At 38.9% G+C, this 144,179-nt stretch overlaps 1 protein-coding gene across 6 annotated transcripts; it reads right to left on the bottom strand.

The window, feature by feature from the left end:
* Positions 1-72,535: 72,535 nt before the first annotated feature.
* LOC117409370 (disabled homolog 2-like) lies at positions 72,536-129,663 on the bottom strand. Of its 6 annotated transcripts, none has more exons than XM_034015313.3 (16): positions 129,473-129,662; positions 110,989-111,061; positions 97,654-97,848; positions 89,906-90,045; positions 89,229-89,327; positions 88,712-88,843; positions 85,206-85,289; positions 82,776-82,802; positions 82,633-82,683; positions 82,246-82,308; positions 80,117-80,788; positions 79,339-79,504; positions 77,146-77,781; positions 75,303-75,415; positions 74,346-74,448; positions 72,536-73,865 (listed from the first exon to the last, which is right to left on the bottom strand). In XM_034015313.3, exons 3-15 carry the CDS (start codon positions 97,736-97,738, stop codon positions 74,380-74,382), a joined length of 2,337 nt encoding a protein of 778 aa, XP_033871204.2. In that variant the 5' UTR covers positions 97,739-97,848; positions 110,989-111,061; positions 129,473-129,662; the 3' UTR covers positions 72,536-73,865; positions 74,346-74,379. The 6 variants fall into 6 exon arrangements, with proteins under 6 accessions (XP_033871204.2, XP_033871203.2, XP_033871205.2 ...); XM_034015312.3 differs by lacking the exon at positions 129,473-129,662 and adding an exon at positions 111,587-111,950; XM_034015314.3 differs by lacking the exon at positions 110,989-111,061 and having other exon boundaries at positions 129,473-129,663.
* Between the last annotated feature and the right edge of the window lie 14,516 nt (positions 129,664-144,179).

The raw sequence follows: 144,179 nt of genomic DNA, 5'->3' as shown, positions 1-144,179 counted from the left end.
TACCCTGCACCTGGTCCTGATTTACATTTACAGGTTTTTCATGCAGGGAGGATTAACCCCTTCCCTGCTGTGTTACAGTTGCTAAAATCTCATTTTAAGCATTGGAGGCAAAATACCAGAAATGGATGACAAAGCAAAAAAAGCAAAGTATATTTCAGCTGATGATCGTGTCAAGATATTTCCCAAAGAAACTGTATGTGCAGATGGAAGTAATTGTTTTGCACATCTTATAATGTGCCTTTGGAGAAAATGCGATCGATTGCAATTTAGCTTCAGAATCTGCTGAACAGAACGTAAAATAAACAGATTTCAGAAAACAAACTGGAAAGTCAGCGTAGACAACAAGTATTCCTGTCGGTTGTAGCCAAGTTAAATCAGTACTACAGGTATGATCTAGCACAGCCACCTCGCTTCAAACAACCTGCTGCTTACTTTCTAAACACAGTTAGAATTTTAGACCCGAATAGAAATGTTTTCTTTGTTTTGACTCGGTACTAATAAAATCAATTATTGGGTGGGATAAATAACATGACAACGAATGTGCTGCATGTATTGTCTTTATTAAAGTTTGCCAGATGCCCTTGGGGTAACTAAGTTTTGGGACTGTTTCTAATCGATTTCCACATCTGTATAACTTGGCAGTTTTGCCTTACACTTACAACCAATTCAGTGGATGCAGAACGTGCAGTCTCAATGTATGGGCAAGTCCACACCAGACAGAGAATATTGGCAGCAACTGCTGGGGGATGTTGCATGCTTGCCTTTAACAAATGATTTAGTAAGGAAACAAGTACCACTATTTTTAGGCTTTTATAGTGCTCTGAAATATTGTCTACTTAGGTTTATTTAATGTTTAAAATCCTAATTTTATTCCATAACCTACCTGCGAAAAATACATACAGTTACCGTGATTTAAGTAGACCCCTACATATAATGTACGGATGCAGAATTCAAATAGGCTACAGCTGCATTGATAATTTCTTGGTAGTAACATTACACTGGGTGCAAATAACGGTTTATCATTTTAGCAATAAAACAAACATTCCATAAGGTTACAAATGGTTAAAATCAGTGAATAAATGTCATTCATAACCACAAGTATAGAAAAGGCTAAAACTATTTTCATAACTACAAATAGTGAATTATCGAGATAGTCAGTAAGATATTAATCCTGGTCCTGCACACTCTCTCTCTCTCTCTCTGTATCGTTGGTGCCACAGACGCGGTCAGTCTATTAAATGTCTGTCTCAAGATAAGTTATATACTCTTTCGTTAATTAAAACCCTTGTTTTCCAGTGCAAATTAACTCCTGATAAATGATGACAATTAACACGGATTTGCTTTTAAATTCCAATGCAAACAAAATAGTCGCAAGAAGCACTGCTCATTAAGATTTTAACATTATTTCGTAAATCAACATAATTTCGGAAATCACATTAGGACGACCGCTTGAAAATGCCAAAATCAATGCTACAGACCGATTTTTTGATTAACACTGGAGTTACCATTTACAAACTTTAAAAAATCCTGCCTGTAAATCCTAAAGAAATTCTGTATTTTCATGACAAACATTAACTCAGAATTGTTATAGAGCCTGTGTTTTTCAGATGTATATATACAGGAGCTCATAGAGTGAGAATAATAATAATAATAATAATAATAATAATAATAATAATAATAATAATAATAATAATAATAATAATAATACTCAAGGTTGTTACAGTCAATCAGAGAACAGAAAGCTATTAATTTATTATGCAGTATAAGGCTAAATCCAGCCCAGCAAGCAAACATGCAGTAATACCATGAAACAGATATGACTACAGTACAGTCGTACTATGACTCTATAAGGGAGGCACTCAGGTTACTTCTAACTGAAATGGTTAAACGACAAATACTCAAATAATATATCACATGTTTCAACAAGCAGGCATTTATTTCCCTTTTCAAACGGACAGGAACAAACATGTTTGCGTCCAAACTTGTTTAGCAGGAAGTTGTGCTCCAAATTGAGGACTGGGAGACTATTACTCAGCATGTGTGCAATAGAGCGCATACAGGTGGCTTGGCAGTCCTTAATGTCTGCCCTGTGTGGCACTCCCTCGTACTGTCCCTTTTACACTGTGATAACAGCATTACTGATTACCGCAAATCCATGTTTTAATCTCAGAATACTGAAAGCAAACAAAGCTTGGAAAACCCCTCCCGGATATCTACAAAACAGTTTCTTAGCCACTTCTGTAACTTATTTCTGATTAGGCCTACAATTGTTATCTGCATGGAGCATGTATTTTTAAACACTAATGACCTGCAGAGAAGCAACCTAAATATGGAACAGGTGTTGTGTAGTGAGTCTTGATTTGTCCTCAAGGAAATCAGTTTTAAGGTTTTGTTTGAGAGAGCAGTACTTTCACAGGTACCTGCACAGTTTATATTTAATGTAATGGATTATTACACTTGAACAACTGTTTAACAGGGTCAGTAACTCCATAGTAAGTTATACGTTACTGTAATTAACTGTGATGCATGCCAAGACACAATTAAATGACTAATTTAGCTTATGAAAAAGACTTAACTGAGTGATAATGCCAATGCAATTGAGTGAACATGAACAAAATGTATTCTTCAAAGGTCTCTCATCTGCACAGTGCAGGAAGCTGACATAAGGTAAACAGCACAGTTTAACTGAGAAGGTACAGCTATAATGCCAGTAAAAGCACACAGGAAATACACCTTGGTAAACCTGAGCTGCCTTCCCAAAATGACTCATCTAAAAGATAATGGTGTTTTACTGAAATTCACAAAAGATTTCATTCAAATTACAGTTACATTTATTTAAAAAAAGAACAAGTCAGTATATGTTAAGACTTGATTAACTTTTTTTTTTTAAACTCATTACTACAAAGCATTTTGTAGCACAAGCTCCCCCAATACCCCTCAAGAAAAGTTAATTGAAAAACAACACAGACCTTAAATGCAGCTTGGGGAGGGAGGGATGGGGGCTGGTTTTCACATATATGAAAGCAAATAAACTGTGGTTCGTTTTCAAGTAAACTGAAGTTTGTTTGCTTGATCACTTCCATTGAAGTTGGTTTTAAATGCTGTGACAAGCAGATATTGACGTTGGTGTTGATATAGATGTAATGCATCATTTTCTGTGATTTTTAGACTGTGTTGCTGTTAATTAGATGTACTTCTCAAAAATATGAACACACTGTACAGTACCATATGGTTGTACATCTTAGTCAATTTAAATTAAATGGAGTATTCCTTAAAATGTACGTAGGTAAATGATTTTCCTATTACAACTCAATGTATCGTTATTATAGGAACAATTACAAATCAGTTGCTTTTGCAGTGTTAATGTAAAATTCTACTATCAGGAAAGCTCTTAACAACCCACTTCCATTATTCAATTTATGTTTCATATAATATAAAATTAGGGCTGTCACTTGATTAAAATTTTTGATCGGTTCATTTATGGGCATTATTTGCTTTAGTAGATTAATTGGTGCACATTTTTAATAAAGGTATACATTTGTATTATTATTTTTGTTTTAGTAAATGTAACAAATGTTACCTTTCCGTCCTATTACCCTAATAAAACAGATTTAGGGACCTGAAGCCCCAAGGGCAAGAGCAGCTGAGTTATGCGTACTGTTTAACCACTCTGGGGTAACCCCTAAACGGCTAAATTATAAGCAATGCACAAACACGGAAACAAAAAACACGCCGAGGTTTATAACTAAATCAACAGTTTATTATGTTATTCAGGATAAATATGCCATGCTGGATTTTACCACAGCATTCACCACAGCTGGTTACAATGCACACGAGTAACTTTGCAGACACACGTTCATTTAAACGTAGATAAACATTCCTGTTCCAAATACATATACAAATCACTACCATACTGTCAGCAATCCTTGTACAAAACAAGACAACAATTATGATTTTTACACAACTTTAACTCCTTTTTATACAAGCTTAAAACCACAGTCTACCACTTCCAGGGAGAGTTATTGATGTTAATTTGATTTATTGCTTCCCAACACTGCTAATAGGCATTGTGTGTTTTGGCTGCTGTACCAGTGTAGGAAATAAGTTGATCGCGCAAGCGCTGTAAGGCAAAAGTAGACAAAAGTAAGGCAGGGCTACAGTTTGATTAAAGGGGAGGTTCTCTGCATGGCTTTTTATTTTTATCTGGCTGTTTTATTTACTAGACTGTGTATGTTGGTGCGTGTTCGTACCACTGTGTTTTTATATGAACTTTAAAATGTGTGATCGACGACTGTTTCTATGGTAAACTGTTTTAAACCTCTGTCTTTTTACGTTTCTATAACATCGATGTCAATCTGATGAAGTTTATGTGTGATTGCGAGATTTATTTATATATTAAATGATTTTACACATCAAAATGTTGTCAATCTTTACTCGAAATTAAAATGTTTCAGTAATATACAACAGAATTATATAATGAGGAAGAGAGATACCGTATATATGTGTATATCTACTTTCCCTCCTCCTCCCCCTCCTCTGATCTCTCTATCTCTGTTCCTCTGGAATCTACCACACTCTCTCCCTCTTCCTCCGCTAAGAACCTTGGAGTCACCCTGGACCCCTGCCTCTCTTATTCCCAGCACATCTCCACTCTGGCACGCACTTGCCGATTCTTCCTGAGCAACATCCGAAGAATCCGACCCTTCCTCACCAACTATGCTACCCAGCTCCTGGTCCAGGCCCTGGTACTCTCCCGCCTAGACTACTGCAACTCCCTCCTGGCTGGCCCCCTGCGTCCGCCACCCGTCCGCTCCAGCTCATCCAGAACTCTGCTGCCCGCCTGGTGTTCTCTCTGCCTCGCTTCGCCCACGCTACTCCACTACTCCGCTCGCTCCACTGGCTCCCGATCACCGCTCGCATCCAGTTCAAGACTCTTGTACTAGCCTACAGATGCCTTGACCAGACTCTACCCAGCTACCTCCAGACCCTCATCTCTCCCTACACCCCCACTCAACCTCTCCGCTCCACCTGCACTAGAAGACTGGCTCTACCTCCGCTACGCTCCCCTGCCTCCAGAGCCCGCTCCTTCTCCACCCTTGCTCTGCAGTGGTGGAATGACCTTCCTACAGATGTCAGGATTGCCCAGTCCCTGACCACATTCCGGCACCTCCTTAAGACTCACCTCTTCAAACAGCACCTGTAGAACTCCTCTGTTGTATCCTGGGACACTATCACCCTTCATTTAAATGTGCTTTATTTTGCTCTTATCTGCCCCCTATTTTACTGCATTTAATCCTGTACTTCAGAATATTGTAATCTGCCAAGTGTTTAACCTGTAGTATTTTGTACTTAATCATATCCTGATGTAACTATAACTATTTAATCATATCCTGATGTAACTATCACTATTATCTGCTGTATTATTGAATTGTGGTTTGTCACACTTGAACAAAAATTATTGTATTTCTTGCTCTTATTGTATTACTTGTATTGTAACACTTGAATGTATTTGCTTGCGATTGTAAGTCGCCCTGGATAAGGGCGTCTGCTAAGAAATAAATAATAATAATAATAATAATGATTTTAAATTGTGATAATTCACTTTAATTCAATATACTGTATCTCTTTCTCGTTATATGTCTTATTGGTTGTTGCACTACAGGAATTTACCATTTTAAAATGATGCTGATATACAGTAGCCTACATATACTGTATGATCTCTCTCACAACACAAAATCTTGGTTGGTATTGAACTACAGGTATTTACCACAGTTTAGCAAAGATGTTAACTCTTTAGTTTTCAATTAATTAATGTATTGTTTCTTCCCAAACTTGTAATTGAAATACCTGTTCGTTTTCAATATTACATGACCCTTAGGTACATTCCTTAATTGAATACATGCAGATTTGAGGTTAATGTCTGTTGGTTTCTATATTAAATGTTCTGATGGTTTCTGGTGAGTTCATTGTTTTAATTGTGTTTGTGTCCTCCCTGAGAGACAGTTCAACAGTGAGTTAAATATGCAAATCTTTAATTGGACATGATATTTTGTACATGATGCAGTGCAGAACTATTCCAATGATAATGCTTATATGGTTTTACGTTTGTTTCTAAGTTCATGTAAAATCCACAAATGTTATCAACCAGGACACCAATTCAAGCTCAGTCGCATTAAAGTTCCTTTTATCAAGTAAAAAAAGCTATTTTGCTGACTCAGATTTAAACAGATAAAGACGTTACTCTTCTTAGATACTGTTGATTTAACCTTATGACATTGAGTCCTGGGTCAAGGCAAATATATTTTCCATACATTTGGTGAGATGCTGTCTTTGGATTTTCTCCATGAGTAAAAGTTCTTAAAAGTTGCTGATTGGAAAGTGTCAAAATTTCCAGAAACTTTCTGATTTTTTTGTATTTGCATATTTAAGAGCAATGCCCTCATATTGCAAAACAGTAACCCCGCCACTTACAAATAATGTAGATTCCCAATTTATAATGAGACTGGAAACTCCCACCAGGATGTGAAACCTCTTCAATAAGATGGGACATCAGAGTTAATCCTGGTAAAAAAAAAAGCAAACAGGCTCAAATTAAAAACTTTATTCCCCTCTCTTGTAGAGAAAAGGTCACCTCCTGTTCATCTATAGACAAAGTGACTCAAGCCATATCAAGTATCTTGCCTTGTATGAGAGTCAGTGAATAATGAATAATGAATAAGAGCAATGCCCTTCTTTACAAGGGACACAGGCACCCTACACTATAAAAGAAACAAGCGTGTCAGTGACATACAATCCTGCCACAACTGGAAATTAAAAATAAAAAACTATCAGTTACTGTACATGAAAAAGTAGATCACCAGTAGAGTGAACAGTCATTGGAATATATGGCATACAAATTAATAATGTATAATATGTAGAGACTTGGCAAAAGAAAATTAAGCTGAATATTAATGAACTATATGAAACAGATATATACAGTGCTCCATCTCATTGCCCATTATCCAATATATTAATAACTTTTTGTTCAAACAAATAAACTTGTTTCTGTCAAAAACTAAAATTTAAATGAATGTAAACAAATATACATTTCCTTTTTTGAGCATCGGAATATCGTGGCCCTGAATTGCAGAACACAAACAACATTAGAGTACATGCAATAATCAGCCAAAAATAAATCTAACAGCAATCCACCTAAAAACAAGAGATATGCACATTTAGAAAACACTCCAAAGAAACTATAACATAAAAATACATTACTGAATATTTTTCACTGCAAACCTAAATTTGTAAAATATAAAATATGGGGGTATTCCGTTATTATAAGAGGTTTCATTGTGTTCTGCACTTTACACCAGAGTGTGGGGTTTATCTGTGTTATGTACACAGTCCTGTTTCCAGTCCATTGGTACCCAATGCAATAGCTGATGTTTGAGACTAATGGAGTTGGTTCTCCTTCTGCTTTATACCTTTATTTGTTTCCCTGTCTAGTGTCATGTCAGTAATAGGAGCTTGATGAGTAATTTAAGTTGGAGTAATTTAAGTCGGAGGTTGATTGCATTGGTCCGGATATAAACTAAACTGATAAATGGCCCCTTTGAATGACATTAAATTACACTATCTGTAAAATTACAGTTGTTCCATAACCTGACTATGCAGTCAGTGATTTAGCAAAAAAAGCTCTTTCACCTGTTCTGCATTTATCAAGGCTTTAGACAAGACTAGTAGAAGAACATTGTTCATCTGACTCATCTGTGTTGCAAAGAAATCTAAAAATCAACAAGAGAATATTTAAGGATTTGGAACCAACTCAAATGCATTTCCTGAAAATCACAGTGTACTGATAGACATGAAAGACAAGAAGCTGAGAAAAGAAAATATTTGTATGAAGTTGTCTGTTGAGAAAGAAAGGAGTAATTTCCTGTTAGTAATGAGGATGATATTCCCTTAAGACCATTTTAATTTAAAGTTCCAAAACAGATCTTCCATGTCTTTTTTAAATTGAAGGCTTGACTGTGGCTCTGAAAGGCACAGTGATACACCCACCTCTCAGTCTTGCCACCTTCAACTGCTTCTTATTAGAATTGATCAGCCTCCGCCTCATGCTGCAGTTCATCTTCCATCCTTGGTTGACCAAAGCAATGTTTGCTTGGCACTTCCCAGCACTCTGAGGGCAATGAACCCTCCTCCCTGGGGAAAGAATGAAAAGCCAAAGCATTCATTCAACTCGTCATGTATTCACTTATCTTGGCTAATCTAATCAACTGCTGCTGTAAAAGGGTCCTAATAAAAATGTAAAACTTAAAATGTGTATTGTTGTGTTTTAAATAGTGATCTCGGTGGTGCAATAGCATATTTGGGGGGAAAAAAACAGCTAAACAAGCATTGTTCATTCTGTATAGTATGTATTGATATCAATATAAATCAATAATGAATATAGTTTTATATGTCCTTCGTAAACAGAAGTATACGGTTCTATACCATTACATGCTTTTTTACCTTTTGCCTGTGAATGACACAGCATATTAATGACTGTGGCAAAGTGGTGAGTGGTTACAGGTGTGTGCAGTGCAGAACAGATACAAACAGGCAGGCAATGATTTCCAGGTGCAAGGGTGTTTATTGATTATACAATGTCCAGAGCCTTAGGGCAAACACCTGTAAATAATAAATGATGGAAGTAATACAACGACGGGTTTGACCCAAAACCATAAAACACAGTCCAGGTTCTTTCCTCACCCACACGTAACACAGAACACAAACACAGTGTTTATTTTAGTGCATGAAACTAGTGCTCGTGGTGAAAAGTACATTTGTGAAACAGGGAAGTGCTGGTGTCCGGGTTTGTTGCTGGCCTGCGGCTGCAGCTCCGGATAGTGTTAGTAGTCTTTAGAAACAAAAACAAACAGTTTTTACTAGAAAAAACAAACACAACACTCACGTTTCCTTTTTTCCATCGGTCTCCTTCTAGGTTGTTCTAACCATTTACAAAGGAACAGATCACTTACACTACGATCCCTATTTATACCCTCGCTCATGACCCCTAGGTTAACAAGCGCACCTGCTCCTCCATTCCTCGGATGCCACGCCGTTTACTGTCCGGGTCATTGAGTTTGGGTACTGTAGCTACGCCCCCTTCCTAAATGACCGACTTCCACCTACCCTTAGGAATAAATTGTCATGCCATTTAGTTAAGGGTACTCTTTTCCTTTTACCCAGCGTCCTCACAGGTCGGGAGGGAGATCTAACAAGAATCATTCGATCTCTGTCACAATGACATTAATGTAGAACAACTGGAAAAATAAGCTTTTAATTTTAAAATGGTGTGGGTGGTGATGTACTACCAGTTTGGCAACTATGTAAAATAATAAATACGCATTTGTCAATACTTTTCCTTTAATCACACCCAGAAGTGTAATGCTTAATGTGGGACTGAATCAGGTTGCAAATAATTATCGTAACAATTTTATTCTGAAAGTAACTAACTAAACTTTTCAAATAAACTAACACTTTTTTGTTCAGTTGCACACCCAACCACTCCCTAACAAACATGCATGCATTGACATTACTATAGGTGTCTGATATTGAATCCAAAACCTGCATTTTTTTCACATATGACACATGTACTGTACCACGTTTAGAGCTCAATTGTTTTTAAAGCAAAAGGAACACTCAGTTCTGTTTTAAATGCTACTGTACCTGTCATCGCAGCCTTTAATAACGACTAGTATGAGCACGTCAGGATTTTCACAGCTTTAATTTGCCTTCGCTTGGGGGAGAGGATGGTCAGGGGGATGGGTAATGTTGGGAGCAACTTACTGAGTTAATTTTTTTTAAATAACTGTCCATTAGCTACCATGTAAGTTGTAAGTTAGCTTTCGCTACAAGGCTTAAACTGGAGATAAAAGTATGTTTGTAGCTTATTTTTGTGGCGACAGATTATTCTTTGCAACATGTCTTTGCTTTTGAATTCCTCAGATCTGCTAGAACCGTGCTGTTCAAATTCATCCACTGATTGGATTTTGTGCAGCCACAGCAGCTGTTCTTATAAATAACTTTGCAATTGTGTTTATACTGCTATTCATTCAACCTGTTTCACTGCTGTTGTCATGGTTTGCATTCTTATAATCCTTTTACTGCTTTGTTACAGTTATGTTAACTTCTATTAGCCAGTATAGTGTGCAGTGCAGCCACCAAACCTTTGCACCTGAGAACCACTATTATTATTATTATTATTATTTATTTCTTAGCAGACGCCCTTATCCAGGGCGACTTACAATTGTTACAAGATATCACATTATTTTTACATACAATTACCCATTTCTACAGTTGGGTTTTTACTGGAGCAATCTAGGTAAAGTACCTTGCTCAAGGGTACAGCAGCAGTGTCCCCTACCAGGGATTGAACCCACGACCCTCCAGTCAAGAGTCCAGAGCCCTAACCACTACAGACTATGCTAGTCTGTATCAAATTGTTTTAACTATTTAAAAATGCTTGGGTCAATGTGAGCAGAAAACTAAACAAAAAAGGTGTGATTTAATTAAATCAGTTAGTTTGTAGGTAAAAACACTGGAAAAGTGTAAAAAAACAATGGTCTGAAGCAAGGATTACAGTAGTCATTCTATCCCATGTATGACAATAAAAGGATGTCTTAATGCTGTTGATTTTCTTAGATCACATGTAAATTGAAGAGGTGAATAAAAAAACAAATACAGTCATGTATTAATCATCACTTGCTGTAGGCTACAATCATAGAAGGATTTGAGGATTTAAAAGACAATAAAAGATATAAGTGAGGCACATACAAGTTTAATAAAACTAACCAACAGAGAGAAAGGCAATCACTGACGTTTATTAAGCCCAATGACAAATACAAATTATCATGCAAATGTCTCTTTTTGGAATTAATGTCACCCTATGTAAACATGGTAAATACATTAAAATAAATACATTAACAATGAATAGCTACAATAATATATGTGAATATGCGCAGGTACATATTTAAAACATTATAAATCAGTAAAACCTTCATTACAGATAATAACAGAATCCCTGATATAGTTCTAAAGCAAACAGTAAAGAGCTAATATCACAATCTGCCCTTCATAAGATTGTACATCCATTGTTTGTTTTTTTTTGTGCCATGTTGTTCTTTTTTTTTTTTTTTAGTTTTTGAACTAATCAGAGTGCCCTAATTAAAAATATTAAGCAAAATGAGGTGAAATTTAAATTGTGGGGTATCATTATATTTCCAGTCAACTGTAATTACTAATTATGATACTGGTTTGAGAAAGTACTCCGATTGGCTAGCGAAATTCTAGAAGGGGTAGATTACTCTCTTGGAGACTTTCGGCTGCCGCATCATCACTCAAATTTAACTCGACACATCACTCTGCACTAAAATTCCACAAACTGTTAAAAATAAACATAAAATAAAGAGCTTCTGTTCTGCTCTGTTTTGGTTGCATGGGGGGATGGGAGAATCTCAGAGATAACAGAGGCTTGGCAACTGGCCATGTACACAGGTTTAGGTGGGCAGGGTATCAAATGATGTCATTATAGGGGAGTGTTCTATGTTATTAAAAAGTGATTGCAGCCATTGTCTGTGGCACAGATTCCATCCGCTGTGACCCAGAGCATTTGTCTCTGCTTTCTTCAAATAGTTCTATTCTTGTATTACACCAATAAATAACATTTTTGACTTTCACTAATATTGTTTTTCAGTTTTCATCAATTTTTCCTTACAAAACTCTCTGCTCACAGTTGTATATTTATTATTTTAGTATAACAAAGTCTTAACTGTTTTATGATGCGACATTACTTTTATTGCTTCTGTTTTATGCACTGATGCACAAGAACAATTGAATGTAAATGGCAAAAGATCAGGTCATGGTAGCTGCCTGAGTTTCTCCACTAGCAATAAAAGGTACTGTAAACAGTATTCTGAGTCATTCTTGTTAATAACTGCTTTCTCATTGACATTGCGGTGCATTCCCACATTGAGAAAATACAACTAAACAATAAAATAATATTTCAAAAATATGTTTTTGATTTGAAATGTTGCATTAAAAGCATTAACACAACTCCATGGAGTGTGATTAACAGACATAATCACACCCCTAAATGGTTTAAGGCACTCCACTTTGCTGGGTGCCTCATAATGCCTTTAGGCGTGTGATTATCTCATGTTAAGTACACCCATGGTTGTGTTTTAATACTTAAAACATCACCCTTAGATACAGATATAACAACGAGAACCGGAAGGCGTTTGGTGTCTTACGGATGCTCTTGCTATTTTCTTATTATTTTGATTGAAACCTGTATCATAAATTACTCACTTGGAATAATACTTCAATGAGGAGGAAACCCCTGGGGACCCTAGACTAATATGAGTCTCATCTTCTTCACTAAGCCCTTTATTGACACAATTGCTTTACATAACTGCAGATCAGATGTCTGTAAATTATTATTATTATTATTATTATTTATTTCTTAGCAGACGCCCTTATCCAGGGCGACTTACAATCGTAAGCAAATACATTTCAAAATTGAATTGTACAATTAGCTGAGGAGCAAGGCAGCACAGCTTGACTGGAATGTATTAACCCTTTAAGGACTGGGATCGCGTAAACACGATTATACCGAAGTGGGCTTCAAAGACCGATAAGCACTTAGTTTTGATGACTTACAGGGCCACCGTACTTTTGCAGTACAGGCTTCGAACACATATAATTGGATAGGGGAGGGACTGACGTTCACTTCCTGATAGTTTTTTTTTCATGTGATGTCATTGAGAGAGGCATTTAGTTTCTAAAAGGCGGACACTTTTTACAGCAGCCCGCAGAGACAAAAGCAGAAACAAAACATCACAGGAACTTGTTTAGTGCGAATAAAAAAGGGGAAACACTGTAAATCTGATATCTTTGATTCATAATTGTATTAGAACATTTATTCTGTGTGTTTTATTATATATAGTCAGCACATAGACAGTAGATACACGTCAGTTGCATTTTACTTCCCTTGTATTAAGAATAAAATCCCAATTATATATATATATATTATGTCTGCGCGGTAGCCCCGACATATTTAAGGTTTGAATGAAGGTTCTGTTTAAAGTCGATTTTACAACCAGCTCAAAAGGGGGGTAAATCCCCATCAATATGCATGAAAATTGTTGTGTGTGGTCGGATTGACAGGCTCAACAAACCCTGTTAACGGGGTAGCATTTGGTGAAATACTTTTTGAGATACAGCGTGGCAATAAAAACAGCTGTTTTAAAAAAATAAATAAATAAATAAATAAATAAGATGCTTTTATATACACCTACAGTATATACAGTATATAACAGTACAGTACTGCTAATTAAGGAACCACACTTGGCATACACATAGTGGGGGGGGGTCCTGGTTTTGCCGAAATTGAACCAAAAAATATAACGGTCTGACGTCAGTGCTTGGCAGCGTTGCTTTTGACCATTCCATTTCACTGAATAGGGAGACATTGAATAGCCTATAGTTCAGTACACATGGGTCAGATCTGTGTTTCTTTCTGGATAAAACTGGTAATCAGTGATAATAATCAGTGTTTGTGCCTTCAGTACTGGGGAAACTAATAATAATTTGTTCATTTAGGAAATATGTTTCCTCCCCCCGCCTCACTTTATGATACGGTCGGGAGTTCATCGAAACTGTCAGTGTTCCATTCCACACACACACAGCGTCAGCGGTCAGAGAAACGAACAAGTGAAACAGGGAAACAAACAAGTGAAACAGAGAATGCAGTGGCACTTTACATTATTACCCTGTTAGCTGGGTTGTATTGTTGCTCACAAGCGAAAAAAAAAACTTTCATAACTAAAGGGGGAAACTAAGAGGTGCCATGGCTCAGCCCTGGAGAGCCCTGGCACAAATTAAGCGCTAGTTAAATAATAAAATGTAAGCCTCGGATAAAGGCGTCTACCAAATGGATCAAAAATAATAAAGACTACAATGTATTTGTTATGACACCTCCTATTTTAAACTCCAATTGCTTTTTGTTTATTGGAGATCGTTGTTATTGGGTTTGGGATTATTTGTTTCTATCAAAGTTGTAATTTGCTTTGTTAAACTAATGATCTGACTGACAGCTTTACATGGCCCAGCTTGAACAAAACTCTTGTTCGTCGAGGAACACATTGATTCACATAAAATAAATACATACTGTCTGCTGGATACGAAAAAAGAAAGAAGTCTGTCAATACTGTAAATGGTTATGATCTTGTATAGCGTAGGTTCTAAAAAAAAAAAAAAAAAGTGAGAAGATAATGTTTTGCCAAATAGAATAAAATACAAATGCATACTATTATATGTATGCATGTTATATATACCATATTTAAGCACATACATTGAACACTTTCTGCTATTTGTTTACTGTATATCGCTGCCAAAGGAAGTTTGAGATTTTTTAAATTAACAGCGCGCGCTGGTCCACGAAGTTGTTCTTCAGCTGCTACAGAATGTTCATCTTGAAAAATACCTTCTTCACAACGCGAAGTAATTTACTGACAGGTGGGTAAAAGCTATTATTAATCATTTGTGTTGATTTAAGAAACCCCTGAAATAAGGATGTATCAGACAGCAGTAGAACATCCACGAGTAAAATAAAAAGTTATTGAACTTTTGTTAATGAAATGGATGAATAACAATATATATTTTAGAAAGTATAAGACATGACTGATGACGATAATCGGCATGAATTGAGAACATAAATAAATTAATACTACTCGCAGCGAGTAGCCTAAAGCCGGTAAAAAAAAAAAAAACATTACAATACAGTATGTTATTAATAGTGACAATACAACTGTAGTAATATTCGTATTGTAATTGTTTATGTGTAAAACTCATCAAGACAGTACAGTAAAGTACAACTATACAGAATTCTATTTATTACATTTCGAGTAAACTTTTGGGCAATTCAATTTAGAAATGCATGTAACCTGTTATTGTTATTATTTCATTTTTAAAAAATACTCTTAGTATATCACAGATTATTATATACATTTCCAGATATCCAAATCACTATACAGAATTCTATTTATTACATTTCAAAAACCTTTTTTTCCTTTGGTGGTTGGTCCAAATATCTCCTATCTAATTCAGGTAAAAATGGACAAGACTTGAAAGATGTGTCTGACAGATAGAAGAGAGAAGAAGCAATGGCAAATCCAATATGGCATCAAGACCTTAAATTGCACACAACGCATCTGTCTGCCTAAAAACCTGCAGGATTCTTACATGATCTTTCTAGAGAGAGTGGACAGAGCCACACAACATGAAGAATAACTGCTCCCCAGCAGTACTGTTGAAATAATGTCACCAGCTCTTCAGCCTCAGGTACAGCCCTTGCTTTTACCACTTTTCCAGCCTTAGATAGAGCCATTGCTGACCCCACCTCTCCAACCTCAAGTACAGTCCTTGCTGTCACCATATCTGCAGCCTCTCTGGCGGCCGTTGCTGTTCCGACCTCTCCAACCTCAGGTACAGCCATTGCTTTCCCCATCTCTCCAGCCTCATGTACAGCTGTTGCTGTTTCCACCTCTTCAGCCTCCAAGGCAGCGGTTGCTGTCCCCACTTCTCCAGCCTCGGTACAGCCGTTGCTTCTTCCACGTCCTCAGCCTCAGGTACAGTCCTTGCTGTCCCCACATCTTCAGCCTCCAAGGCAGCCATTGCTGTCCCCACCTCGCCAGCCTCAGGTAAAGTCCCTGCTATCCCCACCTCTCCAGCCTCAGGTACAGTTCTTGCTGTCCCCACCTCTCCAGCCTCCAGGGACAGTCTTTGCTTTCCCCCCTCCTCTAGCCTCAGGGGCAGGGATTAACAACATTTGATTTTGCCTCAATAAACCTGGCTTTAAAAAAAAATCTTTACATACTTATTGTTGGTTGTTTGATTTTCCAAGATACCATCTGCAAAACTATGGAAATTCAATGGTGAAATTCAATTACTGAACATGTTACCAATCACAATGACTTCCGTATGGCCAGTCTTCGGGGAGAATTTGTCATGTGCTTAGTGATGTCATTGCCCATGTCATTGATGATGTCATATGTGATGTCAAGTGTGACAGGAAACATACACATAAGGGTGCAGAGTCAATGTTGCGTGGCTACCTTAACTTGCAATTTCCTAACCTTTTGGACATTTGCAAACAAACCTTAACGTTACTTTAACGAAGTTTTTGCCATTGCATATGCATATATATATATATATATATATATATATATATATATATGTAACAAATGAATGCACTTACCCGTCACACACGATTTCCGACAGTTTTTTGATACAAAGCCCATCTCTTCAATGTTACAATGTACTTGTTAACCGTCACAGCCCTCGTTTTTTTCCCGTTTTTTTTTCCCACGCCAAATCAGTCTGTCTTTATGGTGCAGTTACACAGCGCTTCCTCCAGTTTCACGTGACAAAAATGCAGCACAAACAAAGCGAACGAGACAAGCTATGGTAATGTAAAATGTAATCATTAAACAGTTTTAGATACTGTGCTGCACTTTTTTTTGTAAATCTGTGATCTTTAGTTGCTTTTGTGCATTTTCATTTGCAAGTGAACTGTGACATTAGGGCCTTATCGAGCACTATATTCTCCAATTTTTAATACTGTACTGACTTTGGATGCTGTTTTAATTCTGGAAACTGGTGTTTTTTTTTTAAATATTTTGCTAAATTGCGTTGCCTTTTATGTTTTATGCAGTTCTGTGCATGGGTAACATTTTGATTTCATTTTGCTGTAGTGCGGTTAATGGGGAATTTTACATACTGCTACAATACGTACCGGATTTAAAAGTATGTACTGTATTACAGTCCATGTGTCCACAGTCGTCTCTTTTGGCAAGTGATATTTTCAGAATCATATCGTTCTAAATTCAAATACTTCTTCTGTTGAAAATATAGTACTGTACCAACAAAAACAATTACAGTACTAAATGGAAGCCTACTTATTTTAAAACTCAGTCCTTTCAGCTATGTATTTTTGACATTGTATCTTTTTTGTGTTCCCTGAAAAAATGGACAAGGGTTGGAACGAGACAAAATAAATAATCAGATATGCATCACACTCATTTTACCATCACTGAAATCAAAATTGTATAGGCTTGGATATGTGAGTGCTGACTGTATATGTTTTTACATTTATAAATATCAAGAAATGAGTGGCTATAAGCAGATACTATTTCATGAACTAAATGTATCAGGTAATTTTTTTTTCCCTTATTACTTATAATAATGGAATGAATAACTATGTTTTTATTTATAAATATTTATTTTGAGAAAATAAATCGAGAGTAGTGTCCATTATTGCTTATAAAGACCCTGAGAATAAACGTGTATTATGTCATTGCAATCACTCAGGTGAAACAATGTCTTGTAATTTGCCCAAACATCAATATTTCAGTAGTTCGGGACAAACACCAATCACAAAATGTTTTAGTACAAATATTTATTGTAGAGAATGCGGAGTATGCGATTTAACAGAAAAGTATGCTGTATATACACATTCATTTGGCATCAAACCTAACTTGGTTTGAGGGTTCGCTGCCTGGCCAACTGGACGAGGCTGAGACCCCCAAAAAGAACAAGCCGGTCTCAATGCCACAATTAGAATTGAATATAGCCCACTTGAAGGTTTAGCCAACCTTTAACAAATGATCATCAGCACGCAGGAGAGGAAAACAAAACCCATTTTTGGGAAATAAACCTCTGGGAATCCATGGCTGATTTGATTGCCCTTCCTCCAGGCAGGCTACTAGCACTTAAGAGCACATTTCTGTAAAAGCATTTTTAGGCTCCATAATATTTGTTATAATGTAAACTTGGTAAGCACTGGAGGATCAACAACCTAACCGTTTGATAAGAGAGTCTGGAACTCAGTGGAAAAAAGCTGCTACGATTCTGAAGGAAGGACCGGAAAACTGCTCAGCTGCGAATCCGGACCTGGAAATAAATCAGGTGAAAAGGTGAAAGAAGAACAAATGTTGAGTGACGATTGTTCAGTTTTCGTTAATAAACAGCGGGCCTGAGGGTGATGCGCCCTGAGAAAGATGGAGATGGACAAGAGAGAAAGGGGTCATATGGGCCAACATGGGAGTTTAATTTATAAACAAATTGAAAAGCTTTCTCTAATCTTCCTGGTCCGTTTTACTTCTTTTGAGCAGGAAGGAAAGGGTATCAGATGAGGGGATTGCTAGGTCAGAAATTAAGGGGTGAATCTGGGGGTTGAATTTGAGAGCGATGTAGACTCCCAGCACCTATGGGAACCCAAGAAGGCTAAGAGAAAGAGCTGTAAGGTTTTATCTAAAACAGCAGGAGTAGCTGGAGCAGATGAGAGGCACCAAGAGAGTACGTTGATGGCAATAGGTAGGCAAGCAGGAAGAGAAAGAGATTCTGATAGTTGAAGCCCTTTCAGGATTAGTGAAATTTGTGAGTTGCAGAGTGTAGAGCTGGGACACTGAAATTGAGTTGAGTTTGTAGAAAAACTTGATGCCGGAAATTCAAATCTTATAGCTCTGTTCTTAAGGGACAGAAAATAGGATGACGCTACGGGCACTGAAAATGATGGAAAGGAATGTTGAATGCAAAGTGAAATTTTAAAGCAATTCCAGGATGACCAGTACATTTGCAGTGAGCGGGGAGTGATGCTGAGAAGAGTTGTTTCTTGAGCCTGCAGAAATCAGGGAATGCAGCAGGTGGCTCACATGAATGTCAGGTCTGAAAAATGAGGCATCTGAGTTTGCAGGAGGTCATCTTCGGAATCCAATGCTCTGAATCTCTGCGTTTGGAAACAAGAAAGAGAATCGATTATATTCAGGTGGCCGAGAATGTGTTGAGCTCTGAAAATGAACTGATGAGTAACAGATAAACAGGTAATCCTTCTGAATATTCTCATTATATGGTGGGAGAATGAACGATCTTGTTAAAGATTTAGACTGTAGGTGAATTATGTAAGTGGAGAAGAATGGATTTTGAGCCCAGGAAGACCCCCAAAAGGAGTGTGGCTACAGCAAATGGACACATTTTGCGCAATGACGAGGAGTGATCGGTTATAGGAATAATGCTGAATTCGTTGGGCCATGGAGCAGAAAACCAATTTTCCCTTGTAGTATCCTCCAAAGCCAAGAGAGGGAGCTGCATCTTTGAACGGCTGAATGTCTTTGTGCAGCAGGAGACAGTTGTCGTAAAAGAAAGTACTGCCATTCCTTTCTTTTAGTAGGAGCTCCCACAGGCGGAGTTCCTTGCGAAAAAAAAGGAACCAAACCATGAGTATGACATCATTGAGGGAATCGACAGAAAGGATCAAATAGAGAGAAGGTAGGAGATAAAAGCTCTGCCTCGAGGATTTATCCTCATTGCGTACAAATTGCAAAGCATATGACATGGTTTATTTAAATTTCCAGAAAGCTTTTGACAAAGTCCCACATAAAAGATTAATTTCTCATATTGAACGCAGTAGGGATTCGATGAAATGCATGCACGTGGATTAGGGAGTAGTTAACATGTAGAAAACAGAAGGCCTCCAGAGTATGCAGTATTGCGGCCCTGACTGATATTCAAAGAAATGGGAACGGTTTTGAAAGTGTTTGAATAAACTGCAGATAAACTGAAAGAAGAAAAGCATCTCACAGAGAAGAGACCACTATGGGGTCATGCTGGATACCCATGGCGGCCAGGGAGGTCACTGCAGGGGCCTGCTGAATGCCTGCAGTGAGGGGAGGGTAACCTAAAAGGTTACATTTGGAAGACCGCGGAGGTAAGGAATAGAAGGGGGCTGTGGGGCCCTGTTGAAGCTCACAGCTGGTAGAAAACCATTTGACAGAGAAGGGAGCACTATGGGGGCCTGCTGGACGCCCATAGTGGCCAGCGAGGTCACTGCAGGGGCCTACAGTGATGGGGGGTGGGGAACGCGGGGGCAGCCGCTCCCAACTGTAATTACTGATTAGAGGAGACATCAAAATGGAGCAAGGTAACCAGTGGTGTACTACAGGGATCAGTATTAGGTCCTCTGCTATTCCTAATCTACATAATGATTTAGATTATGGCATAGTAAGCAGACTTGATAAATTTGCACACAACACAAAAATAGGTGGAGTGGCAAACACTGTTGCAGCAGCGAAGGTCATTCAAAATGATCTAGACAGCATTCAGAACTGGGCAAGCACATGGCAAATGACATTTAATAGAGAAGAGTAAAGTACTGCACACAGGCAAGAAAAATGAGCATTGTAAATATCATATGGAAGATACTGAAATTGAAGGAATCTTTGAAAAAGACCTAGGAGTTTATGTTGACTCAGATATGTCTTCACCTAGACAATGTGGGGAAGCTGTAAAAAGGCCAACAAGATGCTCGGATATATTGTGAAAAGTTTTGAATTTAAAATCAAGGGAAGTAATGTTAAAAATGTACAATGCATTAGTAAGACCTCACCTAGAATATTGTGTTCAGTTCTGGACACTTCATTAAAAAAAAAAAAGATATTGCTGCTCCAGAAAAAGTGAAAAGAACAGCGACCAGAATTGTCCTGGATTTAAAAGGCATGTCGTATGCAGACAGGCCAAAAGAAATGAAGCTATTCAGACTTGAACAAAGACTACGCGGTGATCTGATTCAAGCATTCAAAATCCTAAAAGGTATTGACAAAGTCAACCCAGGAGACTTTTTGAACCAGGACCAGGGGTCACAAATGGGAATTAGACAAAGGGGCATTCAGAACAGAAAATAGGAGGCACTTTTTTACACAGAGAATTGTGAGGGTCTGGAACCAACTCCCCAGTAATGTTGTTGAAGCCAACACCCTGGGATCCTTCAAGAAGCTTCTTGATGATACTCCGAGATCAATAAGCTACTAACAACCAAACGAGCAAGATGGGCTGAATGGCCTCCTCTTGTTTGCAAATCCTCCCATGCTCCCATGTAGTTTAAATGGCCTAGGAGGGACAGAAGATTGCGTTTAGTAGGGGGGGGGGGGGGACCGGACAGAAAAGTGGAAATATAAAAAATACAATCCCCTGAGGACAGGCTCAATGGGCATGATTTTAAATGTGTTTGATATATTGGCTTTAGCCAGTCATGCGTTTTTCCCAGCAATTTTGATTAAGAATATGGCGTGGTTGATTTGCATATTGCAGGGAGCAATCTTCATGAGGGACTGTTGATGCTGGATGTGATGGAGTTACGGTGAGCGGAAATGAAGGAAGTTACAGGCGGAATAGCACAGGTTCCTTCAATGAAGTTATTACAAATCTGGCAAAACAATCTCTAGATACAAATGCTCAAAACTGCCGATGAGCAAAAAGAAAAGCATTTCACAGAGAAAGAATCACTACGAGGGCCTGCTGGACGCCCATAGTGGCCAAAGATGTCACTGCAGGGGCCTGCTGGACGCCTGCAGTGAGGGAAGGGAACCAGAAAGGTTATAGTTAGAGGTGAAGGGAGCACTATGGGGGCCTGCTGGACGCCCATAGTGGCCAAAGAGATCACTGCAGGGGCCTGCTGGACGCCTGCAGTGAGGGAAGGGAACCAGAAAGGTTATAGTTGGAGGTGAAGGGAGCACTATGGGGGCCTGCTGGACGCCCATAGTGGCCAAAGAGGTCATTGCAGGGGCCTGCTGGACGCCTGCAGTGAGGGAAGGGAACAAGAAAGGTTATAGTTGGAGGTGAAGGGAGCACTATGGGGGCCTGCTGGACGCCCATAGTGGCCAAAGAGATCACTGCAGGGGCCTGCTGGACGCCTGCAGTGATGAGGGGGTGTAACCAGAAAGGTTACAGATGCATATTATACAACAGTGGCGGGTGTCGAAACCCCAGGATAGATCGCGGGAGCAGCCGCTCCTAACTGTAAAAACAATCTCTGGATACAAATGCTCAAAACTGCTGAAGCGCAGAAAGAAAAGCATTTCACATAGAAAGGATCACTATGAGGGCCTGCTGGACGCCCATAGTGGCCAAAGAGGTCACTGCAGGGGCCTGCTGGACGCCTGCAGTGAGGGGAGGTAACCTGAAAGGTTATAGTTGGAGCCAGAATGCTCAGGAACTGCTAAATGAGCCTTTGATTGACAGGTGCGACGGTCCTACTTTCGGATTTTTCCGGTAGTAGAAGCGCTTCGTGGAGATGCAGTCGGTGCGGGCGAGGTGTTTCAAGTCTGCTTATAATACGCGGAAATTGGGCTAGCTTCTTGAGTCGCGGGTTGGAATTTGTAAAAACACCCATACTGACATGGGTTGGGCTTGTTTTGTCGTGAGACTTGGCAACACTGGGTAAAGCAACGATCAGTGCTGACGTCATAGCGCCTGCGACGGGAAGGATGAAATAAAGTAAACAAATTCTCCTTACGTGATGTAGATTTGAATGGGATGTTGTTGCTACAAAGATAAAGCTGGAGCCGGGAGATCGTCCAGTCTCTGATGTCAGGAGTTGCGGAGGAACGAGTGGCCAGGCAGGAGCCACGGCAGACAGGAAAAGCAGACATCTGGGCAGAGAAGTTTGGAGTGGTAATACCGCCGACCGAAGTTGTCGTGGAGTTAGCCCGGGAAGGGCTGGTTGAACTGGTTGCGTGGATCTCGGCTCCGGGGAAACAGCAAACAGATCATCATACGTCGAAACGGAATAATCCAGAATGCAGACCATGATGCGTGCATGTACGATGAAATCAAAACACAACAGAGATAAGTGAAGCGGGTATTTATAGTGCTAACAATTTAAATTAGCTAATGTGTAAATTGAATGATTCAATTTGGTGACGCGGAGATTGGTGTCTGACCCTCCTCCCGAACTTTAATTATAAATTTCATTTTTTAACAAAACTTTCAGGAAGTATTGTAAGGTCCATCAGGTCATAGAATAACATGTTTTTATACATCTATCTCTAAGTAGAATACATAATAAATAATACTTAACTTAAAAAAAATGAAATATTGTGATGAAAAAAAAAGCGAAAAGTTTGTATGGTATCTGAAGTATAATGTTCCACAGATTGTTCTGAAAAAAAAGGACACCATTTCCAAGATGCTACCTTAAACTGATTTTTAATGAATTTTTATAGGAAGAGAGTCAACTACAACCAAAAAACGCCTGGTCCTGGGGGAGCATCCTACTGAAAAATGCCTGGTCCTGGGGGAGCATCCCACTGAAAAATGCTTGGTCCTGAAAGGGTTAAACATAAGTATAGCCTGCTGAATGAAGTATTTTATAAATATTGATTTGAGTTGCAGTTAGTGAAAAATATTGCCCCAAGGGTTTAAAAATGACAGACAGTGGGCTATATGAAACTAGTTAATGTATTCAGCAAAAACCTTTAAAAAAGAACAGAAAAAACTGTGTTCAATACACTATTGACTGTTTGACTGCATTATTGACCAGCGGAGCTGCAGCACAAAATATTTTTGGTCATGTGACCCTGTATAAGACAATTGGGCTGCAAGTTTCAATATGTAAGGGTTTAATAGTAACAGCGGATACATAGGGTCATATATTCCTGATAAAGATTAAATAGAAGTTACAGTAATTGTTACGTTGTGTTGTTAATTGTGTTCTTATTTTGTATTTACAGTATATGCTTTATAATAGCTTTACACACTACAAATAATCTTAGTTTAGCTCATTACTGCATCATACTCATCAGAATGGTGTTTTTCCTTTAAGTTTTATCTTTAGTGATACTCAAATGTATGCGTTCTAAAAATATCTACCAGATCTAAAATATTTAATTGCTCTTAGCAAATAGTGACCAAAAAATTCAGACTATACTATTTTATGGGAAACAAAAGTTATGGGAAGTACCACACAATGGCATGTTCGAGAGACCTTTGCTAAATACCTAAGTGCATCTGAAAGGGTTACATAAGTTAATGAGATGGGACACTGGGAAAGACGTTTTTTATTATATGATCACATTAGTATTAAGAGAGGCTGATGCAGGAGGAAAAGACAAAGACTGAAAAAGACCAAACCTACCTTTAGAACCTGCATCTTAAACTAGAAAAACATTTAACATCCATCTTTCTTTGATCAGACAAATCACTGAGAATGCATTGTTCTTGTCATTGTAACAATATTTTAAAATTAAGTAATCTGTGTAATTGGATTGTAAGTATTTTTCTATGTAAAGCCATGTGAAGTTTCAGGCAGGTAAATACACTTACAGACAACCAAAAATAAAGTTGGACTCAACTAAAAGGTTACCCCCACATGCATTTCCATTCTAAATTAATTATTATCCAATGGTTAGTAGTCAAACTGCCTCCCTGTCTATATTTCAACTAAAATTTTCAATATGCAAGCTTTCAAGGCAGCTACGAGTCCCTCAAGAGATGAGGCCAGATGCCTTCTCCTGAATTTTTTATTTTTTTTTGCTGCTTTGAGGATCTTTGCAAGCCTTTGAAACTATGTCATGAATTGCTGTGGTTAAGTTGTATGCCAGAGTAACTGACAGTTCCAGGAAAATAGTGATTATTTTGAAGAAAAAGAAATATATGTATTGCTACCCAATTCTGGCAAATAAATGATTTCATCGTGACTTATTCAGTAAACAGTCTTCAAAATAACAGCCCTTAACCCTTTGCAGACTGTGAAATGTCTAACCTTTTCAGGTATGCCTGACATGACTTGACTGTAGGGCTTGTATCAGAGCAACTATCAACGTAATGTATACGGTGTTACACCTTTCTAAAATGCTGAGGGTCTGAAGCTTGTTACATCTTCACTCCATGATGAAGTATGCTCTGTGATTACCTAGTTTGAAAGTATTTTTTCTTTATAAATGTCCTCATAATTGAAATGGATAAGGGTGTCTGCTAAGAAATAAATAAATACATTGTAATTTAGTGATCTCCTACCCAAACTGTGTAAAAGTTCCAGTGGTAGCCACAACACCATTTGATTTTACACGAAATTGGTTGATGGGTGTGCAGGCTCATCTACTTCACTGTTTACTAGAATCAGGGAGAAGAAGTTTGTCACCTGAGATATCTTCTTCTCATTCTGTCATCCCATTAATATCTTATGTAAAAAATAAAGTAATAAAGTTTTCTTCCGTGTTAGTAAGCATTCTTGGTTAGGTAGAGAGATGTAGTATGCTCTTTTTCTTTTTCTACAAAGTCAAGTTTAAATTTACTTCTGAAAGTGGTCCAAAATGGCGGAGAATGCATCTGAGAGCATGTACAACCCCAGAGCTTCAGGGAGGGGGGGATTGGTTTTGCACCTGGAGTTTCAGTCAAAATGATCATTGACCACTTTCACCCATGAGTAAGTTAATGAGATGAGATTGTGAATAAAAGTAGAATTACACGTATCTGTTTGTTTCATGTGTGCCATATTCTGCTTTTGCTTTATCCAATTTGTTAAAGAATTAAAACACAGTACAAAAAAAGCACATGGGTGTACAGACCGTGCCTGTCGCCCACAGGCTGTTCAATCGATGTGAAACACAGCCCCTCCTACTCCAGGGGTTCCTGCACTTCACAGACCTCACAGGCGTTACAATATTACCTTTTTTATTTGGGGTCCAGCAGCCAGGTTCGTTATAGCCGAAGGTTCGATATAATGAAGGCCGTTATAGCAAGGGTGTGCTGTCGCAAAGTGGTAAGTGAATACAGGCGAGTGCCGTGCAGAGCGGATACGAAACAGACAGACAATGATTTCCAGGTGCAAGGGTGTTTATTGATTTAATTAACAATGTCCAGAGCCGTATGGCAAACACCTGTAAATAATAATGTTGGAGTGATACAGCGGCGTGTATCACTTGGTATTTGTAATTCCCCGGGTTTGACCCATAACCAAAAGTCCAGTTTTACACACCAACACTAAACACAAAACAGAGTTCTTAGTGATAGTGAATACGTGCAAGTGGTGTAATACAGTTCTCAGTGAAATGCAGGGATGAAAGTGATGTCCGGGTTTATGCTGGCTTTCGCTACAGCTCCAGATCATGCAACTGGTAGTCTATTAAAAAACAGACGACAGTTAACAAAACACTAACAAACACAAGACAAAACTCACAGTTCACGATACAGCACACAGACTCCTTGTAGGTTTTCAACACTAGAAATGGAGTTTTAAGCACGCTGACGTGCTATTTTTAATAAACAAACAAAGCAAAACACAAAATAAAACACCTAGCTCCTTGTTGGAGCACTGACCATACAGGCAGGTCCCTGACTAGCTCGCAGGACGGCTAAGCCGTTTACCTGCCAAACAAAAACTAAACCACACAGGTTTAACACACCACCAAAAGGTTTCACACTACCTTTTTCTTTGTTCGCCTGCACGCACTCGCAAGCGGGCTCTTCACACAGCAGCCCTGTGCAGACTGACTGCACCTCCCTGCTGTGTTACAATATATATATATATATATATATATATATATATATATATATATATTAAAACATATGAGACAGAATAAATGTTCTAATATAATTATAAGTCAAATATCAGATTTACAGTGTTTCCCCTTTTTTTTATTAGTTCCTGTGATGTTTTGTTTCTGCGGGCTGCTGTAAACTGTCTCCGCCCTTTAGACACTAAATGCCCCTGTGTGACAGAGAGCGAGTGAATCCAAGTCATAAATCTCCCTCCCGACCTGTGAAGGCATTGTATAACAGGAACACTGTGCCCCAGACTGGATGGGTTGGCAGTTCACATCTTCACTGCAAACCACTTTGCCACACCCTCTGAGTGACGTCACATGAAAAAAGTGAAGCGAACATCAGTCCCTCCCCTATCCAATGATATGTGTTTTAAGCCTGTACTGCAAAGTATGGTGGCCCTGTAAGTCATCAAAACATAGTGCTTTTTTTATTGTGTTTACACGATCGTGGTCCTAGAAGCCCACTACAGTATGATTGTGTTAACATGATCCCGATCCTTAAAGGGTTAAAACAGTCCTTCAAGTGTTGCAAACAGGTTCCTTGGATTTGTACCACACAGCTGTTAATGAGACAAGCAACTGAATATTTGTGATTATATATCCAGCCTGGTGCTGGAAGGATAGTTACATCCTGTGTAAACCTGGCATCTAACAACCCAAGTCCCGGAATCCACACCGTACAAGACTTTAAATGTCAATGCACTGTACTTGTGAAAACAATTCTATAAATGTAATAAGAACATTACTTACTGACCCTGGCATTCAACCACAGCATAGACAATGTAAGATGTCCAGGGTTCTCTGATGTTATAATGTCCTCTTTGCCTGGCATGGAAGTGACAGACTGGAAACTGGCATTGCTACAACAGAAAGCATTTAGTCCACTGGGATTAACAGTAGCATACTTTTTCAGTCTTTGTGATAGCAACTGTGCTTGTGTCTCAATTCTTTAAAGTGTAACAGAACTTTCAACCCATGACACAAATAAGGCTCTGTGCTTGCCAGATGCCCGTCTCATCCGAGTATGCTATTTGCAATCTAAATAATAAGGCAACACTAGAATTTTAAAAGCATGTCTGTGACAGGAATGGACGAGTGGTCAGACGTCACGGCAGAAGAAGGGACAACAAAAACAAAAGGTACGGTGCTGTGGCGCGGGCGCCGTTTTATTTAAAGAGAACCAAAAATAAATAAAATATTCAAACAGAAAACACTTTGCTCAAAGAGCGAAAATAAAAGGTTAAACAAAAACAAATCACGAACACAAAATAAACAATAAATAATACGATCCCAGGTCAGGCTGGGCAGTTGCTGTCACTGTTCCTGGAATCTTTATGTTTTGTTTTGTTTTGTTTCGTTTCGTTTCGTTTCGTTTCGTTTCGTTTCGTTTCGTTTCTCTCCTCTCGTTCTCGCTCTCTCCTTCCAACACCCCACCACGAGTTGGAGAGCTGCAGGCTTTTTATAACAGGTGACTTCTGCACGAGTTTTAATTATGTTGTGGATGGGGCTATCCATCCACGCTAAAAACCACAAACCGGCTACGCCGTCATTTAATCAAAACAATAACAAAACATACGGTGCTTCGCCGACATAAAAATAAATCATCAAAATAAACAAATACAAAATAACACAGGGGCGGAGGGGGAACCCTCGTTCTAAAAATAAACAAAACAATGTACAGGGCTGCTCGCCCTGTTACAATGTCATTGCATTTATTTGACCTTTCCTAAACATTGTAAATTAAATGTGTTATGTTAACTGTGTGAAAGAAATGAAAGAAATGCCTAGGCACAGCCAGTTTGCATCTGTTTCAATCTCTGTAACAACAGTCCTTGCAGGGGGTTTAGATTGTTAATAGGATATTCGTTGACAGGATCAATCAGTGAGAGCTCTGGAAGGACTAGTATTGGAAATACTTTGGAATTACACGGACATCAGAGGACCAAGGCGTTCGCCAAGTTAACTTCAGATGAATACAGTAGGTCTAACAAAGCATTTTGAAACAGGCAAGGAGGAGTAAATCATAAAATGAGATGTAAGGATATCTGTAACGAATATCACATCATTATTTCAATTGTTATGATACAGCCATCTGAGATTTATTTGTATCAGATAGTTAATAGCAGAAGGAAATGACGCTACAACATAAGACCATACTGTATATAGTACAATAATTGATTATGTAAGCCATAATTTACAAAAATATAAGCTACTGTATCTGCAAAATGAAAATGAGAAAGGAAATTAAACCACAGTATATAAAGCCATATTATGTACAGTATGTACTGTATGATAATAGCTTGAAGAGTCCTATTTTAATACTAGTGTGTGGCAGGATGGCTTGCAGTGGTGAGGTGTGGTGACGTCATGGACCAGGAAGTAACTGAACCAAAACAGTGGATGGGCGGGTGAAGCTGAATGCTACGGCACTCAGCGTGTTTAATAAATAAATAAACAAAACAAAAGATTTAAACAATAACAAAACACAAAACTAAGAGGCGCGATGGCCAAACAAACAGAAACAAGAATATTTTTAAATATAGCAATTGTTCGTTATATTCTCCTCGCTCTCTCTCTCCGCTCTCCCGTACTCTCCCCTCTACACTCAACCCCGCAGCACGGACAGCTGCAGGTTCTTATACTCTGGCCGAGGGGTTAACTGGCTGTTAATTATCCTATTACCCCTCGGTCACAGTCTGCACGCGTTTGGTAAGGATGCGTGACTGTCAGCTAGTTAAATAATCAGTAGCTGACCAGCCACGCATCCTCACAGGTTTTTAAATTATAAATAACAAATACGCGGCGCTGTTATCCACGGCGCAAACAATAATACAGATAATAATAAATAAATATATAGGGGCGGGACACTCCACCACAAAGTGTCAGAAAAATGTTAACATGTGTTTCTTTTTTTTCTAACTGCAAATAAGTTGCTTAAATCAAATGTTTTGTATTTTTTTTTAAATCACCTTGTTTAACCCTATAGTTCTTTGAAATTGAAACAGAAAAAAATGACACTTCCCTTTAAAACTGATGCTTGCCCACGCATCTTTTGACAAAATTCCGAGATGCTAAATGCATATGTACATACTTGTGGCCACTTCAAAAACTTCAGACACAGTTCAAAACTGTGCAGAATTCGACTCAACATACAAAAAAAAGTTTGAGAACTAGAAACTTTAGTCTTTTAGGCTTAATTTGGCTATTTAGCGTGGCTTCAGTTTGGCAGCTAAAAAGAAGCAATGGTTTAAGAGCAGGAACAGAGGTTGTTTGCTGATCTTCAGTCCTCATTGGCGAGTAGCCTTTCAGCACTGAGGTGACATTCAAACTGGACTTCAAATTGGGTATTTACCCTGACTCCCTTAGCACAGTGGAAATTGCATAATTCTAATCATATGTCTGTCAGTTCCCCACCTTCCATCAGTATTCTCTATGCATCAATTGTTCTCCAGTTTGCCAGAACCCAGTGATATTACAAGTTCAAAAATTTCTTAACCAAGATTTCCATAAGAATAAATGTACCTAGAGTTGCTGAGTGACGCACGCTTTGCGTCTCAAAATGAACTGAAGAAAGAATAATAAACAAAAATGAAAAGAGAGAAAGTAAAAATAAACACAGCATTTATAATTTGTGTTCTCTGTATTCATTTGTGTTGATTATTCTTTTTTCTCTGTCGTTTTCTTGCCTGTTTCTCTTAGCCTGCATGTAACGCTATATTTTTTGGAACCAAGCCACTTACTCTTTTAAACCATTGTAAAAAAATAAAAAAATAAAATAAATAAATAAAAATAAAAAAAGAACATTAAGGTCTACAGCTACAACAGCCTTTAGCTCCTCACCGTGTTATCTGAGTATTAAAAGGTGTTTTGCAACAGTAAAGCATGCTTTCAAATTATTTTAATATTTGCCTGTCAAAGTTCACTAAAGAGCAACTCAGTAAGGGTATGACATACAATAGTTATCTTCACTAATGTATTCTTTGTCCTATTTCGATTCACTTTGTATATCATTTTTGTTTGTCTTCGAGTCCTGGTGATTGTTTACAACATCCCTGTGGCCTCAATAAAGCTCTCTTCTGTATATAGAAATGGCCCCTGCAAACCTGTGCCCCTACAGGATGTCAGTAAGAAATACCACATAGAACAAATGTTTTGTTTCTTACATCCATTGGGGGAGGTTAATGGTTAAACTGGTGTATCAGTTGTACATGGAGAGAAGATGAACAAAACAGAAAATGATGTACAAAGTGATTCTAAACAACAAGAATGTATTGGTTAAGATACCTGTAATATTTCATATTCATACCAAGTTGCTCTTAAGTGTGATTCTGGCTTTGGTTTTAAGTGTATCAGCTTCTCTCATGTTTCTTTGTCCCAACACATTAAATAATATAGTTATTTTCCATGGATAAAGTCATGTCTGTAAAATCTGTATCAGGCATGATGTGATTCTGTGGCCATGCTATAGTGCAAATATTTTAGAGAGAATGTCCATCAAATTCATCAGACCATTGGTACAAGCCCGTTATCATTTCTGTGTGTCAGAAACTGCAATGTGTTAATCACATTAATTGTTAATATTGCTTTTCTTAAGTATTCCCTGCATGACTTCCCAGGGAAAATTCAGCTTGGCACCAAATGGCATGGGAACAGAGAAAGAGAGTTTAAGCCAGCCCTGCTGCTTCATTGATCATGTGATTGATGTAATTCTGTCACTTCCTACGTCCATCGTATATAGTTTATTTTACCGATTTACAACAGTGAGAGAGGGCATTAGGGCAGTGCAGAAAATAACTGGCAAGGACTTCCTGGGAAACCTTCAAAGTAAGTATGCAACCAGAAGCATGGTCTTTACTCATGACACAGGTCAGGAGTGACAGCCAATAACATAAATAAAAGTATTTTCAAAAGGATAATCCCATCCAGGGATAATTAAAACATTATTTTTTTAACTTTTCTTGTATTTATATGGAATTCTTAGCTTAAGAGATAGGTTTGTGGAATGTTGTCCTAAATAAATAACTAATTAGATGAGGCAACAAGGAAATGCATTTAAAAAAGAGGATAGAGATGGTGTCCCCTTCTGGTGATGTATTTCCCTGTCTGGGAATAGAGTGGAGACGGGCAGACATATACAGGGCTGGATTAACCCATCACAGGGTCCTAGGCAAACATACACTTCTGGGCCCCTATCTTCTTATATGAATAACAACAAATATACGATTATATATGTATATATTGCCTTAATTCACACTCCAGCAATTTGCAAAAGGTATTATTTTTGTTTTTAAGCTATTCTACATGGTTTTGATCAGAAAAATTTGAAAAAATGTTGTCAATTATGGTTATTAATTATGACGAAAATGTCATGCACTGCTCTGAAATGAACAACTGGCCGAATCTGCCAGAAACAGTTCAATTGAAGACGGTGTGCTAAATACATTTAAAAATAAATTCAGAAAAACCTGAAGCCTACATTAAATCCCGTAGTGGAGCTTGATAATCACCTTTCACGATTTACTGACATACAGATTTACAGTGGCCTTTTTTTTTCACTGACACAATTTTTTTACTGACATAATTTAAAAAACAAATAGAAACAATACATAAAAATACAACATAAAATAGTCTAGTTTTGTGTACTATTTTCTGGTCATACATGGACATATTTGCAGACTGGATTGTTGGTCTGAAGCTGGTGCTGTTTTTAGCAGCAGTTTTGATAGTCAGAAAGCCAACATATTAACAGCAACCGTGGCAAGTGTAGGAAACGTGGCTCTCTGCTAGGTATATGAAAGAATATGAAAACAGCAGCAATAAAGATCTGGACCCAGTCTATTCAAGCTGTAACCATAGAAAATAGGAATAAACATGAAACCTGCCTGGTTCAAGCCAAGCCAAGCCTGGTTCACATGTGTGCCAATATACAAGAGTGGCTGGGTCACAACAGAGTCTACAAATCAAGTCAGGGATCCAAAATGTGTTAGTGATATCAACTCTCAGAAATCCAAATGAAGCCAAAAACTGCTTGATATTTTGAAAGCTGAGATGTGAAATACGTCAACATGTCGAACTGATATTACTTCACTGGGTTACTGGAATTGGCCTTACTACTGAGGATCTACAGTAACACTAATTTGGTTTTTTTTACACATTCTTTAAACATATTTGACACATGGTTTGTAGGGTCAATTAAATCCATGAGTTCCCCTGAAGCATGTAATCGAATGTCATCCTACGTTTAATGTTGGCTTGTTAATACAACTTTAGTATTGGCTTAACTGAAACATTATTAGTGACTAGAGATCAGTAGCTCCCTGTCCACTCTCTTTAAAATCGATCACGATCAATCAGCAAGAGAGATTAAATTCATTCCCTGGTCCTGGCAGTTACATAGATTAAGGCTCTGATGGTTGCCAGGCACATCTACTCTAGCATAATGCAATTTAAAACTGTTTATGTATTCCACAAGCCCTTCGCATGGCTCCAGCGTATGTAACAAATACCATCTGGAGGTTATTGAAAATGAAAGACAGAGGAGCATTTACTCATTTTTTTTACTAGGAGTTTATGTTGACTCGGAAATGTCTTCATCTAGACAATGTGGGGAAGCTATAAAAAAGGCCAACAAGATGCTCGGATATATTGTGAGAAGTGTTGAATTTAAATCAAGGGAAGTAATGTTAAAACTTTACAATGCATTAGTAAGACCTCATGACTCTTTTTCTGATGTGGCTATACTGTCTGCAGATTGCTGCATGCCAGGCCCTGGTATATTCTATGTAGAACAGCAGGTTGGTTGTTACAATCCTGACTAATCTCAGAGCAGTCTCAAAAAATTATAATTTAAGATTGGATTGCTGTGACAGTTTTTGTTATAAAAAAATCATGATTAACTGCAGTAATTTACATTTAACATTCTTGAAAGAGAAAATATCCTAAAAAAATCACACATATATTCATAGTGGTCAATTTATGTTAAATGTAGAAATATTTGCACTGAAATAAAATACGTGTTCTCTGTACACATTACATTATGTAAAACTATAAATCTGTACAGTAGGCCTAAACAGTATACAATACAGTATATAATAAAAGTTTATTTTAAATATAAACTAAGCACATTTTTTTATATCGCAGCCTACTTATTTATTTATTATTTATTATTTATTATTTCTTAGCAGACGCCCTTATCCAGGGCGACTTACAGTCGTATACTATTAACACAACTTAGTACACCATTAACACTATAGAGTATGAGTTTATATCCCCTTTTTTAATCATGTACTTAATTTTAGTGATTAAGTACCGGTAGGCTACTTGTATCTGTTCTGTTTATTTTTGTCCTATCTTTGGTGTCAGTATAACAGCCTTTTTTTTTCAGTGCGTCTCTTTGGATCATGCAATTCACAGTAACCTAGCGTCACACTTAATTGGATATTATTGGGGGACATACATTGTGTCCGGCTTATCCAAATGTACAGCATAATGGTGTCTGTATTAGTGAGGGATTACTGTAGTGAGTTTATAACCAAATTGTAATTCCATATTCAACCTTATCTGTCATTTATGCTACAAGAGTTTTACTTTAAAATGTATTAACTGCTTTCCATGGAAAACCTTTGTAACATTTTACTCCAGGTCTCTTGACAGTTTCCAGAGAGAAAGATTTAAAATCACTAAAGATTCACTTGTCATTTTCAGAAGGCTTAAAGAGCTTACTTAAGTACTCGATTTATGAGTATTAACATTACTGTAAGGGAGTTTAAAACAGGTTGGATATGCCAGAAGATATTCAGGTTATGCAGGAAACACAGTAAGTCCAATATCAAATGATTCATTAGTACTATCCTTCATAGAAAATACTTCTGTTAACACAAGGCATTTTATCTATATACGGAAGCCCTGCCAGTCTAAATAGTGTAGTGGGTATTTTGTATTTAAGTCAATTCCATTCCTGTCAAATATACATGGGGAATGTGGCTGGGGCTTGATTGAATAATTGATATTCAATCAAGTCCCAGCCACATGCTATAAAAAAAGGAGCAGAATCTTTTGTTTGGGGTGTTTTGAGCCCTTCAGTGAAGGTGAATGCCCAGCCTGATGGTAGTATTTGTGTCCAGATTTATTTAGTTTGAACCTTTTATTTTTGGCCCCTGTGCCTTTGTTTCCTTGCTTTGTTTATTTTGTGAATAATACAAGTGCACTTTGCGCTTAAAACTGCAGCTTTCTGACTTGACTGCATGGTGGCACACTCATCAGCAGATAGTCAGACAGAACTTACTTTATTGAGATATTAATACAGCAGACCAACTGAACTGGTTTATGTCTTCCTGCAGACTTTCAGTATTTCTCTCTACAGTATGTACAAACCCAATAGTATCCTCCTGATTTTTTCTTAATCACAGCAAAAAGTTTGTTAAAGCACAAGCGAAAATTTGTTAAGAATTCATATTAAATTCAAAATTGAATTTAACCCTTTACATACTCTCATAAACAGAGTTCAGTGTGCATTTAGAGCCAGTCAGAAGCACTCTTGCTACAGTATGTGGTAGAAAAAAAATTAAAATACTGTACTTGTTATAGTATATTTAAATCACTACAGTATAGTTCAATTTTGGAAACTTTTGCTTTGAAATAAGTTCAATAGACAATGCCTTGAGTATTGAACCCTTTTAAGAAGTGACTTAAGAAAAGCTTCCTCCTTTTAATATACATGTATACATCTCATCATGATTTGCCGTCTCAGCCCATTGAACTGAATCTAAAGGCAAAGACTAGATGCGAGCCGCAAACCATACAGTTTAAGATGAACATCTTACCATTCAACTAAAGTTATGTAGTGGAGAGGGAAGTACGGGTCCTATGCTGATGTCAGTTTTATTAACTCATCAGCCACTAGCAGGAGATTCATCGACCTCCCCACTTCCAGGCTCATAGAGTTTCAATGTCGGGCTCGTAACCTCGACCACTCACCGGCCGCTAGGTTATGGGGCGCCTGTAGAATCACATGTCTCGCAAGCCAACATACATGCTATAGTAATGCAGAGAAGACAGACATTCAATTGCCTGTTTCAACCACAGGGGCCAGGATTTTCCCCAAATAAATGGCTAGCCCACTTGCACAGTGTCTTGGTTGGTACCGTTGCATTTTCATCATGGTTGGATAAATTCTCATCTACTTTAATTGATATGAAATTGAAGTTCAAAGTAATCTGGCTTAAACTTGAGTTCTGGGGATTCTAGTGGCCATGGAAGATGAAGATGCCTTTCTCATACTCCTCAAACTATTAGCGCTCAATTCTACACAGACTACACACCAAGATACTGGCTTTACAGTTGGTTCACACCTATTTCTATGCTTATTTCAGTCACTTTCCATTACCACTGTTATCCAGTAAAATAAATAAAATATAAACCATAGGTCATATCAATACTGTATCTTTCACATATCCGTTTTACTTTCTATTTACAAATTATTTCAATCAGAGATGCCATTTCCTTTTTTGTGATCCCTGGAGATTACTTATTTTTGTTCACAAACAGACAAACAATATCAACGTAAAGCTTAAAGCAATCTGCTTACAAAGCTTCTGTTTCTGATACCCAATTAGAAATGCACTTTATATAATTAAATCGCAAGCGATACATTTCAGACGAATAGCATTGGCGACTGCCAAATAAAAAAAAAAACTAAATAAAATAAACCACCATTGTGAAAGTACAATGCTTTACCATTAGTCAGAAAACTATTGTGGTGATCTCAAAATGTAGTATAACCAGACTACCTCCTCCAAGCAATTTAACATAAAGGATAATATGTTAAACAACTGGCTGATAATATACAGTTCTTATATCTAAAACAGCAAATTCTAAAAATAAAAGACCAATACTAAGACCCTAAAGAATGCAGTGGACAGTAGTAATATGATAACGGAATTCCACATGTAGAGCAACCTAAGAAATGGCTCTGTCGCTTTGTTCAAGAATTTTTTTAGCACTAAATCTACAACATAATACACTGCTGGACTGAGAAGTTGTGGTTTCTGGTTCTCCTTCCTGTCTACAAGAACAATGTGTACCAAATATCATGATGTTGCATCTCCTTTGTGTTTCACAACTTCCACTGACAGTAACAGCCGACCACACCTAGCTACTAAAGCATGTTTTTCATTGTCTTAAGAAGGACTTCTTTCAAATCTTTTCAATAGGGGAAGAGGCATATTCAGAAAAAATATTTACTGCAGCCAAATTGGGTAGCTCTTTTTAGAAGCCTAAACTGAGATTCGGGGTAGAGATCATGAATGCTCCTTTAATCACTCCCCCTATGTCATTTAAACCTCAGGTAAACTCAAGCACCTGTCTGAAGCAACCACAATCCAAGTTGCAACCCTGTCCTCCATTTTATTGTGAGCAGTCGCCCACCCCCCCACCCCCTTGTTGGGGGTGGTGGCTTCGTCAGGGTGCACCCTGCTGAGCTGGCACCACCAGATCTGTACCTCTTTCAGAAATGTGGCTTCCTTCTCCCCTTGAGAGGCAGAACCAGCGGCCATATAATTAAAATCAATAAACCCTAACATCACCCATATCCAAAATAAGCAGTCATGATCCTGACACTGAATTAGTACATTTACATCTTCTCACTCCAAATTCCTTTTTGAATTCTACATTGCACGACACACAAGAGCATGACAAGCATGCAATGAAGTCTTAAACTATGCCAGCATAAATACATCATTATTTTTAAGGTTATCCTCTTTTTTTATATAAATAAAGCGGCCTGAAATCAAGTTCCCATGCTTATTAAGCCCAGGGATTATCCCAGGGATTCCTGTCTCCTATGCCCAAATATGTTGTGGTTTCATCCAGCAGACACAGTGCTACTAGGGATACTTGATGGTATGAAAACAGAGTTAGGGAAACCAGAGTTACACTGACTAGGCCTAAATCATCATCATATATATCATAAAAACACACATGGGGCTGGGGAGTGAAGCAGGTTCACTAGACTATCATGTCTAACTATGGTGGCCAGCTTGTTAGTGAAATGCGTTGGTCTCGACCTAACCCCCATTAAATGTTAGAGGAAATGCCTGTTTAAAGGGATGCTGGAAATAATGATCCAAGCAGAAACAATTATAGAAAATCATACAGAACACACAAGCAGGTAAGACATCACATTACTAAAATAGATGATACAGTACACTTTGAGACCATTAGTCTTGATTAGAGCTTTAGAAAAACATCTATATTGCAAGATATGTAGGAATGCTAAAATAAACTATGTTTCTAGCAGTGTCTTATTAGTGTACATCGAAACATTGTAGTTGAAAAAGGAAGCAATAAAACAAAAACTGCATGTCCACTTTCAACAGTCACAACATGTTTTAAAGTATGCTTAACTATCTACTATTGTCCCTCTCTCACTCAAATATTTCAACTTTGTGATAACGGAAACGGGATTGTGCCCAATCCCATTTCCATTCCTTTTCCCTCCTGGCTCCCCTTCATTGGAATAAACTCCCACTCCATATAAAACAGTCCCCTACACTACGCAGCTTTCGCTCCTCCCTTAAAACATATCTTTTCACCCTAGCCCATCCCACTGTGTGCCCTAGCCCCTAACCCCCGGTCAGGACCCTGCCTGTTTGCCCAACCCTGCCCTAGCCTCTGTTCTCACTGTAGCAACACTCTCTACTTCCTCACCCTTGCCCAAAAAACATACCTTCTTCCTTCAGCCATTTTCTCTTGATTGTACCGTTTAGTTTAAAAATTGTTAAGTGCCTTGGCTAAAGGTGCTATATAAATATAAATAAATAAATAAATAAATAAATAATGGGTCATATCCCATCAGAGGGCTATGGTTTGTGAACAGTGTTTAAAACATTTCTATGATGTCACCCATTGATCTTCAATTGATTATTTCTACAAATCTAACTTAAAGTGTCTGTGTGTCTTTGAAGATAAGGGGAGTGCAGGGCAGATATTGTGGATTAACAAGCACCTAACGAAGAAAGTGCTAATCTAGAAAGCAAATTTCAGGCATACATGGCAATGCCTTCTCCAGACAACCGCGCATTGACTTCTCATGAATTCTGGAAAATCCACCGCACCGATTTTCCAACGTTGAGTCGTGCTGCTTCTCGCATCCTCAGTGTCCTGCCTGGCTCAGCTGATGTGGAGAGAGTATTTTCAAAATTTGGCTACATCCAAGACTGCAGGAGAGCGAGCCTCGGAAAAAAGACTGCTGTGAGCCTACACTACGCAGGAGTTCTGGAAATTACTAAAGCCCCAGCAAAATCAAGCACCTGCCAGGTAAATGTGTCTAAAATGTAATTTTTTTTTTTTATTGGGGGATTAGAGATATATTGTTTTTCTTAAACTCAGAGGTGGCATGAAGTGTTTTGAGTTCTTTTTCAGTTCTAGCAAACCACATAAATTTCCGTTTGTCAAAGCATCTTCTTTTTTTTTGTCCTTCTGTTCACCAAAATAAACCCTGATATTTACCCAGAAAAATCAGGAGTCATTTTATTGCACCAACTTTCCCCTGTTTTTTTGTTGTTGTAATAAACAGATAAGTTCCCGGGAAAAATAAAATACAAAAACAAAAGGGCTTATCATAGGCCATGAGACCGTAGGTCAAGCCCTTAACAGGCTCGATTACACACACACTTGCCTAGACTTAATACTCCATATTAAACATTTCAAATGTAACACTTAGAAAAGGGCTTGCGTTTTCAGGTTATCATAAGGAAAGCAATCAATACAATGATACATTAACGTGTAGATTTTCAAATTACAAATTCATTTCCACAAAACATCCCCCCTTCTAACTTCATATTTTTTCTGGAAATTTTCAGGAAAAACAGCAATTTAAATCACTTAGTAAATCTCCATGAATTACACAGATGTTAGCTGTAAACTTTCTCTTAACCATTGATCAAAGAAGCTTACATTTTGTACAAGTAGGCTACTTCTCAAAAACTGATCATTGGCAATGATATTTAGGTCTTCATCTGTTTTAAACAACATAACTTTACTTTCCATTGCTGGTTCACTTTCCTTTTTTTACATTTTTGATTTTCTAATCCTACTTTTTTCCCCACATCTAACACATTCATCACTACCTTATTCACTTACAACAGAGAAGTTTCTCTCTGAGTGGGATCTCAAACAGACAAACATTTTAACAAAAGAACACAAATCAAATCAATAAATTAGCAATCAATTGAATCTCATTATCAAATCAATTAGGAAGAAATGTTTTAAGTGGCATAAACAACTCAAAGTGTTGAATTGGTGTGACAAACCAGGTTGAGCTTGCCAAATGCAGGACTGTCTTCAATTGTCTGTGTAAAAGAACAGCACTGCAACAAGCACAGGTAGGCTTTTAAACAGGTCAGGCCTGTATCTTTATTTTAAACATATTTAAAACAAAATAAACAAAAACTTTTCAGGAGTGCTAACTAAACATTTCAGTTCTAAACTATACCGGACAGCTAAGTTGTTTACCGGTCACAGAAACCCATGTATTTTTATACATAAATTCAAACACTGCCCCTCTTCTCTGGTTCCAGCTCCCTGGTAGGTTCACTCTTAATGGAGCTGTGGGCTCGCCTTTTGTATGATGTGGCTGCTCCCAATTATCACCAATTATTCTATTAGGGAGCAGCCACATTCTCACTTGTTTTTGGCAGGTACAGGAATTAACCCCATCCCTGTCAACCACCACCAAAACACACACAAACACCCACACTATTTACAAACAAAGCTCTTGCTCTGCCACAATTGGTAAGAAAAAAATCCACATTTTCTCGTACCTAACGGCAATCGTAAACAGTGAATACTCTTTACTGATTCAATATGTATAGTTGTTTATCCCTTACTGAAAGTCTTGCCTTGAAAACCCAGTGTGCTGGAAAACATTCTCAGTTTCCCATGCTTGCACCAGAAACTGACTCAGTCTGACTCATATTCCTGGTTTAACAAATATTACTGTTTCCTATTCATATTTCTTGTCCCTCTGCCAAATTCTCAAGACTTCTGCGTGGAAGTTGAGCAAATTATGACTGAGTGTGAAAACGATATCAGTATTGCTTTACTTTGACAGCTGTGTACCTGCAAAACATCTACACAAGGGTCTTTCCCACGGGGTGCATACATGCTGTTCAATTTCCACTGGGACTTGTGTGATACCAAAACAGTTATTGCAGAATCTGGAGGAGTTGTATTCACAGTGAATCTGTTCATCTTTTTGATGCACTAGTTCTGTATGCAAAATGTATTATAGTCAATTCATTTTCTTTATTTTCAGTTTTTACATACAATTTTCACATGAAATGTAACCAAAAAAATCAGATTTCTACCAGTAAATCTAACTCTTTACATTTGGCAGATACAGTTCTGTAATATCGGTAAATAAACTGGCTTTAGTGCAAAACAAAGTTGACTGTTTAATGTAATGTTTGCATCAGTGGCGTGCCGTGACAAAATGGACTGGGGTAGCAGAGTATTTATTTATCAATGTATATTTATAAGCAATATCGTGCGAAATCCAGCTATCCTCCTAACTGCAGTGCTAACCAAGGAATATTCATGTTTTGGGGTTCCTCACTAATGATTGGTCAGCTGTCAGAGCTTTGACTTTCCCATTGGTTGCTAAAGCAGGGCCATCATGTGAGACAGAGAATACCCTGGGAGATTTATGGCCCGCCTCTGCTCACTCTTGATTGGTCGCCTGCCTAAAAAAAAAAAGACATTCTTCGCCTATTGGTTAAACTCACTCAAGACCTTCAACTGAAATGGAGAATACCCTCAACTGTTTTTTATTTTTTTCTAGCGTCTGGTCATTGTTTTAGACTTATGCGGGGGAAATGCAGATCTCTTATTGGCTGATCACATCCTCTTCCGGAAACCCCTAGACTTTTAAAAAACCCCTAGTAAACCCTGTAAGTCATCTTGGATAAAGGCGTCAGACAAATGAACAAATAATAATTAGAGTAGTATGTTTCATAGTATAAGCAAGCACACTGTACGCAAGTGAGTGAGGCAACGTAATGTCATTTGATTGACGGTTTACTTGGCACTGTCTGGTCAGCAGAGAATACCTTGAAGGTCCTGACGGCACGCCACTGGTTTGCATTTATAACTTTCATTTAATCACAAAAAATACTTTTTTTTCAAAGTACATTATTTGAGACACAGATTAAAATATACATCAAAATACAGTATATGCAACAAGGTGAATGTGCTGTATATATTTTAATGGCGTTCATCTCTTTTGTATAGTTCTTATTTAAACTACATTGATTTTAGTAACCAGTATATTTATATTGTAACTTTAAATATTTAAGTTCAAACTTACAAAAGAAGAGCAACCAGGCTATGGCCCTGGAATTCATATCACTCCTTCAAGAACCATGTCTTAACCATAGTAGCTGGTTTTAAACCCCATATACATTGACATACTTTTAATTAACATAAACTCAGGAATATTTCTTGATCATTTAACCACAAAATTGCATAACTGGTAACTTTCTAAATACAATATTGATCAAATGACTGTGATAAAACCCATTTTTATTACCATAATGGTTCTTTCTAAACCTGGAAAAATTATATCCCAATGTCCCTTGTTCCATGGATTAAAGCAACAGAAGTCACATAAACAGCATTTACAGTGTTGAAACATTTTCTACAGTTATTAATATGTAGGAACCTATGTGAGAAATGTTGCACCCCAGAAAGGAGGTTTTGCCTTGTCATTGCTATGTTCAGCCGATGATGAAAGCATATGGAAGAGTGAAAAAGCAGAACCCAAAGAAATTGAGAAAACTGCCATCTGTGGTTAATTCATGTTAGTTTACAGTAATAGATCTGTCTAACTAAGGATTTTACGGTCAGTACTGAAAAGCAGAAGTTAATATTTTACAGCCACCCAGGAAACCTATTGTGAATCAGAAGTATAGCCACATTAGACATCATTTGATATGAAGAATCCGACCCTTCCTCACCAGCTACGCCACCCAGCTCCTGGTCCAGGCCTTGGTACTCTCCCACCTAGACTACTGCAACTCCCTCCTGGCTGGCCTCCCTGCGTCCGCCACCCGTCCGCTCCAGCTCATCCAGAACTCCGCTGCTCGCCTGGTGTTCTCTCTGCCTCGCTTCTCCCATGCAACTCCACTACTCCGCTCACTCAACTGGCTCCCGATCACCGCTCACATCCAGTTCAAGACTCTTGTACTAGCTTACAGATGCCTTGACCAGACTGCACCCAGCTACCTCCAGACCCTCATCTCTCCCTACACCCCCACTCGACCTCTCCGCTCCGCCTGCACTAGAAGACTGGCTCTACCTCCTCTACGCTCCCCTGGCTCCAGAGCCCGCTCCTTCTCCACCCTCGCCCCGCAGTGGTGGAATGACCTTCCTACAGATGTCAGGACTGCCCAGTCCCTGACCACATTCCGGCGCCTCCTCAAGACTCACCTCTTCAGAAAGCACCTGTAGAACTCCTCTGTTTTTCCCCTGGGACACATATCACCCTTCCTTAAATGCGCTTTACTTGCTCTTATCTGCCCCCTATTTTTACTGCATTTAATCCTGTACTTCAGAGTACTATAATCTGCCAAGTGTTTAATCTGTAGTATTTTGTATTTAATTATATCCTGATGTAACTATCACTGACACTGTTATCTGCTTTATTATTGAATTGTATTTTGTCACACTTGTACTTGCTTGAACCAAAGTCATTGTATTCATCATTGTATTTATCTTGCTCTTAATTGTATTATTACTTGCACTGGGATTCTTGAAATGTATTTGTTTATGCCCTGGATAAGGGTGTCTGCTAAGAAATAAATAATAATAATAATAATAATAATAATAATAATAATAATAATAATAATAATAATAATAATAATAATAATAATATGCATAATGCAAAATAGAGTGAAGCATTTAATATCACAATATGAAGTGATGGTCCCCCCCCCCCCACCCATTCTCCCAGTGTAAATTATTCCTTCATGCTTTTCCTATGGCAAGCTGCAGAAAAAAAATCTTCTTTTGCCATACATTTTTGGTTTTTTGCATGTTTCTTCAAGTTGGGATTAGGAAAAATAAATTCTGACAGGTTGTTATGATTGATGAAAATCCCAGAACATAATACCCTTAAAAAAATCTTTCTGACTGGCATCAGTTAGTGTGCCAACAAGCTTTACATGGTGCTGAGTAGCATTGCTGTATCCCGTGACAAGCACCAAACAGTTGATGTGTTCACATAGTAAAGGGACAGTAATGATAGTTAAAATGGGTTGAGAAACAAGAAAACAACAGCAAAAAAGATTGTGGATTTGAGACTTCACCACCAGGTGCAAAATGTAGTGACTTTCTTTTGCAACAGAACTTTTCATGGCCATGGCAGCATAATACAGTAGCAAGTAATAAAATCTAGATCAATTTTAAAAACGTGTTAAAAATAAAAAGACATACTACCTTATATATACAGGATGCCACAAATGCAGCCTTATATTGTAATGTTATTTCTCTCATTTCCTGATTTCAACTTTCATGCTTGCTTTTTATCCTCATTGTTTTTAAATTACCAGGATAATTGCTTGCTAACTGTTTTAGATTGTCCCAATTACAACTGAGTCATTGCAAATGACTCCCTATATTAAGTGCCTCAGTAAAACAGCTGTGTTGTGCTGTTTTACTCATCCAAAAACACAGACTGTTTCCTACCTATACTCTTTGCCTTGTCTGCTTTGTGCACTGTCTACACTGATCCCTGCCTCTGCTGCATCCTAACAGCTAGTTTGTCCACTCTATCCACTATGACCTTCTCTGCTGTCCAGTCTTCCTCTTCTCTCACGCTCGCAAAATCTCTCACCAGGACTGCTCTAAACCTTCCAACCTGATCTCTCTACCCCAGCCCCAATCCCCTACTCCTTCCTCCTGCTCTCTCTCTCTGGTGCCCTCTCAAACTGCCAGTCAGCCTGCAACAAGGCTGACTTCATCTCTGCCTAGGCCTCTCATCTCTCTCTCAACTTTCTGGCCCTTACAGGAACATGGATCACCCCTGAGAACACTGCTACCTCCACTGCTCTCTCCTCTCTCTATCACTCTCTCACACTTCCTGTTCCTCAGGACGAAGCGGGAGAACTGGATTCCTACTTTCTCCAACCTGGAACTTCTCGATACCCTGCTCTCTCCTCCATCTCTGTCAGCACTTTTGAGTTTAACCCTTTGAGGTCCTATGTCGGACCAGGTCCGACATTACAATTATTCCCTTCCGGTCCGATGTCAGACCCTGTCCGACATCATCATAAAGACGTCAAGCACAGGTCTCTAGTCGTTTTTTCTCCGGAAAAGCCAAGAAAACCTTTCAATGGCCGAGTGAGACCGAGAAAAGACAGAAATTTGAGATGGTATAGTAAAAATAATAATGACTTGGATCGCATTATTGAGGAGATGCAGTACTGAGTGTCCTGTTGATATGCAGTGCCTTTTAAACCTGATTTACTTTGAAAAATACTTGTAAACAACATGTGTAAAATAAACAGCACGTGTGAAAATAAACTGGACCTGGCGCGCCTGAGACGCGCTGAATAAATGGACTGCTAAGGGTTAACACAGTTGAATTGCATTCTCCCTGTCATCTGCTTCTTATCGTTCTCTATCGCTGTCCTGGTCCACCTGCTCCCCCTGCTCATTGCTTGACGAGCTTGACTTCTTCCTCTCTTCAATCACCACCTCTATTCCTATAATTTTGTTTGGCGGTTTTAACATTCATCTCTCCAACTCGATTCATTCTGCTGGCTTCCTCTTTCTTCTTGATTCTTTCTCTCTCCAACTCCCCCCCTCACCTCCTACTCACAAAGATGACTGCCAGCTGGACCTGATTTTCTCCAGAAACTGCTCTCCTCCTTCCCCTACTATCAACCCCTTCCTTCTTGGACCACTTCTTCATCTCCTTCTCTACCCCTTCTCTCTTTTTGACACAATCTCTGCATCCTTTCTCTAACCACCTTTACTTCCTCTGCTCTATCCCTTCTTCCCCCTATTGACTCATTCTCCCAGCTTTCAGCAGACTTGGCCACCATGACTTTGTTCTTCTCTCATCGCTAACTCTTGACTCCTTCTGTCCTCTCTTGACCTGCTCGCACCTCACCTCCCCAGCTCCAGCTATCCACTACACTATACGAATACTAATAGTAATAATGGTTACTGCTTGTGATTTTTTTAAATACAATTAAATTGTGTGCACTGAACAAAAAATAGGAGAAACAAAAAATAGGATAGCGGGAGATTCGAGAGGTCTCGTGGGGTCACTATAATGTTGGAAAAGAGAAAAAGAAGAGAAAAAGAAATTAACATGCAGAGAGGGCCAGGGTTATCCTCCTCAGAGAGCCACCTCCGAGGAGTCGAGGCCACGTCGCTGGGCTCTGAGACTGGGAACAAGCTTTGCTCTCCAGAGACGAAGACTGGCATGGGTGAAATTACTTGAGCAAAGGAATGAGAAATAAAAAAGACATTTTTTGGCTCATGGAGAACCTTACTCGTAGTGAACGAAGCCGGCTCAGCTGGGTCTCTTACTCCGTTTCCACTGTAGTACCCGACCCATGAAGAGCAGTTCAAACCCCTTTCGACTGTGTGTTTTGTGGAGCCGACCCTGAACCAAGCCGTGAAACTACAGCCTGGCAAGATACCTGAGTCTGACCCGGGCCGAAACACGCTGTAGGTGAAGCTCCGTGGTCAGTCCGTGACATATAATCAACCTAGTAGTGAATTACATTAAAATGAATTCAGTCAGGACAATCTTGCTTTAAATAACCACATTTATTATTATACAAAATCTTACAGATTTCCAAAAACATTGAACCCAAACAATGGCTGATTAAAAATAAAAATAAAAAATAGTTGGAGCACAGCCTCATCCCTTGAAGCATCCTGGTGCCGCCTGCTAATATATATATATATATATATATATATATATATATATATATATATATATATATATATATATAATAAGAAATCTATGCGACGTGTTCATCCCAGTAAACAAAAATGATTAGGCAGAGGAGCATCATATACTCTCCCTCAAAGGAACAGAAAGGCTGAGAGATTCGCAGAGAATCCCTATTCACTGATAATTGATGCACTGTGTTCATCTCGGTGAACAAAAAACAAAACAAAAAAACAAAAATGATAAATAAAAATATATGTAAATACGTATATAAAATTATGGCCACCTACACCACCTCACACATTTTGCTGAATGTGAAAAATATAAAAAATAAGTTAATCGTGACAGAAGTGCAGTGTTGTCCAGGTTTGGTGCTGGCCTTTAGCGACAGCTCCGGATCGTGTTAGCCATCTAATAACAACAAACAAGTATATTTTAGACACAACAAAACAAACAAAACACTCATGATAACAATATGGTTCTCTTTCCGGTTAGCCTTAACCATAACAAAGGAACAGATCACCTCGCTACGTCCCCTTATATACCGTCAATCATGCCCCCTTGGTTAACGATTGCAACCGCTCCTCCAATCCAAGGTTGCCACATCGCTTCCCTTCCGGGTCGATGACTTGGTGTACCGTAGCTCCACCCCCTTTCTAGATCACTGACTTCCACCTAACCCTGGGAATGAATTGTCTGGCCATCCAGTCCAGTTCACTCTGTTCCCTTTACACAGCACCCTCACAGGTCGGGAGAGAGATTTATAACCAAGAAGCATTTTGTCTCTGTCACAGGGTCCTAGACCTTTAGCCACCTCCCCTCCAGGCCTAAAAAATAGCATAATTATGCATATTAGGTGGCATCATATAACAGAATGCAGTTTGTTTTTCTTTCAATATATGCAAAGAATATGGTAAGGTTGGATCCAACATCCAACATCCTAAAGTCCTTCTTTAAGATGTTGGTTCCAGATGTTGTTGGGCAACGAGAATCTCTTTAACCACTTCAACACCATGACATACGCATGTACGTCAAATGAAAACCCACTTACAGTACCATGCCGTACGTGCGTACCTCAAGTTTCCCATTCTGTTCAATGAGCGGTTTCTCAGTCTAGCGTTTCAGGTTTCATTCCCTAAGGTAGTGCTAGTACTGTGGAATGTGCAATGAAAGTCAGGGGAGGGCCAGGTGACATTTGTATCCAATTGAGAGTTGGTAGATTCCAATCTACCTGTGGGCGGTTAGAAGACTGAGATATATTGCGGGAAGCCATTCAACTTTTACAAGTATATATATAGGGTTTTATATGATGAATGATGAAGATTTCGAAGTCGGTTCTTAGGTTTTCGATACCAGCGACCATGATGCTGACTTATCACTCATCGATGATGATGAAGAGGATGTGGAGCCAAGAACAGCAGGGGACTAGGTGTTTATTACTGACCCCTACCATGATGCCAGTCCTCCATCATTTGATTTTGCACCTGTTTATACAGATGTGCACCTTGCTGTGGAACTTGAGAATTTGCGTTCTCCATTGGAGTGCTTTTTGGATTTTGTTCCCGAAAAGCTAATCACTTACCTTTGTGACTGTACCAACAAAAGAGCATGCAGCTACTTTACAGGTAAGCCAGCTGCAAACGGGAAGGTGTTTGGTTTGAAATGGCAGTGCTGTGACGAAATACTATCAAAACACAGTACTGGGTAGAAGGCAATAAAGCAGGCATCTGCGACAGCCAGATCCATCACAATGCCTGCGCAAAGTAGCCCTGTACATGCATTTGTGTCTATCCCTCCAACATAAGTAAAGCAGATACCTAAAAAAAGTGCGGGGTCTGCTATGAAAATGAAAACAAAAGAAACAACATAAGAAAAATATGCAGTGTTTGCAAAGGCAACCCCAAGTTGTGTTGTATTGAACATTTCAATAAATGGCACAGAGCAAGTTGATAATGGCACATTGTGGCAAAGTGGCTGCTGGTTAGAAACAGGTGCAGAGGTGATGCAGTGCAGAAATAATCACACAAAAGGAAACTGTAATCCGGTTTGGAAATGGGGTATTTTATTTGTAAAAACTCCCAGTCTGGCGACCAAACAATAATCCTCCGGGAATACGCACCAATGTGTAAAACAGGAAAGGAAACGATAACACTATGTAACACAATTTTTGTTCCTGGGTAGTAAGTGTTATTTCCTAATTGCTTATGCCTCAAAAGAATAGAAAATGGCTATTATTCCCCACAAACTTTGCTTTTGTGACCAGGAGTGATATTTTGAAATTTACCTATTTCCAATGAGAAAACGGGCAAATTTGTGTCTTTTCGTTCACCCAAAGTCAGAAAAAAACAACATATAAATCCAAATTAACATGTATTTATACTAAAGTAATACAAAAATGACTACAACAGATTTAGAAGTAAGTAGTTTTTCGAGATTTACGATTATACTGTAAATCACTTTCACGAATCAGCCCCCAAATGTAGTCTCCCATCATGTTCTCGTTATACTGTCCTTCATTGACGGCTCATCCAGGAGCCTCAAAGCTGTGCTGCTCCATAATGGTAACAAGTACCCGTCTCTTCCTCCTCAAAGAGGATTACAACAGCATCAAGACCTTGCTGGACGCCTTGAAGTATGATGAGTACGGCTGGGACCCCCGGAAGGTACTGATGCCACCACTGCACATCAAATTGGGCCTTATGAAACAAGTTGTCAGAGCTATAGATAAGGAGTCGGCAGCCTTCAAGTACCTTCAAGACTTCTTCCCTAAGCTGTCTGAGGCAAAGGTCAAAGCCGGTGTCTTCGTCGGACCACAGATAAAGAAGATCCTGGAGTGCAATGAATTCCCCAAGAAGCTCACTAGTAAGGAGAAAGCGGCTTGGGACAGCTTTGTCGCAGTGGTTCGGGTTTTCCTGGGCAATCACAAGGCCGAAAACTATGTGGAGCTGGTTGAGACTCTGGTGAAGATCTACGGCACAATGGGCTGTAGGATGTCCCTCAAAGTCCATATCCTTGAGCTCATCTTGATAAATTCAAGGAGAACATGGGAGCGTACTCGGAGGAGCAAGGCAAGCGCTTCCACCAGGATATACTGGACTTTGAACGCCGCTACCAAGGACAGTATAACGAGAACATGATGGGAGACTACATTTGGGGGCTGATTCGTGAAAGTGATTTACAGTATAATTGTAAATCTCGAACTGCAGAAGGACCACGGCAGGCAGCCAGAGGGAGCAGAAAAGGGCAAACGCAACCTGTACAACACTCTACATGCTCCAGATGCACAGAATATGTCACCCAAGACTGAAGTTCAAGGTGCACACGAACTGCAACAAAACAGGTTTCAGTGAGAATTTTGCCATGCTGGAGAAACCCATAGTAGCAGAGGCGACGTAGTTTCTAGATTCTAAAAGGACATGTGTGGCAGGGCAGAAGCCCTGCACGTGTAAATAAATGTATAGTTTGTAAATATTATGTGTAAATATTAAATGTGTAAATATGAGTAAAAAGTGTGTGTTAGATATGGCAGGGCTGATAGTTAAAATTCCAGCCCTGGTTGTTTTGGGTGTGTTTGTGGTGGTGGTTGGCAGGGATAGGGTTAATTTCAGATACATGTGCAGAATGTGGCCAGGTGTTGATTGAATTATTAATTGTTAACCCTGGCCACATGGTATTTAAGAGGCAGGGGCTCCATTGTTGGGAACTGCCTGGGAGAGACACATGATCCTGAATGTTTGTTTGTAACCTCATCGTGATAGCACTGCTTGGGTGAGGGTCCTTTTTGTTTGTTCATTTTGTGGTACATGATTGTTTTGTTCCAACCTTTATTTTGCTCTGTGAGCTGTGTTTTGTTTTATTATTTTTGTTTAATAAACATGCGCCCCAGTGCTTAAAACCTGCAATTACTGTCTCCGAGTCTCAATCCACTCAGCCATCCTGTTACAACATCATTGAATGGGGAAAAGCATCTGGAGCACATTATTATTATTATTATTATTATTATTATTATTATTATTATTATTATTATTATTATTATTTGTTTATTTAGCAGACACTTTATCCAAGACAAATTTGAACCGGGGGCCTCCTGGTTACAAGTGCTTTTCTTTAACCACTGGACCACACTGAACTCCAGGACTCCTTTGTGATGGGTGGTTTGGAAGATGGTTAGAGTAGATCTTAGAAGTCCTGCAGCGACATTTGTATCCTGAATGCTGGAGCAGATCCTTGAATGTCTTGCAGCATCATTTCCAAAAGCAGAATAGATTTTCTATTGGATCCGCGCTAGATGCAGAAGCAGCTATCATGTTTGCTTATGGCCGTGTTATCTCTGTGGTGCCGGGGCTATGTGTATTGCTCAGCTCCGCCCCTTTTTTTTGGCTTTTTGATGATGTTTGACCGGAAAGGGAAAATTGTAACGTCGGACCTGGTCTGACATAGGACTGCAAAGGGATAGATAATAGATAAAGGCGACGAGCAGCTTTTGTTAAAACGTGTAGAGGTGGCTCTTTAAAACTTAAGTGAAGTAATTCCCTTCTGGTAAATTAGTCTAGCCTGTGGTTAGAAAACAAATGTGAATGACGAAATTGAATGTCCTAGGCAAATTACTGTTTGAATTGTTCTTGATCTTGAAGCATTGGCTGTGTGACATGTAGAGAAATCTGAAAACCAAGACCTGAGGGAATCTTGAATTATGTGTTAGCTGCAGCCAATGGTATAGTGCTGGACTTTGAGCTGTACCAGCAGTGTGGAGAAGTGATTAGGGCTCTGGATTCTTGACCGGAGGGTCATTGGTTTGATCCCAGGTGGGGGACACTGCTGCTGTACCCTTGAGCAAGGTACTTTACCTAGATTGCTCCAGTAAAAACCCAAATGTATAGATAGGTAATTGTATGTAAAAATAATGTGATATCTTGTAAGAATTGCAAGTCGCCCTGGATAAGGGCGTCTGCTAGGAAATTAATAATAATAATAATAATAATAATAATAATAATACCAGGGGATAGACAACATGTTTGCAATGTTAGGGAATGCTACAGGAGACCAAAAACTAACCCAAGGACAAGCTGTTGTAGCACATTTAACAGCACAGCTGGAAAAGCGCACTTGTGTGTACTTTGGCAGATTCTTCATGTCTCTGAAACTCGCTGACTTCTTGTTGCAGATTGGGCTGTTTTGTACTGGAACCTTAATGAGAAACAGACTTCCTAAAAACAACAAAACTGCTTAGTACAAAATATCTTGAAAGAAAGGGAAGAGGATCAATAGATATGGTACTCAGAAATGACAAGGAGGTAGTGGTATGACAAGAAGGAGATAATTTTTGCTTCTACTTGTGGTTCAGTTGAGCCGCAGGTCAGTTGCCGTCGTTGGTCTAAAAAGGACAAACTGTACCTTGATGTCCCACGGCCCCAGGCAGTTGCTGCCTACAACAAATCAATGAGTGAAGTCGATCACATAGATCGACAGATTGCTTTCTACAGAATCGCCTAACTAATAAATGGAGTGTAAGAGTAATTTTGCACATGGCTGATTTGGCAGCAGCTAATTCATGGTTTCAGTAGCATTTACAATGCAAGACCTTGGCTGTACCACGTAAAGAGGTTAAACAATACCTGCATGTGATGAGAGGAAATGGTCTTGGACTGGAATCCGACCCCCCAACGCTAGAGGGCGCTGGGCCAACACTCAAAACACTTTACAAAGATCACGTGACCGTGATGTATGTCACGCTTCTCAGGGACGCCATCCTTGTATGGGGCGACAGTATGGGCATACGATTCTGTAGGAACAATTCAATAATTGATCATTTAATGTTTATCTGGGTTGATTAGTTCTCTTATTAATAATATTTAATTGACGTGTTACAAAGAGTGAGGGTTTACTCTGAACACACATACATGTGCAGACACAAGGAATGTTTAATCAACAGTAGTATTTTATTATGTACACAAATAATAAACAAAAGTCAGAAAGTAAATCTCTTAGTCTCTAAGCACCAAACACAAGTCCAAAGCTCTCACTGCACTCATGCTGGCTAGCAGGCAATTGAAATATGACACCGCCTATCTTTTTACACACAAGGCATCAACTTCACCAGTAAGCAGGCTGTGACGTAGTTAGTACTTTGCTCACACACACACACACACCCACATACAAGCACACACCCAGCCTAACTGAAATGATGCAGACAATCTTAGAATATATCACATTAAGCTTATCAATCAGGGGCAGCAGTGTGGAGTAGTGGTTAGGGCTCTGGACTCTTGACCAGAGGGTTGTGGGTTCAATCCCCAGTGGGGGACACTGCTGTTGTACCCGTGAGCAAGGTACTTTACCTAGATTGCTCCAGTAAAAACCCAACTGTATAAATGGGTAATTGTATGTAAAAATAATGTGATATCTGTATAATGTGAAATAATGTATAATGTGATATCTTGTAACAATTGTAAGTCGCCCTGGATAAGGGCGTCTGCTAAGAAATAAATAATAATAATAATAATAATCAATGGTATATAGATTAAGTATATGGCAAGTTTTGGACTGCTGGCTTGAAAACTCAATCTGTTGAAGCGTCCAGTACAAAAACTCTCCTCTCAGCAACTAAGTCTTCAATCCTACATTGGATCAAACAAAGATTTCAATTCTCGATAGAATAAACAAACAGCTGCAACAAAGTCTTCAGTCCTCGGTATAGGATCCACAACAACGCCCATCCGCTCTGTCCTCCTCTGAATCTTTTAGCTATGCTAGTAGCAGGACACAGTTTCTTTTGGATAAGGTGTATAACAGACCCAGACTAGTTTGTCTGATAACAGTCGCTGTAAGATTTATGGCAGTCCTTCAGCCGGGACTCAGTCTCGTTGCTTGTGGTCGTTGACTCGCTTGCAGCTTGCTTCCTCGTCTTGGGTCCGTTTCAGGCAGAGTCCCATCTTGGGCCAATTGTTAGGCAGAGGCCTGGAGTTGCAGCTTTGCTTAGCAGAGTGACAGCACCTTGTTTAGCATTTGATGATTTTAACCCTTTGCGGTCGATTGTCGGACCTGGTCCGACATTGCAATTACTCCTATCCGGTCCATTGTCGGACCCTGTCAAACATCATCAAAAAAACGCAAAAAACTTGTTTCTAGTCATTTTTTCTCCGGAAAAAGCCGAGAAAACCATTCAATGGTCGAGTGGGAGCGACAGGAGCCGAGACAAGCCAATAAAAAAAAACAAAAAAAACAAGGCGTATCTCATAAGTAGTCATACTTGCCATTGGCATCCCATATGGGTGGTCATAAGGAAACAAGCTGAATGTTACAGTATCAGCGCACAGAGAATAACACAGACATTTGCAGAGCTTTTTTGAGATGTTACAGTAATAAAATAATGACTTGGATCACATTATTGAGGAGTTTGGTGATAAAACGAGTGATCAGGAGATGATTGATCGGTATGTACGACTATTATTATTATTATTATTTATTTCTTAGCAAAGCGATAGCGAACGAAAGGGTGGGGCAGGGCTGGAGATGCCTAGTGAGTGCTTTGTTGATATGCAGGGCCTTTTAAACCCGTTTGACTGTGAAAAAAATACTTTTAAACAGCACATCTAAAATTAACTGCACGTGTGAAAATAAATTGGACCTGACACGCCTGATGCGCACTTAATAAATGGACTGCAAAGGGTTAAAGACAAACCAATGCCAAACACAACAAGGTATATTCATATATAATGAACAAAAAAATATATAGGTTGACCCCCCATATTCAAAGTGGGTAGGGCACGTGCCCCTTTTGCCCCATGGGTTAGGCACCTATGTACTGTTATTAAGCACCAGTAATAATTTGAAGCAGTGGTATTTCAAAATAACAGAAGTCTGTTTTTATTTCACGGGGCAATGGTGAGTGGTAAGTGTAGAGTGCCATGATACTTAAAGGGATAGAACAGGAATCATGGAATGGAGCTTACAGGAGTCCTGGAGCTAGAAAGAAAGAAGTAGAGAGATAGAAAGAGATCGAAGGACTGCGAGACAGATTTCACGTCAACAGCTGAGAAGGAGAGAGAGCACCTTTGAGGATAGAAAAGAAAAGACTGCAGCCACTGCACAACATAGATTTAAGTGGGGAAAAACAAACAAGACAAAGAGAGGTTAGTATTGACGACCTAAAGGAAAGCCGTCCGCACTGTGGAGAGGAAAACTCCCCATTTTTTAGGCGGAAACCTCTGGTGGACCGGACAGAGAGGGCACCCCCCATCAGATTGACTGCTGATGATGCCCAGCGTCCTAGGACTTTGATGGTGTGTTGGCTGAGCCCTACTCTTGCTGCGGATGTTGCTGCTCTGATTCTAAGAGAATGGTAACAAGGGAGGAGAGGTAAGAGGCGAACCAATGCCTAGTGATAATGTTTCTGGATAGATCGGAGAAGAGGGGTTTGGAGGGTGAAGGTTTCCTGGTTGATAGACGCTTCTGCAAAGATGTGTAAGGGCAAAGAGGAGAATTGATTTTTGAGAGCTGAATACAGTGCCCGGATCAAAGCTGGTTGGTTTCTGAGCATCGGAGAAAAAGGAGGAAATGTTGGTCCTTAATGAGGAAGAGGTCGCTGGATCGGATGCCAGAGGCTGAGAAGCTGGGAAGGGATGGCACGGTGAATTCTCCACATCTTAGGAAGCCGAAGAAGACGGTCAGGCACATGGACTCCATAACAAGATAATCGACAGGATTGAAACAGCCGTGGCGAAGGATAGAGATCAGGTTAAGGAAGATAGCCGAGGGGGCAGTCTGGTTGGAAAGGAAGGAGGGAGACTTCTTTGATCCCACGCAAAGTAAGATGGATGGCTGGGATTGAGAGGAGGGTAGGAGCTGGACTAGACATGATCCGGTAGAAGTGTTGGATACCGGAGACTTGATTGAAGAAGGAGAGAGGTGGAGGATGTCCCTGAGATATACGATAAAAGCCAGGATCCATTCAAACTTGATGGAATCTAGCGTGATTCCCAGGAACTCTAAAGATGTAACAGGGCCGATGTATGGCTTCAGTGGGGGGGTGCGAATGAGGGCTAATGAGAAGGAAGTCATTGAGAAGGTGGAGGAGAAAAGTAACATGATAGGAGTTTAGCAGGATCCAACATAGTGCTTCGGATAGGGTATCAAAGATCTTTGGACTGCTGCAGCAACCAAAGATGAGGAGGCTGGCGAATTAGAATCCTCTGTTCCAGTAGACACCGAATAAGAGACAGAGGGAAGGGTGGTTGGGCATCACCTTGAACGCGTCCCAAATATCCACCTTAGCTAGCCATGCTCCTTGACCTGCCTGCTTGATGGATTTAATGGCATCTGAAAGAGTGATATAATGAAGTGAGAACTTGTCATGTGGGATCAGTGCATTAATGCTGCTGGTGGAACAACCTCTCGGGGTGGACAGATCTATAATTAGCCGTTTTTTTCCCAACATCTCGCTCCCAGAGTAAATACAGCCACTCTATTAAATTCTCAGGCGCCAGGCAGATTTGCAATAATTTCAAAACTGGAACTGGGTAGTGACTCCAATTAGGCTAATTCGATATTAAGTAAAGGGAGGGGCTGGAAAGGGTCCTGCCAAGAAACCCTTTTCGACTTCTACTTGAATAATGGAAGAGACGACCTGAGGTTCGGCAGTAGCTGAGCAAATGTTGTTGCAGATGAATGATGATGAAGGCGGGTGGGAGAGACCAGTGGATCCGTATTTGAGCCCGTCGATTAGGTGTTTGATGAACTGTTGATCATGGTGGGGTTTTACAGCTTCGGCTAAGGTGATGATGTTTATGGGTGTGGAAACTGAAAGGAGGGCGGCTAGTCATTTGTGGGACACGGGACAGATGGACTTGGAATGGGTGTCACCACAAAAGATGCATACGTGGAGATAGCGGCAGCCTTTGACCAAGCAGGTTCCAGTATTGAAATTATTGCAAATCTGCCTGGCACCTGAGAATTTAATAGAGCGGCCGTATTTATCCTGGGAGCGAGATGCTGATGGGGGTGCTGAGCAGTGGAAAGGATTGACGAAAGAGACGTGACGAGCGGAGGGTGGAGAAGAAGGAGTCAGCAGGGTACGAGAGCTGTAGGAAGTTGCTCTTCGGCACAGAGATGAAGAGTGGGCTGTCGAAGCACAGATCCCGCAGGCGTGGGCTCGCAGGCTGCTGAAAATCTGATTGAATAAATCCATGTCCGGAGTGGCGCAGTTGATGATGACATTGTCCGCTTCCAGGATTGCGACTGCTTTGGTGGAGAAAGCTTTATGATAATTATAAAATATGGTAACCCTGTATCTAATGGACAACTCAGAAACATACAGGAGATATTGATCCAGCTCCTGCCGTCTGTTAGGGTAGGCTGTGCAGAGGACATCACGGTACGCTGAAAAAGCGATGACGAACTCTCCGAAGGTGAGACTTTTTAGAAGCCATGGCTCGCGGGACTTAAGGTTGACGGAGAGGTCGCCGCAATCCACTTCCCGATGGTCGAGGTACTCCTTACCCTGGATGATTAGGCACCGGAGATGAGAGGAGATGGAGTGGCGTCTGAAGGAAGAAAAAGGTTGATAAGACGAGGAAGGAGAGGCAGCTGTGGCCAAGTTGTACTGCGGGGAGAACGGGGCCTGAGGTGGGGGCTGAGGCTGAGGCTGGAATGGAGGCTGAGGCTGGAGCGGAGGCTGAGGCGAGAGGGACTGGCGCATGTCCGTGTCTGAGCTGTGCCTCGATGGATTGGAGACAGGAGGAGAGAGATGAAACAGACTGTTAGAGGCTGCAGAAGGCCTTTGATGTCTCAGAAAATCTCTCGGTGAAGCATGGATAGGCTGGCTGCATATTTGTCTGTTGCTGCAGGCTCATGCTCATCTGCTGCTGCAAGCTCATATGCAGGCTGATCCATGAGAAGGTTAGGGGAGAGAGAGTTGGGCTGGAATGCACAGAGAAAGTAACTGGAGCCTGGCACTGACATTGAAAGCGCTGGGCATGGAGATGAAAAGCTGGTGCAGCTGCAATGGCTAGAGCTGCTGCTGATGTGGTGGACTTCACAGCTGAGCAGGGATGCACCTTAGAAGAGGAGGGACGGGCTTTTGATACTGCCAGGGTAGGAAAGACCGGATTAACTGGGACTCACACAGGAGGAGAAACATTGCTTTTCTGTCGGTACGTGCTTGTAGGATATTCCAAGATCGAACAATGATTTAAGTAACGTTTTGTTTGGCCAGTCTTTGAAGAAGAGGCAGCTTGGCGATGGATTAGATGGAGCAGATCTCTTAACGCGGAAGGGTTGAGGAATGGCGGCAGCAGCTGCTGGAACTGAAGCAGAAGAGACGTCTGGAAACCATGAGGGACTCGGGTTGTCTCCGAAATCCAATGGAGGAGAGGTACTGGGTGGAATATCCATGCTTGATTGAAGCGAAATAGCTGCTAGTGGGATAGCAAGTAGATTGTAGTTCTCGCCCCCCCCTTTTTTTTAAATGGCTTTGGCTAAAAGATTTATATATATATATATATATATATATTGTGAGATGGCAGAGAGGGGGTTAAAACCTCTCTGCAGAAAAAACATGTGCGGAATGCACATTTGTCTTGTTTAATTGTTTTGTTTAATTGTTTAATTGTTTTATTGATTAATCATTACCTGCACCTGGTTACTATTGAAAATTTGAGCCAGGTGCAGAGTATTTAAGGAGAGCAGTCAGTCTGCTCTGGGCGGCTGCTGAAGAGGGTAGAAGCCCGGCTGTGCTGGTGTGTGGGTACAGCCGTAATTTAAAAAAGAAAAAGGTAGAGTGAAACCTTTTTGTGTGTGTGCTGTTTTGTTTGTTTGTTTTTGTTACAGGTAAACAGCTTAGCTGTCCTGTTTAATTTAGGTTCCTGTTTTGTTTTAGTTAGTGCTCAAAGAGAGCTAGGTGTTTGTTTTGTTTATTTTGTTTTTTGTGTTTTCATTAAAAATAGCGCAACCGCGCTTCAAAAATCCATTTGCGTGTGTTGGGTCAGTGCTTTTAAAGGGGCAACGAACCGCGGTGAGTGCGATTCTATTACATATGGTGGCAGCGAGTGTGGGCGCCCCTGGAGACCCAAGAATGGATTTTAGAGATTTAATTGAGAGGATTAATAAAAACACCGCTGCTCAGGAGGAGCAGACAAGGAAGATGGAGAGGCAGACACAAGAGCTGGGGTTGGCCCCGTGGATTATACCAGAGTGGGAGCCAACCGAACTGGAGCTGCTGCTACAAAAGTGGGAGCTGTCGTCCCGAGAGCCAGAGGGGGTGGAGCTACCGTCCCGAGAGCCAGAGGGGGTGGAGCTACCGTCCCGAGAGCTAGAGGGGGTGGAGCTGCCATCCCGAGAGCCAGAGGGGGTGGAGCTGCCATCCCGAAAGCCAAAGGGGGTGGAGCTGCTGTTACCAGAGCCCAGAGGGGAGGAGCCGCCTCTTCCAGAACCATCATCCGTGCAAGTGAGTCCAGCGTTGCCGAGGGAGGTCCCCAGTCCCGTCATCGTGGACACCTGGCTGTCCTGTTTAATTTAGGTTCCTGTTTTGTTTTAGTTAGTGCTCAAAGAGAGCTAGGTGTTTGTTTTGTTTATTTTGTTTTTGTGTTTTCATTAAAAATAGCGCAACCGCGCTTCAAAAATCCATTTGCGTGTGTTGGGTCAGTGCTTTTAAAGGGGCAACGAACTGCGGTGAGGGTGATTCTTTTAATTATGCAACCTGTTTTTTTTTCAATTCTAATTCAACTGCTATCCCCTAGATGTCCCTGTAGCCACTCCAGTTATAGTAATCAAATTCACAATTAAGAAATCAACACATTACGCTTTGACTAATTAGAAAAATAAAAGCTAATTATGATGAGTATAAATGGTAATTGAATAAATTGATGCATTAAAAGAAAAATGGAGAGATCTAGACATGGAGTCAAAGACATTGCAATCAAAAAGCATTTCATTGAGTGAACGCACGCAACAATATCCACCTGGTGTTCTGTACACCGATGGGTATAATTTATTTTGCACAATTTGCAATTTGGACCACACTTGAAAGTCAACAATAGAGCGACATTTATCAGAAAAACACAGAAAACGAAAGGCTGAGATTGAAAATGGGAACGAAAATTATGAACGCTGACGAGATGTTATTTTCAGTTTGACAGAGGCATTTGTTTGTGCTAATATTCCCCTGGGAAAAACTGATAATCCCAAACTACGTGCATTTCTGAACAAACGTACTAAATGCGGAAGCAATTCCTACAGCAGGTCAACTGAGAAGGGAGTATCTACCCCAAATTGCTGAGTTGCACAAAATGAAAATTGTACAACTGGTAAAGATGTCTGACAGTGTATATGTAGTTACTGACGAGTCTACAAATGCAAAAGATCAGTATGTTTTGTACATTTTGTTTGTTTTCCAAGGACTATTGAATACCTTCGAACTGAAAGTAATATTAGCCGATACAGTTAATCTGCACTCTGTGAATTACTCATCGGTGGCACAGGGCATTGTGAAATGTTTAAATGAATTTGAAGTTAATTTTAATGATGTGACTGGATTTGTCTCCGATAATGCCAGTCACATGATCAAGGCATACAATGATATTGTTCGAGGTTTACTGCAAAATTCAGTACATTTGACTTGTAATGCCCACATAATAGCCCTTGCCAGCAATATCTGGGCAAATCATTTTCCAAAAGCAGACAAGCTGGTTGCAACCATTAAAAAAATTGTTTAAACATTGCCCAAGCAGAAAACTATGTTTTAACCCTTTGCGGTCCTATGTCGGACCTGATCCGACATCATCAAAAAGGTCTCTAGTCGTTTCTTCTCTGGAAAAAACCATTCAATGGCCGAGTGAGACCGATAGGAGCCGAGAGAAGCCGAAAAAAAGGGGTGTATCTCATGAATACAGATAGCCTCCGGCACCACATAGATAACACGGACATAAACAAACAAGATAGCTGCTTCTGCATCCAGCGCTCAAAGAATATCACAGGCATTTGCAGAGCTTTTTTAGATGTTATAGTAATAAAATAATGACTTGGATCGCATTATTGAGGAGTTTGGTGATAAAAACTCAACTCCCTAATTGTGACGCATGCCAAGGGACTGCAGACTTCACAGCCTGCAACTCAACCGCGCGCAAGTTGCTGAGGAAGAAAGAAAGAAAAAGGCTAAATCAGTGTCACTGATTCCGTGAAAGCAGCAAGCCAGCTTTCAGCCAGGAAGGGGCCTATCGGCAGCTCTGGTGTAGAGAGCTCAGAAAATACCTACCAATAGGCAGGCTTATCCCATACCTAATGTTGTTGGTGGTCATCTTCAAATTGAAAGAGCACTCTTTATTTTTCTTAAAGCAGTTTCTGAAACTGTTTGATAAGCTGGCTATCTCTGATTTACAGTAAATATGACAGTAAGGGGTTTCCCCTAAGCAGAGCACTAATATTCCTAGTAAGCGTCTCTTAATTGGATGAGCCATTTACTTTGAAACTACTTGAAACTAAAAATTCAGAACAGTCACTATGGTTAACCTAATTAATATGCAATAATGAAGAGGGGCCCACAAATCTTTCAGCAAAACAGTCTAGTTTCCGGATGACTGACAAACAGGAAGCATGCTACATGTGCTGCACTAGTACTGTACAGGAAGTGGTTTGGGCATCTTTTTATAAATATCTTGCAACACCAAACAAGTTCAAACTGAATAATACTCATTCCTTCTTTAAATCTAGCCAATGCATGACACTCCAGCTAAGCTAATATCAGTTCAAATAAAAACTAAAACAATATTTGTCTTTCACTAGATCTATTCAAATAAACCTTATGAGTAATAGACTATGTATGCAGGGTTACTAAAAAATGCATTGAACCAAACTCTGCAATTGAAAAGCAAAAAATAAAAATAAAATACAAATAATGGCCAACATGTTCATTCTGTGACAAGATTAATCAATTGGAAGAAATTCAGGGTATGTTTCCTAGTCTGATTCACTTGAAACTGTAAAAGTGGAGGTTTATGTGTAGTTTTAATACACATTTTACAAAGATTGTCTAATTATATTGCTGACATGTACACAAACAATAATATATTAAAGGAGTACTACCCAATTCTCCAAAATCCCTTTCCTACCTTACTAAGCAATTGCGTGCAAAAGACATTAAAAGGGAAGGGGTTCATTGAGAAAAAAGGGCACTTTTCAAGCATTGCAAAGCAAACTTTTTTTAGGGTGTGTGTGGGTTGGGGGGGGGGGGGGGGGGTAGAGGAGACTATGGGGACTGTGGGTTGCCTCTTGTACACATAGAGTAAAAAGTCATAAGAAGCAAACATATCCTCTTTTCTTCCTATTTAATTGGTCTTATAAACATTTTTAAAATCTAAAACTAAACAGTGAATTATTGTGTATTAACACTTAATAGCATATCACAGTTATTATTTTTACATGAGAGATGTAATCTACCTGCATTTTTACAGCAGTAGCCTCCTCTTGCTCATGTGTTTGAAAATGTTGATAACTTCATTCTGGTTTACAGAAGTGTTCTTTTAAGTGGCAAGCAGCATCAAGTCCGATAGTCTATCTTACCTGCAAAGGATCGCTCCACAGTGGCTGTTGATACTGGTAGAGTTGCATATATTTTAAGAAACTGGCAGAGGGTGGGAAACACATTGCAAAGTTCATTTTCATTAGCGCACTTCAGTAGTTCTTGCACATTATTCTTGGGACAGGAATATGCAGAATGAAACACTTTCAGCTCTGTTAAAAGCTTTTCCTGCTCTTCTTCAAAGCCAAACAACTGGCAAATAATCTAAATGGCCTCTTTGGTAGCTTCTGAAGGCATCCCTCTCCAATATGATGGAACCATAAGGCAGTGAAGGGATCTCAAAATGTTACCAGTGTAACTATCATCTTTCACTTTGAATCTTCTTTTAAATTCAGTCATCATAATATCTATGAAAGTGTACACTAAGCATGGTAGTACTTTTATTATTATTATTTGTTTATTTAGCAGACGCCTTTATCCAAGGCGACTTCCAGAGACAAGGGTGTGTGAACTATGCATCAGCTGCAGAGTCACTTACAATTATGTCTCACCAGAAAGACGGAGAAGAAGGAGGTTAAGTGACTTGCTCAGGGTCACACAAAGAGTCAGTAGCTGAGGTGGGATTTGAACCGGGGACCTCCTGGTTACAAGCCCTTTTCTTTAACCACTGGACCAAAACAACAATAGAGTTTCAGTCCTTTCGCAGCCAGTCATCTTATTTTAAAGGCACGTATCTGAAATCGTAAGGTAATGAAACTATATTACTCTCCCCATCATTTTGCGCATTGTCAAAACTGGAATGCTTGTATTACTTTAGTGTGGTGAATTACAATGTTTGTTTTTCTTATATTTTCTCTTTTGCTGGCTTACAGAGCTTCTCTACTGAATTGTATTCTATTATTGAGAACTGTAAGCTTTCACATGTAAGTGAGATTTCTATACATTTTATCATACAGACCAAACAATATGGATGTATAAGAAGATTCTCTTCAGACTCTTCAGAATGGTCACATGTGGGAGGATGATGTCATCATTGACCTCCACATGAGACAAGTTTTTATTGTTTCATAATGATTAAAATAGTTAATGCAATATATTTCAGTTTACAACACACCGAAGTCTGCAACATTTTAAACGAAAATATGAAGGAAGTTAATGGTTTAAAAATACAGTTATTTATTTAATCTTCTTGCTGTGTCAATATTTAGTTTCAGAATTGATAACACTGTGAACAAACCCAATTCTTTACAGAAATCTTTTCCAGGGAAAATCAATAAACCATTGTGTGTTTAGATTGTGAGATTGTGGATTTTTTTAAAGAGAATTATAGTGCAGTTGGAAGTCTTGTCAAGAAAGGACATGTATTTCTACACTCTTAAATTCCTTTATATTAACATGTTAAAAATCAAGTAAGGTTAGAAAAAAAATGTTACACGACTTATCACGTGTGATGTTAGGAAGAAGCAGTCCTGGCAGTTCCCAGTACATGCAACAAAACCAGATGTTTATGGGAAACTTGTATCAAAAAGATAGTTACACAACGTGGGAAAAAGTAAGGGGACTGAACTGTACATTTTCACACTTGCATATGTATGTGTGTGTGTGTGTGTGATCAGGATGTACTGATTATCTGAAATGTGTTCTTCCCCCAGGAGAACCCTTTCACATTTGAAGAAGGACTTGGATGCGGATTCAGAGTTCAGTCTTCTGACTCATAAACTTGGACCAAAGGGGATTTCTTTAACACTCAGCTTTCTGATTGACACTGAGTAAAACAAATGTGTTGTTGTATAAATTGTAAACTAAATAGATGATACACGTATATCATAATTTTTTTACATATACTGCATATCACAATATATATCACAATCTTTGTCAATAAAATGTTAAGAAGAAATGTTTTATGACTATAGAACATTTATTTAAATAATTGTATTTACAAAAATTACATGCAGCACAACAATTACATTTTTTGTCATTCAAACCTGAGGAAAAAAAAATCATAAACAGCTTCTTTCAAATCATTGCTATTGTAGTTGGTAAGGAGACCAGCATTTAGTAAGTTAACAACGTTTTTTTGGAAGTTCAGATCGTTTATTTTTCCTTTCCAAATAGTCCATCGTCTGTCTTGTGACTAAAATGCCCTTGTACAGTAGAACTGTTTCTAACTTCCTTTGATTGATTTCCATTTGTTTTCTTAAAGATAATTTTCTTTAATTTATGAACAGTATTTCGCTGTAATGAACAGAAATGACTTGTCCCAGCTATGGTGCAGGAATAGACATGATCAGAGAGTGTACTTGGAGGCAATGCCTGTTGCTGACTTTCTCCTGCAGGGGCTGTCATTTTATGTTTTCTTTTGAAACAGGGGCTTGATCTTGACTTGACTATCATGCAATCTTTTTCAAAAGTGTGGGAGACAATATCTGTGTTTTTAATATTTGCATGCAATTCATCAATGTGTTTTGCAATGTGCTCTGGAATTGATTGCCATTTCTGCACAGTTTTCAATATGTTTTTCAGTTTTGGTATGATGTCTTGTGTAACCTCTTTGGATTAATGCATAGGCAGGGCTCGACACTAATGGTTGCCCGGTTGCCTGGGGCAACCAAAATGGATCCAGAGAGAATTATTTGCCCGTCTAAATATAAAAACAGAACTTAAACTGACTTCTACTGCTCTTGCTTCCCACACGGACGATCTGATAATCTGATTCGATTAGGCGTGCATGACGTTGACGGAAACACAACATTCCAAGAAGTGCCCTGTGAGAGTCCTTTTCCACTTCATTAATTTGGCCCTTGTGAATTCATGGTGCCAGTACAGAATTGCGAGTACTTTGGTGTAGTGAAGAAGTGCATCATGGATCTCTTTGGACTTTATGTGGAAGAGTCTCTGATCTTTGCCAGGAGCCAGAAGAGGAGTCTTGATGATGGCATTGAGACTGTCTGACTGTGTGCCAGCCTCTCCTCAACAGAGACGGAGTGGGGCACTACATCTTCCAGTCGTGGGAACGGAGAGCAACCATTTTCAAAGGTGCAGTACACAGTGCAATGTCTTCCTTTGCGTGCAGCCCAACAGAAATTGCTTCTATGAATTCCACAACTAGAACGCTACAGATTGTTTTGTTGTTCTTTTCATTTACCAGTGTAAAATATTGTTAATAAAGGATTTTGTTTCTGTTTGGACTCTTTTGAGTGCCGACTGGCCCCAGTCTACCCTCTCCCAATGTAAAAATGAAAGTAATGATGAGCAAAAAGGTAATCTTTATTGGCATATTTGATTGCAATGTGAACTCAAGGTTAATTTTAACATGTATTGGTTTGTTTAACTTAATATGGGTTTGTTCAACATGTATGGGTTTGTTACTGTAAGCAAATTAACTGTTTTATTATTAATATATTGCAGGAATCGCACACTATTGAGAATACCCAGTAAAACACTGTATAAAGCAGTATTATCTGAAATCCTTGAACACAATTGAATTCTAGTTCCCTTTCAAGTCGAAAATAACCATCAAGGTATGGGAAAAATCCCATACCTTGATGGTTATTTTCTCTTTCAGGGAACCGGGGTTGCATCCTCAACCTATCGTTTTTATGTACTGTAATTACAATGTTGTAATCAAACACTATTGAATGTTAAATGTTGGTTTGTTATGCTTATGTTGTAGGCACAATTGCCTGGAATTAATAACTATTTTTGATATAAGTACATATCTGAATTAATCTCTTGGATTCATTCTTGAGCACACAGTATGCAAGGAAGCATGTGAACTATTGACTGGAGCAACTTCCGAGCACACAGCACCAAGGAGGGGGTAGTGAGCTCTCTGACCAGTGGACTTTAACTGAACCTGACACAAAGACTCTACAGGATCGTAAATAGATCGGAGCATCCAATCAGAATTTGTGGTGGAAACGAAAGCTGAAGACAGCAGAAGGAAGTCATAATTAGATAATGTATTCATCCCATGCAGGGTGAGGCAACCCATTGTCCAACATAATGGAAGACAGTTGTAGGGGTAACGTTTAGGTCTTTATGTGAAAGTCCTATAAGAACTGGCAGCTTGCAGCCAGAATTTTGAATTGGTTTCCGATTTGGTTCCTGAATTGGTTTCTGAGTCTAACATGGCTTCATAAGAGAAGACAGCATTAAGTTGTATACCTCTTGATTGCAAGAAGATTCTGTAACCTGCAATAAATGGACGTACAAGAAAGTTCCCTGTCAGGCTCCTGATGGAAGGAAAGAGACGTCTGTGAGTCAGTTTATCTAAGCGTCAATAAGAACCATTCTCGGCTCAGATACAAGCTTCTGTTTCCACTCGAAACCACAGCATAACAAGACTGCGTCTGCCCTTAAGGCAAAGCATTCAAGGAAAGAAGAAAACACAGGCTGTGTGCAAAAACTCCAGCTTGGGTTTTGAAGATAAAGGAGCTCCAAGTTGGGTTTGAAGATTTGTTGCAAAAAAGTGAAAATTGAACTACAACGGAATATTTATTCTGGAGACTTTTCGGTCTTCTTCAAGGAACTGGTGAGTATAATTTCATTAACTTTCCCTTGTGGAACTAGAGTAATTAATTGCAATTACAACACATAGAAGTTGATAAAATAGTTTTCTTAAATTGCGTTTTTAACGTGCGTATGAAAAGCCTCAGAATTTGAACCTTGTTAAAATAGTAACTAAGCTGTTTAACTCATATTGTCATATGAAGTGCTTGTTTGAGAGTATACTTGTATAATTGTTATTAAACAATTGTAGTCCAGCCTTACCTGTGATATGTTATTAGAAGAATTGTAATTGAACAAGGTAAATGATAAATGCTCATGTTTAACTAGAGTTATATTGCCTGAGAGCAGTAGACGCAGGGCCACTGTCTGTGTAGTTGAGCTGAGGGAACTGTCAGCACAGTGACGTCATCACCTGCTAGCAGATCTGCACAGCCTGTATTGAGATTGAGACAGAGGAGTTAATGAACTTATCTGAAGCAGCAGAGAGGAGCAACTGGCTGTGGTTGAGACGGAAAGATTCTGGCTGGGGATCTCAAGCACAATAGAAAGAAAGAAACGCTGATGTACAGGTAAGTAAGCTGGGCTGAGTTGATTGCGGGACGGAAGGGGGTGATGATGGGACGCCAGAATCACCGTCGAGCCCTCTTGAGGTGTCGTGGGCTAGTCGACGAAACACAGAGGATGGAAGGTGCCCACTTGAAGACCCCAGAGATGTACCCTACTTAGCTCAATCCAGACGGTTGTCATGCTGATGCGCTGGGGAGGCCGCACTGTGGTTGATCCCCGGAGCCAGCATCGCAGCCGTTGTGTGTGCTGATGCGCCAGGGAGGCAAAATAAGCTGATCCCTGGAGCCAGCATTACACTTCAGCCATTAACACCAGACAGAAGGATATCTACATCATCATATGGAAGGAAACGTAAATGGATGGAGACACATATGGATCACATTAGTTTACTGTAAAGCTACGTCTTAGTTGGTGCTTATCTTGGCGAGAGCCGAGTTCAAATCAGCATGAAGTTTTAACATCTACTCTCGTGTAATGGAAATCATGTTAGAATGAGATGTTGAACCTATACTGGATATTAAGAAAGCAATAGGATTCCACTTGTACTGTAGTTATTGAGAAACGACATATATAGAAGCATATACATTCAAGGAATAAGTTTACTGGTGCTGCATTGGTGTGTATGTGAACTGTTACCTCACAATGATTTTCCACGCTTTTTTTTTTCATTTAGTAGTCACCAATTGATTTTTTTAAAATAGCCAATTGTATTATTTTAGGCTCAGCTCACCGATGCAGCCACCTCAGAGCTACAGCGTCGGAGGACAACGCAACCGATGATCTCCAGGCTATAGGGCGCATCCTGCAGTCCACGCGGAGTGCCTTTACCGGATGCGGCACTCGGGAGCCCCTGATTTTCATGTCTTTTAAAAGTTTACTAAGGTACTATACACCAAAGAAAAGCAGAAAAGCATCTGCAAACATGATCAATCACAGATGAGTATGGTAAAGCACTATAAAACAATAATTGTTAAGCTCACAAACTGTATAAAATAGGCATGGATATAGCATGAGAAACTTCAAAATGTCTACAGTAAGCTTTCACAAGTGAGCTGCAATGAAAGGATTGAACACACTGTATTTCAAGTGGTGAAAGAGATTTGCTTTTGCATTGAAAAAATATATTTTTTGTGTTTTTTATTTATCTATTTTTTATTTCATCATATTACGAGTTGCCTAACATTATACATAGTTCATGTCTTAAACAAAGACAAGCTCTATCTTAGACACAAACACTTTATTTCTAAATAAGAATGCTTTATTTGTTTTGTTACCTGCCCAACATCCCACACACAAGGGGTGTCACACCTTAACGTGTTCCCAAAATGAAACATTCAGGTCTTTTCATGTTGGAGATAATGGATAGAGGAATTGATCTTTCTATAGGGATCCTGACAGTTGATTGCAGGGAGTGCTAAATAAATAATATCACAGGGCAATAAAGACAAAGATAATCCCTTCATTATACTGCTGTAAAGGTTGTCGATAGGTTCAGTCCTTAATCACCATCTTTAACCTTTTCAATATTTTAAAGCGTTCACCTTTAATAATGAAAATGTGTTGAAGATTCTGATGAAGATAGCTACTGTATAATGTATTGTGACAGAGACAGAATGATTCTTGGTGATAAATCTTCCGACCTGTGAAAGCGCTGTGTAAAGGGAACAGAGTGCCTTGGACTGGATGGCCAGGCAATTCATTCCCAGGGTTAGGCGGAAGTCAGCCATCTAGAAAGGGGGCGGAGCTACAGTACACTAAACCATCGACCAGGAAGGGAAACGATGTGGCAGCCACGGATTGGAGGAGCGGATGCAGTCCTTAACCAAGGGGTCATGATTGATGGTATATAAGGGGACGTAGCGAGGTGATCTGTTTCTTTGTTATGGTTAACACTAAACCAGAAGGAGACCCATATTGTAATCGTGAGTGTTTTGCTTGATTTGTCATGTCTAAAAACTGATTGTTTGTTGTTATTAGATGGCTAATACGATCCGGAGCTGTCACTAAAAGCCAGTACCAAACCCAGACAACACTGCACTTGTGTCACGATTAATTGTATTTGCACCATAAGCTATAGCACTCAGTGTGGACTTGTGATCGTGTTTGGGTTAACTGTGGGTGTTTAAATACTGGGACTATTATTATACTACTATTATATTGCGTTGTCCTCCAACACTGTAGCTCTGAGGTGGCTGCATGGTGAGTCTGCAGTGTGAAAAGAAGCGGTCGGCTGACGGCACACGCTTCGGAGGACAGCATGTGTTCGTCTTCACCCTCCCGAGTCAGCTCAGGGGTGGTGACGGTGAGCTGAGCCTAAAAATAATTGGATATTATTTTTATATAAATTTAAAAAAAAAAATACATGGAGGAAGTCTGACATTGTATTATTATTTTGTTTTTATTGGAGAAAAAATGATTTTTTTAAACGTTCTTAAACGCTCGGCACAATAATATCTGTTTGAAGTAAGTGTTAAGAACACTTATTACTGTATTAATTCAATGGCTCGGAATGCCTAGTCAGCTAATCAGGACGAAGATATCTCGCAATCCATTTTAGAAATGTTTTTAAAAGATACGAAAAGTGAAAACTGGAAAAAAGCGGCATTTCTTTATTCAGTAACAGTGTTAGCTTGTGTACTCTCTCGGAGCTCAGAGAATGGACTCATTTATTTTTTATATAAAAGTGTTTTCCACTTGAAAATTAACTGTGGCAACAAGATTACCAAACTGTAGCCATTTTCATAATTACTTCAATTTTGTGTAAATTACTCTCATCTGTACAGCAGTTGACAGTGGCCATGTGTAAGGTCTCAGTATTTTGGTCTCTTCATTGATTAATTAAGTTTAATTTGTAATGTGTTAGTTTTTTTTTTTTTATATATGTTTCACTTTTACATTTATTCATTTAGCCCACACTCCTTTAGAATATTCCTCATATGTCCAGAACAGGGGCTGCCAGTTAACAGTGTTTCCTTCCTTGCCTAACCCCCAGTCTCTTATTAATGAATTGTGCTTCCCATCTTCTGGGCAATGTGCATTTCATTTCTCCATCTCACATGACAATGCCGTTCATCCCATCATGGTGATCAAGCAATCAGCGTGCATGTGCCAAGACAACAAAGGCTATAAATATGAGCAGCACGACTTCGTCTGGTGTGTTACTTTAATAATAATAATGTCTTTATGTAGTGCCTTTCATAGTGGACCACAATCAGAAAGCACTTTACAGAGGTAGGCTGTGAACTGTGCATTATATGCAGAGTCACTTACAATAGGACATTGATTTAACATCTCATCCTCAGGATGGAGCACAAGGAGGTTAAGTGACTTGCTCAGGGTCACAGTGAGTCAGTGAGTAATAGAGGTGGGATTTGAACCGGTGACACAAACCCTGGACTTTAACCACTGGACCACACTGCCTACTTTGCAGAAAGAGAGTAAATGTTTAAGCTGTTTAAATATTAAAATAAAATTCACAAGTCTAATTGTCTAACCATCTAACTTTAAATTAATGTTTATGAATACTTTTATTTGTTCAACTTCGTTCTTTTCACAGTTTTAATCTGCCTTTATTTGGGGCTGGAACCACAAGTCCCACGTTAGAAACAACAGGAAGGAAGAAAACATTAATTTTCTAATTAATTCATTCAAGTATCGTGCACAGATATTAACATATTTATAAGCATATCCCTATAAAAGTTTCCCATAGTAAAAGCATAGCAAAGTGTAATAAAACATAGTGAATGCATGGTAAAGAGTAGATAAGCATTGTAAAGCATATTTGAAAACATGGCAAACCATGCTGTACTCTGTCTTTTTGTATTTTATTTGGATGCAAAATTACCACGGGAATTTGCTGTGGTAAACTCTTATAAGGGATAGAAGTATACTAGTTCTTTATTGTTGCTGTGGGGTGGCTATACGCTAGATTGTTTTTACATTTTATAATAATAATAATAATAATAATAATAATAATAATAATAATAGGTAGTCTCAACAGCATAAACAGTATGTAACATCTTAGTACTAGAGTGCCCTCTGCTGTGTATCTATGTGTATTACAAAAAAAAGAACACAATACAGAGCAAATGAAAAGTGCTGCATTTACAGTACACCACACATCTACTCTATATAGAAGCTGACATTTATAACAAGTTGATAATAAATGGATACTTAATACCTAATAATATTACAAAACTAGAAAAGTGGCAAAGACATTAAACACTACTAATGCAGTTCATGGAATAGTCAGTTTATAGTTCAAAATTGACACTATTTTTAATTCACAAGTTTTATTTAAGAAAACTGCAGAATATTAAGAGATATTTAAGTAAATACTTTTACAAATAGTGCAAAAGCTTTATTTCACCCAGTTAAACCCATATCCGTTTCTGTCACAGCAACACCCCTCTTGGTTAGCGATATCTGGCATTGAATTTTGAATTCATGATGATATTTGTTTGGAAATACACAGCATCTGTGGTATTCCTTCTGAAGTCACATGGTTAATGTTTCATCATGGGTAAGTTTTGTTTTCAGACAAACTCTGGGATTATTTCTCCATCTAGTGGAAAAGGTCATACACCACTTGATTGCTTAACAGCTATGACATGGTTTCAATATTTTAGCATGTATAAAACATTAACTGAAATAAACAAAAATGTCAGTAAACATACATCCCTCGCCAAAGCTGTAAATTCAAAATTAGTCATCAGTATGATGATAAAGTTGTAGTGAAAATACATAAATATATCAATATGTATTTATTACAAGATTAAAATGCTAAAGGAATGAAAGAATGGAAATGAAAAGTGAAATTTAGCTGGTATAATGAAGACAAATGAAAAGAAAACCAATACAAATAAATCACAGTTTGCCTTGATAGTATGTGGCACAGACTCCACAAGGTATCGGGGGATGTCAATCAGTGCAGAGAGGTATAAGAGGATCACGTTAACGAATGCTTCACTGAAGTTCATCCCAAAAATGCCCAATTAGATTGAGAGCCAGCGATTGTTTTGGCCACAAACTATGTCTGATGCTCCTCCAACCATTTGCACAATTCTGGCACCGTGGATGGGTGCGTTATCTTCTTGAAAATAGGACGGGTTACAACCGACATTTTTTTTTTCATTTGTTATCATAGCCTAAGTGGCAAAACTTGTAATCCTTATTAAAGAAGCAAACATGTAGTGAATGAAATTGGGAGTTATGATGTAAACTACTTACATTTAGTGGCAATGAAATTTGAGAGTCAAGGACACTGGATACCATCAGGCACGACAGTGCTGCACCATGAGACAGTCACCTCATAGCAGCTGGATCCTGGCATGAACACCTCAGCCTCTCTCAAGCAGAGGCTTCCAATTGTGCTGAATTAGGTGGTTTTTCGATACAGAACGAAGTCTGCTGGGCCCTATGTTGAAATTCACTTTGAGAGCTGAGCCAGAAGTACAGATGTAAGTTGAAGCAGAACACTATCTTCTGTTTTTCATGATCTAATAATTTACTCGTTATTTGTTTGTGTTTTAACCTTTATTATTATCTGCATAAATTGAGGCAACCAGACTGAAATCATTCACAATGTTACTGCTTTATTATAAGGCATAACAGAAGATTATAATACACATTTCTTGAATATAAATTGTGTTATACAGCTCTGTAATTTTTACTGTCAATTACACTACATTTCCAGTTTATTGTAATGACTAGAGAGTAAATTCACTGTAAAAAAAAGTTACACCATATCTGTGATAAAGGAGGGTAGTGCACAACAGAAGATTTATACACAAATAGAAACAATGAATAAAAGAGATGACGGACCAGACTTCCGTTACAGATATAGCTGGCCTTTTTTATACATAAGCTTATTTTGATTTAAACATTTTATTTCTATGATTTTTCCAGTTAAACCTGTATTTTTATTACAGTAAGAGCAAAGTGCTTTCACAACTGTGCAATAAATGTTACATTACTTAATTAGACCCTGGTCTTACTTTGGTTTGAAAAACTTGATTAATACCAAGCACCCAATTGCAAAACCACTTTATTGTGTTCTAATACTGCATGTTAACTAATATAAAAGATAACCACAGTGTGTATGTTTAGTGGTCTGTGGCTTAAGGAATCACATACACTTTAGTAGTTTTTTTGAAGAGTGAAAAAGGACTACACCTGCTAATAACTAATATTATGCACAGACGTTTGCTTGTACAGAATAAAATCAGAGTTATGGCTTCCTTAAGTTATGTGACATTACTGTACGTCTGTGTTTCCCCTCAACATCCCGTTTTCCTGAGACACCTTACAGGGGCAGGTTTTTTTGTTTTTAAAAAAGCTCTATTGTAAATTCTCAGTAACTGTACTGCCCTTTGTGTGCAATGGGTGCCAATGCAAACTTAAAATGCATTGGTTAGGATCTATGAAAAAAGACTACAGCTTGGTACATATCCAAAACAAGAAAAAAAAAATACTTATTTTGATAATTTTTTGTAAACCAATTTTAACACTTAATTCTGTTGATTATTTGGCGCTCTGTGATATAAATGCTTGCTCGTGTGCCTGCTGTCAAACATATTAGAAACACAAGTCGATTGCATTTTACATTGAGAGCAATGTACGGGCCCCTCTTCCTTATTAGTTGACAATAGTATTCACATTCATAAAAGATGTATGACAAACAGCACAGTATAAAACAGAATATCAGTTCTGAAATTATGAACTGCAAACCTTGACTGTGTATGTGATTCAATAAGCATGGGTCACAATGGTATTGATCAATGAAAAACTAAGGTCTTGAGATACCTATCACAGTGTGGCAATGGGACAGAATAAATCCTGGATATGACAGCTTTGTTGGTAAACCCAATTTTGTCTTCAAAAAAGTTGGCAGCATCACCATTTCCTTAAAGAAAAAGAAAAACACTTAAAGTTTGGATACAACAGCTACATTCTAGGACTCAATTACTGTATAATTTCCATCAGGAGACTTGCAGGTTATGACTGTCAGAAGACCTTATTGTTGTATACCATTACATAAGAATGTATAAAATGAACAGTAAAAGACACAGTGCTTATAATAGTGAATTATGTTTTATCTTGGTTTACTACGACAAAAGCATGGCAAAGCATAATGAATCATAGTAAAAGGACAGTAAAGCATTGGTAAAAACGATGGACTACCGTGACAAAAGATGGGCAATTGCACAATTCCCATATAAATATAAATATAATGCGGCAAACATTAAAATAACAAAATGACGATAAATAGCAATCTGACACCATTTTAAGTTTATGTACACAGGCTTTCACTTCAGAATAATGGCAGTAAAAAAATAATAAAAAGCTGGTGGAGCTTTAACCAATGCATTAAAAAGAGACTCACATAAAAGTAGATGGAGCTGGAAACAGTATGGTCTTCATGCAAATGGATTATCAAATCCAGCCCCAAATAAATTGGTTGTAGCTGGCTGCTGGGTTGGAGCACTCTGCAATACAACAGCAGAAAGTGACATTTGTTAGATAAGTTGAAAATATGTTAATTGAATTTACACCTCCATTCAATCTCCGTTTTCCTGGTGTGGAGGCCAATGTAATAGAGTCAACTGTTCACAATGTTGCAACACTGGTGGTGCAAAGGAAGCTTAGAATTCAGTAATTAAACAGGTGACAAGCCAAGCTTAAAGGGGTACTGTATATAATCTATATTTACCCAATATCTACTTCTTACCTGTTCAATATCTTATGATTTCTATTATGTATGTATGATTCTATCCTTTTTTTTGTTTGTTATTTTTGGTTGATTCTTTGCCATTGCATTTGAAAACCAAAGGTGATTTTCTGAAGTGAGGTGGGGAAGCATTTCAGTGTTGCACAGCGCAATATTAATTTGCTTCAACACCTCACGTTGTCACACTCAAAATTAAGAACTCATTTTAGAAAAAAAATTGCTTGAATAGTTAGTAAGCATGGTATATAATGATGTCAACAGAAACAACGATGCATAAATCTCACAGAAATAACAAATATTGAAAAAAAAACTAGAAAAAAAACCCAACTGCACTGGGTTGTTGCCATTTACTTCAAAATATATAGTTCATTCTGGATTTTGTGAATCGGTACGTGTCTTGATGTAGAATATAAATTATTTGCAATACACATGGTACACAGCTACATGCACTCCACATATTGGCTCTTAATGAATGAATGAATGAATGTAATTTGTTGTGTTGCACCGTGATATTAAAGTATGACAAACAGTCCAAAGACCATTGCATTTTGTATGTATCATTCAAAAGTAGGTCCCCGAGAACCATAAAAGTACTGCTTATTATGTACTCACAGTTATGGGGGCAGGAGCACCAAAAGGATCAGACCCAAAAGGATCCCCAAAGAGGTCCTGTGCAGGATTCGAAGTAGATGGAGTAGCTTGTCTAGGTGCTGGCTTTGGTGGCTCTGGAAAGTTAGAGTATTTAGATACCTAGATACAGTAACAGTATAGCACATGAATAAAATGAAAAACTGATTTCCTTTGCACTGGCCTCTAAACACTAACTCACAAGTTTATCTTTATTTACTTAACTGACATTGTGTACGTTCTCCCCAATTAGATGAAAAAAGTTGCAGCCATAGACCTCTGACCATTACTGACATCTACCTCATTTTTCTGTTATACAATGCAGAACACTCTAGAATGGAGAACATTTACAAAGCCATTAACAAGTGCCATGGGCATAATTTATTTCTGAACAGAGAAAAACATCCACCCATTGAAGATACAAAACTTGAAATTAACAAATGAAGAATGTCATTCAAGGGACTTGGATATTTCTGGTTTTGTAACAGTACTGTCTTTTTTTCTCTGTGGTGCTAATGAGTAAAGGCCTTTGTAAATTTCCACCAACGTGTCAAAACTTTTAGATGTGTCCGTTAACTAGAATCCACTGGATACATCTTTTAACCATCACCCATTTCTAAAAAAGGGAGATATTTTCAAGTTGCATTTTCAACTTTACCATCCTTTACCATAAGTAGACTAATTCAAAATCAGACCACACACATCAGGAAACATGCCAAATAAAATCCGCTAAAAGGCAATGACTGGATAAAAGTACATTAGAAGGAAAAAATGTAAGTTTTAAATATAAAAGCATATAAAGCTAACGAAACAATCCCATACAATATGTTTCTCCTGTAGTGTAATGCCATTGACTATACAGTAGCTTAAATATTGTGGTCCATAGTATAACAGAAGCTATAAATTCACTATTTATTTCTGGAGAGTATGTACCGCTTGTAATTCCTGAGGTTATTTATCTTAAATGTGTTCTGATTGAGTTTTCTAGAAGAAAAGCCATTTGAATGGCGAAAGATCTTAAACCCCTTTCACACTGGCATGCTCTACCCGGGTCGCAACCCAGTGTCATGCAGGTCGGCTACGTGATTTCACACTGCTTTTTGAAAAAGCAGTGACTTCCTGGGTGACAGAAGCAAGTAAATGCCTGTATGCAATTTCCCGGAAGCAACTTGTTACAGATACTTCCATCCAAGCTTCTCTGGATTGAGCAAATGGTTCTTCATCCCTGTTGCTATCTGGCTCATGGTGTGTCTCAAATCAACAAAAATATTGCTAAACAGAATAAACAGAAATGTTGCTTACAGAAGTGAAACCTTCACACAGACATGGCTGTTTGTTACCATCATGGATTTTGTCTCGCTCAACCCGGGGTCAAAGTGTGGCGAACCCACATCCCGAGGGTCAACCCGAGTACAACCCAGGTACGTGGTTTCACACTACACAGGATTGTGACCCGGGTAGCCAGAACCCGGATAGGAGCGCCAGTGTGAAAAGGGGCTTTAGAGTCTGGCTGTAAGACATAGCAACCATAAATGGAAGCAATGTATTGTTTAATAAGAAAAAGTACATTTAAAGGGTTGTATTTGATTTTGTTTGACAGTACCATCTGGTTTATCCTGGTGAAACCTGGAACACACAGAGAATTAAATTCTGCAACAAGCAGCAATAGACTTCAGCTACTGGAATATGGAACCCACATGGTGAATGGCAATAAACTCCAGGGAAGAGGTTTTTGAATTATTTAATTATTTGTTTTATATGCTTGAAAGTGGATAGTGTTATTAGTTAAGCAGATCAGTAGTGGTTAATAAAAAATCTTTTTTTTTACCATTGATTTTAGTTGATATCCGATTGATATCAAAGTCATCGTGATCAGCAACATCCTGGACAAGGCCTACTCTGCTGGTGAAATACTGTGAGAAGGCACCACTTGCGCTGGTCACAGCTAGCTGCTCACCCCTCCTGGCTGGAACTGCTGGTGGCTTGGCCAGCTGGAAGTCCCTGAACATCTCTTTAACGTTCTTCTTCTCCTTCTCTCCCAGAGGATCCAGGACACTGAAGGCACTGTTCTCCACCTTTGGTGCTTCTTTCACAGCAGCAGGCCTTGGAGGGGGCTGGGGTGGAGGGCCAGACTGGGTAATCCCTGCCATGGGCCCAGGCATAGCAGCAGGGAACATGTTGGGTTGGAAGGGGTTTGCAAAAGGTGTAGACTGAGGCCAGGCTCCGGGTGGGGATGTGACCCCCAGCTGACCCCAGCCAGGGGGCTGTGGTGAAGGTGCTGCCCCAAATGCTGCTTGCTGCCCCCAACCAGGGACAGGTTGTGCACCGTAGATCCCAGGCTGACCAAAAGGCTGGGCACCAATCATATGCCCTGGGGCCATGGAGTTAGGTGGAGGGAACATTGAAGGGGACTGTCCCCATGGTGCTGTTGTTACTGCTGGAGGAGCTCCCAGTGATAATGCTCCTGGTGAACAGACAACAAAGGTTTAGCTGTTATCAGGAGGGTAAAACTTTCATCACAGGCAAGTCACAATGGAACTGCAACGAACTGAAAGGAGCGTACTAACTGGGGATGATCCCATGGTTAGTACTGAGGATGGTACTAAACTAGTACGCAAGTTAATACCAATTGCAACAAACTAAGCTGCTCAAGATAGTCCCCAGCTGCGTATTAAAATGTTTTCGATTGGAACAAACCCAAAGTAACTGCTGTTGCCCTCTAGAGGATACTAAAACACAATACTAAAGTTAGTCTATCAATTTCTGTAGACTAAAGACTTTGTGATATTGTAATAACTGGAACAAATACAAAAAATCCCCAAATGTATTGACAACTTTTATGAAACTAAACTATTCATAACAAATTATATAAAATAATAAAAAATAAAAAGAGATTTCAATCTTGTAACAAAATATAACACTCCTAAAATGTAATAGCTAGAACCAATCACTCAGATTTTGATATATTTCTATATTTCACTGCGCACAGACTTCGGTAATTTTCTAGCCAATCCGGAAGTAATTGAATCTTCAGCTGTTCTGTGTATAAATGCTGACTCACAACACCTATAAAAGTAAAATTTTGGAGATGTATTTTGATGTTTTGTAATACCGAAAGTTTACATTTTAAAAATACATTAATAATAGCATGAGTAAATCACACAGACAAAATGCAATGAACCACTGACACATGCGCATATCTCAAAATAATGCAAAACAGATGGCCAATAGGGTTTAATGTAGCATGCAGATAGCGTTTGAGACCTAAACGCCAATCAATGGAATAAAATGGTTAATACTTTGTGTGTGTGTGTTGTGTCTTAACCTTATACCTAAAAAGGGGTATAGCACCATCTACTGGATACTTTACATATAGGAACGGGGGACTGCGTCAGAGGAGGAGTTGGATAATATGGCTGCCCTACAGTGAACTTATACTACTTCGAGTTACTTGTTTTCTTTTAATAGTGTTCATTGAATTACTTGCTGCCGTTTTATGGGAATACACCACAGTGTGGTGTTTGCCTAGGAGACTGACAATGTATAGGGTTTGTTGTATCTTAATACAAAATAAACTTGTTTATACTGCGTTTGTATTTTTAGCAGTATTAGCAATACAAAGTACGTCTCTGAGCATATGTGAATTTTTTTTTTTTTAATCCCACGATACAGAAATTATTATCGATATCATTAAAATATCAATATTGGTGCCCACACACACACACACACACACACCCCTCCAATGTTTGTTTTCAAAACACACTAACACCCTTTCCCTTGACAAGGGTAAGTTAAACACACCGAAACGTTGGAAAGTTGGCGCTTTGAACAAAAACTTGTGTGAACCTTTTTGTTTGTAAATGCCATGACCTTAAGATTTGGAACTTCCTTTGAGGCTAGAATAACAAATACAAAATGCTATCTCAATCAAGAAAAAGTTAATTACGTTTCAGATCTAGCCAGGAGCAGTATACCCAGACAAGAACAATGGAGTAAACTTTTAGTTCCCTAAAATTCTCACCCAAAGCACCCAGAGTTGAGGCAGTGGTGGGTGTGCTGTTGCTAAAGAGATCTAGAGGATTGGTCTGTGCAGGTTGTTGCTGGGCCTCAGGCTGTGGTGGAGATGGAGTTGGTGTCTGGTTGACTGGAGCAAAAAGGTCTGATCCAAAGAGGTCATTTGTAGGAGACTGTTTAGGAAATACATAGGTTGGGTCAAACAGAGGGAGAAACTCAGACATTCGCAAGCCTAGTACTCATTGAACGCTGCTCTTGAGATGCTTGTTGGTTAGACTCAATATCAACAGTGCACAACATAGAGCACAAGTTTTACATAAACAAATCTGAATGTTACATCACAAAAACTCCTCCCAATTACCAGTTTCCTACATGAATGATAGCTGAAATGAATTGATTGAAAGTTATAAATAGTGATGATTATTCTATTAGAAATACTAAAAACATCCACACAAAGTGCACTTACCCTTACTGATCAGCACAGATGCATTGGAAATAGATAGAGAGTGTTAACAATGTACCTTCTACTCAGACCTCAGGATTACATTAATAATACAATTGCATAACATATAAGGTCAGACACAACAAAGCTTTACGAACCTGATGTCAGTATCTATACAGTTGACAGCAAAGCTGGTTAGAATCAATTACAGATGCTACATTTAGCTTACCACAGAAGCCCGACTGACTGTCTAGTCTAGGGCAGCAACTTAAACACACAGTTGGCACAGTGTTCACAAAAACAGGCTTCATGCAACGCAGAGAAGCTGGGGTCATGCTTTCACCTTGACGTTTCTCCTGCCTCGTCCGGGCTTTGTGCTTTGCGGTGGAGGGCAAATTATCACAGAATCACATGGAGGAGACTTTGAAGGATCCAACTTCATCTGAGAGTCTTGTTTCACACCATTTTGTAGCGGTGGGATTTTGCCAGATCTTTCCACAAATGAGTTTTGCGTGGCTTTGTTTGGCAGACCATTCTGCTCCTTTTCCAGGATCCCATTTTGAGTCCACGTTGCTACCTCTGCAACCTTATTTTCCAAGGGCCACTGGCCATTAGTTAATGCTTGCGTGACAGTTCTATTTGATATCTGATCAAACTGTTGACCAAAGAAATCGGTGTCACCGTTCATGGCACCGTTTACCTTTCGGCCACTAAGTAAATGATTAGAATTTTCTTTGTTTTGATTAGAAGATTTATAAGAAATTACTGAGTTAGAGTGTGCTGATTGGTCGTTTTTAGAGAAAGGATCATCACTAAAAGGGTCAGGAATTGGTGCAGGAAAAAAACTCAGTTGGGAAGAAAAGGGATTGTCAGGTGATACACTTGTTTGTGGCCTCTGCCGAGGGACAGAGGAACAGGAAGTGATGCAATTCTCTAAAAAGGGATTTCCTTTTACACAGTTCTGATTGTTGTCAATTTCAGTAGATAGATCCAGCAATAGGATATCTTTACTCCCCTAATCATCAAGAAAAGAAAGAGACAGTCTTAATTGGTTTCATGTAATCTCATAAATGTAATAAATTGTCATTATTTAAGAGATAAGTGAATGTGGGGTATCTCTTGGTTCTTACAGTGACAAACAATTCATAAATAGCATCTTTATATAACAAACAATATGCAGAATCTGCAATATGGTTTTTGAAAGTAGATACTGCACATTATGTAAGATTCTGTATTTCTAGTCGTGCATTCATGCAACAAACAAACAAACAGTCACAGGAGTTTATATGAAACTAATAAACTGTTGTGCGGAACTAGAAATCACAATATTTACAAAATGAAACATCTCCAAACCCTCACAACCATTCTTCATTGTCAGTTGTTCCATAAAAGTGAACCATTGAATAATGTTCTGGTTCAGTCATCCAAATGTATTGGTAAAAGAGAGCAGACTACATAGCTGTAGATTTGGTTCAAATCCTCACACTGCCTCGAGCTCATGACTAGTGCTCTACTCCCACGTTGCGATCCCATGTTTAACTTTCAAAATAGTGGGAAGTATGAACAGGCTCCCTTACCCTTACACCACTGACAGCAATTAGGCCTAGTAGCTTTTTTCATGATTTGTTTACAGATCATTACAATTGTTAAATGTGTCCCTGTGCTTCAGTCATAAAAGGCTACAGTTTAAGCTTTTAATTGCCAACAAGGAACAGCTCTCTATATCTGTGCTACCACCAGTTACTACTGTGTTCCTATTAAATAGTTTTATTTGTTTGTTTAAAAAAAAAAAAAAAAAAAAACTTAGCAACCCTGCCGTTCCAGTTCACAGAAGATTTTTCCTATTGATCTTTAAACCAGTCTAGTCTGAATAAATAATCCTGAACTGTCGATTTATCTTGAATTAAGATCTGAGTGAAAACAAACTGAGAGACAAGGTACATTGTACAGAGAATGGAAAAGTATGAGGAATGAGCAGTGTATGAAATGGGATGGTACTCTCTGGTTTCTTTTAAATGCCAGGAATTACTTACAGTCTTAAGGTATTCTCAAAAGTTGCCAAGCGGAGCACTGTGAGTAAATTTATGCATTCATAAAACATTTTTTACCTCCCCTTTTTACGGTATGCAATGGTTCTGAGTGTTCTACATGCCCTATATTGGCTTGTATTTTTGAGCTGGGACATGGATTAAAACAGTGTTGAAAAATCCCTTAAGTTTCACCTCTCACCAAACTTGCTCCCCCCCCCCCCCCCCCAAAGTGAAGCCTCTGTAATTTCTACTTTGGGTTTTGAATGCAGAATGTATTTTGTATCCATTCTCAACAAAAAAACAGATTTTAAATGTGTTCCCCTGATGAGTGAGTCATCTGTTTCAAAACTGGCAAAACATTCATCAAAACTACCTCACAGCTGATGGAGACACATTTTAGTTTTAAACCTGGACAATTCCAGGGCTTTCACATTGCACTTACAGAAGGGGAGTGCATGTCTGGAGGTGTAGACATGTCTCCAAACAGATCCAGCTGTTCAACACCCTGTAACAAAGAATTAACCAGGGGAAATCAGTGGTAAGATGGTGGAAGCAGGACAAATCTGATGCATGGCCCAATGGTTCAGACTTATTTTGACAAGGGATAACATTGTTTCTCTATGGTGAGAAATAGCCCTGAACCTTTATTCAAAACCAGAAAGATTCCAAAAAAGGTATATAATATGTGGTTTAATATGAACAGCCTGCATAGACCAAAAATGAAACTAAACAATTACAGTAGCTGAACACTAGGATGCATTTAATTCATATTTGTTTCACAGTTAAAATGGGTAGAATGCTATAATGTGAAAAATGACTAACTGCTTACTTTCATTTTATTGACCTGGTTTTCAATAGTCAGCAAGGCATCCCCACCATTCTGAAAAAAAAAAAATGTTGTCAATAGTAAATGAATTAAATACAGACATACAGTAACAAACACAGTGGTGGTATTACAAAGGTAATGCCTACCTCTGACAGCTGCTTGTCTGCTTCATCCTAAACACAGAAAGCATGTGTAAGGGTTTTGTATGTAATTTGTCTGCATTCATAGACCGGTGGAATATTGACTTTCTATTTTCTTTTTATACAAATTCTTAAAAAAGCTTTAACTAATGCTTCCCCCTCCAAATTGTTTTTTTTCCCTAATTTTAACCAGCCACCATAAATGTTTTATTAAGTCATTTATAATGTAGATTGTATTACTTAGTAGAATGGGGACTATATGTGGTCATTCTGTTGTTAATTATTCAGAAGAGGTTCACTAGGGGGCACTATTTTCCTACAATGCAAGCTTCAACAGATGTTGGGCTTTAAAATACTATGAATTATTTCCTTCTATTTCCCACTTGGTTTATTTCAGAATAGGAGGCCTCTTTTTACACCAGAGCAAATGATTAATAGATTAAATATGGCTCAGACCTGCCACGTACAGTTTATGTGTGTGTGTATATATCATAATTCCTCTAGAGGAAAATATACTTGAACTTTGACCCAGTCGACTCCTCGAGACCATCACTTTCAATTGAAACACAAAATGTCTCGTTTTCAATCACTCGACAACACACACATTTCTGTACTGTGGATTAATGATCAACAAAATGAGAATACATTAAAAAAAGGATATAAAGCTGGTACATTTGAATCTCAGAGAAACTAAACGGATAACGGCATAGAACGTCTGTACAGCACTGAAAAACACTACTTAAAAAAAAAAACTGAACTGTATTGCTGAACCTCGTCTTCTTTAATATTAGCATCACAAGGGTATCAATGTATTATAAAACATAATAGATGGGCCTCTTTATTGAGTTACAAGAAAAACAATTCCATCTCGGGTTTATAAATTACTCTACCTTCAGTCTCGTAATTTATGACGTCACAGAAACCTTGGATGAAATTATTTTCCTTTAACTAACTGAAGCCCCTCTACTATTCTCTCTCTCTCTCTCTCCCCCATATATATATATATATATATATATATATATATATATATATATATATATATATATATATACACACACACACTGTATATATTATATATAATATATATATATATATATATATACACACACACACATACACACTGTATATATTATATATAATATATATACATATATATATATATATACATATATATATATATATATATATATATATATATATATATATAATATATATATATATATATATATATATATATATATATATACACACACACACACACACATACATATACTCACACACACACACACAGACTAACTTCACTATAACAACCCCTTCTTATAACAAACACCCATTTAACGATCCCAACAGCAAGAACCGATTTTTCAATGCAAATTAGCCCTATTAGAACGATCATGTACATGATCAACCGGGATACAATGATCACAGTACTGACTGACAGTGAACTTTCTCCACTTTCAAGTGTGTTATTTTCTCAGTGAAAACAAAGACCATGGTTGACGAATTCAAAAGATAACGCTAATTCAAAGATGACCTATTGTAGTACCAGTCATGCATGATGAATGCAATCGTTGCCTGTCCGTCATCTTCACACAAACTGCAACCAGGCAACGGGTGTGAGGAGCAATCTACGCTGGATAGTTTTTTTCAAGAGAAAGGACATGTAATTACTGTATTCAGCATGTAAGCGTACATTCTACCCTTTTTCATTTCTTTACCGTTTTCTTTTAAAACATACCTGCACAGGGGGAAATTAGTGTTGGTGTAATTTATATGTGGAAACAGGTTTGTTTTGTGTGCTTTTTGGAGTTATGTTTGATCAAATGATTGTTTATAGACAGGTGCTTGACTGAGACTTGTGCCTGCTAGGTTTGGTTGAGAGGAAGGGCAGCGAGTGATTGGCTGTGCTGGTCCTCAATCAGGTGTAGCAGGTTCCTGGAGCGGGACGCCTCGTTCAGTAAGGCTAGCGCTCCCCCTGTGTGGCACCTTTTATTTGTAGTTTTACTGTACTGTGTTTTATTTTGCCCTTTGTACAGTCTTCTGTATGTGTCCTTTGTGCATTACTGTCGTTGGTAGCGTCACATGACCCATTTGTTTACTTTCTGTTTTGTGTTTAATAAATCCTGCGCGCCTGTGCCGGCCTTTCAACTCCAACTCCCATGTCTCTCTGTCTTGCAATGCGGTTACCCACACAAGTGACACGAGTACCTTGTCACAATACTGTTTAAATTCTGATCAATGTGAAGGAATCTTCATAAAAGTACGATATACTGATGTTCAATTCAAATTTGTCGTTTTGTCATTATTCTGATACAGAAAAATGCGAAACCATATTATAGTGAACACCCTGATATAACAAACATTTCTCCAGGTCCCATGGGGGTTCGTTATAGTGAAGTTAGCCTGTAATATATTACAGCTGGGTTATATACAAACCGTTTTCTGACTCTCCCCTTCTTTTTTCTTCAGATTGAAGATTAACTGAAAAAGATCTTTCAGATCAACAACCAGAGGCTCTGCCTGTAGAGAAACAAGAAATTGTTTTTTTGGTTACTGTCAAACCACTATAAAACAGTACCTGAACATGTTAAATGAAAAAAAATAAAAACACACACAACAGCAGCCAGTCAGCTGTGTACTTCCTCCACCAGGGCTGTGTTTCTACCTGCCCCGCTGTTGAGTAGACCTTGCCGACTGCCTCGGACTGTCCACCTCAGTGCTTTGGGCCTTCAAAAAGCAGTGTGTTCTCCCCTTTTTCTTTTTCACCTGTGTGTCTCCCCTGGTGTATGCTGCACACTGACCAGGTTAGGGGAGCCACCGTTGCATTAGCTGCCCCCCGGTGCTTCGGTACCTCGGTGCACGCTCAGCCCTAGGTGCGCAAAAGCACTTAGACTTTGTAAATGAAGCCCATTCTGTTCAAATGTTTATTTATTTATGTCACTTCGATTATAGTATGTCTGTGTATAAAACGCATAGCTTTGGTTGCGTACATGCATTTCAGTTGTACAGTTTTGTATGTACATGTCATACCTGTATATACACACACACGCATTTATTTTCAAATATTTGTTTTCTTCATTTCATTTTACTTCGGTACTCGGTATGCACAGTGTCTAGTACCTCGGTGTGTATAGTGCCCTCTGCCTGTAGACGGTGCTCCAGTTCGCTGTAGGCTATGTGCTGCCCTGGTTGTATGACTGCATGTAGTCCAGGCTAGACACCCTTGTCCAGTTGCTGTGATCGAGCCTGTGTTCAAAAGCTCTCCCTCGAGTTCCAGCAATAAAAACTGCAGGGGAAGCCAGTTTGCCACTTCCCTGGAATCAGAAACTCTGCTTCTGTGAAGTCAGCTATAAACGCTGCACAACTGCGCTGTTTAATCTTTTTCTTTTCAACAGCCTACATTGCTTTGTGATCGTAGTCTGCTTTTCTAACCTTACAGCACATGCTGTTTTGTGTTTTTTTCCTCTGCTATTGCAGCTAAAAAAAAAATAAAAAGGAGACGCGTGATCCTCCACCGGGCCCCGGCTCTGCCGCGCCCCGATGTTGAGTTGACTCTGCTGGATTGTCTCAGCCCGCCCTCTCGGTGATCTTAAATTCATTCCACCCGCGTTGCCGTGGTGTTTGTTCTATTTACCCTCTCAGCTTTGCTGTTGTGTGCGGGATTCCTGCACTGGGACCCAGCTCGGCTGCGCCCCACTGTTGAGTTGAATCCGTCGGTTTATTTCAGTCCGCCTACTTGGCGAGCTTGGTTTAAAAATAAATAAATAAATAAATAATAAATTTTTTACAGCTCACCCGCCTGGCGTGGTGACTGTTTTTTCCCTATAGCTGAACTGCTGTGTGTGTGAGCCTCACACAGTTCTGATCCCCACTGCCCCACATGATGACCCCAAGCAGCCCCCACAACGGGCTCAGCCTCAGCAGCCCCAGCAGGATTGCGGCTCAGGCGCACTTGCACCTCAGACACTTAAGTGCTCGCCACTCTACACACCGGTTGTGCACACCATCACATTCTCCAGTCTGTCCGGTCGGGTGACTGGTTTACTACTGTGGACTTAAAGGACACGTATTCAGATTCCTATTTGTCACGCACACAGGAAACATCTGTGCTTCACTTTTCAAGGAAGCGTCTTTAGCCCCCCGCACAGTTTCAAAGTGCGTAGATGCCATCCTAGCCCCTTGCGGCTGCAGGGGATCAGGGTGTTGAATTATCTGGGCGATTGGTTGCGCTATCCTGGGTCTCACCCTCAACAATGCCAAAAGCCATTTAATTCTGGTGCAAAGTACGGTTTACCTGGTACTCTGACTGGCCTCCCTTACAATGCAAGCCTCTCTGTCAGACAACAGAGTGGCTGCCATTCAAAATTGCCTAGCCCTGATTCAACAGGGGCCAATAGTACTTTTGGTGTGGTGTCAGGGGTTGCTGGGTCTGATGGTCGCGGCTTCATCAGCCCTCCAGCTGGGGTTACTCCATATGCGCCCACTTCAGGCGTGGCTCAATGCTTTCCGGATACATCCCAAATGCGACACACACCGTCGGCTGACCGTGTCTCGCGTATGCTGGGAAGCCCAGCGCTGGTGGAGGCGAGCCTCTCACATGCGCGAAAGTGTAAGGATGGGGGTAATCCACTGCCGTCAGGTGGTGACGACGGATGCATTTGGGGTGCAGTCTGGGCCGGCAGTGGAGACCACGGGTACTAGTCAGGCCGTTGGACATCCCTGCACATAAATGCGCTGGAGTTGCTAGCGGCCTTCCTAGAGAAGGTGACAGTTCTCCTAGTGGCTCCCCCGGTGGCAAAAAGCACTCTCTGACTTCTGGAAATAGGCAGGTTATGGGTCTGACCCTCAACAGGACCACCGGTTATCCCTTGGGCTATCTGACACGATCATGGGAACGTTGCAGAACACTAGGGCAGGCTCCACTAGGTCGTTATATGCCTATAAGTGGATATACTTTCAGGACTGGTGTCTGACTATGCATCTTGCCCTATGCCAGTTATCTTGCAGTTTCTGCAAGAACTGCTGGATGCTGGTAGGTCACCTTCTACTTTGAAGGTGTATCTGGCGGCCATTTCTGTGTGCCATGCCCCCGTTGATTCTGTACTTCCAGGTGCGCATTTCTTGGCGACCTGTTTTCTCAAGGGTGCTCAGTGATTACGCCCTGCACAGAGGGACGTTCTCCCTGAATGGAGCCTTGATATTGTGCTGGAGGCTCTCACGGCCCCGTTCGAGCCCATACACTCCAGACAGTTGAAGTATCTGTCTATGAAGACAGCCTTCCGCACAGGTCTGTGGACACAGTCTCGACTGCGTATGAGAATGCCTGGGCGGGTAGCCGCACACTCTACCAGAGGATTAGCTACATCTCTGGACCTTCTTCAGAGGGACTTCGCTGTCCGATATTTGTACTTCGGCTAGCTGTGCTACGCCGCATGCTTTCTTCCTTGCCTTCATTATGCACAAGGGTCCTTGAGGTTGCACGCTCTCACCACTAGCCCTTGGGTTATGCGGTTCTGATGCGTTCCTCATCTGCTGCTGTTCCTTCTCCCTCGCGACTGCTCTGGTATACTTTCCCAAAAGTAATGTTGGTGGTCGTCTTCGAATTGAAAGGGAACGTTAGGGTACTTACCGTAACCTTGGTTCCCTGAAAGAGAAGGCGACCACCAACCAGCGAGGTTGCATCAGTCACTCTCACGGGTTCAATGCAAATGAGAAAATGGTCTCCGCGGGTTGACTGTTTAATCCCTCGGTAGGCGTGTCCGAGGACATCACCCTATCGGCAGCTCTGACATAAAATGCTCAGTGAATACCTTACCTGTGGCAGGCATATCCCAAAAGTAATATTGGTGGTCGTCTTCTCTTTCATTGAACCAGGGTTACGGTAAGTAACCCAACGTTTTCTGATATACTTACACACACACACACACACACACACAACGTACCTGCTGGGATGTCTTTATAGCAAAAAACTGATGCTGTCCCTCTGCACCACAAACGTAACCAAACGCTCTGTTGTCCGTAACATCACGAGCAATAAACGAAATCTTATTGACCGGCTGTTCATGCTCTATTACCTTTAAAAGTGGAGAGAGAACACATGGTTTTAGCATTGTGTCACCAAAAAAATATATTGCAAACGTCTGTGTTTTAAACTATAATACGGATCTCAGGTGAAGATGCTTCACTTGTCACTGTAAATGACCTTACAAAAGCAGCTTGGTCACCACCATCATATACACTCCATATATTGTTAATACTATTACTTCAGTATTATTTTATATATTGTTATGATTGCATTAGTGATAAGCTCTCTCTAGCTGATCTTTTAAGAAAAGTATTTAGTGAAATAAATGAACAAAAATACATTTTTTAAATATGTTGACCCAGCTTTATCATGAAACTTGGTACATTTTTAAGCTTGGTTTAATATTGTAGAGAGCAACTCGCTTGCAGACTCACCCCTGTTTTCTCATCAATGATTTTAATACCAGACAAGGAAATGTTCACCCAGATTTTCTGTTTGTGCTGACCCTGGGAGCGAGCAGCAATAGCCATGCCCTACAAAACAAAGAACACAACATTGCCATCATGTTAAATGTGTAATATAGAAAGAAGAAAGAATAGGTTTGCTCTTACAGGTATGCCTAGCCATTTTGTGTTTCAATGTAAGGAATATTACGTAGGTTCAATTGTAACCTCCGTTTTACAAAGAATGTTTTGGCAACATTAAACTGATGTTGAACTTTAAAACAAACATAACTAGGTGGTATCTTTGTATTCCTAACATGAAATACTAAAATCATGAACAGTGAAATCATTGGCTTGAACACTATGGTTTCCCAGTTGTGTGTTAATTGTTTTGTTAGTTCAATATTAGTATCCAGATCTATGGCACCGACAGTGTGTGCTTGAGTAGAAACAATTCACAATGATGTACCACTTAGCTACTTTCATCCATCTTGCTTTGTAACAAGACTGTATTGAGGTGATGTCAAACAATAACCTTCATTTATAGAACATTAATATTTACACTATGGACGCAAATTGATCAAGAAGATAAAGTCAACACAACCACATGAAACAAAAACATTGGATACAGTTCAATTAATTACAAAAAGGGTTTACACATGCACTACCTTTAGCTTCATCATGGAATCCTGGCTCATTTTATCACCTCTTGCTTCAGGGACATCATCCACACCGATCAGCTTGGCCTTATACCTGACTCCGTCACCTTTGAATCGAGCCAGCAAGAACTCATCTGTCTTCTCCGGACCTAACAGAAAAAAACAAGCATGAATAGGCATCACATCATTGTGTATTGCAACCGGACGGACTGCATTTGATTTGCAAAAATCCTCATAAATAGCGAACAGCAACAAGAGTGTTACTAACATACACATTATTTAAATGTAACATGGTTTCAATTTAGAAATAGTATTTGGTTACTGGGTACGTAACAGGTAAGAAATAGCCGACTGATGTATGTGGGGCACAATGTCTACTGTGTTCCCAATTGGCACAAGGACAATGTTGATGTTACTCACACCAAACATGTGCCTTGAACAAAAACATCTTGTTTTGGCCACCCATGCATACAGTTGGTGGAAGATTGACTTGACTCACATTACTTTGTCTAACATTTTGCTGACTAACATACTGAATAACTAGCGTTCCATATTTCCAGTTTATTCCTAATTGTACTGAAAACGTACAGGATTTTTATTTATTTATTTACACTTTTTTTTTTTTTTTTTAAACTGAACCTCGGTTTTTATTGATTTATACCCAATTTTTAGTCTACTACTACTAGTATTTTCCCAGTTCTATTTTCTAGGGCATACACAATATTTGGATAAATATTTTATTTTGGCTCCGATGTTGTAATAAGCAGCCCTACACTGACCTAGGATACAGCAGGTACGTTTAGATGTCAGAGGATCAAATAACATTCAAACGTCACATTGGTTCTCTGTTGCTTCACAAACACATTATAAGAACATAAGATCTCATCAAGCAGCTTCTTGAAGGATCCCAGGGTGTCAGCTTCAAAAACATTACTGGGGAGTTGGTTCCATACCCTCACAATTCTCTGTGTAAAAAAGTGCCTCCTATTTTCTGTTCTGAATGCCCCTTTATCTAATCTCAATTTGTGACCCTGGTCCTTGTTTCTTTTTTCAGGTCAAAAAAGTCCCCTGGGTCGACATTGTCTATACCTTTTATCACCTGATTCTGTTGGCCAATGGACAATCAAAGTCCGATTATTGTGGCAAGTGCTGGGCGTAGTAACTAGCTTGATCAAAAACTAAATTGAAATACTTACACAAAAATATAATATTTTCAGTGGATGAGGAATGGGGAGAAAACATAATTCGTTTCTGAATATTCAAAAGCCAAATAGCAGAAGTGGGCAAGATGAGGCAGAGGATGCATTGTTGCAAATACTGCTGCATTGAGGTACATGTTCGCGCCAACAGAATAAACGTATTGAAAGCAAGCGACACATTAAACTAAAACAAGAAAGTCAGATACAAGCAATTTATTTCTGCGGCTTTTACACGCTCTTTAACAAATGACTTATGAGTTTGTCAGAGCTCTGCTTTGCAGGACAGCCACTGTTTATTGCAGTGGGGTGTGGTGACTTTGTGCGACAGTATCCATCACAGCATCTAAAACACTGCCCAACACGACAATCTTAATAAAATATTTGACAGGAAATGATGACGCTATACACAGAATCTATCCCATCCACATTTTCCACCTGTACGCATGCGCAATTTCGATTGAGTGTATTTCCACTCCGATATATAGGTGACTCCGATATATAGGTAGCACAATGTCTCTGCTTTTTTTAGAAGCATAAATGCTCTGGTCAACATAAATAGTAATCACAATACTCATACTTTGACGGTTTGTGTTATTTATTACCGCGTCTACATTTTAGTAACAGCATTAGAAAAATGAAGGAAGTAGTACAAGGCGACAGAAAGTTATACAGAGTCCCTTTGGATCATTTTTATGCTAGCTTCAATTGAAATTTTTTTTTTTTTTATCATAGTTGGTTATTATAGTTTTATCTTGAGATTAATGTTTTTGATACTGTAAACAGTTTAAATGGCACACAATTATGCTGAGGTGGGAAGTAAATGGTAACATGATGAACATTTACAGTGCAGACTATTTTGTATTATTTATAAATGACTTTGCCAAATAGAAAGCTAATACGAGTGTTTCTAAATAGATTACTAAATACTGTTTTTTAATTCTGTGCATGCAAAGACATGTAATTACGTTTTAAGAATGAAGCCTACTATTTGGCATTCTGTCTTAAACCGTCAGTTTGTCAGTCCCACACTGTTGTGAAAAACGATATATTAAATAAACAGGGAAAAAAGAAATGTTAAATCAGATTATTTTGCCTTTTATTTAAACTGTGGTACCATTCAGTGAGCGAAAATTTTAAAAGGGTACTTTAGCTGAAACCTCCCGACAGATGGGGTACAGCTCCAAAAAAAGGTTGAAAACCCCTGCTTTAGTTGATAAACTTATAGAACTTATTGATGGAACTATCCAGTGATTTCTGATGAGTCTCCCGATGACTTGGACTGTCCTGTACATTTTCTTTTTATGATTTCAAGGCAAATAAACCTGGCTTGTTTTGTGCTGAAGTCACATTCATACCTACCACAGAAACTATCTCTGTCAGCACAGTGACTGTCCAAACATTCGCAAAGCATCAGCTAACTTAGGAAAATGTGGCTTCAACTTGCACAGATTCTGCTTCATCATACATGGCAAACTTTGCCAGGGACATTAAACTTAAATCAGAAAACTAGAACTGCTACGCATCATATACGCACTCCACATGTGGAATACTGAGAATTTTATTTCCCAATTTTTACCAATGTTTGAATTAAACTATTTTTTTACCGATTTTATCCCTATTTTTAACAGTATTTGTAAAATTTGTTTAGATAAAAACCGAAAATGTGTAACGCTATGAATAACAGACAAACACGATTTTTTAAATCCCACTTTAATGGCTCTGATGTAACTGGCTACCTTACTACTGTACTTTCAGGCACATTAGTGTACAAAAATGAGCAAAGGCCCCACAAAGCTTTAAATCTTTCTTGGAAAACTCATTCAACTGACCAGGAGGTCTATGGTCTATAGTACTGTACAATGCACACAGTAATGCTGCAAGTCCACAAAGCATTACCTGCAAGACTCTAGGGGATCTACATTAATTCTGCTGGCATGAGAAATTAATTATGGGCATGCTCTAACACTGCTACAATTAAAAGCCAGCCCTCAAATGCAAAACCATGACAGGTAGAAATCCCCACACGACAGGACATGCCCCAAAACATCGAGACTGAAAACATGAGCTCAAATACTGCAATTCCCAATATTGTAAGATGTGATTGTGCTTATGCTGCTGTTTCTGAATGGAATTTTTCAAGAACACAAATAAATAAATAAATAAACAAATACATAAATAAAATAAAAAAGAGCTGCAGTTGTTGCTGTTGTACTCTCTGGAATGCTCTTGTCATGGCTGAATAATAAATCGCTGTACCGTGCAAGCATATTGTCTACGTAGAGCTGTTAGCTGGATGTCACTGCAAATAAGAATGCATACTGTGATGTTAACCTTTTTGAAATAATAATTTCTGATAACGGACGACAGCGTGAACAGCTTAAATTCTATATTTGTATCTGTCCCAGTTAGTAGCCTTTGTTGACAGGAGGACAGAATTTAAACCTTTGTCTATGAAATACCACTAAAGGGACTCCCACTTAATTTGAATTTTTTCGTAGCAACCCTCCAATGCAAGTCATGATGTAATGAAAGCAACTGAAGCCAAGAGGTAGCAGTGTCACAAATTACCAGCAACTGCAGCCAAGTTAGCCTCAGCCCTTTCCAACATCACGGAATACTCAACTACACAGAACGAAAGAGTTCAATGATGAAAACCACCAGAGCCTTTGGGCAACTTATCTGGCAAAGTCACCCAAAAACACTAGATTGAACTAAAATTAAGAGCATAGGAGACAAAAGAAACTGAATTTCATCAATTTTAGTAGGAATTGTAAAGTAACTCATGGTTCAGACACTGCTGCACGCTGTTTTAAGTGCCAACACTTATAGACTGTTGAACCAAGCACAGATTGAGAGTCACTTATTCCCTCTGCTTTACTGTTCTCATTATTCACAAATGTGTGTGCAGCACAGTGTATTGAGTGTGTATGCTCCATTCTAAAGAGGCCCTTTTGCTGTGGTCAGAAAAGGCATGACCTACTTATTGCACATGCATAATGTGAGCAACATTGGCAAACATATAAATTGTGTCACAGACATGAAAAAAAAACAGCTTCCACAATTTGGCAACGATGAGAAGTCTGGGATGTACATTTTTTTCTAAAATGCTCACAAGAAATGTTGCTGGAAATGTTGGTAATTGTTTGCACTTTAAGTGTTCAGACCAAGAAACATTTCTTCAAGGGTAACCTTGTTCAGATTTTCTTTCAGTCCTTACATCCTGGTGACTTTTTAAAAATGTTTAGCACCCTATGGCATTGACAGAGCTCTCAAAATCATGTCTAAACTCTCAGTACTCTTCAACACTTTTGCCCTAGAGAATGTAAGAAAACTATATTTGCTGTATCTGCTAATAGAGTAAAATTTGTCCAGGGGGACTTTGGAATACCTAATGTATTGAGAGTTTAGGCATGATCCTTAGAGCCCTATGCAGGCCTGTGGCAAGCTGGCCTGAGCGGTGACGTCAGACCCGGAAAAAACACACAGCACTGCGAGTGAAAGGAAGGGATGAAAGGAATCCACAGCAGATGGGGGTAAAGGAAAGCACTACGACACATTTATTCAATAAACAGAAAATAAAAGGTTGAACAACACAAAAACACTTTGTAAAATAAAATGGCACAGTATCCCAAACAAACAAACAAAACGAAACAGACACTAACAAACAGGGGACAAACGCTAAATAAACAAGTATCGTGCGGATCTAATTCAGCACATATAGCAACTGTAATTATTATTATTTTAAAGCTTACTCTCGACTTTCTCCCCACACTGAACACCCAACCACGAGTGAGTGAAATGTGCCTCTTTTATGCAGCTGTACCGAGACTCGATTCCTAATCAATCATTCAGTTGGAATCTCGGTACATCTGCACGTGAACTAATTGTGCTCCCCGGGCTTCCATACTAATGCTCACTTTAATCTGCATGTGGAGTGATTGTGCAATCCCTGTGCCTAAATACAATTATACATTTTAAAACACTTGTGCTACACAGACCCATTTATATCCCTTGCACCATTATCTATACACCAACATTAACACACTACATGCAACATATAACACATAACACACACATGGGCGGAGCACACTGCCACAAGGACACAGATGTGCTTTAAACTTAAGTTTTAAAAAATGTCACCAGGATGTGATGACCAAGACAGAAATTTCAAAAGGCTAGTTTCCCAGACCCCGATGAACACTAATCTTGGACTACCTTACCCAAGTTAACAATGGGTAATAGAAGACTAGTACCAATTGGAGGCTGTGAAACCAGCCATGAAAGTACAACATAAAAGTGCAGAATAATTACAACCTATGAAAATTGTACTGTCAGTGCGTACAGCACAGAAAGTTCAGCCAACTAAAACCTAGTAGTTTTAAATTCTATTGCATGCATAATTTAATGACACAGAGCAGACCAGTAAAAGGGAACATTGTTTTCCGTGTAACTTTGCCAAAAAAATTAATCTGCCTTTAAACTACAGAGCAGCACTGTGGTGTCTCTGAGTGTGTGGCTCATTCACCACACACTAGTCACATTCCAGTCACAGATAGAGCAACAGACACGGTATACAAAGTACAGCTGTGTAGACTGTTGACTTTACAGTATGAATCTAAACAATGTTAAATTTAGAAACAGGATTTTTTTTTTAAATAAACAGAAAGCTTACTGCAGTTGTCTGTCAAATTCCAATGGTTCTCAGTTAGGGTAATTATATTTTAGTTTCTTTTAATTTGTGCATCTTGACTCAAACAGCCTTTAAAAAAATGACAACCCTCAGAAATGGGTATATAGTACAAGGACGACAAGCATTTATAAATAAAATAAAAGCCACTGGAGCCACCAACAGACTGTCTTTAGCACTCCTCAGTTCATTAAATAGCTAGAAGTCCTAGCAGAGAGCAATTCCTGCATGTTCTGGGTGAAGCGCATTGGCACAGTGTGGGGTAGGCCTGGAGCTGTGTCCACAATTGAAATTATTTGCGTGTACTGTAGATACAGTAAACCCCTCTCTGGTCACCAAATTCCTCACCAACTACTTCCAAATATTTAAATACAAGAAAGAACCATGGAACTGTCTCGTCAGCAAATCCCAAGTAAACAAGTTTTATGGCTTGACCCGAGTGTAAAATGTTGGTATATATTTAAGCGCAACTACAGGGTGCATTGAGTGTACACGGACAGAACAGTCCTTTGAGTGGATAAAATCTGAGACAGTGTTTAAAGGTTTTTATATTAGCAAGTGAGACAGTTGTCTCCAAGTACACAATGATGTGTTCTCTAGTAATAGCTCTTGTATGATAAGGGCTTTGGTTTTTCCTGGACATACAGATTTAAAGTCAATAGCAGAAAGAATCCCCGTCATATAATCCACCTTTACTGTATGATCCTGGCAAGTGTATTATTATTTAAAAGACTGGTATTCATAGGAAACATTTTAATTCATCAAAACAAACGTTAAGGCCCTGATTGTCACTTTCCTGCAGTCCCACAAATGTTAATCCATGTAATAAAAAGAGAGACCATATCTGACCTTTTGTACTACAGAATCTCAATAAACCCAGACATGAACTTTGGTTCTGGTATGTGGCTGCTGTTAGTAATTTATTTGTCTGTTAGACACCATTTTTGAGTGCTTGTGTGGCTGTGTAAACCTGACAATTGATCTGTTGTGTATCAATGATTTCAACATGTTTGAAAAGATTTTACTCACAAATCAAGTCCTCCGGCGGGTTCCACAGAGCACAAGTTGTTGCAAATTTCTAAAACTAGCCAATGCCTTGCGATCATATTTGATTAAAGTTAACACAACCATGACAAATTTGTAACAGAGTAATGTCAAGGTTGCTGATCAAGCGACACTCTAAATGGCACAATAACTTAATCTTTTCTTTTTTCATGTGGGTGAGTAAGTAACAGAAGGCTCTGGGTGAAACCGAATCGAGGAGCTGAACACATCATCCATTTCTGTATTGCATGTAATGCTGAGAGTAAATAGAAGTAGCATGAACAGCAGCTATGACTCATTGCAAAACTATTAATACAATTTGTGTTTATGCTGCTTCTGTGCCATGAAACAGGTTGTCAAGAAAAGGTCACAATCACATGATTTCTCAAGACCAGGAAAAAGAAAAAAACAACTTCATACAAAAAGGTAAGGGAGGGTTAAAAACTACAATGTAGAAGGTATTCATAGTTATCTTTTATGGTTTAAAATTCTGTGTACATATGGAATTTTAGAGCAGTTACTGTGTGCGAGCAAGAAAAACTAAACAAGTGACATGCATGTTCAAGTTATGATTTTTTCTTTTCTCTATGCTGTTAAGGTGTGGACTATAAATTCAAACTTCAGGCAGTATTTGGTTGTTCTACAACTGCAGCAACACAAAGCACACACAATAAAGTACTGTAGCTGCTCACTGGTGCACCCCAGCTCAAAGTGATCTGTGTTTCTAGGTCAAGTTCAAAAATAAATCCTGACAAATACATTGCACAATATTTAAATGCATGTGTATCATATATAAAAGTTTATTAATAATAGAGTTCTCTCTTTACCTTTCTTTTTTTCTTTCTTTGACGGAGTCTTCACAGGGGCCACGTCGGCCTGGTTGGTTATGTTTGTCTCTACCTCTGTTGACATGATTGGAGGCCAGCCTCACAAACTCCACAGAAACGTCTAAACGGAAAGCACCTCCTATACAGTTAGGTTCAAAGCAGCGACTCTCAGCAGTGACACATACTCAACACAACCTGTGGAGAGAAAAGGGGCACAGTTATGTGTGCAGGCATTTCACATTGAATAATCCGCTACAAAACACGGATGTATATCAGACTAACCTTGCAGCACTGGAATCCTACCAAAAGGTCACTAAAATGTCATTAGGTACCAGTTGTAAGCATCTGAGGTTATTTCTTACATGCCTGCTTTGATACAAGGATCTCCTTCAAAGGTGACTGAGGTTCAAGTGGACGGGACAAATGCTGGACAAAATCTTGCTGCAGCTAAAATTAAAAGGTCAAACCACCCATGAAATAAAGGGTTTTGCTGGCTTATGTTCGAGTGCAACTATAAAAAGATGCAGGCTTATACAAATATAGGTTAGGCCAACAATTTAGGCCAACAATTTTTTTTTACAAAAACTGAGTATAAATCTCTACAGGTACAGTCAATCCAAAATGTTCCTTTGTTGTGGCAAAACCCTAGATTTGCAATTTTTTTATTCAGTTTTTAGCAGTTATTACTCTCAATATCTTCTCCCACATTGTATGTATGCTTTACTGCTGGCACAATTTAGAGCCGTTGTTTCCAGTAAGAGCTGCGTTCTTGGAACTCAAGTAAACGTATTACCAAAAATGAACTAAATCATTTTGAATGGTATGAAAGACAGGCTGAAGAAGAATGGAAGATAAACAACCTAAGAAATGTGTTGGATACAGAAATCGAGGGAGCTGTCTGGTGAGTCATGAGCAGTTTCCAGCTCAGCAGCCACATTGCAAAAAGAAGTTACCGCCTTCCCATATCTTTACGTATCCTCATCACAACAGTCATTGTTCATTAGTGCATAATAGGTCTGGTTTATCCACAGTAAATGCAAGTCTGCAACACACCAGCTCTACAAATAAACTACATACACATTCATTTATTATTATTATTGTTATTATTACTATTATGAGGTGGTTAAGCTGGACCAAGAAAAAAAAAAAATACTATTACATTCTAAAGACAACTACTTGTTGTCTACTCAGGGAAGTTATTTGTTTTCTGTAAATTGTATGGGATTGTGCTGAATACCCAGCAAGAGGCCAGTAAATATTTACTCCAATCCCCAACTGGTTGCTGGTCACCGGCAGTTGCAGAAATCTTCAGCAGAGAAGGTACTTAAATGTAGTGCTAGCTTACAATGCCAATTTAAACACTACATTTAATTTTAGCCCAATGGGTATACAAGTAAATTACCTCATTAACACGACACCCTTCAACTAGTCAAGCATGTAATTGGGGAAAAAAACACCTACATTAAGGGACTCTATTAATAGAAACTGTTAGGAAAAAGCCGAGCGTAAAGAGCAACAGCTGTTACTCTCTTATGGAAACAGCTTCGGGTCAGTCAAATAAGAATCTGAATATAGAGAATAGCAGCAAGTCCTACAGTATCTAATGCAGTCATGTGAGTGCTGCACCCTGACCGGTTTTCACACACTGACGCAAGCTGCCACTGTACAACACTGCTCAAACTGGAATTAAACCTTCAAAAAAATAAAAAATAAAAAAATAAAAAATAAAAGCAACACACTGGACCATATCAGAGGCAGAGCTTTCCAACAATAAGCCCCTAAGCAATGCTTTTTCTACCACAGCGTGGTTGTTAAATCAACAGTGATTCATTTCCCATTTGCTCTGACAGAACTTTTAGTCACCAAGTATCACAAAATACAGTGCATTCCATTATTCCCGCTAAAAATGGGTAGCTTAAATAATACATTCTGTGGCCTTCAAGAAAAACTATTTAAGACAACTCAGATATTGCAGTCTTTCCCAGACATTAAAAATCACATACTGTATAGAACAGACTTTACAATTTATATTATGTTGATTCTTCAACACTTGCAGTACCATCCAAGAAAATTCTTAATCCGATCTAAACGATCTTGAAATTATTATTATAATTAAGACTCAGGGCACTAAATGTCAGTCTGCTGTACACGGGTATAGTTTACCCTCAGCATTTCATTTGGATTTTAAACTTACCACCAAGGAGTCTTCCAGCTGCTCCAGTTCTGTAGTGACTGAGGGAAAGAACTAGTTTTCAGAGCAAAGGTAGGAATGTGTTCAAAGGTTGAGCTAGTAAAAAAAAAGTTAATAATTCTGTCGCTATGCTGCTGACCATCTTAATTTCAAGAGAAAATCCTGTGACTACTTCATGAAGCAGTGGGAAAAATGAGACAGATGCCCTTCAGAATATCAGTGTCACCCCAAACATTAATGGGCCGGCATTTATAATTCATTAATAATTAGCCAGCTATTTAACTTCCTGTCCTTCCCCCCTGACTGTAGATGCTGACACAGCAATACCCACACAGTATTATTTTAGGGTTAAGTTTATATTTCACAAACAACTATTAACAGTCACTAGGACAAATATTCGAACAAGTGCCAGAGTTTTGTGATGAAAAAGAAAACATTGCAATAAAAATGTTTATGTTTGCTAGCAAGGGATAGATCGGAATGTTCATTTAATACTCAGCAATACAAGTTGTTACTTTCGAGCCTTAAAGAAGAAAAAAAAACTATCACTGGAACACTTTGAAAAACAACCTTAAGTTATATCTGTCGTATATTCCAGCTGCTTATTCAACTTTATTGATTCTATAATTCATTTTCTTTTGCTTAGTATCTAAACAGGTACCCTGGTCAGTCCAAGGTACACAGCCGTCTTCAAAGTTATAACCTTCAATTTACATATTGCAGTTCTGCCAGCAATGCATACTGTGGTTATATCCAATAACTAATGAACCATGAACTGTATTTATCAATCTCGATGTGTTTTAAGAGGACATGGGGGGAGACTCACCTAAATTAGTGATAGGTTAGTGGGGGGTCATTGGAGCAGGGAATGCTTAATGTGTGTTCTGTCAGTGTCACAATTGGTTAAAGTTAAAATTAACTTTAAAACTATCCAAAAGAGTGAGCATAGAGAGAGTTCTACTGTCAGCTTTTCTTTGGAGTTAATTAAGAGCAAGTGTTTGTTTGTTTTTTTAGTTCTGAAAATCATGAGGAATTAGTCCTTAAATGTTGTTATTTTCTAAGATACCACAATAACTACTAGAGTACTAGTTCATTTTCTAGGACATGTAAAATTGTCTGTAAAATTAATACAACATTCATGGTGTTACAATGTTTATTTAAATTTTGCTTTCATGGTATCTTACTGTATGATAGAGTATTTTACAGTTAACTATAGTTGATAAAACTAAACTAAATACAGTAGATTTAGTTATCCCCAAATATTTAAAATTCAACTTACTCACCCACTGAACCAATGACAAGGGCATTCGGGTATAGTTTCCCAAAATTCCTTTCTGATATTTATATACAATTTAGAATGATTATATTATATAGTTTGTTTTGTATTAATGAAATACATATAGCAAACTCCAGTCTAACTCCTATTTGTTCATCCATAACTATACAGTTTGTCATGGAGTCATACTAAACAGAAAGAAATTATTTGACAGCTGTTTTGAATAAGAGACACTGGTAAAGACTTCTAGTCAAAGAATTTACCTAAACCAAAGTTCTAAAATCTCCAGTCTAATACTGGAACAAGGCGAGATCAAGCTGTACATACTGGTTTCATGGGACAGATGGATACATGCCACTAACAAATGGCCATATAATCTGATTTGGACAAGCGCTTCTGAAGATATTCTGTAACCTTCCCATCCCAACCAATCATAAGCCAATCATGCAAAAGTAGATCACCATGGGTTATATACAGCAGCTGAGGTAAAGCAGTGGTAAAGAATATAACAAGTGTGGCAAACTGAGGTAAAGCTTGCCACTTTCAGGGACCTTTTCACAGTCTTCTGGTGTAAAAGGAGTAATCACACAACTGATAAGGTGTAAACAGGACGGTGCCTGTATATTTATTTACATGCAAAACAAAATAATCAAACAACCTAACTCCTCCAAGAAGTGCTTACTAAACTTTTCCCCCAAGTTCTAACTATAACTGGACAGCTAAGCCGTTTACCAGCAACCAAAATCAAATACATGTATTAAACACATACCTTTCCAGGTCTGTACCACACAGGCATCTTCTCAGGCCTTAGCCTTAACACAGACAATGACACACCTTACAGACCTGCTTAAATATACCGTCCTTGATTACAACAAGTGTGCCTAATTACATGAATACAACAATCAACACTTCATCAATTAAATTGTGGCTCTAAAGCAGACACAAAACACTCATTTTCCCCAGTGTGCAGGGCCTCTGCCCTGTCACACACGTTATATCACAATTCATTGAGCAGCTCTTAAGATATAGCTGGGATTATCGGCACGATATACAGGTACGGAGGGTCGGCCCAATATCTTTACATAGTCTTACTGTAAAATCCTTTACGGCATAACATTACTTAAGAAAATAAACAAAGTAGCAGCACCTTAATACTCTTTCAATGCAACATTGTATTTTTAAATAACCCCCAGACCAGATTTATATCTAGGCCTTTAATCCAAAGTGTAATTTGGACATTTTTGTTGTGAAGGAAAATAATCTATTTTACAAACCACTATATATAAAAAAAAAAAAAAAAAAAAAAAAAAAAAAAAAATAGAAGGCAATTTAAGTTGTTTGTCATGGGTTACTAGACATTAACAGTTTGATTTTCATTTCCACATTGAATTTTGGCTTAAAAGACATACTGTTAATTATTATTTTTTAATTTGTTTTGTTGTTGCTCCAAAGCTACCAATACTTGTTTATACTGATATTAGGATGTGGACATCTTTTTTCAGGGCAGATATGGAATAATCGAGTAAGTCAACGGTTACCTAGGGAACATTTACACGCTGCCAGCATTAGTAGATGAATGCAAGAGATTGTGCTACTCATTAACAAGGGATCATTTCATTTATACAATGCTTTGGCATAAAAAAGGTTAAATATTTCCTATACTATTATAACAATATTAAAATTGACAGTTCCTTCTATCTACTCTGTGGCAGTTTGTCTGATGCAGATACAGTATTCTGGTTGAAGGTGGCGGTATGCTAGTTCTGTTGGCATTAAAATAACGTAATGGTTGTCCATCAGTACAGGAACTATAGTAAAGAAACCGATGGCACATAACTTATCTCCGCTGTGAGGCACGGTCATCCCAGGCTGACTACAATTACATGTTTAGCAGTATAACTGCATGGTGGTCTGGGTGGGCTAGATGTGTCCTTTTGCAACACAATAAATGTCTATCCATGCTCTAAGAAACAATTAGCTTTGTATAAACCCGTTCACTCACTATGTATCTTTGCTCTAACTACAGTACTGAACCGCATCGTCCCAACCTTTACAGAAAGTCCATATTTAATAACCACCTGCTTTAAGCAATCAATTCACAAGGGAGGTCCCAAGTGCTTTTTGCCATTTATAGTAAGATATATACACACTTTAATAACACTAAAAAGTCTTATAGGGATATACAAGCATTGTTATTATATTGCCTGGAACAATACAGTTATAATGGGTCTGCCATATCGCTTAATCCCCTATGTTTATTTGCATTCCATTAGTATGATGTCCCCCCTCATCCCCATAGTCAAATAAATTCTCAAAAATCGGAGATTTAGATATGAAACACTCACATACCAGTAAAAGGCTTCTGTGAAGTGAGCTGGGACCATTTCCTATTACCACCGGTTCAAATTTTATTCCACTTGACGTTGAATTAAATCAGTATGGCATGTAAATCATTGCTCTCAGCTCATAAGCTGGAAAAAAGTATGTTAAACAATGGACATTGAACTGCCTCAACCTTATCAACTTTCCACAACACCATGTTGTGTTGCATATGTGTAGCTATACTATCATTTGGACAATAAACACATATTTCAAACGTCTGGGAAAAGCTTACATTACGTAGGAAGGTGGTGTAAGTCTAACTGAGGATGTTTTAATTTTTTTTTTAATGTTTTGTCTACTGTTTAGTTTTTCTCCAAATGTAGATAATGTAACACTGACTCAAATTAACAACAGAGATTATTTACTATCATATACATTGCCTAGAGTAAATACAGAAAAATAGCAGTATTATTTAAGTATAACATTTGTGCATTGTGAAACAGTTTTAAATTATTTTCAGGAAGATCCCACCCAAATCTGAACACATTTAAAGATTTCCTGAAAATTAGATTGTGAAACCTAGCGGGCTTTGCCAAATACAGTAATTTCACAAATGATGCTGCACTACAGGGATGTCAGCAAGCTCAGATATGTCTTATTAAACTCACAGTAAAATGAAGAATAGATCAAACTGCTATACAATGAGAGTCTTATGTCCATATCTGCAATGTATATATCTATATCTATCTATCTATCTATCTAGATAGATAGATAGATAGATAGATAGACAGATAGATAGAATTGGTTTGTACATTAAGAATAGCAGTGCCAAGTAAAACAACAAAGGCATATACTGTAAAGCAGAGCTCTATTCCAATTAGCTAAATGTGTATGAGGATATGTCCCACTTCAGGCCACTTAGGTCCTGGTTTGGGCCTCTAACTGGGAGCTGGCAGGCAGCCTGCCATCACTGGCTCCAGAGGAATTACTTTCCTGTCGATAATGTTTCAATGACTTGTGTACATTTTGGAGTCTGGTATTGACAATGAGGCTGCTCACACAGTTATCATTTCTTGCCAACATCCATTGACATTTTCACAAATTTGTAAAAGGATGAAATTCAACATCAATATCTAGAGGACCCACATATATATTGTATATGTAAGGCTGTGTGATTCCCATGATATATACCACGCCTGGGGTGGTGATAACCAGAAGTGGTATATATCATCAGAACCACACGGCCCGAAGTGGTTTATACTGCTTATAACACAGCTACCCGTCACTTGGGGGAATTCAAATACATTTTAAATTAAGACAAAGCCAGAAACTTATATTGTGTATACATCTGCAGTGTAATATAGTCCCACATATAATTTGATTTATTGTTCACTTATTAAAAATAAATTGCATGTCTCTGTTTATTGTGAATTTATGCATCGAAAGTGGCATCTTCAAACTAGAGGACTGAGCACAAGCTTATGATGTTGATGGTCTGGACGGAGTTTCAAATAACACTGAGAAAGGCAGGAGAGCAGCCGTGATGGATGCTGAAGCCAGATCTTGAGGTGAGTTTATGACCTCGTTATATGCAAGGCACACATATTCAAGTCCGTTTTCAACATTTCAGATCTCAAAAGATGTTTTTGTTAGTTGTCGAACACCCTCGTGTCCACGTTGTGCCAGATTCAGTTTAAGATCGAACCAGACTTCATACTGGTTGCCAGTTGAACTTGCACTGGCATAAAATCCCCTTTAATGTTGTTTTTGGACTTATTTCCTTAAAATGAATGTCCATATCTTTTGTTAAACCAGTCTTTAAGTACATTAACAGCCCATGCTGTCGCTTTTTTAGTGTTTTTTCAATCTTAGTTTTCTTCTATTTCATTTAGCTATTCCTCATCCACTGTTATGTGTCTACTCTTGACAGTTGCTGGAGCACTTACATTATTTATTTCTTTTTTCAGGTGGACTGCTGTCTTCACTCAGCAAGTTGGTGTTGTACAAGTTATCTGTTTTCATCCCCAAATATATTAAAGGAAATAGGTGGCATGTCACTCATTTTTGGCAGTGGTTTTGTAACTAATAACAAATAAAATGACCGTTTGTCATGGAATTTAGAATGTAGTGGTGCGTAGTGATTTATTCAGTGCGAACAGCTCATTAGTATGCAAGCCATGGTATACGCTATATATACACGTACGGTCATGTGATGCTGCTTAACCAATCAGAGGTTGCTATTTTTCCAAGCCGTGTTATAAATAAAAATACTATTTGACTGCAGCTGTGCTATATTTTCACAGCTGACGACTAGGCATTGTAGCCTCTGTATTGCAGCAACAGCAGCACCACATACAGGTTCTCTACATGTCACAGGCAGTTTTCACTTTAGGCCAAATAAACGTCAAGAGGCATGTAACTGGAACAGTTTTCATCTTATACCAATAAGTATACTGTGCCCCCATTTCTCCTGAACAGTGCTTGCAAGGAGCAACATAGAGATTACAAGATTTAACCACTTCACAGCTGAGCCTGTTCATTTTGGGACAGGATCCGTTAATATAGTACAGTACCCAAAGGGAGTTTCAGGACAGACACAATGTGTCTTTAAGCAGAAGGTGGTTAACTTCCTGGTAGGGCAGCCACTGTTTACAAACACCATGAATTCAGTTGTATTTGTGCATAAACGAAACATGGGAAGGTCACAAACTCAAGAGGGGGTCATCAAAAAAAATGATGTCAAGTGAACACATATGATAGGGCTTCATAGATTAGCACCATTGTTGAAAACTATGACCAACAGTAGGGCCATGTGCATAAATCAGAAAAGCATCACTCTACACATTATAATTATAGGTTACTTATGTAGCTTATTGTAACAAAATACTATGCATAATTAATCCATCTGTGACTAATTAAAATACAGTGTACCAGTCTCTGAAGACGTCCAGGTTCTTGTATTAGTATAAACACATTTGAAGTTTGTGTGAATGTCTACATGTTTCATCTGACAGTGTATACAATTATATTGGTCTCTGTTAGTTTACAGTGTGCTAGGATTAAAAAGAGATTTGTAATACCGTACCAGAAGTATGCAATCATTAGAATTCAGGAAAGTATAAGCTTCAAAAAAGAAATTAACAACCACAACTAGTGTAGCCTACCTGTGCTGCTATCTTCAGCAGTTGGGAACAAGTCGTGTCAGATGCTGGTATAATTAGAGTTGAAAGGGGGTAAAGTATGATTTAAGTGAACACACACCATGGTGTGATGGCAACAGCAGAGCAGACATAGGAAAACACAGTCCTTTATGTCATGTCAGCTCCATCGGTGTTACGCTGTTTTAAAAAGCTATGCCATATACTATATTTAGAGAAGACTGCTAACTCAACTATTTGATTCTTTAGGCCAATCATAAAAGCAGGTCCTCTTTTTATATCAAATCTCACAGGAAAAGTAATTCTGCTCTAATCCCACATACATATATCAGGCGCAAAAGCAAACAAGTCTTTAATCCCTTTCCGTCTGCAGCTAAAAGTAAGGATGTACAGTTTGGATAGATGTAAAAACTTGAAAATGTAAATACTAGCATCTGCTTATTTTGCTACTTCTGAGCCACTTCTAAGTATAAGTATAGTACACAACATTTCTCACGTAAAAGATTTAAAATCCCTATTGCAATCAGTACAAATAATACTAATCACACACAAACTATTTTTTTTTTTGGTTCTTAAGAGCAATATTACTGGATGTACATTGATGGAAATAAGACTCCTATTGCATAGCAGTTTGATCCACTCCTGGTTTTGCTGAGTTTAATAAGACACAGTTGAGATTGTTACCTATACACTGTGGCTAACCAACCTTGTATTAACACCTGACATGGATTAAACTGCTATGCAATTGGAGTCTTAATTCCATCCTTGATGTAGCAAGGATGTGCTTTTCCTTCATCACATACCCTTTAACTTGAGACACCTCTCTATCACCAGCAATGCCTGCTATGCTTAAACAGAGAGCAGTTTTTCCTCTGCTGATAAGCTTATTTAAATGAATACATTGCCGGAATACGGCATTGATTTGACTAACAAATAGATGTTTGCCCAGCTATACAACCATGCTGCAAATGCAAGGAATACTGTGCACTCTTTGCAGCTGGCAGTGACCAGGGAGAGCAGGAAATGCTTTTGGTGATGGCCTGAGCGACAGTGTGGGAAAAGAGACAGTAGAGAAAGTGCCTTTCTGTCAATAGATGGATTAAATAAAAACAAATGACTAGCTCAGCACAATGTTGCAATTTGTCAACCCTACATACTGTAAACTTTCCAACAGAATATATTTTATTGACATTGTATTTCATCAGTAAGATGAATAACTTGTCTTCATGTTAATACTTTAAGTAATTAGCTGTTACGATACACCCTAGTTGTTTAGTAAACCAGGTTAAATTAAATCCTTGTCACTTTGCTCTATGTCATTGTCCATGGCTCAGTCCACTTTACATGGGTAACTAATTAAAAATAAAAAAGCTGGTGCTGTATCAGCTGTTTCGTGGGATTGAAGTTATTATGGTTTACACTTTAACTACCTTAAACAATATTTTTTTCCTGCCGCAGACAAATGTACTGACAGCAACATTTCCTATTTTTAAGTCTGCAGGCAAAGCCAAGTAAAATGGATGAACCCAAGAACCCAGGCTGGAAATCATTATTCACAGCAGGGCCATACCAAAGGGTACAGTGTATCACACTAATGGAAACACATCCCTTTTGATAATAACAGGATTAGTTGCTGCTTTTTCTATGCTTGTCCAAAAAGTTATGTGTGTGTATATATATATATATATAAATTAAATTAAAAAAACTACGTAGGTCCAATGCTACAGGAAATGCTCAAGGGAAGGTACATGAACCAGAGATGCTCTAAAACAGCAGACAAAAGCCATGTAGGAAATAGTTTGGGCCACATTTTTTTAATTTTGGATATGAAGGTACAGTAAACCCGGTCTAATTCAGCCCCCCTCAAACCGGCACTCTGTATAATTCGGAATGATTTTTGGGTCCCGACCAAATCACTATTGAAATGAATGGTGCGATACCCTCTACAATTCAGAAACTGTCTATTCTGGAATCTGGCATGACATGTCTCTTCATCTTAAAACCAATGTAAATCCAATGTAATCCAGCACCCGGTCATGTGATTTTTCTTTTCGAAGTTTAAAACTAGTATTTAAAAGAAAAAAAAGAGCGAGTCATTGCATACAGACTCACATATCCTTTGAATTGTGCAGTTGTTTAGCAGCAAATAAAATATCACAACGAGCTATCTCTTGAAAAGAGAATTTGTGCTCATCAAAAAAGCTGAACGTTTACCAAAACCAACAAAGAGCGCCAAGCGAAAAATGTAAAATCACAAGGCAAGCCATTTCAGACATTCTTTAAAAAAAAAAAAAACACAATTTGGACCACATTTTAATCTATGGCCTGGGATGTTGACAAAAGTGTAACTGGTATAAGGTTCTAAAACATTAAGATTAAGCTGAAACTTAACAAAAGCCCCACATTATGTTGGCAACCATTCATTGAGAAGTCACTCTTCCCAAGAGGAAATACATAATTCTCGGTTTAAGAACTCTTAATATGAATCAATGTTAGTAAAGTCAGACCAAACTAGTAGAACACTAATTATAAAACTACTGGCTGAAGTACCCGGTGTTGCCTGGGGAAATTCAATATTTCATGCATGACTAATTGGGGAACGGTAGGCTTATGGTTTCCTATAAGTTACCGATCTTGGGTGTCGCACAATGCGCTCTGACCCCTTTTTTTAAAACTTTATTGTTTCTTGGGTTTTGCTATTTTAATTTTTTTTTAATTTGTTCTTTTTATTTATTTTTTTTGGTTTTGTGGGTTTCTTTCATTTGAGATACATGACTACTGTAGTGACTCAGCAATGGAGTTACTAAATAAAGTACCCCGGTGGTCAAAATTTTGGATCCAAACATAGCCCTCGACCTTCCCTTGGATGAAAGAGGGGGCCATGCAAAGTTTGGTAGCACTGGCTCCTGCGGGGTCCGAATGCATAAAGGAACAGACAGACAGACAAACTTTATTCTTTACATATTAAGATAATCATAAAAAAATAAAATCCCAAAAGGTTTATGCCTTCATATTTTTCAATTCAGTACCACTTTTAAAAAAATGTAATCTTCACCATTAGATTTAACACGCTGGTCAGTATAAATTACCTTGCCAAGTTAAAACTGCCAACATGTTTCCAACTATACCGGTTATTTTCACGTGATTTTTGCCCAGAAGGCTTCTAAAGAAAACTATTTCAAATTGTAATATGAAGAGGTATACTCAACCAAGCACATGAAGTGATGTATTTACATTAGTTGTGGTTGTTTGAGATAATAAAAACATTGTTGGTACAAGAAATGCACAAACATAGATAAGTCTAATCTATTTAAAGAGTTATTAAATAAACTGTAGAACCAAACACACTTCATTAAAACCCATTCTATACTAAAGCTTTCAGATAAAAGCCCTTTGTCCAAGAGTATCCCAGGCCAATGTGGCCTTGAAGATCATTAGTTTTCTCAATTGCTGTAAGTTCAGAAGGCATTTTGAAACACAGGCAGCAGATATCGGCATTGCCAGCCAGCCTTGTAACTCATACAATACAAATCACCTGAATACAATAAATCACCTGAATATAAACAACGACCCTCTCCCAGTGGGTGTAAGACAATGTTATGCTTTTTAAACATTATGCTAGCACACAAATGGAACATAATGAATGACAAGGTGACATACAGTAGCCAAGATCTGGTAACACATTGGGCATTTACATTTTGCTATATTAATGAGCATTGTTGTTATTGGAATAGCAATATAAATTGCACTGATGAAACAAACATGTCTTGTTGAAATGCATATAAAAATAGTATACCCTGTGAATCTATTTCAGTCATGGCGTTGTTACCCTTTAAATAGTACCAAATAACTCTGCAAGGACCGCAGCACCATATGTAATTTGTAATTCTACTGTATAAGGGTTTGTCCCAAGCTTGTCTTTATTGAAGTACACCAAATTCTTCTTGCAACCTAAAACCATCCACAACATAACAGAACATTGAATGTATTCCAACCATGCTTGATTTCAACCTAATTAATTGCCATGAGTAAGTATAGGTGCTGCTATATAAATGTGCAACATTCTAACCCCTTGATCTGAAGCAGAGGCTGTTCATTTGAACATTCCCTTTTGTATGAATCAATTGAACACTGTTAATTGTAGCTGGCACTTCCCTGCACAGTCGTTACTTCTACACGCGAATGTCATCGAAAACCAAACATGGGAAACCTGGTAGCAATTAAATAGTCTTAATCGGAAAATTGTGCACTTTTTTTATTTAGCTTATGCGACAACAACAAAAAAAAAGAATGATTTACACCTATTAGAAATTATAAAGCATCTCACTAAAATGCATTAGACAACTAAGGTATTTGATCAAATCTGATTTCCTTTTCTTTAAAATTACCTTCTATTGGGGATCCAGCAGGAAATCATGTGTTCCTATCCCAGCCTCTGCAGATCATCAGCTCACCTGTTGTCTTGATATATAAAGAAAATACGTTAACACTTTAAAATAAGTGTCTGTAATTCCAATGTAACTAACACATGACTATCTAATGATTTCAAATTACATTCCTAATGAAATCAAAAGTCACAAGCATACGTTCATGAATTACTTTTCATGACTTCATAACATTCCCTTAATACACATGAAATAATCATGAACAGACACTTATTTTAAAGTGTTACCGAAAATACAATAGCTACCGCAGTTTAGTATGTTTATGAAAAGTTCACTTATTTATCTTTAGAAATATAATGTATCTGTTTTGCAAGCTTTAAACCTCACTACTTCATGCTCCTCGATTTTTTGTGAAATCACCATGTACTTTTCCCGTTTCTGCTACACAACTCCATGCAGTTCCAATCTCCGTGTAAACAGCGCTGCTTCGAGATGTTTATTTTCAGTCAAAAACAGTACCAGTAAGTATGCAAGCAAGCAGTTGTTAAACACGTTCGCAAGAATTCACTACGTTTTGTTTTACAATACACACATAACTCACCGACAGCAATACAGTCTCCTTGCTGGATTCTACATGTTCCTTTTAATCGTTCCCTCTCAGCTGGCTGATGAATTGACAGTACGGGGTCGAGGTGAGTGTATAGTTGTATCCCGTCCGTGTGGGGATTAAGGCAACCTCTCAGCCTCACAGATATGGTTCTAATCAGATGTTGGCAACTAAGAATTGCCCAGGAATGTGCTCTGATGTTACTGCTGCTGCCTGAGCCGGGTTACTCCCCCACATTGCGGAATTGCTGCTGTGTCAAAGTATTAACTCTCTGTGCGCCAATAGTTACTAACACGTTCCCCTTAGAAATTATACGAGTGCAATCAGTTGCTGCAGAATACAATGTTTTTCGTTTTGATGATGACGATGATGATGATTATTATTAGTAGTAGTCGTAGTAGTCGTACTAGTAGTAAAATTAAAAGTTTGGTGCAAATGTGGTTTTAAAAGAAAAGAAAATTCAAAGAAGGAAAAATCTCACCTGCACTTGTATATAAGCACAAGTGAAGGGAGAGAAAGGAAAAACTAAAAAAGTGTTTTTTTTTTTATAAAAATAAAACCACTAAATAAAAAAGTTTTTAACAAAAAATGTGCACTACTACTTTAGATAAACTAAATTGTAAAAAGATTTCCAAAATAAAAAGTTTAAATAACTGTTTTTATTGTTTTTAATTTGAAAACTGAGGAGCTCTGAAAAGTGTGGCCCCTCAGTAGTAGTCGTATTCGTAGTAGTGTTGTTGTTGTTGTTGTTGTTGTTTAATAAAATAAATACATAAATACTTGGCTTTTTTCAATAGCTGTGTCCAAATGAAATGTTACTGTAAAATGCATAATTATTACCAATGGTAAGTTTGCATGTTTAATAAAATCTTAAAGAATATAAACTTGCTAATGTAAAATCTGCATGTTGCACCTTAAAAGCAGCTAGACATATGCATATCCCTAACAAGAGAGCTTTGGTATGTCTGCATTCTGGAGGAAATGAATGGTTCACAGCCAAAGCCATGTTTCATAATAGCTGGCGTATACAGGCTATATTCCTATTGCATTCAGTGCAGAGGAATGTAACAGATATGGCTTAGAAACAGATGGTAATAATTACTAAAGTCTTTCCAAGGGACTTCTTAAATGCTATGAATTCAACAAACAGCAGTGGAAAAAAATGCTGAATGCAATGGTTTTCTAACAGTGCCCCAGTGTTCAAAATAAATCAAAAACTTGTGTCGGGTAAGAGTAGTCACTACCACACTGGTCAAAACAAACATTAAAAACAGAAACAGTTTGTACAGATGAGCTGTTTGGGGGTCAGGCAATGGATACTTTCAGATTGTGTTTCTCTTCCAGGAAAAGTAGGTTGGCGCTCATATTCTGTGTCATAGGCCCAAAACCCTGGAAAAGTCTGTTATGTTAACTTCTGCTTTAAGTGTTGCAATGGGTGCTATAACATGGATTTGAGTGGAAGATGGAAGAACGTTACTTCCCCTTGGCTTCTTTGAGTTTCCTTTGGTAATGTTTTTCAGAAGAATCCCAAATTACCACATCCTATTGAGGTTGTCTCTTTGTGACACTTACTTTTATAAATGATATACCAGGGATAGCTGAACTAAGAGGACCTTTTTATGGTTCTATTTATTGCCAAGACTTCTCCCCCCGTGGTCACACAAGAAAATGTTTGCATCTTTAGTGAGTCTCCTGTGAAGGACTGGAACCACAGAGGGTGTGCTGTGTGAGTAGCTGGAACTGATGTGACTCACACACACACACTTTGAACCATACAGCATGCTAACAATACCAGAAAAAGAAGTAAAATACAGATTCATATTTCATTTGAAAGCTGACATTACATTAGTGTGACCAGCATATTATCTGACAAGTATATTTAAACATCAGTTGGGGTTCTTGCATCATGTGGACAATGGAAAATTACTTGGGAGCCAACAAAACTGTTTCCCCAGAGACAAGACAAGCTGTCCAGACTGAAAAGTAAAATTAATTATTATTTATACAAGTATATATGTTATGTCATCCAACACCATCAATGTTGACAAAAGGGTAAAAACAAAAGCCAAAACAAGGGAAAGCAGCTGATTGGATAAAATATATGCCCCCTCCCCCCACATCCGCAGCCTATGATTGTAAAGATAGACGCCAGTGAAGGGGTAGGGACTGTTTCACCCTCCAGATGAAATGACCCAGGATGTGAAAGACAGTCTAAAAGCATGGCTTGCAAACTTTCTTTAACTTACTGTAGTTCCGCATTTCAGGTTTTAAAGTAAAAATATAGCACATATTTGGTAATGCATGTGTTTCTTTCAGAACTGCACATTTGAGACCTACAGTATATAATGGACAGATGTTCATGGGAAGAACATTTATGAAATTGTTTTGTTACCTACAGTTATTTTAAAGAGACTATTTTAACTGCAGTAATGGTAAAAGCCTATTGTCTGCATGCATATGCAATGGAATACTCATTATACACAGTGTATATATTGCAAGTGCTCTTTATTTTATTAACTAGATATCACAGATGCCTATGTCTCAGTAAATACTGCACTGTGCTTCATTTTCAGGGCCAAGGTTTTGTAAATATTATGTAGTAGGCTTAGACAAAGCATAAATAAATTGCAGCTATAACTAACGATTGCTCACACAAAATGTTATGTGTTTTATTTTAATAGATGCCACTGGTCTGGGACACACAGAACCATTAAAATGTTATATAAACAAAATCCTTCAAGGAATGTAAATCTGGTGCAAGTAATACGAATAAACATTTGCGACTGTTAGCATGTGCTTGAAAAAGATACACATTTCAAAAGTTATTATATATGTAACGTGTAACGTGTAAATCACACGATATTTGTAGTTCATTGGCCTGTTGAAATTAAATATCTCTCCATCACATCTGGCCTTTGCAAACATATCAACACTATGGGCAGCAGTGTGGAGTAGTGGTTAGGGCTCTGGACTCTTGACCGGAGGGTTGTGGGTTCAATCCCCAGTGGGGGACACTGCTGTTGTACCCTTGAGCAAGGTACTTTACCTAGATTGCTCCAGTAAAAACCCAACTGTATAAATGGGTAATTGTATGTAAAAATAATGTGATATCTGTATAATGTGAAATAATGTATAATGTGATATCTGTATAATGTGAAATAATGTATAATGTGATATCTTGTAACAATTGTAAGTCGCCCTGGATAAGGGCGTCTGCTAAGAAATAAATAATAATAATAATAACACTCTGATTTTAATACCAGGCATGTGGCCCTCCTTTGCTTCAAGCACATCCAGCAGGCATTGCAGTATGGACCACACAGGGTTGCAATAAATCCCTGCCACCAACTCTGATAAGAGTATGTAGTAGGATGATGGGCACCCACATGTTGTATCCAAAATATGCTCAACATCCTGGACCATATTTATAGACGTGGGGACTGACTGATTGATGCCTTGGTTTCCAGGTCTCATCATTGATCTGCCAGTAGGCTTCAGATGATTATCCTACTTATCAACTTTCTAGCTGATGGCAACGGGCGTCTTGACATCTTTCAGCAGGTATGTCATTTATGATTTTAGTTCCTGTTTAATGTTCCAGAAATATCATACAGTGCACCCTTAAAATGTAATGGCTGCCACAACCCTGCCTAGCTGTTGTCAGTTTGTATACAGCAAACCCCTGTTCTGCTTATCTCTAAACCTCTAGACAACTGTCTGTTTAAACAAGTTTATTTTGGTTGCTTCAAACTGTGTGACTCAGTCAAATAATTCAGCAGTATCACATTCACATGCTTCTTTCTTAACAGCAAGTGTTGGCTTAACCAGCTTGTTTGTTTTAAGCAATTGGTCTCACACCAACAAGCTGTTACTAAAACAGATTTTTTTCATTACCAGTGCTTACATTCTTTGCTTTATTTGTGTTCATTTCTTTTTCATTAGGGTTGTAGGAAGGATATACAGATTTGCTTATCAATGGAGAATCATGGATGAAGATATCTTCCTGTCCCACAATCCTGGTGCTTCCTGTGGTGTGCTGACAGTGTGTGATATTATCACATAGGAAACTGTACCGTATCTTCTTGAGTATTTACATTTTCTGTTGGCAAATTTGTCATCTTTATATTTTTTAGCAAAAAGTCTCACATTAAAATTGTACAGTATGTATACAAATTAATCTTGTAGGGAGACAGGGAAATATGTAAGCTGTCTGAAATGAGCTACAGCTGCAGGCAGTGTAAGAACTGTTATGAAGCAAGTCCTCATAGAAGTATTCCAGCTTATGTGACAATGTCCAGATGACTCAGGAAAATATATTCTACAAAATTCAAAATCAGTGTACAACCACTATAACTATGACCTGCATTATTTCAAGAGGAAGAGGTACTTTCAGGAGGATTATTTTCTGCACACAGTAAAGTCCTTTGTGTGTGTGTGTGTGTGTGTGTGTGTGTGTGTGCGTGCGTGCGTGTGCTACTAGAGAAATGAATTGCAATTTTGCAATCTGATAGTTACTGTAAGGTTAGGATTAAGCTAAAGGTTTGGGGTAAAATTATGACTTTCTTGGAACATTTGCCTCAACAGTGTGTGCGTGCATGCCATGGAAAATCATGACCAAGGAATAAAGTCCAATAAAAATCACAGAGCGCAAAAGCAAGTAACAACTGAGGTGTTTACAGAATCTAATGCACTACTGTTTTGAACATGTGCTGTCAAAGGGATGCAAGATGTCCTGCAAAATGCTGAAATAACAATAAGAAGACTTCATGTTGTAGGATTACTGAACTGGTGGTACATAGTGGACTGTATGTTTGAAGACACACAGAGGGTCATGTAAAGCAGCATGTTAATGGCAGACCAGTTCAGTGAAGTATGGCATTAACTACTCAGGACTACAGATTTTGAAAGAATTACACAGTCAATCAGATGCTGTTCTTGTGTATTTTTTGCTGTGTATTACTGTCTGCAAAGGGTTTTTACACCTCCTCTGTAAGCTGTATTTTCAAGTTATTTTTGTCATAAATACAAGTTGCAAAAAACGAATGTAGGTTTCTGTCATACACAGATACAAAACGTATATATCCCAGCACTACAGGTAACGATGAGACCAGCTTTGTTCTAGTCCCAAGCTTTAATTAAACAACAGGGATAAGGCATGGGAAGTTTTATCTGGTCAAAATATTACATCTGAAGTAGCAGTAAAAGCTTTAATTGAAAGCCTGGACAATAATTTAGGGCATTCCAGACATGTCTATAAACAGTGCAACAGTCTGTTGATTGCTGCCTTGCTGAGGACACACTTTATTTAGACTAATGTGGAGTCCAGTAACTATGGCAATGTACGTGCAACACTATTAACAACTTGTTTTCATTCACTTGTTTGAACAGCAGCTCTGACTTCAATATACCTGGCAATAATGTGTGTGGTTATTTTTTTTTTTTAAAGGAAACAAAAAGAAAAAAAATACTTCAATATGTGTTGGTGGAATGTTTACTAGTGAACAGTATTATAAAATGACCTCAAAAACTTGTATGAGGTGTTCTAGAATAAGCTAGCATTCTTTATTAATCACTGTATATGACATCTGTTTTTTAAGTTTCATTCACAAGACCTTCTTTTATGGGATGGCCTTACCGATAAAGGCCACATTCACATTCACAAGTTCAATTCAGTATTTCTGAGGAGCATGAAGGCTCACAGTAGTCAATATTAAAGGAACAATTCACACTGAAGGATAATGAGCTTCTTGTTAGAGCAGTAAATGAAACCAAACATTTCATAGTATGGATGGAGCTAAATGCAGCCGCCAATAGTTGACCTTAAGTTTTCAGTCAATGCCTTTTTTTTACCAGACCATTTTTCATTCATTCATGTTTGTGTTACTCTATGCAGTCTTACTGGGATATAGTATGTTTGGTTGTTTGTGTGCGTATGTGTAATGGGAGGATGCCTTAGTGGAGGTGACCTGAAGGTGCACTTTTCCTACAAGAGTATACTGAGTTTGAAACCTCTCTCTTAGATGAATGAGAAACTGTATAATTATGGGTATCTGACTAGAAATGCTATTTTATATATATTATATTGGACTATTAAACTTTGCATTGAATATTAAGACAACTGGTGGAACTATACAATGACTGTGATATTACACTGTGGCAGTGGCTTGCAGTGCGCAGGTGTAGAGGTGATGCAGTGCTCAAACAATGACAACAAACAGTGTTCACAGTCCAAACAGTTTCTTTAATTTGTTTTCACGGTTTGGCACCGTTAAATAATAATGCTGGCAACAACACAGCAATGTGTAATTGCACAGCGAAACAAATCAGTCCCGAAATAATAATACACAAAGGCAATGTCCCGGCACGGCTCTGCGTCCTTTCGCGGTGCTCCCATGCTGGTGGTGAATACACAGTTAAGTATGACTGGTACAGTGTTTGTAATCCGGGTTGGATGCTGGCTTAACTGGTTTGCTTATCCGTCTAATTAATTACAAATAAACAGTTAATAACAAACACAAATACAAAACACTCACGGTTACTTTTGGTTTTGCTCGTCCTTTACAGGTCATTCCATAACCATAACACAGGAACAGATTGCTCAGCCACATCCTGATATACCTTCAGTCACACCGCGTTTGGTAGCGAGTGCAATCACGTCTCCTCCAATCCATGACTGACACATCGCCTACCGCAGCAAGGAGCAGACTTCTAGTATTGTGGCTTTGCTCCCTTTTTGGATGGCCGACTTCCGACTGACCCTGGAATGAACTGTCAGCTCATCCAGTCCGGGGCACACTGTTCCTGCTATACCGTGCCCTCACAGGTCGGGAGGGAGATTGTTGACTCGGATTCATTCGCTCTCTGTCACATACACTTTAAAGTATGAGTCCTCTAAAAATAAAAAATCAACTGACTCTATTGTATAACTTGCTTCAGCGCTATAACCTCAAGGGTTTGACCTTGCTTTATTTGATGGTTTTGTAGTTTGTGTGTAATGGCTGCCCTGACTTTAATTTTAAATGAAAACTCCTTGAATAAATTACCTGTTTGATATATTGTGGTCCGTTGTGTGTGATTATAGCATACCTTGTTCTCTGTCCTCCTTCTTCCAAATGTAAAGAACCTACATGCTGCTGTGGAAACACAGCTGGTAAAATAATATAACTATTTTTAGGTGAAATTCGAAATAACGTAGTTGGACTACTTCTTAGGCAGCCACACCCTCCAACCATTTCCGGATGCCGCCTCCCTGAAGAGGCACGTGATATACTTTCTCTAAAAATGTCCTGCCTTTGTATTTCCAAAAGGCAACTAAAGGCATTTACAAAAGAGGTCCTGTTGAAAAGGGTTAAGGAATACATTACACCCTCCGCATTCTTTTGAACTTATACAATGAGTATCTTGCAAACCAAAAACTGTCTTACAGAGTTAGCTGAATTCCTGAGTTTTAATCAGTCTTTGTGTCCCCTGCTGGGTAAAGGCAAAGGTCACAACTCAGAATTTAACACAGCAAGTGTTCACAATCAGTGGAGAAATTATGGCAAAACAACTCCTCCATTTTGTGCAAATGAGCTTGCTCAATAGTCCCTGAGGAGTGATTCATCCAAAGTTAGAAAGTACATTCTGGATCAAGGACCAGCAGGGGGTTCCTGTATATACCCCTAACCACCATTCAGCAGTAGTTAGCCAAAGCAGAAAACTTGTGATTACTACCAACATTGACTTTAATTTCACTAAATAACCTCTGTATTTCATGAGCTACAGACTGTTACTCGTTCATATTTGAGTGATGAGTCAACCAGTTTTCAGCCAGGGATTTAATAGCAACACAGCTGATTGAAACCCGAATAAAAAGGAATCCACATCAGGGGATATCAAAACCAGCCCACCATGTTAATTTTCAGTATAAAAAGGGCACATTCGAATATACCACATGAAAGAGAAGATCATTTACTTATTTTGAACATAATTGGGGGCGCAGCTTCTTGAAAACTAATGTTTTAACCTCTTAAACTTTGTGCCCTTTTCTCAAACCTTGCAAAAATGCCTAGATGCTGAACAATGTTATGCCTTATGCTACCAAAACAAACCAAGTTAATTAAAGAACATAAACAGGTCACTTTAGCTGAAGCCTTTTGAATGTAGCTTTCAGTGGATTCAATGAGGAAAATAATAATCACTCAAACAATATAGCTGTATGTCCATTATTTTATCTTTTTTTTTACTCTGATCTAGTTACTGTATGTTATCACTTATTTAAAATGATTTAGTAATCATTTTGAGTTGAGCATCTGTTTGGTTGACAAGAGCATGAAACCTCCATATGGACAACAGCAGGGCACCATACCAGAGCATTATGCATCATTCCTTCCTGTTCTTGCTCATTTAGAACCAGCTGTGGGCTCCCTCAACTATAAATATTGGTCACTGCAAAGGCAGCTCTATAATGTTCCAGAGTTGGGCCAGAACTGCACCACAGGGACTTGCAGTGAAAACCTCTGCAGCTAACCTTGACCAGGCTCTACGATATTCCCATCCTCCAACTCAGCACTCTGCTGTCCATCAGTGTCACATTTTTCCAACATAAACCATCATCCAGTGCTTTATCCCATGGTGCAGAAAGTCTAACAATGAGAGCTGACAGCCTTTCTATAGCTTACGGTACTGTCTGGATGCTGTGCTGTAATACAATATACTTAGGAAGTCAGGCCTCTTGGTGCTCGTTGGCACATATATAAAGAAAAGGGTTGTTTAAAAAACGTAACAAGGCTTATAGGCCACAGAACAGTCCTTATAGTGGAACTTAATCTGTCTCACACTATAAACTGTGTAACAATTCCACACTAATAATAACTATAAAAAGCATGGAGCACTGGCTGGTAAGAAAATATTTCAGTCAGTTCATCAAAAAGAAGGTGATCCTCTAGCTGTGTGCAGAATTGTATGCATTTTCAGCATCTTTTCTCCATCAGCACTTTCAAAAGACTACAGGAGGTTAACATCCTCTGCAGATCATTTTATATTGTTGTGGTTGTTTCCAGTGGCTAGCTCCAGATACAAGTGGTGTTGGCATTGCTCTTCACTGTTACCTCACCCCATGGTCAACACACCACCCACGATATGTACATGAGGTTATTTATATCATACCGACCCGGTGGGGCCATGCTCAACGATAAAGGAAAAAAAAAAAACATTGACTGAATGTTGGCATTAACAAAGATAAAGACAATATATGGTTGCTCATCTGCAATACTTCTAAAGTAACAAATGCAGCAATGAGAAAGGGCATCCAGACTGCATGTATCCTGATTTCTAAGTAGCTATTTTCCGATCTCAGGACATGTTTGTTTTGTCAAAATTCAATTAAAATAGTCTGGAGTGACATTTAGGAATAACATTTTCAAATAACCCAAGGCATATTTAAGGATTTAGTATAACCTTCAACAACCATCTTATGGCTCCTCCAAAACCAATGGTACTGTCTTCTGTTGAGGCCTGTGAGCCAAGAGCCTTACATGTTACAATTGTATATATATTTTTTTTCCTAATTTGGGGTAATGAAGATGTACACAGAAAATCACAACTCTATAGCCACATTCTCAGCATTATATGAGGGTTAAAATGATGCAGTTAGATATCTTGTTCCTGCCTAAATGAAGAAATTGCCTTCCCATCACCAAGAAAAAAACATTCCAGAAGATGATGTAATTCAAACTCTGAAATTGTCAGAACCACAGAACTCGATATGAAAATTAATAGAATTGCAGTGCTACGAGGCAGAAAAGTTTCACATAAGATGGAACAGAACCCATACTTTCAGAGTTGAAAGCCGTACAATATTTATTATTACATTTCAAGTTTTCTTTTCTGCTTTGTATCCAGATTAATGTTTTTTCAGTGTGTTAAAGTAAAATTCAGCTACAAATTTAGGGAGAAGCTATTTTGCATATCACATTGCTGAACTGAAAATAAGGTAACTCATTTTGAAGCTTTAACTTCTGTTTTAAGTAGAAACTAAACAGGATGTGCTTGTGGTCATTCATGAACTAAGAATTCAGGCCAGAGCTGCTAGTGACTGAATGTCCCCCTCCTGGAGCTGTGGGTCAGAACCAGCATATGCAGACCAGCTGGAGGTGATCTGCTGTCACCCTCTATTAATGCAGATTTAGCAAAAACAATCAGAACTGCCAAGCTAGAGGAAGCCCACATCATTTACATCCAAACTGTAGCATGGTGAACGCCCTGATAACTTGGCTAAAGGGGAACATGCTTCCTGTCTGGAAACAGCTAAGATGAACTGAACAATTATAAAACAAAAAGAAAATACACAGAGTCTTGGGGTCTGACAAACATGAAAGGACTTGTGGAATGCAAAAATATATTTGTTAGTATTGAGAAATATAGTTTTATAGCAGGGGTATCCAACCCTGGTCCTGGAGAGCCCCTATCCAGCAGGTTTTATAGGTGTCTTTACATCATTAGTGGCTAAAGATCTAGAACACCTGTTAATCTTGACTAATTAAGCCAATAATTGGTTCAATTAAGTAACTGAGAGATTGGTTAAAATGAAAACCAGCAGCCACAGTAGCTCTCCAGGACCAGGGTTGGAGACCCCTGCTCTATAGCATAAAAAAAAAAAAAAAAACATTCTTCAACCATGCCCCGACGACCATGGATTAGTGGCATCGTTAGGATTCAGATATTCAGATGCCTACTGTAGACCCAAGTCAAAAGATGTGTTAACCAAACTAGATCTTGTATTTATGGATAAAATGGAACTGGGAAGGTTTAAACTATTAAAAGAGAGAAACTAGGTACAAATATAAATCTGTGATCATCTTGGATAGAGCACAAATAATTACCAGTTTCATGTATATTTACTATCAGAGCTGGGGGTAACCCGCTACTTAAAGAGTAAGTAGCAGGGTTTTGTCTGTTTCAAAGCTCTTTTCAAAATGTCTGCTCTAGTGCACTGGGGTTTGAAATCTGTCCTCTAAATACTGCAGAAAGAGCAATTAAAAAAAATAAACATAACGACAAGTCCTCAGGCTTTTCTGTTCCATACCACATCATGGATCGTTATTGCTGTGTTACCTGTTTCACAATGTGGGCAATAATCCTTACACTATCAGTGCACTAGAGGGGCCATTTTGAAAAGAGCTTTGAAACAAACTTTAAATTTATAAGTGTAAAACGCCGTCAGGATGTTAACAACGAAAATAAAAATTACAGGTATGCTATTTAAACAGGGGGAACGTGTAACGCTATATTTTTTAGAATCCCGCGACTTATTCTTTAAATAACATGTTACCGTAAAGTTGAGGGTAACTCGTTACTGTAATAATATTACTTTTGTCAATAATGAGGTAATATAATATGTTGGATTTTTAATGGGAGTAATAATATTACAGTTACTTTCCGCAAAAAAGAAACATGTTTGTCTCGTTACCTTTTTTTTTTCTACACCCACATTAGTGGTCTTTTCTTTTTTAAAGCCAAAGTAGATTTCAGTTTCTAAACTCTAAGCAAATACAATATTTAATGATGTGTCAAATGTGATTTTCCTTTCAGTAACTGCCAAAACCAAAGTCAGGAAGCAGCTCATAAAATGGCTTTCATACAAGCGTTTTGCACACTGTGCAGTCAGGTGTGTAATATCCGGCTTGAGAGGAAGTACAATTCATTAGTGATGACACGAGATGTGATGTTAGTGGAATCCTGCATGTATGCGCAGTAACACAAATAAAATGTCAGTTTAGTTGGTTAAGCTAATTACCTGGAGTTCTGGTCTCCTTTCTCGGGTACCATGGTCTGCCTATAAGCATACAACATAAGATACTACAAGGTTAACAGGCTTGCGTACAGAGCTTAATAAAGGCATAACAGAGATGCCGACAGATAGGCTGTTGCCAAAATCTCATATCATGTTTACGTTAATTAGCTTGCACATAAAATGTAAAACATACTTTAAACAGAGGGTCTAGTTCCTACACACAACAGTACTGTCAGGTTATTTGTTTCGGTGATTAAGTCAAATGAACTAATCACAGGCCACGCATGAAAATAGTAAACAACATGGCAGCGCCCATTGATGCTTCTCTACCACAGTCTTTTATTTGTGCATTTCACGTTGTTTCTGTGGCTGATGAGAACCTAAAGCCTCTAAAACAGGGGTTCCCAACTCCGGTCCTGGGTTTTGTTCCAGTTGTACCCTAAATTACTTAATTGGACCAATTAAGCACTTATTAGAAGCTAGAACGAAAACCAGGAGGGACACCTGCTCTCCAGGACCGGAGTTGGGAACCCCTGCTCTAAAAGGTAATGCAGGATTTCATTGGCAGGTTCGCTAATAAAACTCTGATCGAAAGTGCTTGAATTTGTAAAGCAAAGGATCAAGACTGTAACCTGTGTTCACCCGTCTAGAGAACCCTTTTTGAAAAAGGTGACATGAACATTTCTCAAGGCAACCTCTTCCAGAACGAATGGATTTTCTGTGGGAAATCGAAATAGAAGACCGCCAGAATTGGTAAAAGAAATACAGTAAAACTACACTGCTGTCAAACCAGCAACAGGCCGCCAAACTTCGAGATTGCACAGGCTAAATCTGCAATGGAAATATACTAAGGAAAATTTGTGGAGTGGACATAATTGCAGCAGAGCTTCAGTACCACAAGTCCTGCTATGATAACTACACAAAGTAAGTAAAGTTTTTGTTGTACAGTACAGTATTTGTGTGTTTGTAATGACAGATCGATAAAGATATTATCTGTGAAGTTAAATAAAAAAAAAACATAATTGCTTCAATGTTCTTTGATATTGTGTGTTTTTTTTTAATGCATTCACAGTTTATTTGGTATGGAAAACTAACTAGAAAGTAAATCGAGGGACTGCAAATGCTTTGATAATAAATCCCATTATCTTATTAGTTTAAAATAATGTGTGTATTATGGAAGTGTTACTGACTGGACATTAAGTAAATATCATTCTGATTATTCAACTGTGATAAAAAAATATTATATTATATATATTTTTTGTGTAAAATGCATCTCTATCTATCCTGCAGAACATTATATGTGTTTTTTAAATTCCATTTAATAGGTTCAAAACTGATGGCCAACCTATAATTAAATTGCCTCCCAACCCAGCACATAAGAATAAAAAAATGAAGAAATGGCTGGATGTTTATACATTAGCTCAGCTCATGACTAAATTAAAACGCTGCACAAATCCTTGTTGCTGCTATAAAAGATTCACACCAGTCAGAGCAATCCTGGCCACAGAGAGCCAGATATTTAATTTTGTATCACTTTTATGTTATGTAAAGTTTAGGGAATGTTTCCAGTTCTGTAGAAAGGCTTCGAGCTTTAAAAGACCAGTTTTCATTGAATTGCATTTTTCCATGTATTAGGTAGTCTTTATTTTTTCTGTTTCCATTTTCTTGTAATGCAGATTCTCTAGAGTGTGAATACAAGAATAAATTATTAAGTTTAATATTACACTGTAAGCAAACTTTTTTATTCAGATTGGTTGAAGGAAAGAATGTTTCCTCTAGTTATAGGCTACATTTATGTTCTACTTTATTGTACTATTTTTTTTTCAACTTTTAATGTTTGGGTTCTCCTATTTCAGCTCAGGATTTGACATCAGACTGCCAGATTTTCAATTTCCTAATTTGGTGCACTGGTATAACAGATGAACCAGAAATATTTGAGCATGTTCAGGTGACTGATACACAAGAAAAGAACGCTTTCTATTGCACAGAACATTCTCACTATTGCCTCTAAAGTTAAAATCAAGGTGTGATGGCAAGAGCAGGTGTTCTTGTAGGAAAACAAATCTTCCATCGAGAGACCTGTGTGGTGGCACAAACTGTACTAATTTACCCAAACAGAAAAAAATGGTGGCAGAGAGTGGAAGTGACAGTGGTGAAGATATGAGAAATATTTTAACACAAAACAAATAAGGCTTGAAAATTGCAAGTGATAAAATATGACCCCCTGTATCTCAGTAACCCTTTAAGGACCTGTCAGGATGCGAGGGGTGTGGTGTGGGTGGTGACGTCAGAACCAGGAAGGATAACACAAAAGGTAGGAACGCGGGTTAAAAACTTTGCGGCTGTGCAGTGTATTTATTAAGTAAATACCAAAGTAACAAAATAAATAAAGACTTTCAGAACAAATACAAATAAACAGACACAAGGGCCAAAACAAAGCAAACACACAAGTACCTTTTTCACACAGACCTATTAGTGGTGACCGAGGGATTAACCAGCTATTAATGTCACATTCTTCACTTTACTTACGAAAGATTCGTGACTGTCAGTTAATTCAATAATCAGTCGCTGATAGTCACCCATTTTCACGAGGAATTTAAAACAAAACAAAACAAATAGCGGACAGCATTTCTGCCAGTCCTACATTTAAACAAAAGGGCTCTTCGACGTCATATTTTAAATACATTATTAATAATAATAATAATAATAATAATAATAATAATAATAATAATAATAATAATAATAATACATATTATGCACAGGGGCGTCTGAAGTGTCTTTTTGGGCCTGTTATCAGGTAAATACAATAAACACGCTTCATTGTATTGACTTACTGGGCCACCATACTTTGCTGTATCGTAGGAAACTCACATCATTAGATAGGAGAGGGATTACATTTTACTCCCTGGTAGTTTATTTATTTATTGATTTATTTATTTATTTTTTCTGCGTCATTAAGAGGGACATTTACATTTTAAAGGGTGAAATAAAGTTTTCAGTAGCATACAGAAACAAAATATCACAGGAACTTTAGAGTTAAGAAAAAAAGGGAGGAGAAAACACTGTATTCTTCTTCTTTCGTATGGCGTTTGAAAAGCAATGGGCTACAGTTGTAATTTTAGTTTTGTAAGCCATTCCACGGCATCCGGGGTAGCTTCGTGGAGTCCACTTGTTCCGCCAGAATACGTGTGCATTGTGCGATCATCAGTGATGTGCCTGGATTGCACCTCACCTCATTCACAGCTTGGTGAGTCCTTGATCTTCTATTTATGGAAGAAATATTCACACCTCCCATGCATTGTTCGGGCGCAGTTGAGAGCAGTCCACTGTCATTGGGACAAGGAGAAACCAGGCTGTTCCTTCGTAGGATATTCAATAAGGTCCTTGTTTGGGACAACACTGTTTTCCCACATTTCGCGCCATTGAGTGGCAGGGTCCTTTCCAGCCGACAGAAGAGCCGAAGCATGTCCAGAATGGCCGTCTCGACTTACAGGTGGCAGGGATTTGATGTCGGTGTGCAAAGGGAGATCTAGATTTTCTAAGATTTTCTTATACTCCCTAAGTGTTGCAGCATCCTGTCAGATGTTCGATGGCGGGATGTTCGCAAAATGGCAGCCACGGCAGTGGTGTAGATTTTAGGGAGCCGCTTCCCACACGCTGCACAACGTTGATTTGGGTATCAACGAACCCAGTGTGAGAGCTGTTGCATCAAACAGGCACAGTACGCCGTAGAACGGACCAGGGCCTGCGTTGATGTCCGAAGGGTCCCAGCATCACATCCCCAGGAAGTCCCTGCCAGCATTTGGTTGATGTTATTATTATTATTATTATTATTATTATTTGTTTATTTAGCAGACGCCATTATCCAAGGCGACTTACAGAGACTAGGGTATGTGAACTATGCATCAGCTGCAGAGTCACTTACAACTACGTCTCACCCGAAAGACGGAGCACAAGGAGGTTAAGTGACTTGCTCAGGGTCACACAATGAGTCAGTGGCTGAGGTGGGATTTGAACTGGGGACCTCCTGGTTACAAGCCCTTTTCTTTAACCACTGGACCACACAGCCTCCCTGCCACCTGTAAGTCGATGTTGATCTTGGATTTCATCTTCTTGTTGGTGGCTTTGAGATGATAGCGATAGCTAAGAGTTCGGTCGAGGGTGACTCAGAGATATCGGGGTTTGTGGTCATGGTTAAGGGGGACACCACAGAATTTGACCTTGAGTGACCTCAAGGCTTCAGTGTTGCTCAAATGGAAGGAGGCCACTGACGTCTTCCCTGCATTGGGCTTCAAGTAATTTATCTAACACAACGTTTTACATATATTATGTCAGTTTTGTTCCAACTAACACTCACTATTCTTTTATAAAAAGCCTTTATGTAATTTCAGTTGCTTTTTAAAAAAAGTTTTACACCTTATGACTTTCGTAAATTTGCATGTATTGTAATGATTACAATTTACTATTTGCCATGTTGTGACTGCAACACACCTTGCCACATATGTCCAGTAAATTATTAAGAGTTGTTTGTTTGTTATACTGCAAACATTTTAAAAAACCTGTTTGACAAATTTGACATAGGGGGTGATGTAAGTATAAGTGCAGTGCAAATAATTACGGATGCAAAATTCTAATTGCATTGCGGCCAGGCAATTATTTTGCACTGCGCCCTAGGTAAGCTTAAGAGCAATGTAAATTACTCAACACAAATAATGATAATTATGATAATGAGGGTCTCAATGAGCGCATCGGTCTATTTAGTGGCCGCACTTACAGAGTCAGGAGTACAGAGAGCAGTAGTCGCTGTATGACATTTGTGGAGCACGAAAATACAAACCAAAAATAATGTCAGATGATTGGCAGCAAAGTCCTTGGTGCACAAAAAAAAAAAAAGATTTACATTTCTCAATATATTTACTTAGTAAAAAATGTCTTCTAAGCATCGCAGTGTATCCAGATTAAGCACTCTCCTGCAACACTTCTGGTTTTCTATTCCCCCAAATACATCACTCATTTCAATCAGAGCACCAGGATTGTTGCAGGAGGGAGCATGAACTGGATACACTGCGATGTTTGGAAGAAAAACTCACTTTCTCTTGGCTAATGTTCCCAGTAAAAGTTTAAAAAAGAAGCAATTCCCTATTTGATTTACCTATAATGTCAATATCAAACTGTCGAGGGAAAATTAAACAAATTGAGCAATATAGACACCACGAGATACAGCAAAGATATAGTAATGTGTTTCTTCTAAACACTGCAGGGTGTTCTGTAACACTTTTGGTTGCTGCTCCTATACTTTTCCATTCTAAATATAAAAAAAACTGAAGAATATATGAATGGTTAAGTTATGAATTTAATCTCAGTCTCTCTCTCTATGGTAACCAGCCAGGGTACAAAGGAAATAAAATGATCTCAATGATATCTGGCAGTGCATGTTGTTCCAAAATATGAAACACATGCTGTGCACTTCTGACTTGAAATCTTACTTGGCAATCTTCATAGCTTTAAGACCTATTTCTTACTAGTCTTACTAGTTTAGTTACTTCACACGACTATATTTATTCTTTCAGATTTGTGTTTTCCTTGTTCACGAATATCTTTATAGAGTATAGTTGGCTTTGTAAATAATAGTCTAAAGTAGTTTGATTAATTAAATTGTGTTTAATTCATCAGAATTTTATCAATAGGACCCATTGCCGACTATAGCTTGTAGAACAAAAATAATTATATCAGCTTTGTAATAAACGTGTTAACATTATTAGGTATGCTTTAATTATTTTGAATATTACATACATACATACATACATACATACATACATACATACATAGTATTCAATAATGAGAACCTGTAGGTTGTTTTTTTAAAGCTATTTGACTAACAAGCAAGGTTTACGTTTTCCTAAACTAAACACAGAGTTCTGTTTCCAGTGCCACTAAAATGTCCTACTAAATCTACTGTTCAAAGTCACTCGAAGTTATGTGTTATTAAAACAGAAAAACACCTTAAGAATGTGCCAGCTGTGAAACGCAAGCCTTAAGATATAAACACAGTACAACCCTGTTGATCATGACAACCCTGCACAGATCATGACAATAGTTCTACCTACCTTATCTATGTTTTGATCGAGTCTCCCAATACACTGGTATAGGTGCTATATTATTCCCTTGTGTTATTTTTTCTGGTATTTCCTGTCAGAGATGATTCAAAGCTCACAGCGTGTTTTCCTCTGTCGTTTTACAAGGGAGCACAAAAAGAGTCTGGCTTCCAAATGCATGTAACCCAGAAACAATACTGTAAAAACTTTGTATTTTTTCTAAGTCTAGTTAGTGCAGTATTAGGTGGAGAAAGCTGGCCTTGTGCCCAGCTTTTAACAGTGCCTGCCTTGTCAAACACTAAATGAGGTGTATAACGGTATTCTGCCGCTCTGTGCTGCAATCCTTCAAAACATTTCTGTGCTTTAAAAAAAAAATTGTTCTTAAAAAAAAAAATTCCACATATGGAACTTGTTACTCCATTTGGTGGAGTAGAAACAGCATCCAAGATAAATATAATATGTGAGTGAGGGCATTGGACCACATAAAGGTATAACCAGAAAATGTCAGTTAACCCTAAAATGTCAGTTAACCCCTTGAACAATAACACACGAGTGACTAAGCTACTAAAAGCAAAATGAATAGGCGACTATTCAGCATGTAGTTGCTTCAGGATTAGGGTAACTTCAAATATATATCGTAAGGGATTGGTCAGTAAAACTGGGAAAACAATGTAAACAAACTGGTTGGTAAACACTTCTTATTGTGCAGAGACAAGTGCAGAGGCAGGAAAGACTTAGAATAGCAGAAGCTGTGATAGGAGAAAGAGAGGTGTCAGTAAACATGTAGAATGAATTACCTGTCTTCCAAATGGATTTCAGGAAAGAGCAACTCGCAGACCCAAATTTATGCGCTGCTTTTGAACAAGTTTATGAAATTGATGACAATTATGAAAACACTAGAGACAGCTTACCCATTCCACATTTTATTACCAGACATGACTTATTATACCGTGTGACAAAATCAGAGCAAGGGGATTGGTTGGAACAGTTACTGGTTCCCTATAAGTTTAAAGAATTGATTTTTTATTTATCTCATAGTCATGTGTTGGGGGGTCATCTGGGTGCACATAAGACAAGAGAAAGAATTTTGAATAGATTCTTTTGGCCAGGAGTTTATCAAGATATTCTTAATCGCTGTAAGCAAATTAGAGAGTGTCAGCTGGTTTCGGAGAAAAAAACGGCACCAGCTCCTTTAATACCACTACCCATTATTGACATCCCGTTTACTCGTATTGGGATGGATTTGATTGGACCCCTGGAAAAAACAAACTCAGGTCATTGATACATTCTAGTTATTGTAGACTATGCAACCAGGTACCCAGAAGCAATTCCGTTGAGAATCCCCAGCACCAAGAATACAGCGCAAGCTCTCCTACAGGTTTTTAGCAGGGTGGGTTTTCCGAATGAGGTGATCACGGATCAGGGAACGCCTTTCATAGCCTCTATATTAAAAGAGCTGTGCACGTTGTGCCAAATTAAGAAAACAGTGACCTCGGTTTACCATCCACAGACGGACGGGCTTGTGGAACGATTTAATAAAATGTTGAAACAAATGTTAAAAACATTGATGCAGGCCAATGGTAAGGATTGGGAAAAGTTGCTACCCTATCTACTGTTTGCTTTTAGAGAAGTACCTCAAAGTTCCACTGGGTTTTCCCCCTTTGAATTGCTATATGGGAGACAACCCCAGGGAATTTTGGATATCATAAAAGAAACCTGGGAGGAGAAATGTAGTTCAGGCGATAATTTAATTGAGTATGTTTGTCAAATGAAAGAAAGAATGAGCAAGGTAGCTGAAATCGTCAAACAAAATATGGAAGATATACAGGAGAAACAACAGCGACACTATAATGCTGGGGCCAGGCTACGAAAGTTCAATGTAGGGGATAAAGTGTTGGTTTTACTTCCCTCGCATGTACATAAGTTTTTAGCTAAATGGCAGGGGCCATATCAGGTAGTAGAGAAAGTATCTGACGTAAACTACCGACTGTTTAGACCAGATAAGAGAAAACCATATCAATTGTTTCATGTTAATCTGTTGAAACCATGGGAAGAAGGACAGATAGCGGATGTAGCACATGCACAGGCAGTAAATTTGAATTCAGAAAATATCGTAATTGGTGAACATTTGTCAGAGACCCAAAAGGCTGAAATAATGAATTTACTCAACAAAAATCGGGATGTGTTTTCAGATTTGCCAGGGAGAACTAATCTGATAAAACACAAAATTGTTACACCACCAGGGGTAGTGGTCAGAAAATCACCATATAGAATCACTTGGGAGAGTATGACAGCAGAGATCCAAAATATGTTAAAAATGCATGTAATTGAAGAGTCAGACAGCAATTGGTTAAGTCCAGTTGTGATGGTGCCGAAACCAGATGGCACCATCCGATTTTGTATTGATTTTAGGGCTGTAAATGAAGTGTCAAAATTTGATGCTTATCCCATGCCAAGGATAGATGAAATGATTGAGAAATTGGGACAGGCTAAATTTATAACAACACTAGACCTAACAAAAGGTTATTGGCAAGTTCCCTTAGAAGAAAGTTATTATTATTATTTATTTCTTAGACGCCCTTATCCAGGGTGACTTACAATTGTTACAAGATATCACATTATTTTTACATACAATGACATTTTATTTTTTACCTACAATTACCCATTTATACAGTTGGGTTTTTACTGGAACCCACGAACCTCAGGTCAAGAGTCCAGAGCCCTAACCACCACTCCACAATGTTGCCCTAAGGAGAAAACAGTGTTTTCTACTCCTGAAGGTCTTTTCCAGTTTACAGTTCTCCCATTTGGTCTTCATGGGGCACCAGCTACTTTTCAGCGCCTCATGAATAAGGTTATTAGACCCCACAAGCAGTATGCGGCGGCATACCTTGATGATGTTGTTATTTTTAGGGAGGATTGGGAATCCCATTTACGCCAGGTGAGGGCAGTGCTACATTCATTGCTGGTCAGTAACCTGACGGCTCATCAAAAGAAATGTGCATTTGCAGTACAAGAAACTAAGTATCTGGGGTTTATACTGGGGAATGGGGAAATCAAACCCCAGGAAAAGAAGGTACATGCCATACAAGCCTGTAAACAACCTGCCAATAAGAAACAACTGAGGGCATTCTTGGGGCTAATAGGCTATTACAGACGTTTCATAAAAGATTTCACTACTAGAGCAGTTCCCCTTACAGAAATAACGGGAGGGAAAAAATTTGACCAGATTGTTTGGAACACCGAAACAGAGAAAGCCTTTATCAAACTAAAATCAGCTATTTGTAAAGAACCTGTGTTGATTAGCCCTGATTTTAACAAACCTTTCATTCTGCAGACGGATGCTTCAGCAGTAGGTCTGGGGGCAGTACTCTCACAAGAAAGGGATGGAGAGGAACATCCAGTACTGTTCTTAAGCAGGAAGTTATTGCCTAGAGAGGTTAAATATGCCACAGTAGAAAAAGAGTCCATGGCCATTAAGTGGGCAATAGAGGCTCTTAGATATTGGAAGAAGATTTACCTTGGTTACAGACCATGCACCATTAAAATGGATGTATCGTAACAAGGATGGGAATGCAAGGGTGACACACTGGTTTTTGTCCTTACAGCCCTATTGTTTTGATATCCAGTATAGGAAGGGCAACGAGCACGTCAATGCTGTTTTTTTATCGAGAAACCCTCAGTACCAAATTAATTGTTTGTTCAGCCTGAGATCCTTAAAAAAAGAGGTTGGGTATGCGGCAGAGTATATGTCTCTAATCAGCGTCTAAAATACCTTGGACCGTGGTTGGAGACATAAATTCAAAAAAAAAAAAAAAAAAGTGTGTTTTGTTATACTGGCCATAGGAGTTTCTTTTGTATGCCCGATCCCACGGGATCGTGCAAAGAGGGGGGTAGTGTAAGGGATTGGTCAGTAAAACTGGGAAAACAATGTAAACAAACTGGTTGGTAAACATTTCTTATTGTGCAGAGACAATACATGGTGGCATTAGGGCCATGTGGAAGCTACTGGAGTCAGGGTTGGCTCCAGTCCAAATTAATTAATAATTCAATTTAATGTTTTGTCAATTGTCTTCAATGATGTAATTGATTGGCATTTAAAAACTCTGTGTTTGTTAGTGTTGGACAAGGGAGAACGTGAGGAGTTTGGTATATATATATATATATATATATATATATATATATATATATATATATATAAAATACATGCCAACAGTGGTTTATATATGAGTTTGGATAGGAAGCCGTGGAAATAGTTCAACAGTCAAGGTTTACATTGTGCAAGCTGAGATGCACATGGAACAGCAGTAGCCTTGTTGATTTGTAGCTGGCTCCATTGAAATTTTTCTAAATTTCCGTAAAGATTGAAAAGACAATGTATAATGACATTGAATCCAGACTCTGCTAAAAAGAATCAAGAACACATATCAAGAACATGCAAACTTCCCTAGCAGCATACATTCCACAGGTACAATAATAGTGCTTGAGTAGGAAAGAACTAAAGTAAAATAAATACAGCTGTGCTATGTGGTTGGGCCATGAAGTAATATGTTAATCACTGGACTTTTCTTCTTCTTTTGTAATACTGTTGTAGTTTTAAAGTACAGCTGTTTTATTTATTATTTTGTCAATTTTGTTACATATGACTGTTCTTAATAAAACAGATCTAGCAACTACAATATACAGCTCTGGAAAAAATTAAGAGACCACTGCAAAATGATCAGTTTCTCTGGTTTTACTATTTATAGGTATGTGTTTGGGTAAAATGAACATTTTTGGTTTATTCTATAAACTACTGACAACATTTCTCCCAAATTTCAAATAAAAATATTGTCATTTAGAGCATTTATTTGCAGAAAATGACAACTGGTCAAAATAACAAAAAAGATGCAGTGTTGTCAGACCTCGAATAATGCAAAGAAAATAAGTTCATATTCATTTTTAAACAACACAATACTAATGTTTTAACTTAGGAAGAGTTCAGAAATCAATATTTGGTGGAATAACCCTGATTTTCAAGCACAGCTTTCATGCGTCTTGGCATGCTCTCCACCAGTCTTTCACATTGATGTTGGGTGACTTTGTGCCACTCCTGGCGCAAAAATTCAAGCAGCTCTGCTTTGTTTGATGGCTTGTGACCATCCACCTTCCTCTTGATCACATTCCAGAGGTTTTCAATGGGGTTCAGGTCTGGAGATTGGGCTCGCCATGACAGGGTCTTGATCTGGTGGTCCTCCATCCACACCTTGATTGACCTGGTTGTGTGGCATGGAGCATTATCCTGCTGGAAAAACCAATCCTCAGAGTTGGGGAACATTGTCAGAGCAGAAGGAAGCAAGTTTTCTTCCAGGACAACCTTGTATCACAGGTGGACGCCCTGACCCGCTACTACTTCAGTCTGGAGAGGAAACAGGGCCAGAGCAAACTGATCCATTGCCTGCGCACAGAGGACGGGAAAGAGCTGCAGGAGCCGGGGGAGATCAGCAGGAGGGCTGTGCAGTTCTACACACAGCTCTTCTCTAGTGAGGCAGGAGGAGGAGACACACAGGTTCCATCAAGATCTGCCACATGTCCTTGAAGAGGAGAGGGAGGGGCTGGAGAGAGCACTTACGCTGCAAGAGCTCTCCACCACCCTCAATGGACTGAGCAATGGCAAAGCACCTGGCATCGATGGCCTGTTGGCGGTTTATAAAGAAAGTCTGGCCCAGGGAGAGCTGTCGCTCAGCTGCAGAAGGGAAGTAGTAACGCTGCTGCCTAAAAAGGGGGACCTGTGTGAAATGAAGAACTGGAGACCTGTTGCTTTGCTGTGTGTAGATTACAAGTTGTTGTCAAAAGCTCTGGCCAACAGACTGAGGGAGGTCCTGGGGTCAGTGGTACGGACCAGACGTACCACGATATTTTGGCAGTCTCAAAGTTATTTGGCTTGAATACTGGTTTGATTTCACTGGATCAGGAAAAGGCTTTTGACCGGGTTGAACACCAGTATTTGTGGAGGACCATGCGGTCCTTCGGATTCAGCTCTGTCTTGATCAACGGTGGGCTGAGTGCTCCTTTCGCAGTCAGACAAGGCTGCTCTTTGTCAGGCATGCTGTACTCCTTGGCCATTGAACCCCTGCTCCATGAACTGCGCCATGTGATCAGTGGACTGTCCATATCGCACTGCCCCGACCACCCTGTCAGAGTGTCAGTGTACACTGATGACTTTGTGGTAATGGTAAGAGGGGAGCAGGATGTCAGGGCACTGCACACAACCCCTGTAGACTTTGAGACAATGTCCTCAGCCAAGGTGAGCTGGAACAAGAGCTGTGCCCTGTTGCTGGGGCAGTGGGGGGGCTACAGACCACCAGCCATGCCGATCGGGATTAATTGGAGCAGGGGAGGTTTCAAGTACCTAGGGGTACACCTGGGGGATGAAACTAGTGAGAGGAAGAACTGGGAGGGGGTGCTAGAGGGAGTGAAGAGGCGTCTGAATAGGTGGCGCTGGCTGCTTCCACAGCTATCCTATAGAGGAAGAGCCGAGATCATCAACAACCTGGTGGCATCCACACTGTGGCACCGGCTGGTGTGTTTGGAACCACCGCAGGGGCTTCTGGGAGAGATGTAAAAGGCCATCCTGGATTTCTTCTGGGGCGTGCTGCACTAGCTGAGGAGAGTGGTGTTGTATCTGCCAAAGGAAAAAGGGGGCCAGTGTCTGATTCATGTCAGCAGCCGCGTCCCTGCTTTCTGCCTGCAGTCAGTCCAACAGTTGCTTTATGGATCTAACACCCTGCTTTGGAGAGCGCTGGCCTGCGCCCTGGTGTGGAGAGCAGGGGTGCTACAGCTGGATGTTAATCTGTTCTTAATGGATTACAGCAGGGTGGACCTGTCATCGGTCCCACCTTTCTACAGCAGCATGCTGAGGGCCTGGCGTCTGCTGAGGGTCGAGAGAGGGGAGGAGCCTCTCACCCTGCACTGACTCCTGGAAGAGCCAATCGTATACAACCTTCTCCTAGTCACTCCAAGTGGCGATGCCCCTGCCTTCAGTCACTGGCTGATCAGAGCTCATCTCACAAAGCTGCACCACCTGCTGGACCTGCGGCAGGGCTGCTGGCTGAGCACAGAGAGTGAGTGTAGAGCTGGGGATGCACTCCCTGCGCTGAATGGAGAAGTATCTGAGCCAGCTCAAATCCATCTTGTCCCCAGAGGGATGGCTGCTCCTGGAGGAGTTTTTCCAGGGACACCCCCTGCCTGATGCACAGCCCCACTTCCCAAGCCTGCGAGTGTCTCTTGCATTTAAAGAAGATGCTGGCCCTCCAAAAAAAGTATTACAAATGAAAATAAAGGAAATTGAAAAGTCAAAAGTGTCTCTCTCTCTCTCTCTCTCTCTCTCTCTCTCTCTCTCTCTCTCTCTCTCTCTCTCTCTCTCAAATTCAAATTCAAATTGGCTTTATGGCATGACAATAAAAAGAATTGTGTTGCCAAAGCACATACATGGCATAACCGACTCAAATATACAGAGAAATATACAGACAAAGAAATTTACTAAACTGTATCCCTCCTCCCTCTATATTAAACAGTACCTCCCTCCCTCTATAGTAAACAGAATCCCCCCTCCCTCCCTCCCTCTATATTAAACAGAATCCCCCCTCCCTCCCTCTATATTAAACAGAATCCCTCCCTCTCTCTCTCTTTTCCCTCTCTAGAGTGACATGTTCACGGTTTGTCCCTCAGGCTATGACAGGTCTCCACGTATTGACCAGCCAGGCCGTATGTTTGTCTTCCCCCAGCAGGATTGACAGATTCTGGGTATCGCGCATTTTGAGGAATTCTCACTCTCACCAACATACACTGCTTTGTCTCTTTTATACCATTGATAATTAATCATGCACTTAGAAATCTTCTCTTCTTAAAACTCTTCTTAAGAAGAGATTGGCATATTGAAAATCCCACATAAACAATGTAACTAAGCTATGGTTTTATTACACAAGGGCCTTTAAAAAAATGGATAACAGTATATATGTATGTGCATATACAAATTGTATTTACTGTGGAGCGTGTTCCAGCATCTTCATGAGAAGTGGGGGTATTCTCTGATGCAACAACCAAAATGACTAGTTGGAAACTGGCATCCTTTGTTTTCTCAGGAATTTGAAGCCGGTGAAATCAAATAGCAAAGCTTCAGCAGTGGGAGGCTATTTAGGTTTCTTGTTGTCCAGATGGTTTGTCCCCAAATTGTAGAGCATAGTTTCAACAGTAAGGGACCTGTTTTCCATTTCAAGGTGGTTTAAACTGCAGGGGTTGAAAAGTGGACTTCACTCGGCACTCACTTGAAGTTCTTTCTTATGTTAAGTCATTTAACCATTGTACACCAGAAATTTCTTAGAGGGATTAGAAAATCACTGGTCACCCCAACCACTAAGTATTCTGAAGACTTAAATATAAGTTTAGGTCTGTGGATGGGATTAAAGTCATGAAGACTTCTAGTTTATATATTACAGATCTGTTTTTTGAAAGCAATGTGTCTCTCAGCCAAGTGTGGGTTTCTGAAAATGTAAACCTCGGTTTTGTAAAGCACGTCTACAATATAAATAAAATCAATGTCTTCTTGTTGTCTAAAAATATATTTGCTGAATTCACCAATTACATCTAATTACATCTAAAATGTCCTGTACAAATAGAATGCTCTGATTGGTTGAAAAGGATTTCATGCCATGGAATTGTCTCAGTACAGCTGTTCTTATTTGCTGTTGTTATTTAATATTTACTGCATAGAGAGTTGCAGTATTAAGGAGAAGGGAGAAAAAGTGTAAAAAAATAAAGCCCTTGAAAATAAGAACGCTGAACAGCAATGTTGTGTCTGGTTGCTTATCAGCTGACAGTGGTTTTGTGAATGACCAGCTACAGTACACTCCTTAGCAGAGGTAATTCAGGGCTTTCTCTATTCAATACAGTATGAAAGCATAACAGTTATTTATTAGTTATCTCTTTACATATTACTATTGTTTTATAATAAATATATGACAGGTTTTTATGAACTATTGTCAATTTGGTTGTGTGACAGAGAGCGAATGAATCCTAGTCAACAATCTCCCTTCTGACCTGTGAGGGCACGGTATAACTGGAGCAGAGCGCCCCATAATAGATGGTTTGACAGTTGATTCCAGGGTCAGTCGGAAGCTGGCCGTCCAGGAAGGGGGCGGGGCCACGATACCAGTCTTAATGCGGTAGGTGATGTGTCAGTCTCGGATTGGAGGATACGTGATTGTCCACACCACCAAAAGAGGGCATGGCTGAGGGTATTTAGAAGTGGCCCAGAGATCTGTTCCTTTGGTTGGTTACTGAAAGGACACGTGGAAAAACAGATGTATTTAATAATCATGAGCGTTATTGTGTTTTGTTTGTCAGTCTAACTGTTTCTGTTTGATCTTGATAGACAGCTAACTCAATCCGGGAGCTGTCGCTTAAGGCCAGCACCCAACCTGGACTTCACTGCACTTGTGTTCACTAATAAACTGTATTACACCACGTGCAGTACAGCACTCGCTCTGGACTTGTGATCGTGTTTGTGTGTGTTTATACTGTGTGTGTTATTTCAGGCCTGAACCCCGTGGCTATTTCACTGAGCAATACACATCGTTGTGTATTGCCAGTCCTCCTTTATTATTAATGTTGTCAAGTGACATCTGGATTATAAATAAACATCATCATTTCACCAGTACTTTGTTGGTTGTCGTTGTATTGAGCACTGCATCACCTGTACACCTGTGCACTACTTACCACTTTGCCACAGGTTGTTTTAGAAATATTTTGTTTTGGATAATACTTTTAGTAATGTACAGCATAGGGGAATTTTATGAAAATGCCAGGGGTGAACCAATAAAGGAATACAGTAAATCTTTGGATACAGTTGATACAGTGTTGAAAGCAGGTTTAGTGAACTGTTGAAAGAGGTGGATACGTCTGTGTCACAAAGACGGCCGGAGTGGGTGGCGTCAGACCAGATGCAGGAAGTAACACACAGAGACTTGGATTTTGGTTAGGCTGAGCGCGTGATCGCGCTCAGCATTTAATAAACAGAAAATAAAAGGTTTTAAACACAAAAACACGGGACACGGCACTTGTAGCCAAAATAAACAGACGAACAAAACGGACTAGACAGTATACAGACAGACAGACAAACGAAACACGGTGAGTGAGACAGTTCTTTCCTTATTATTATTATTATTATTATTATTATTATTATTATTATTATTATTATTATTATTATTATTCTTTTTACCTCCTTCTCCACACTCGTTCTCCACTCACCGAACACCTAACCCCGAGTGACAGAAACGTGCATCTATATATACTGTTGTGCTGGGATTCAATTACTAATTAATTACTCACTTGAATCCCAGCACGTGAATTCATTACGTGAAACCCCGTGTTCACATATTATATTTTAAATGCACGTGCGTGATGTGCAATCCCGTGCCTAAATACAAATATACAATTTAAACACACGTGAAACACAGACCCGTTTATATCCCGTGTACCAATCTATACACCAACATTAACACACGCAACACACAACACATAACACACAAATGCACACAGGGGCGGGGCGCATTGCCACAGTCTGTTATTCCATTTCTGGGAACATATATTCATTTAAGTAGTTTCCAGGAAAATGTTCTTTTTAAAAAAAACATGCACAAAAAACCACCAACACTAAATGATTAATTATAATTTGACCAAAAACTTCAAATTTTAAGATTCCAGTAGCCTTTAGTTATATCCCACAACACTGTCAATATCAGTGGCGGCTGGTGGCCAAAAAAAATGGGGAGGCAGAAAAAAGGCAGAGGGCTTAGGGTCCCCTTAAGACCCCAGCAGCAGTACAATCTTAATAAATATTGTAATCGGACTGACAGCACTTTTCATATTATTATTATTATTATTATTATTATTATTATTATTATTATTATTATTATTATTATTATTATTATTATTATTATTATTCAAGGAGACTTACAGGTGTCACAGGGCAATACAGGGTTACAATGCAAGATGAATATTTAAATACAGTATAGTTCACAGTAAGTGCAAATAATACTATTAAAATACAATATGAAATAGGATGCAACAAGTAAGGATTACAACAAGTTATATCTACAATGACATAATAGCAGTGCAATAGTGCATTAGCTGAGGATCCAGTAATGTGGTGCGTAGATCAGGGAAGTCTGATGCATCATAGGAGGGGTAGATCAAGAGATCTACAAGTGCAGTCTAAACAGGTTTACCCCAATTTGGCTGTTAAATGCATTTTCTCCACTAGCCAACCGAGAAAAGAAAACAGTAGCCCATCATAGTTTATTCTAATATACTTAACTGTTACACAACTGGACTCCTTGTTGGCCTGCTGGTTAGAAGACCACCCTGGCTTTAAAGGGACACACACCCATTTCTTTCTTTTGTGCTATAAACACGTTTTCTTTTGTCTATTATTTTGTGTGGTTTGCTGTACGCAATGTGAACACACTGTAAATAAACTACTTGTTTTATTTTCAAACTCATCCTGGGACTGTGTGTCTGCTTTGTACTTCCACACCACTCCTGCACAGCCTCCCACAATCCCATATACACTTAATTTGCTAAATTTAAATAAATGACCAACCAAATAATTATATACCTGTGGCAAAGTGCGTAGGTGTAGGGGTGATGCAGTGCTCAAGACAATGATAGACTTCAAAGTACTGGTGAAATGGAGGTTTATTTTTATAATCCAAAGTCTGATGACAAAACAGTAAACAATAATGATAATGGTCTGCGTATTGTTCTGTTGTAATCCATGGGTTGGCCCCGAAATAATAGTCCTGATATTTAAACACCCACACGTAACACAAACACGATCACAAGTCCACAGTGAGTGCTATAGTGCTCATGGTGCAAATACAGTTAAGCGTGACACAAGTGCAGTGTTGTCCAGGTTTGGTGCTGGCCTTTAGCAACAGCTCCGGATCGTGTTAGCCGTCTAATAACAACAAATAAACAATTTTTAGACACGACAAAACACTCACAATTACAATACGGGTCTCCTTCCTGTTTAGCGTTAGCCATAACAAAGGAACAGATCACCTCGTTACGTCCCCTTATATACCGTCAATCATGACCCCTTGGTTAACGAGTTCAACCACTCCTCCAATCCGTGGCTGCCACATCGTTTCCCTTCCGGGTCTAGGATTTAGTGTACCGTAGCCCCGCCCCCTTTCTTGATGGCTGACTTCCGCCTAACCCTGGGAATGGATTGTCTGGCCATCCAGTCCAGGGCACTCTGTTCCCTTTACACAGCGCCCTCACAGGTCTAGAGGGAGATTTACCACCAGGAATCATTCTGTCTCTGTCACAATACCGTACAGGCAAAAATAAGGTAAAAGTGTTTACCTGGGCTGGGAATAATAAACAAACACTGCTGGGAAAGGGCTAAATAATATAAATACAACTTCCAACAAACACTAACAGAGAAAAAAACAACACTAACAACTAGAGCTGTTCCCAGAGAAAGGAAGTAGTATCATAATATGAAACTTTGAAAATATATCTCACTTTACAGATGCTCCCGGTGTCACAGTTAGGGTTGCCACCTGTCCAGGTTTGACCTGGACAGTCCAGGAATTGGCATCTGTGTCCAGGTGGCAGGAATGTCCTAATGTCCGGGTTTAAGTGAAACACATAAGAAAACCACTTCCTTTAATATTTTATTGACATACATTAGTTGCTTAAACAATTTCCACTATCTTATTAGATATGTACTGTTTAGTACTGATCTGTACATTCTACTTTGTCCTCAGCATTATTCACAACGAACATATAATAATAATAATAATAATAATAATAATAATAATAATAATAATAATAATAATAATAATAATAATAAACCTTATTTGTTGAACGTCTTTCATACCAAGAGTTTGAAGGCGCTTCACACAGACTTACAAAAAGCAGTAATTACAAAAAATAATGTAAAAAGAATAAGAAAATAAAAGACAATGTGATATAAAAAGATAGGTAAAACAATATATATTCAGTAGGCTAAATTATAAAAATAGGTCTTAAGCCTTGATTTAAAAATAGCCACTGTGGGTGAACATCTAACATGATTGGGCAGAGAATTCCACAGTTGCGGAGTCCGAACACAGAAAGCAACCTCTCCTTTCCTTCTGAGCCTAACCCTTGGAACAGAGAAGGCCACTATCAGTTGACCTCAGCACACACTGAGGCTGATAGGGGGACAACAACTCAGACAAGTAATCAGGTGCCAAACCATTCAGTGTTCTAAAGGTAAGCAAAAGGATTTTAAAATCAATTCTATACTGTATATTACTGCAAGCCAGTGCAAAGAAGCCAGAACTGGAGTTATATGCGCTGTCTTTTTTTGTATTGGTGAGGACCCTTTTGCACATGCTGGAGTCATGATACGGCTTGGTATCTAAGTCCAGCAAACAGAGCATTACAGTAGTCCAATCTGAAAGAAATAAAAGTATGGACTACTTTCTCTGCATTGGAAAAAGACAGAAAATATCTAATTTTGGCAATATTTCTGAGATGGTAGAAACAAACTTTTATAATCTTTTTGATGTGTGACTCAAAGTCAAAAATAACACCCAGATTTTTCACTTCAGATTTTAAATTAGGAGATAGGTAACCCAAGTTTATTTTTGACAGGTCAAGTTGTTGCTGAGCACCCACTATCAAAACTTCTGTCTTATCAGAGTTAAGTTGCAGAAAAAATTTGGCCATCTAAGTCTTTATGTCAGTAAAACATTCCAGAAGGACTGATGTTGTAGTGATATCACCTGGTTTCACTGAGATACATAACAGTGAAAAGTTACACCATGTTTATGAATAATCTGGCCTAGAGGTAGCATGTATAAAGAATATAAAACTGGACCTAGGATAGAACCCTGAGGGACACCATAGTTGATATTTGCTAAAGAAGACATTGACTCCCCCAGTGAAACAAAAAAACTATCTATTACAGAGGTAGGATCCCTTTAGACGGTCAATTAAAATGTATCAAAAGCAGCACTAAGGTCCAAAGGAACCAGAATGGAAATAGAATTTGAATCTGCACTCATCAGAAAATAATTTGTTACTCTAACTCCCTCCTGGCTGGCCTCCCTGCGTCCGCCACCCGTCCGCTCCAGCTCATCCAGAACTCTGCTGCCCACCTGGTGTTCTCTCTGCCTCGCTTCGCCCACGCTACTCCACTACTCCGCTCACTCCACTGGCTCCCGATCACCGCTCGCATCCAGTTCAAGACTCTTGTACTAGCCTACAGATGCCTTGATCAGACTGCACCCAGCTACCTCCAGACCCTCATCTCTCCCTACACCCCCACTCGACCTCTCCGCTCCGCCTGCACTAGAAGACTGGCTCTACCTCCGCTACGCTCCCCTGCCTCCAGAGCCCGCTCCTTCTCCACCCTTGCTCCGCAGCGGTGGAATGACCTTCCTACAGATGTCAGGACTGCCCAGTCCCTGACCACATTCCGGCGCCTCCTTAAGACTCACCTCTTCAAACAGCACCTGTAGAACTCTTCTGTTTGTATCCTGGGACACTATCACCCTTCATTTAAATGTGCTTTATTTTGCTCTTATCTGCCCCCTATTTTACTGCATTTAATCCTGTACTTCAGAATACTGTAATCTGCCAAGTGTTTAACCTGTAGTATTTTGTATTTAATCATATCCTG

Source organism: Acipenser ruthenus, chromosome 2 (genome assembly GCF_902713425.1).
Source record: "Acipenser ruthenus chromosome 2, fAciRut3.2 maternal haplotype, whole genome shotgun sequence".
Taxonomy (NCBI): domain Eukaryota; kingdom Metazoa; phylum Chordata; class Actinopteri; order Acipenseriformes; family Acipenseridae; genus Acipenser; species Acipenser ruthenus.
This window is presented reverse-complemented; position numbering and strand designations above follow the sequence as displayed.

Excerpts from the sequence above, each read along its gene's own strand:
- LOC117409370 (XM_034015314.3), bottom strand. The coding sequence starts at position 97,738 with ATGTCAACAGAGGTAGAGACAAACATAACCAACCAGGCCGACGTGGCC. Across the intron at positions 89,328-89,905 it reads ATTCCATGATGAAGCTAAAG|GGCATGGCTATTGCTGCTCG; the intron begins GTAGTGCATGTG and ends TTTGTTTTGTAG. Across the intron at positions 77,782-79,338 it reads CTCAACTCTGGGTGCTTTGG|GAGCATTATCACTGGGAGCT; the intron begins GTGAGAATTTTA and ends TCTGTTCACCAG.